We start from the raw sequence: 134,605 nt of genomic DNA on the forward strand, positions 1-134,605 counted from the left end.
AAGCTTAAAAAAGATTTTAAAAAAAAGAAGAAGGGAACCAGGAAAGAGCGCGCATGGGCAGAGCCTGCTGGCTGGAGATGCAGCCTACATGTGTGTGCTCTTTGGGCCATCCTAATGTTTCTGCTCCCTGTCTGTGTCCTTCTAAAAATTCCCTGCAAAACCATTTGGTGTCCCCCGCCTTGCCTCCCATGCCAATTTTCTTTCCATCTATCTCTCAACGAGCCCGGCTTAGAAGCAGCAGCCCTACCAGGTCCTCCACGAAGGAAGGACTCCTGCCCTGCTGCCCCACCAAGCAAGACCTTGGGCTTAACAGCCACAGAGACTATTACCTCTCTGATTTTCCTGTGGTAACATGGAGATAGTACTAATCCCTTTCGCAGGGGGCTGTTGTGAGGTTTCAATGTGATGTAAACTTGGCACCCACTCAATGCTTGTTTCTCTTCTCTGCCTGATAACTGCCTACTTGCAGAGGGTCAGACCTAAGACTCTCAGCTAGGGATATCCCCTGGCACACCAGCTCCTGGGGCCCCTCCCCTATAGGCCCTGTAGGCCCCTTCCCCTCTGCTAGCCTAAGTGACATCCCTGGGTAACCCTGGTCACCTTAGCAGTGCAGTGCTGGCAGGATGACAATAGGGGTCTCAGCTGCAGCCCAGCCCACTCCCCCACTCTGATCCTGTCTCTCCTCCCTGCTGCTGATGACATGCCATTGCTCTGCAGATAGGACAGGTGTCCCTGGGTGCCCGAGGGCTGAGTGAGGAAGCTGGAAACAGCTCTCCCTCACAGACTGTGTGGGCAGTGGACTCGAATAGCTTCTGAAAAACCAAAGTTCAAGCCCGCCCCACTTTCCCTGGGAGGTGCAGCATCCAGACAGGGAGAGTTCAGCCAACAGAGAATCTTCTTTCTGTACATTGCTGCAGGCTCTCCTCCCTCTGGCCTTACCCACACACAGGCAGCACAGTCTTCAAAGGCCTGGAGATCTGACTCTGCCCTGAAGGTGCAAGAGCCATTGGAGTTATCTGGGCCTCAGTTTTCCTCCTCTGAAAAATGGGAATAATGTGAATGCAGCCTCTCAGGAGGGTTCAGTGAGAGAGTGAATGTGAAGGTACTTTGTAAACTCTAAAAAGATCTGCATGTATATGAGATCATTGGTGTTTGGCTAAAGAGACTTTCTTGGGGGTTCTTTTTTAAGATTTTACTTATTATTCATTATTTATTCATTTAGAGGGAGAGACAGGGACATAGGCAAAGGGAGCCGCAGGGACCCTGATGCAGAACTCGATCCCAGGGCCCCGTGTTCATGACCTGAGCCAAAGGCAGATGCTCAACCACTGAGCCACCCAGGTGCCCCCCTTTCTGGGGTTCTTAGGAGACAAGTGAAGACCAGAGAAACGAGAAACTAAGTAAGAACAAAAAGAAGCTCTCCCCAAGAACCTTGGGAGGGGAATGGCAGCCGAGATCCTAGCCCGTGGACCAAACCCCTGTGGCCTAGCTCCTTACAAGTGTACTAGTCAGTAGGGACAGCAGGACTTGGCTGGATGCAGCCAATTCTTACTCCTCTGAATAAATCCAAGCCATTGTTTTCTAGTGATTTATGGAGAGTGGGGATGATTAGGCGACAAATATTATTTACCTGGTTCTAGTGTGATTCCACTAGTTGCCACATTGTCACTGCACTGAGCGTCACATCCTCTCCTTGCTGCTTGTGCTAAATGTACAGGAATGTATGTCCCTGTGCATGTGTGAATACACACACAGACACATACACACACACACCGAGGCTATGTACAAGCACTGCAGACTTCAGATGGAGCAACAGCTGCATCCCCAGAGGGTCCTAGGACAGGGTGGACACATAAACAGAATAAGCCAATCACAGCCCTGTTGACCCTAGCAACCATCAAACCAATTAGAACCCCACCCCTAAGTCCAGCAGTGCCTCCCAAACACACCACAGGCACACACACAACCTCCATTGCCATGGCAACGAAACCATCATACAAAGCAGGGAAAATGGGAAAGTGGCCCTTAGCAACAAGACCGGACCAGCCATTGGGGTGAGCCTGCAGGCCACACTGGCTAGCATTAGGTCACTATGGGGAGATGGTCCCCAGGCAGGGAGGGAAGGAAAAGAGAGTTGGTTCATCTGGGCTTCCTAAGTCCACTTTGTAGTCCTGGGCCTCAGTTTGTTCGCTTGTAGGTGGGGTCGAAGACTCCTGCTTATATTATAGTACATGCTCAGTGTGTGTATACAGAATGCACTTGTATTACAGAATTGTGATTCCTTTTCAACTACTGAAGAAAGATAGGAACTATAGATTATCTTTTCAGAAAACCTTAAGAATTTTGAGACTTCTGGGTAAAAGAAAGTTGCTGATCCCCAGAAAGGCCCTAGAACCCAGCTCATGAGCTCATTGTAAGGGTGGACCCCAATTCAGTGTGAAAACATTTCCTTGGTATCTACTGTGTGCCAGGTGCCAATGCTGGTGTCAGCTGCGGCCAGGTGGACATGTCAGTGGAGATCTCTGAAAACGTCAGGGAGGTCTGTTGGACGGACCTGGGACAGGTGTCTACGGGGGTGACAGTCTGCCTTGAGGAGGCTTTGCTCAGGGCCAGGGAAGAGGGCCAAATGAAGTTCAGACCCTGCAGGCCTCCCTGGCAAAATGGCTTCTGGCTTCCATGCCTCATCATCCTCCCTTGGCCAGCTATCAGAGAGATCTTAATTCAAAACGAAAATTTGACGATGGGCTCCTCCACCCAGCTGCTTCTTCTGACAGCTCCCCAACAGTGGCCTAGCGTCCCTTCCTTCAGAATGTGACAAAAGCTGAGAGATTCCCTGCCTAGAATCAAAAACATAACATGTAAAATAAAATAAAATAAAATAAAATAAAATAAAATAAAATAACATGCCCATTCATTTTAGGGACCTATGAGCCTCTTCAAATTCACCCATGGACTCGCTTGGAGAGGCATGACATACAAAGCCCCATGTGGCTGACCTCTGCCTCCCTTATCAGTTCACTTGGTTCCCCACCCCCACCCCCACTGTTGGGATCTGCACTCCCCTGCACCCACCACTATATCTCACTGCTTCATGCCTTTGAGCATGTTATTCCCACCCACTGGAGAGGCTTCTTCCTTCACCTGTTACCTAACAAACCCCTGTTCGTTCTTCAAAACCCTGTTCAGGAGTCAATACCCCACAACAATCTTTGATGCTGGCCAGACAGGCTTGATCAGTCCATAGTCTGAAAAACTCCTCCCACTGCGTGTCTCCTATTCATGGAGGATCCACATCTGTCTTCTTTACTGGGCTTTGCTGAGGCCAGATGCCACATCTTTAGTCTCTATATCCCTAGTACCTAGCATCTAATAGGTCCGGAGAACCCAAATGGCAGGACTGAATTGGCAGAGGAAACAGCTGACAAAGGAGGAAGAGAATGCGCAGTCCTGGGGTTAGGACAGGAGCCAGCAGAAGAGGGTATCAAGGCGGAACAAGGTGTCTGGAGAAGCCTGGGGGTCAAAATACTTAAGGACTGAGAAGCATCACTGAATTTGGCACTTGGAAGCCATTGGTAGGGTAACCAACTGTCCCAGTTTGCCTGGGGCTCTTGCAGTTCTGGAATTGGAAGCCCCTGGCAAACAGAGCTGGCTGGTCACCCTGGACCACTGACCCTCATGAGGGTAGTTCTGGACCCGGGAGTGGGGCAGAGAAACCTACGTGCACTGGGCTGGGGGGCGAATGGGAGAACGAGTGACTCTTGCCCGAACGGGGGGGGGGGGGGCTGGGCGGGGATGGGTGTGGGAGACCAGGAGGAAGGACCCCACTGATGGCACCAGCCTGCCGGCCTCTCTGTGCAGACCCCACTGCCCCGCAGAGAAAGCAAATAAGGCTGGCGTCCAGAACATCGTGCACACCTTGATGAGCCCCAAGGGCTCCAAGGCTGCCGCCTCTATCACCCGACTGACCGTCCCCATCACCCCAGTGCCCACAGCACCGGTGGCCTTCTGTCCCCCGTGCCCATCGCAGTCTGTCCAGCGAGCACAACGATTCCCACTACAGGTGGACTCTTCTTCAGAGCTGTTATTTAAACTCTTTCAGTTTGTGTTTCTGGTCCAACCAGCTAGATTCTGAGCTTCTTAAAGGCTGGGGTCATGCCCTCCCCCCCTGCATCCCTTGCTTCTGTCTTCCCTTTCTTCAGTAAACACTAATTAAGCACTGTGTATCCGGTGGTCAAGGTGACAGGCAGTTCCTCCCCTTAGGTGTCTGGGCTCAGGCCTCCTCCACCTGGAGGGTTCTGGCCTGGAGCAGCCCCGAGTCCAGCAGGCCCTCTGGGGTCGCTGAGCTCCCTGACGTCATAGGCGGTGGAGCCACGGAGGATCCCGGTTGATGGGAGAGACCAGAACTCCATTCCTCCCAGTTAGGAAGATTAGAGAGAAAAAGAGGAAGAAGGACGTTGCTCTTGATTGCCCGGAAAAGCAATAGCCTGCACAGCAATGACCGCAGAGGCTGCCTCCGTCAGTTTGTGTGTGTGTGAGCACCGAGCGGCTGCTGGGGCCAGGGGGTGGCTGGACGCCGCCGCCCGCCCGGAGCCACCGCCTTGCCAAGCGCCTGCTCCATAATTAAACACAAAATCCCCGTCTCTGCAAGGCACAGGCTGCCCCTCCTGTGGGGGGGGGGGGGAGGGAGGCGTTGGGGAGGGGCTGGGCAAGGGTGAGCCCTTGCTCTGACCCTGCTGGGGGAGGGGAAACAGAGGACTGTGAGCCCCGAGTGGGGACTCCCAGGACCCTCCCCCAGGCCAGAGAGATTTGGGAAGTTTTCAGGGAAAGGATGTGAAAGCGCATGGAATGAGAGGAGGGACCCCCCCTTCTCCCCACCCTGACCCCCAGGACCCAGAAAGGCAAATGCACCACCCTGGCTTCTACAGGGGTTCTGAGCTGGGCCCTAGAAAGTGAGGTTCTAGAAAGAGGTGGTGGAAAGTCTTTGCTCCAGGTTTGTCTGAGAACATCTAAGCACCCACGTACCACACACATACACACACACACACACACACACACACACACACACCCCACATACACATAGACATGCACGGCACATACCCATACGCACATGCCACACATACACATCCATCCTACCACACACCCCCACATATACATGCACACACCATCGCAAACAGACATGCGCACCACATACACACACATACACACACATACACACACATCATACATACACACCCCCATGTACACACACTCCCATCACACACACCCACACACCCCACATACACATACCCCTACCTATACACACACCCCACCACACAATCCATATCACACACACAAACCATATACACTACACACACACACACACACACACACACACACACACACTATTAGTTCTTAAGCAGAAGGAGGCTGGCAGGGGTGGATTCTGGGAGGAGGGGTCTGACAAGACAGCCTCCAGAGACCTTTGTAGCCAAAACCAAAACCAAAGGAGGGAGTGGGCTAGCTGGCAGGCGCACAGACCCCCCCTGGAAATATAACAAGACGTGGGACGCCTGGGTAGCTCAGCAGTTGAGCATCTGCCTTTGGCCCAGGGTGTGATCCCAGAGTCCTGGAATCAAGTCCCACATCAGGCTTCCTGCATGGAGCCTGCTTCTCCCTCTGCCTGTGTCTCTGCCTCTCTCTCTCTCTCTCTCTCTCTCTCTCTCTCTCTCATGAATAAATAAATAAAATATTTTTTTAAAAAAAGAAATATAACAAGACATGTGTAAGAGAAATCATGTGACAAGCCCTCTTAGGATAGAGGTGAGCTCTCCTCATGGTCAACACTGCTCTAGTGACAAGATTGTGGGATTGGTGACCTGTAGCGCTTTTGCTTTGCTCAATGGGGAGCACACACTGGGAAAGACAGGGGTCTTCTGTGCCCACCCCCACCAAGCTCTTGGCCTCTCTGCTAAATCCATTTTGAACAAATACTGAAGAGATATCCTGGGCACCCATATGTCTCCAGCTGTCAAACATGATCTCTATCTGAAGGGCAGAGAAGATGCCGCAGGGCTTCTGCACCTGACCACGTGAGGCTGCCCTGGGGGGATGGGAGGGGCAGTGTGAGGATAGAGCTAAAGGAGAAAGGAGGTGAGAGAGAAGCAGCTGGCTGGGGCTGGGGATGAGGGCCTACACCCCTCCAGTGTTATCTGGTTCCCTGCCAGAGTGGCTCGTGCCTCAGTGACGCGATGCCCTAAGCTCCAAGCTCTGGCTCCAGCAGCTGGATCCTGATGGAGGACAGAGCCACAGAGCAAATCATTCTGCACAAGCCAGAAGGCGAGTTTACTGGGAGCAGAGACCAGGAGACCCAGAGGCCAGAGCTTCTGAAACCAGGGCATGGATAGAAAACATGCATGCTGTTTGGCATACATTTGCAAGGCATTAATTGTTAAAACTGAGCAGCTGGGTTGATGGCCAGTGCCCAGCTGCACCCCAGAGAACTAACCCTGCTCACAGTCAGAAAAGTGCACAGAAACCCCTCGTCCCCCTGCCACCTCCCCTGGTGGTTATTCTGGCTGTGGTTGACCTCAGGTCAACACTGCCACCCCCAATTTGGAGAAGGAAAGAGAGGAGAGGACAGCCTTATAGTGGTGACTCACACGCTGGCTCTGAGGCTAGCAGGGCCCTGAGAAATGCCTATGGCCTGCTGGGATCAGCAGGGAGCCCTTTGCCACCACACCAGCACCATGTGAACTAAGCCTTGGAGTCACAGCTAATTTCCTGGGGGCTCCTCCCAAACCAACTTCCCCTTTTCCTGCAGCCTGGGAGGGGCAGCCAGGTGTGAGTGAGGCCAGGCAGATAGGAGGGGTCAGGAGGGCTCCTGGAAGCAGAAGGAATCTGGACAGGCCCAGGGTTGAGGGTACAAGTGCAGGAGCTAGAAACAAGTAGAGAGTTTTACTCAAAATCCTTTGTCTCTGAGGTGAGCCCGTGAGCAGAGTGGTGTGGATTACCAGGGACTCCCAGGAACACAGCCCGTCTGAGTGATGGAGCAGACACTAGGCCTGCTCTGGTCAGACACACCTGAATGATGGGCTAGGTCCAGGGGCCCTATACCTGAATGAACAGGTATGTCCGATCAAAATGCATCTGACTATGTCAGGTACTACCGGGTAAAAATTTCCTTGAGTGGCCAGGCAGTGGTGATAAGTCTAACTGAGTGAACAGGTATGACCAGGTACATTATCTGGAAACCCCGGGCTGCCCCACATCAGACCAGCTGCTCCAGGTGACAGCCTTGCCTGCAGGTTGGTATCTAGCAGTGTCTGGCAGAGCCAGGGGAAGGAAAGGAATTGTGAGCGGTCTGAACACCCCAGGCCTCCTGTTTGCCCCCATAAGCTTGCCCACTGTCCCTCTGGGGTGTTCATACCGCTCAGCACTTCTTCCCCAGGATCCCAGCCCTTTGTGAACTCACGACTTCTCTTAAACAGCTGGTGACTGAAGCTGATCCAATATTTACTCCTGGAGAAAGGGCAAAGGGGCAGGCGTCACCCCACGCAGCCTGAAGCTGCAGTTGGCTGGGTGTGTGTGTGTGGGGGGGGGTGGGAACAGGAGAGAGGAAGGGAGAAGTTGCTCTGTTTTCCCAGGTACTAGAGCGGTTCTCAGCGTACTCCCCAACCCAACCATCTACCTCCCTTCCTGCCACGGACTGGGAGAGACTTGAAGGAGAATTTGTCCCAAAGTCAAGTTGATGAGGGGCCTAGGCCAGGAGTTACCAGAACCCCAAACCCCTCCCTGAGAACAAGAAGGTACCCAGGTCCTGCCCCAGTACCCAGTTGGAGGCTTCCAGGGCAGGAGGCCTTCCTGCAGGATGGGGACAGCTCACTTTTCCCTGGAAGGGAATAGGGACAAGGAAAGGAGTGTGCTGGGCTGAGATCCCACCGAGGAAGGAAAGCACGCAGGCACAAGTGTCAGGACCAGGAGCTGCCACCCCCAGAAGGAGTCGGACCCACAGGGAATCTAAGAATCTCAAAACTTGGTCATTTGCCCATACTTGTGTTCTGATTGTCCCTGGCACGATGAACAATAAACCAATGCACCCTGCCAGGTTATTTAGGGGGAAAAGCAGTTGAGGGGATCTCCCTGGCCAGCCAGGCCTGGAGGAGGAGAAGCCCTAGGGATACAGGGAAATGCGGCTGCTTCCAGGAAGGACAGGGAACAGGTGACCAGTGGGGCTTTTGGAAGCTCGAGGAAAGCCAGGGGGAGGTTGGGGAGGGACGCAGCCAGTGTGTTTACTTTCCTGGGGGCCTATTGTGTGTTAGGCACTTTGTCTAGATCACAGTTAATCCTCATGATAACACAAACTAGATACTGTTACCCATTTTACAGATGAGGAGGCTGAAAGTGGCTAAATGACTTTCTTAGTCACTTAAGCTGACTACAAATCCAGGTATGTCTGAGTCCAGGGCATGTGTACCGTCAGCAGTGCCCTGATGCGCAAGCGTGGCTCCAGGCCCCCTGCGACACCAGCAGCCAGCATGGGGCAGGCCACACCAGCTCAGGGAGTCTCTGCCCCCACCTCAGAGCTCCCACACTCAAATCCCGTGTTGCTAGCATCCCCCGAACATGCGGATCAGGGATAGCACTGAAGAAAAGACACGGACTCTGGCCTCAGAAGAATCTGGATGTAGTTACCGCTCACTAGCATGTGTGACCTTAGGCAAGTGGCTTAACTTCTTGAAGTTTTCTCACCCATAAGGAGAACCTACTCATGCCTACTTCCCAGAGGGTCATTTGAGGATCAATGTCTATAAAATGTCCAGCACATAGTAGGTGCTTAATACATGATAGTTCTTGGCAAGGTTGGCTTCAAGGAGATGCAATCATGCAGTGCCTGGGGGGTCCCACCCTCCGAAGGCCCCACACGTGGTTTAATGCTTTATTGTTGCCTTCTTGAAATTCTTCATGCTTTTTGAACAAGGGGCCCTGCCGTTTCATTTTGCTTTGAGTCCTGCAAATTATCTAGCCAGGCCTGCTTATCGGTTTGTGTTCAGTTCCCTGAATCCGGAAGAATCCAGAAGTGTTCCAAACCTGAACAAGCCACTGCTCCACCATTTCATGATTTTTCCGTGCCCGCGAAGTCTCTCTGCCTCTCCTCCCTGCGTCTTACTGCTGCTCACAAGAAATCAGAGAGGGCCAGACGGAACCACGTTTCTCCTTCGGCTTTGGCACCTTCGTGGTGGGAGGAGAAGGTCATGTTCTTCCTTGTTTTGATGAAGGGGCTTCTGGGGAAGAACCGTGAACCCTGGCTTCTGGCAAGCAAAGGTGATCTCCCTGATGCCACCAGCCCTGTGAGGTATTAAATGCCCCACCAGGTTGGGAGCCTCCACTTCCTCTAATCACTCTGTCCCTGGGGCTGGGCAGTGTCCTGGTCCCCTGGGCACCCTGTGGGGTGAGGACTGCATGCCGGGGCAGAGACAGAGCTCTGGCAGTAAGGTCAGGAAATGACGGCCAGGGTAGGCACCCCCGACCCTGCTTGTCCCAAGACTGGCATCCGAGGCAGAGCGGGAGCCGGAGCCAAAGCCACCCCTCCCTCCGCTGCCGACTGCTCTGAGACATCTGACCTCGACAGCGTCTGCCCCTTAGCTGTTTTTAGACTTCTGTTCCCAGGGGCCCAGCATTTGCTAAATCGACAGTCTAGGCCCACCCCCTGACCCCTGAGAAGCATTGCTGTGGGGGAGATGGAAACTGATAGGCTGGGAGGTGCTCTGTCTCCTCGTATTCGCTCTCAAAAAGAGACTTATCCCATCTCTGGACCTCAGAGCCTTTTACAAGGACGCTGGGTGGGGGAGGACAAGGGAGCAGACAATGGAAGAGGAGTCTGGGATGGAGCTACAGGACGGGGGCAGAGGAACCGTAAGCCCATCCAAAGGCCATGAGATGCCAGAGCCAGGAGCGACCTTTGAGAAACAGATCAGAAAGGGAAGGTAAGTCACCCAATGTCACAGAGCCAGCATTGGAACCGAGGTCACCTAATGCCCTAAAGTCCAGGGGTCTTTCTACCTCATTATTTGACTTCAGGATCAGAGACAAAGTGGGGGAATAGGGGAAGTGAGGGGTTGGAGACACCGTCTTCTTCCCCTGCCCCAACCTTCTACACACACAAACACACACAAACACACACACATGCACAATGGTTCTATCCTAGCTCTAATTCCTCCTGGAGACTGTGGGGACCCAGGTTAGGTAAAAAGGGGTCAGGGTCAGGAGGTATGTGCTCTCTGACCCTCCTATGGCATGGCCTCTGAAATCTGAGGCTCCTGGCTGGCAAGCCGCGCTGTGCTTCTGCCGGGACCCTTCTCCCAGTGGCTGATCTGATGCGGCTGCTACCTTTCTGTCTCCCTAGGCTGAGATTATGGGGCCTCTTCATGGGAAGTAAGGGACCTTCGGTGTGGGGTCTTAAAGTTAATAACATTAATTGCTAATATCTAAGCACTTTCTCTGTGCCAAACACCGTTCTAAAAGCTTTTCATGTATCAGTTCATCCAATACTTACATAGCCCTACGGATAAAGATGCTATCATTGTTCCTAATTTTATAGTTGAAAATGAAACAGAGAAGTTAGGCAGCTTTCCCAAGGTCACACAGCTAGTAAACACCAGAGCTGGGACTTGAATCTAGGCAGCCTGAGAGTGGGTAGCCTGTGCTCCTTCAGTCCTCTCCAAACAAGAGCTACCCTTTGGGCTCCTAGGTCAGTGCTCTGGGCAATATACAACCTGTTTGATCCTATCCAGTGAGTTTTTAGTTGGAAAAAGCTACATATACCTTCTACATACATATACATATACATATACCTCCTGATTCAGCCCCCCTCCCCTCCTATACTTGGGTGTCAGGGACTTGCCCAACCAGGAGGCAAATCTAAAGTTTAGGGGAATCTGCCTCTCTCCTTAGCTCTCCCCCGGCCCTAATGGCTCTCCTTAATGGCCTCTGCTGCCACCTCCTGGCTACAAAGTCTTAAGACTGGCCCTTTAGGTGTTGAAGATTCTTTGCCTCTACCTTCCCTGCAGTGATGTCATCCTTTCCCAGGGCTATGTGACCATCTGTATGCTGCTGACTCTCAAATATATACATATATATTTGTACAATTATTCCAGGTTTTGTTTTTCAATATTTATTGAAATGTAGTTGACATGTATCATTGTGTAAATTTATGGTGTACACATAATGATGTCATATATGTAAATATTGCAAAATCATGACCACAATAAGGTCAGCTAATACATCCATGGCCTCATATAGTTAAGTTTTGAATGCAGGGAATGAGAACATTTAAGATCTATCCTCAGCCCAAATCTTCTTCTCTTCTGAGATCCAGGTCTGTGTCTTGATGCAAATGGCTCCAACACCCCAGCACCCCGTAACCCCCCAAGTTCAGAGCTGAAACCAGATGCCAGGTGTCCTGGCCCCTAACTCAGTTCTCACGTCACTGTACCACGTCACTTCTCCAAGAACATAGCATGAGACACGGACACAGTGAGTGCCCCGGAATCAGGGTTTAGACCCAAATTAGAGTGGCTGCAACACCAGTGTGCTTTCTGGAGCATACCACATCACTACTGGGGGTTTGGAGAAGGGGAAAGCCTTCTGAAAACACATAGGTAAAGAAAATTATCACGTAAGCTGAAGGGCTGCTGAGCCCTCAGGGCGTTTACATTTTTAAATGGTTGAACAAATTCAAAAGAAGACTATTTCGGGCAGCCCCGGTGGCACAGCGGTTTGGTGCCGCCTACAGCCCAGGGTGCGATCCTGGAGACCTGGGATCGAGTCCCACATCGGGCTCCCTGCATGGAGCCTGCTTCTCCCTCTGCCTGTGTCTCTGCCTCTCTCTCTCTGTGTCTCTATGAATAAATAAAATAAAAAAATCTTTTTTTAAAAAAAAAGAAGACTATTTCATGATATCTCAAATGACATGAAATTCAAATCACCATGTCTAGTTTCACTGAAACACAGCCATGCTCATTCACTTATGCATTCTTTATGACTACTTCCTGCTACAATGGAGGAGTTGAGCTGTAGCACAGATCCTATGGCCACAAAGCTTAACATCATTACTAGTTGGCCCTTTGTAGAAAAGTTTGTGGATCTAGACTTTAGCAAAAAAGAGCCTTGAGCCACAGGATCTGACCTCATGTTGGAAGGGAAGCAGCCTAGCTGCTCATTGTGGGGTGGGGTAGAGTGGGGGTGGGGGCAGGGGTGGGGGATGGAGTCTGGGGTAAAAGATGGGGGCATATCCAGGCTGCAGACTGCAGGGGAGGGAGGGCAGGACCAAGGAGCAGAAGGAGCTGGGCTCTTGGGAGGCCTTTGCCAGAGCCAGCTGCCCTGATTTTTCCATGAGCAAACGACCCGATGATGAACCTGCATCTTCCCAGCTCCTAGTTAGCTCCCTAGGGGAATCCTAAAAGGACCAGGACTCCTCTACATACCTTCTGGTCTGGAAATCCCAGCTCCACCATTATGAACTGCGAGGCTTATACAATTCCATAACCTCTAAACCCTAGGATTTCGTAAGAAGAGGATGATAACACGGACCTTGGAGGACAGTTGAGAATTCTATAAGGTGACAGATCTCATCGCAAGCCCCCGGTGCGCAGTGGCATCCCGCAGCCCTTAGGCCTTGTTGCTGTTACCGCAGGCGGCTGGGCCTGCAAGAGGGCCACCAAGGAGGGTGCGCCTCCCAGCCGCCCGCTAGAGGGCGGGAGGGCCCTGCTGGCTGCCAGGAGGGTGTCAGATGGAGCCGGTCTGCAGCTTCCCTGCGTGGGGAGAGGTGACGTCCCTGCTGTTTGCAAGCTTGGCCTTTGATCAGCTTCTGCTCTCCCCACAACCTGCTGAGGGCCAGACAGGCACAGAGCTTCCTAATGGGGGCAGGCCAGGCTCCCTTCGTGCTCTTTCTCAGGCCGGCTGGGTAGACACTTGCTCTCCCACCTATGTCATCCTCTAGCGGCCCTGGCTACAGGCAGAGCAGGTGGGATGATGTCATGCCAGTGAGAGAACTGAAGCTCAGAGAAGTGGGGTGACTTGCCCAAGATCTCCCAGCTTGTGGGCAGGGCGGCTGGGATTGTAGCTCATAGTGACTGTGTCTTCCGATGCCAAGCGCGGCTCTGTCCTGGTCAGCAGGCTATCCTGAGGGACCACACTCTCCCTGGGGCTCCACCTGCTGCAGCTTCTCTCCTGTCTCAAACACCAAACCAGTCCTCTGTGGGGCTCAGGAGCGTCGCCAGTGCTTCCACACGCGTGAGCTCGTTTTAACCGAGAACAGGCTCTTCCAGGGGATGCGAGGCAGCTACTGTTCTGTCCAGGGGCTGTGGATACCCTTGGGAACATCAGGGCAGACTGGCTCATACATCTGCGGGTGGGAGGCTCAGCAGCAGACTGAGGTGGAGAGGTTGCTGGGCTCCCATGGTTGGGAAGCAGCAGGGAGGAGTGTGAAGAGGCAGAAAGGCTCGTGGTCTTTCAGGGTCTGCAGCGAACCAGATGGGGGTTCTGGAACAGACAGCAGGGTGGAGGGCAAATGGGAGCGCATGAAGTTAGAGGAAGCTGCTTGGCAACAAGCCTTGAATGCCAGGCTGAAAGAGGTGGATTTGGTCGTGTGGGCAACAGGGAGAACAGAGAAGGCTCTGGAGAAGCCGTGGTGTTTCAGGGAGGCTGAGACCAAATGATGAGGAGAGTGGGCACTCTGGGAAGGAAACGGAGCATGATGTTTCTATGGTACAGGCTTAAAGTGACTATGGACACAGTGGAGGAGGCATGGATTCCAGATAGAGTGTCGAGCCCAATAGGCTGTGGGAGGGCGAGGGAGAAGGACTAGCCCAAATTAGGACTAACTGGAGAGTTGAGCAATGTATAGGAGTGAGGGGGCAATGGGAGGGAAAAGGTGATTAATTCTTTGTTTTTATTTATTTATTTTTAAAGATTTTATCCATTTAGGAGAGAGTGGGCAAGCAGGGGGAGTGGGGAGAGGGAGAAGCAGACTCCCTGCTGAGCAGGCCCTGAGATCATGACCTGGTGGAAGGCAGCAGCTTAACTGAGCCATCCAGGCATCCAGATTAATTTTTTTTTCAGATTAATTATTTTTATATGATGATGAATTTGAAAACATCAGGTGGAAATGCGTTGTGAATACTTCAAGATACAGAAGTACCTGTGCCTTCTCCGCAGTGTCACAGTGTCAGTTACCCGAGGTCCCACATGGGTCTGGAAGCAGGAGACCCTCCTCCTGAGTACCTATTGGTCTGAAGGTCAGTAGCAGCCTCATGCTGGGTCATCGCGCCTGTGTCACTCCTCGCACTTTGGCTCATCAGATAGGCATTTTATCAGCTCACACCATCACAAGAAGGGTGAGTAGAGTACAGTAAGAGATTTTGAAAGAGATACCACATTCTCACAACTTTTATTAAAATCTATTGTTATGATTGTTCTATTTCATTATTATCTGTTATTATTAATCTCTTACTAGGCCTCATTTATAAATGAAACTTGACCATAGGTATGTACTTATGGGAGAAAACATGGTATTCCCAGGGTCAGCGCTCTCTGTGGTTTCAGGCATCCAGTGGGGGGCTGGGGATGTATTCCCTGTGGATATTGGAAGAGAGGACTCCAGACATAGGAGGGAATCAGCCACCTGGACGTGATCTCTGGAGCCGTGAAAGGGAGTACGGATGTCAGGTGGGCAGTGTGGAGGGAGAAGGGGTGAGAAGGGGAGGGCCCAAGGGTGGGGTGTGTGTATGGGTCTCCCCAGCAGTCAGTCCCCTCCCTCATTCCAGCATCTTCTGAGTGGGGCACATAGAGCCCCTCTAGCAACCACAACTTGTTCAGGGGGAACATTTGTTCTAAGTCAGGCCCATCAGAGAACTACAGCCTTTTTGATGGACAAGCAGGACAAAGAAGCTGTTTCCATCAGGACAGGGACAGAGAAGCATGGAAGACCAAGAGAATTTGATCCCCATCTGGGACCCCCCCAGGGGAGCCAGCCTTAGGCTGAGGAAGCCAGCTGGAGATGGAAAGAAACTTGGCCCTCATTGACACCCTGGAGTTGTCCCATTGATCCTTGGCTGAACCATCCATCCATTGTGGTTGAAGCCAGTAAAAGACAGAGCTTTCTGTTTCCTACAAATGATCCCTAATTCATACAGAGGAAGGAGGAGAACCCTAAAGAATGTCACTTTTGGTAATCAACGGAGAAGATCTCAAAATGGAGGGAGAACGAATAGTACCAAATGCTGAGGATGTCAGGTCAGAGATGTTTTATCATCCAAAAATTGTATGACAGAAGAGGAGACCGTGGGTCAGAGAGGTTCCTGTAGTCAGGCTCATACCCAGGACTCAGGACACACACTCAAGCTCATTACCTCACCGGGAGAAGGGAGCTGAGTCCTGGAGAGCTGTTTCTGAGGGTATTCCTCACTCACGGTTTGTTTGTTTTTTTTTAAGATTTTATTTATTTATTCATGAGAGACACAGAGAGAGGCAGAGACACAGGCAGAGGGAGAAGCAGGCTCCACGCAGGGAGCCCCATGTGGGACTGATCCCGGGTCTCCAGGATCACGCCCCCAGCTGCAGGCGGCGCCGCTGCCCTCACTCACGATTTTGATATAGCTCTCCCTCCACCCAGCCCCAACTCAACTCCTTTCCAGAAAGTTCTGGAGGCTTAATGGCCATCTCCCTGCCCTCGTGCCAAACCTTTACTCAGCTAACTTGTACCTCAGACAAGAACACATCTCCTATTTTTAAAACTCTTTAGACAAAGAGAGACCGCATTGCTCCTCACTCAAGCACATCGACCCCGGGACAGTTCTTCCTCCTGTCTAACTGATTCCTTTCTGTTGAGAGTTACCTGTCAGCCTTCCCACTGATGGGCCCTTGTTGGTGGGCTTGCAGGGCTTCTGGAGGTACCACACTGGGCAGGGGGAGAAGGGAGAGAGGGAGGCAGACAAGTAGGAGTGGCTGCAGGGCAGGGGGGCTCCCCACCCCAAAGGCGGCCCCTGGGCGCGGGGTGCAGCGGGACCAGGCTCTTCCTCGTGCTCTAAGGGACTGAGGCCGCCCGAATGCTACCAATGCTACGGTAGCAAGAGGCTTAGGAAATGCAGACACCAAGGCTGGCATGTCCCGACACAGACGGGAAATAGGCAGAACGAGCTCCCTGCTCTAAGCCGCTCTATTGTCCCGCTTGTTGCTAAAACACCTTGCGGAGCTGTCTGCCAAGTGCCCTGCCTCCCTGCAGCACAGCCTCGTGTGGCCCTGTGGGCTCCCGGCTCCGATGGTGTGGGGGGCTCCCCAAGGGGAGGTGAGGGCACAGTGCACGCCCGGCTCCCGTCACCGGCCTAAAGGTTAGGGAGAGGAGACCCGTGCAAGCGAATATGCTGCCCTGGCCACGGGCGAGGGGCACAAGGGCTAGGATAGCATCTGGGTCTCCCGGGCCTTGACACGGGCTGGCTCTGCAGCTGGGTGGGGGGGCTCCCTCCCCAAGCACGGCCTGCCCCACTCGGCTCTTCCCATCTCCCACTGCAGACCAGGGGGGCTCGCTACCCCCTGGGAACCCAGCAGCAATTCCCCTGGGCCTTAGCTGGGTTATTGGGGGGTGGGGTCACAAGCCAAAGTCCTGTCGAGGAAAGGGAGATCACAGTTCTGCAGCTGCCAGGGAAAACCAGGGTGGAAAAGCCCCATGCCTCGGTCAGGGGGCAGGCAGGACTCCGGGGAGGGTTAGGGGAGGGTTCGGGGAGGGTCGGCAGCGCTCTGGGGGCACCCCGTCCTTCTCCTGGGTTCTGTTTCCTGGCTGGAGGAGCACGGGCCCCAGCACTCAGCCAGAAATCAGGAGGTCCTCCTCCCCACCTCCTCTTTCAGATTCCCCACTTCCGCCAAGCACCATGCTGTGCCAAGTTTGCCTTCTCGGGGGGGATCTCAAACTAACCCAACGCCCCTCTCCCACCAACCCCCACCAACCCGCTTCCCTCTCCTCCCCTGGGTTGCAGCAACAGCCTCCTCCTACCAGCGCTCTCTGCCTCACCCCAAATCCATCCATCCTCCACCACGTGGCCTCCAGGCTCACCCCCCAAAGGGCCATGCTGGGAAGCTCCCTGGCCCATTTAAATCACCAGGCTCTCCCCATCCCCTGTGGGGTGGTCTTGGGCTCCTTGGCAGGACCACAAAGGCGCCAGGGTTTGACTCTGGCTTGCCAAGGGAATGCAGCATGTGATCAGAGGGGCAGATGTAGGAGGTTGACTTCCCGGGTTCAAATCCTGCTGGCTGCTTCCTAGCTGTGTGACCAAGGGCAAGTTACTGAACATCTCTATGCCACTGTCCCTCATCTACGAAATCAGAATTTTAAGAGTGCCTGCCTCATAGACCTGTGAGAATTAAATGAGGTTTTCTGACAACTGGAATTGTCACCACCTCCTCTTCCAGCTTCTTCTTCTGCCCCTTTCCGCCTCATGCATTTGCTTCAGCTGCTCAGCTTTTCTGGTAATCCACCACCACCACCACCACCACCACCCCCCTCCCCGCCCTACAAATTGTGTGGTTTCTCATCTCTGTGTCTGGGCCTCTGTTGCTTGTTTCAGTGGCTTGTGATTGCCTGTCCATCTCCCCTGCTAGATTGGGAGTCCCTTGAGGTCAGCTCTGGGTCCCTGGTACCTAGAACTGTGCATGGTACACAGTGTGCCTTTGATAAATATGTATTGAATGAATGAATGAATGAATGAATGAATGAATGAATGAAATTATTTCCCGGAGAGTATGGTACATGGGTATTCACTGCAGTGAAGGGGCTTGTGTAGGAAGATTTTGCTGGTGTCACCATGGCCTCAGGGATGCGTGTTATCTGTGTCCCTCTCCCAGGCACACGTCCATCTCACTACAATGGGTGTCAGAAACACAATGATGAGCCAAGCCAGGGGAAGGGACTGGAACCTTCTAGGGTCCATGGATGCACTGAGAGAGGAACCCACTGTTCCCACTGTAGCTCCTCTTTGAGGAGGCAAAGAGGAAGGAAAATGGGACCTAGGGTGGCAAAAAGTCTGTTGTCCCCTGATTCTTGTGAGCCTGGGGACCTCGTGTGACTCAAAGAAGTTCCTCAAGCTGCAGTCAGTCCAACACTCTGGCCTGGTGGTTCTGCTATGTCTCTGCTCTGAACCCCAGAGACGAGAAAGATAAGGATAATAATACATCCTCTAATACCTCCTCTACTTCCTCTGGTGATCGTAATGCTCAAGTTCCTTCACTCACCCATCATCCACCCACCCATCCATTCATTCAATAACTTCACTATCTGTCTTCCATACGAGGCAAGGGAGCAGGGGTCATGATCTGGAATAATAAGGCACATGTAGCCTCTGCTCCCAGGAAACATGGAGAATTGTGAGACAGACAACAGAACAGTGAGGTTCAAGCGTGAACATGTAGAGTATAATGGGAGTGAAGGAAATAAGTGGAAGACAGTCCTTGCTGGGATCCCAAGACTGCCCTCTGCTCATGCAGTAGGACCAGGTGCAAAAGACATGGTGCCTTGTGGTCTCTCATGGTCGCAGATTCTTGGCTCCATGACCCTGCCCCCTCCCTGTCCTCCTATGCCAAGGATCACATTGATGCCCTTCAGCTCATGGAAAGGCTTTGACCATTAAGGACTTAATATTGTGAGGTCAATGGCTCCTGCCAGTCCCTTGTGTTCATTTAAGTAATCTCTGCACCCAACATGAGGCTTGAACTCAGGACCCTGAGATCAAGAGTTGCATGCTCTTCCTCTGACTGAGCCAGCAAGGTGCCCCACCCCTCTGTGTTTAAAGCCAAGTTTAGGGGATCCCTGGATGGCTCAGCCAGTGTTTAGCACCTGCCTTCAGCCCAGGGCTCAGTGATCCTGGAGACCCGGGATCGAGTCCCATGCCTGCATGGAGCCTGCTTCTCCCTCTGCCTCTCTCTCTCTCTCTCTCTCTCTCTCTGTGTGTCTCTCATGAATAAATAAATAAAATCTAAAAACATAAAATAAAAAGCCAAGTTTAAGGTTTTCACAGAGAAGCCGGATGATCCAATATTTCCTCTTTACTCCTCCAGGCAGCTGAGATGGCCTGGCCCCCATGTGTCTCTCTTTTATACTCATCTGGAAGCAATTTAGGATTCCTTAAAGTTCCACTCTAGGGGCGCTTGGGTGACTCAGTCAGTTAAGTGTCCAACTCTTGATTTCGGCTCAGGTCATGATCTCAGGGTCATGGGATTGAGCCCCTGCACCAGGCTCCGTGTGGGGCATGGAACCTGCTTAAGATTCCCTCTTTCCCTCTCCCTTTGCCGCACCCCTCTAAAAGTAAATAAATATATAAATAAAAGTTCCACTCTGGAGGTGGATGGCGTTGGTTTGAATCCCTCCTCACCCCTAGCTGGATGACCTTGGACAAGTTACCTAACCTGTCTGAGCTTCAGCTTCCGTACATGTAATAGCCACGCTCTAACGTTGTTGTGAGATTTCGTGACTTAATATATGTGGGCTTAAAACAGTAATTGCACAAAAACAGTGCTTGCACCCAGTAAGCTCTCTTACAGTGTTTTATGAGCACTATCCTTGCTCTTACCACATGTTATGTGTTACCTGTCTGCCTCCCCTGAGGTCCTTGAGGGTAGGGACCTTCCTTCCACTTCCTCACTTCATCTTGGTATCTTCAGGACCTGGCACAGTGCCTGGCTCAGAGCAGACAAGCCAAAAGTATTTGTTGAGGGCTGACTAAATTGGTCAGTAGGAGCGCTAGGGTGGGCTGGGGCGGAGAGCCAACACTGTCCAGACAGGAGCAGGACTCTGTTTGGGGAGAGGTCCAAAGGAAGATGCCAGGGTCACGGGAGGCAACGTCAGGGCATGCCTGGTCCGGGCACCATGCTTCTTCTTTTCCTGCTCTCAGCTCCCAAGGGCGCTGTGGCCATCTGCTGGGGCGGGAAGGGCAGGTGCCCAGGGAGGTAGAGTCCAGAGCCAGCCTAGAGGATTTAGTCTTCTGCCACTGAGCTCCTGGACCGGGGACAGCTAGAGGGAAGAGTCCACATGGTCCTGCAGAATGCATGGGATGGATGGGGCAGCTGGTCAGGCACCCCTGGAACCAGGGTGTGAAGAAGGGGGGTGTGAAGAAGGAGGGGGTGGTCCTGGTGGCTGCCAAGATGGCAAGAGGAGGAGGGCTGTCCGATGTTGCACAGGACATGGAATGTCAGTGTCAGCAGACTCCCAGCCCTCTGCCCTCACCACACCGTGAGCAAGCCAGGGACTGCCCAACACTTCCTAGGGCTCACACTCTGGTCACCCGGTGTTTCCCACCCACCACACAGACTCGCAGAAGATGTGGCGCAGCAGCTTGGATGGTAGTCCTTGAAGCTTGGCAGAGCTCTGGGCAGGTGGGGCAGGGGACTCTGAAGTCTCACTCCATTGAGTGGGATGATGAATCACAGATAATTGGAAGCACACTCTAATGGGGATTATGCTCTAAGTTGATTAAGAACTGGTCTTGGGGGATCCCTGGGTGGCACAGCGGTTTGGCGCCTACCTTTGGCCCAGGGCGCGATCCTGGAGACCCGGGATCGAATCCCACGTCGAGCTCCCGGTGCATGGAGCCTGCTTCTCCCTCTGCCTGTGTCTCTGCCTCTCTCTCTCTCTCTCTCTGTGACTATCATGGAATAAATAAATAAAATCTTTAAAAAAAAAAAAAAGAACTGGTCTTATTGCTAATGGACAAGAAAAAGTCTGAAATATTGGATATAGGTGTGGAAGGGTCCCTCTGCTCTGTCAGTGTGCTCAGAATTGGGCTCCTTTTCTCCTCTCAGCCCTCTACCCCTGTGTGGGGGACCAGCCCAGCAATGAACCACTAAGAATGTTGGCCAAGCCTTTGCAGGTAGGACCATCCTGCAAAAGTGACAGTGGTCTGCTTCATGGGCTCAGAGGAGACATGAAGGAGCAAGGAGGCACTCACTGGCTCTCAGCTTTTAGGAGGTGGTCCTCTCTGCTCAGAGCCTTCCGTCACCAAGGACCAGTGATTCCACTGTTAGATTCCTTTTTTTTAAAGATTTATTTATTTATTTATTTATTCATGATAGACAGAGAGAGAGAGGCAGAGGGAGAAGCAGGCTCCATGCCGGGAGCCCGACACAGGACTCGATCCCGGGACTCCAGGACCATGCCCTGGGCCAAAGGCAGGCGCCAAACCGCTGAGCCACCCAGGGATCCCCTCACTGTTAGATTCCTGATGGCTCTTCCATCACAACACACACACACACACACACACACACACACTGTGCATACCTACATGCAAACACACACATACATGCTTCCACACTCACACATGAGCACACCCTCACATGCATACATACTTGCACACACTTGCAAATACACACACCTTTCCCACCCTCAGCATCTTGTGGACACACATATACCATTCTGTTCCTTTCTCACGCTGAGATAAGTCCAAACAGATGTGCCTGTAAGATTTGTCATGATTTGTTCCCAGTGACACATGAGGGGATGGCTGAGGATGAGCTGGGCAGGGCGGGGGGTGGGGGGCAGTTGTAGCTCTGAAGTTGTGCGATTGTCATCAAGCCTTCCTTTGCAGCTGTTTCTTATTCATCATTCACGTGTATTTCTATATTTATCAAACACCTGTTGTGTGCAGGCACAATCGTAGGTTCTGATGACCTTATGCCAGGTTCCTTAAGAAGTGGCCCTTGAGGAAAGAGCTTTAAAAACATTAAAAAGCTTTATCGGGATAGCATTCATTTACCATACAATTCACCCATTTGCAGTATGTGATTTGGCAATTTTTAGAATATATATGTTTTTCAAGATTTTATTTATTTATTCATGAGAGTCACAGAGAGAGGCAAAGACATAGGCAGAGGAAAAGGCAAGCTCCCTGCAGACAGCCCAATGTAGAACTTGATCCCAGGACCCCGGGATCATGCCCTGAGCCAAAGGCAGATGCTCTACCACTGAGCCACCCAGGTGCCCCTATTTTTAGTATATTTACAGAGTTGTGCAACCATCACTGCACTCAATTTTAGAACATTTTCATCGCCCCCTAAAGAAGTTCCACATCCCTTAGCAGTTTTCCCCCATTGTCCTCTCTCCTTGCACCCCCCGCCCCTGGCAGCCACAAATGTGCTTTATCTAAAGATACACCTATTCTGAACATTTAATATAAATGGAATCATACACTATATGGCCTTTCATGACTGGCTTCTTCCAGTGAGCACAGTGTTTGCAGATCCACCCACGCTATGGCACATGCCAGTATTTCCTTCGTGTTTCCAGGCAAATACTATTCCACTGTATGGATCTACCACATTTTGCTTATCCATTCACCAATTAATGGACACTTAGGTTGTTTCCTGGTCTGACTATTACGGATTATGCTGCTATGAATATGTGTGTACAAGCTTTTGTGTAGACATGTTTTCAATTCTTTTGGAGTCTATACCTAGGAATGGGATTGCTGTGTAATATGGTAACTCACTCCATGTTTGACATTTTGAGAAACTGCCAAACTGTTTTTTTCTAAAGCAGCTGGGCCATTTTACATCCCCACCAGCAGTGTCTGAGTGATCCAATTCGAGATAAGACTTTAACTGTAGGATTCTATCTGGGAAGTGATCCCAGGAAACACCAGTAGGAGACTAGAGGAGGGAGAAAGAGAAGGGAAGGCAGCCAATAAAGGATTATTATCAAGCAAATTACCACGGAGAGTAATTGAAGCTTAAGGCCACTGCCTAACTCTGGGAGTCCGTAAAGAACTTGTACTTCAGAGTCCTCCCATCAGAGGGGAAGGAGGCAAGGGGATGTATAAACCAATTCCCAGCAGCCTTGTTGGAGGGCTTGTGTGTGTGTCTGCGTCTCTGTGTTAATTTCCTGTTAATTCCCTTTTGCCTGGTGCAGATGCAAGCAAAGCCGGCACAGCGGGAGGAAGCCATCATGCAAAGAAATGCAGATGCTCGCAGCTGGAGTCAAATCTGCTGTGCACTGACTGTGGTGGGGCAAAGGAGATGAGCTAGGGTACCAACAACACCTGCTGCCTTGGGGGAACTGAAATTCCTGCCCTCTTGGAGCTTACAGTTCAATGAGACAAATATAAACAAATATATGTAGTACACAGCCAGGTAGTGGCTGCGTAAGGGGTGGAGGGGGATGAGGGCTGCCGCATTAGCTCCGGTGGTCAGGGCAGGCATCTCTCGGAGGAGATGACATTTCAGCTGAGACCTGAACGAAGTGAGACACAGACCATCTGAGTCTGGTTGAATGGGGAATGGGGAACAGCACTGGAATCAGGGCTGTGGGAACAGCAAGTGCTAAGAGGCCGACTGGGAATAACCTTGGGAAGCTAGAGGACCTGCGGGACGTCTTGGGTAGCTGTGGCACTGCAAACAAGGCAGAGAGTAGGAAAGGACAGAAATACAGCCGGAAGTCGCTCACACCTTGTGTCTGGGCATCAAACCCAGCCCCCAAACATCCGTTCATTCCACTTATCAGTTCTAGCACTGGTCTGGTTCGGGTGCTGGGTGTGCAACAGTGAACCGTGCAATGAAAGCCCTGAGCTCACAGGGCGTTCATTCTGATAGGGGATGAGTAAGCAGCGTAAATACGTACTATAGGTTATAAATATGTAACTTGTTTTAGAAAATGATCGATGCTTTAGACTAGAGAAAAGTGAAGTAGGCACACAGAGTCCAAGAGGGCAAGGAGGCGCTTAGAAATTTCAAGGAGAGGAGTGAGGATGGCTTCTTGAAGGGGCTGACAACACTCAGCACCTCTCAGCCTGGCTGGCTCCCAAAGCCCCCTTCACACCCCCACAGCATGTACCCAGGGATCCTGCAGCCTGGGAAGGAGGGCACGACTGGATCTCCAGAGGACAGAAAAGAGAGCAGGGATCCCGGAGTGGAGGGCTGGGCTTTGTGGGCATCAGCTGGTCCAGACCCATAACCTGGGAAGAGAAGGAGTCAGGGTGGGGGCAGGGGAGGGAGGGGGGCTGGGTCTGCCGAGTCACGGGGGATATTGATGAGTTTTCTGGCAAGAAGTGATGGAGCCGGTAGGGATGGTGTAATGAAGACGGATGATCTCAGGCCAGCTCTGCTCATCTTCCTGCTGGAGGAGGGAGAGTCACAACCGGGTGTGTGGTGGGGGACAGCTTGCCCAGAGCCTGGGCGCCCTCTACTCTGGTACCCCCATGTCTGGCCTTCTCCCCTGCCATCTGTCCCTCCTCCATGCTGCTATCATAGGACCCCAGAGGAAAAGGAATGAAATCCCCCCCCCATTGTATCTTTCTTCCTAATTGTGGTAAAATATACATCACATAAAATTTATCACTAGTGACATTTAGTATACTCACAAGATTGTGCACCGTTGCTACTATTTAGTTCCAGAAATTTCATCTCTGCAGAAGGAAGCTCCATACTCATTAACAGTTACTTCCCCCTCTCCCTCAGACCCTGGCAAGGGTTAATCTGCTTTCTCTGTCTATGGATTTGCCTATCCTGAACATTTCCGCTAAGTGAAAGCATACAATATTTGACTTCTTATGTCTGGCTTCTTTCACTGAACAATGGTTTCAAGGTTCATATGTGTTATCGTATGTATTTGTGCCTCATCCCGTTTTCTGGCTGAATAATATTCCACTGCATGGTTATACCACATTTTGTTCATCCATTCATCCGTTGACGGACACTTGGGTGGTTTAGGCACTGAATTTTTAAGAAGATTTTATTTATTTATTCATGAGAGACAGAGAGAGAGGGGCAGAGACACAGGCAGAGGGAGAAGCAGACTCTACGCAGGGAGCCCGATGCAGGACTCCATCCCCGGACCCCAGGATCATGACCTGAGCCGAAAGCAGACGCTCAACCGCTGAGCCACCCAGGTGTCCCGAGGCACTGAATTCTGAAACAGAAGTTCATTATTGCACCCCATGCCACTTCCACCTCCGTGGCCATTGGCCCCATGTAATGCCTTTGAGCCTTGACAATTCTACCCCTGTACAGTGAAATCATCATCTCTAGTGCCCTTTCAGAGCATAAGAAAAATTGGAAACTGCCTCTCATCTCTCTCTTTCTGTACTCTACTCTCTTCCCATTTGCTATTGAATTTGGGATAGATGCCTGGGTGGCTCAGCAGTTGAGCATACGCCTTTGGCTCAGGGCGTGATCCAGGAATTCCAGGATCCAGTCCGCTTTGGGCTCCCCGCAGGGAGCCTGCTTCTCCCTCTGCCTCTCTCTCTCTCTCTCCTCTGTGTGTGTCTCTCATGAACAAATAAATAAAATCTTAAGAAAAAGTGACAGACACTGAGGAGGGCACTTGATGGGATGAGCACTGGGTGTTATACTATATGTTGGCAAATCGAACTTCAATAAAAAAATGAATTTGGACAAATACCCACCATTTGCTTCAACGTGGATGGAACTGGAGGGTATTATGCTGAGTGAAGTAAGTCAGTCGGAGAAGGACAAACATTATATGGTCTCATTCATTTGGGGAATATAAATAATAGTGAAAGGGAATAGAAGGGAAGGGAGAAGAAATGGGTAGGAAATATCAGAAAGGGAGACAGAACATGAAGACTCCTAACTCTGGGAAACGAACTAGGGGTGGTGGAAGGGGAGGAGGGCGGGGGGTGGGGGTGAATGGGTGACGGGCACTGAGGGGGGCACTTGACGGGATGAGCACTGGGTGTTATTCTGTATGTTGGCAAATTGAACACCAATAAAAAATAAATTTATTATTTAAAAAAATGAATTTGGGATAAACATTCAATAAAAAGATTCGTATGCCAAAGCCAGGTGGACTGACGTGTGGTGTTGTGTTCTCTGTCATTTACACCATCTCGTTGATTTTAATATGCATTATTTTTCAAACTTTAGTATCTTTGAAATCTGAAACCAGTGGTTGCATAGTAATTGGCAAAGCTCTTTATTTTCTTGGTGGTTTGTAAAAATAATTGTGCTTTTATTGTATGGTCCAAGGTTTGTGTAGTATGCTAGGCAAGGTTAGTGACTATTACCACGAACACTAGGACAAGTAAAAATTGATTCCCAGGCACCTGGGTGACTCAGTGGTTGAGCGTCTGCGTTTGGCTCAGGTCATGACCCAGGATCCTGGGATCAAGTCCAGCATTGAGTTCCCGGCAGGAAGCTTGCTTCTCCCTCTGCCTATGTCTCTGCCTCTCTTTGTGTGTCTCTCATGAAGAAATAAATAAAATTTTTATAAAGAAAACTGATTCCGGGGATCCCTGGGTGGTGCAGCGGTTTGGCGCCTGCCTTTGGCCCAGGGCGTGATCCTGGAAACCCGGGATCGAATCCCACGTCGGGCTCTCGGTGCATGGAGCCTGCTTCTCCCTCTGCCTGTGTCTCTGCCTCTGTGTGTGTGTGTGTGTGTGTGACTATCATAAATAAATTTTTAAAAATTAAAAAAAAAGAAAGTTAATGAAACATTTAAAAAAAAAGAAAAAAGAAAACTGATTCCCTATTGAAACATTTGTGATGGTAGGATGAGTTAACCCATATCCTGGTATGTGAACTCCCAGCTAAATGAGTCAGTTGAGATGAAAATACAGATTTACTTGAACCGACATAGTGTAAAATCATCATAAAGCCATGGAGGCACACCTTGCTGGCACAAACAGTTCTAAAATGCAGGGCCCTGGTGATAGGACAGCAGAGTTGCTGAGAATGGAGAGGCTTGTGGAAGTGAGCAGTGAGGTTATTACTCTTCCATTCTCCCAAAGAACCGCCTCCCTGCCCTGCCTTTTCCAACCCTCTCCAACACAGAAGAAGCCACATACAAAAACTGAATATGTTTGCCTTCATTAAAACAGGCCAGAGAGTGTAATTATGTCCCACAGAGCAGAGGGCTCCATCTGGAGGGAGGAGGTGGGGGTGGATGAAAGCCAGTTTAGCTGGGCAGGATTCATGAGTGTGGCGAATTGAGCACCTCCACGATGGAGCGTATCTTTGCTCCTTGGGGAGGAAAACAGTACCTGACTGTCCCAGCCCTGCTTGAACCTTGCCTCTTTCCCAGAGCTTTCTCTGACTGAGCCAGCCCTTTACTGGATTCTCACAGCACCATGACATCTGTCAGGACCTTAGCACTAATTGCTCCTGTGGGTGTCTTCTTTTTTTTTTTTTTTAATATTTTATTTATTTATTCATGAGAGAGAGAGAAAGAGAGGCAGAGACACAGGCAGAGGGAGAAGCAGGCTCCATGCAGGGAGCCTGACCTGGGACTCAATCCTGGAACTCCAGGATCAGGCCCTGAGCCAAAGGCAGCACTAAACTGCTGAGACACCCAGGCTGCCCCTGTGGGTGTCTTCTTTCTCCTGCTGGACTATGAACTCTTTGTGGGTGGGGAATTTTGTAAATTCTTTATTAGGATTTTATTTTGTAATTAGTCTCTACACCCAATGTGGGACTCAAACTCCCAACCCCCAGATCAAGAGCCATAAGTTCCACCGACTGAGTCAACAAGTTGCCCCGAGGGTGGGGCATTTTGTAAGCTTCCTATGTTTAGCCCATAGGTCCAGGTATACAATAGGAATACAGGCAGGAATCCCCAATCAAAGCAGTGTTTCTCAAAACGTCTGCCATACATACACCATATATATCCACGCATACACCACCACTGGCTGGAGCTGGTTATAAACGACAATTCCAGCTATGCATCCAAGAGAATGTATTTCAACTGGACTGGGGTTGGGCCTGGGAATCTGAATTTTAACTAGCTCCCCAAGTAATTCTATGCTCAGTAAAATAAAGTTCTATTTATTTGTTTTAGAAAGAGAGAGATTGCAAGTGGAGGGACAGGCAGAGGGGGGGGAGAAAGAGAGAGAATCCCAAGCAGACTCTTTGCTGAGTGTGGAGCCCAATGTGAGGCTCAGTCTCATGACCCTGAGATCATAACCTGACCCGAAATCAAGAGGCAAACACAGCCCACTGAGCCACCCAGGCGCTCCTATGCTCGATATTTTTAGAAAAACCACTGATGCTAAGGATTAAACATGCAGTCTCCACCCTCCTTTTTGTTGAAATCCAACCCTGTGTCTTGATGTTGCCTGTGTAGGAGACTGATGCTCAGCTTGGGCTCAGGGAAAGAGCCAAAGAGGAGACTAGCATCCGTGTGCCTGCTCCCACAGAGAGAGCAGGGATGGTGGGGGAAGGGGCAAGATAGGGCAATGAACTGGGGAGGAGGAGACAGAAGACAGAGGGGCTGAGTAGGCAAGCACGGGGTGCACCTAGACCTGGCAGTCTCAGGGCCCCTGCTGGTCCCCTGCCGTCTGCTGCCCTACCACTCAACCAGCCTGCCAGCAGAGCGGGGAGCGATGTCATCTAGACACCTTTCTGCTTTAATCATCAAAAAGGGCCTGCCAGGCCACCAAGAATGGGTGTTGAGTTTTCATAAGACTAAGGTCAAAGGACAAGGAACAAGACCCAGAGCCAGCCCCCAAAGCTAATGAGTCTGGACAGACAGATGACACAGAGAGCCCTGTCCTTGGCCTCCACTGTGCTTCTGAAGGCTGCCCTTGTCTAGGGTGAACAAGCTCAGTGTGGAAGAGCAGCGAGTCCGGCTGGCAGGTGTGTGTCAGGCCCTGGGCTGAGCACTGTGCACGCATCACCTTGCGGATGCCATGTATGCCAATTCTACTATCAAACCCCTTTGACAGACGAGAAAACAGAATCTGTCCTATGCGACAGAACCCACCCAGGTTCACTCAGCTCTTCCTTTCAGCTAGTGAGTGTTTCACCTCTTCCCAAATGGTCGTCTTGGTCCCAGACGCTCTCCTCTGAGCCCTGCCCTGCCTGGTGCACATCCAGGGGGCATGGAACAATCCAGAAGGGTGTTCCGGGGAGTTTCCACCTCTTTGGTTTAAGACTCTGCCCTTCTGTTGATGCTGCTCTGTGGTGGCCTCATTTGGATGCCTCACTGGTGACTCAACTTGAGCTTGCTGTCAGGTCAAATTCTTAATTTACTGCTTTTTGGTAAATTAATGCCCTCCCCTCATTCTTTTCTTTTCCTTTTTTTTTTTTTTAAGATTTTATTCATTTATGCATGAGAGACAGAGAGAGAGAGAGGCAGAGACACAGGCAGAGGGAGAAGCAGGTTCTATGCAAGGAGCCCGATGTGGGACTCAATCTGGCGACTCCAGGATCAAGCCCTGGGCCAAAGGCAGGCGCCAAACTGCTGAGCCACCCAGGGACCCCATCATTCTTTTCTTTTTAAAAAGATCTTTTTTTTTTTTTTTTAAAGATCTTATTTATTTATTTAAGAGAGAGAGAGAGAGAGACAGGCAAAATCAGGGAGGGGGGCAAAGGGAGAGGGAAAAGCAGGCTCCCTGCCAATCAGGGAGCACAATGCAGGGCTCAAATCCAGGACCCTGAGAACATGACCTGAGCCTAAGGCAAACACTTAAACAACTGAGCCACCCAGTCACCTGTCTTCCCATTCTTATATAATAAGGATTCTGTGTCCTGCATATAACAGTTTACACTCATTCCGGGACACCTGGGTGGCTCATCGGTTGAGCATCTGCCTTAGGCCCAGGGCGTGATCCTGGAATCCTGGGATTGAGTCCCACATTGGGCTCCCTGCAGGGAGCCTGCTTCTCCCTCTGCCTGTGTCTCTGCCTCTCTTTCTGTATGTCTCATTAATAAATAAATAAAATCTTTAAAAAGAAAAAGAGTTTACACTCACCCCTATTGAATTCACCTATGTGCTCTGTGGTTCTGTCTGCCACATCGTACATCCCCTAGAGACAGACAGACGAACATGCACACACACCTCTCCTCTGGAAGACAGGCCTGCATTTTAGACAGTTCAGTCCTTGGGGATCATCTGTCTTCTATTCCCTTCCTTTAAAGTGGAGAAGCGCTGTGTACATGCTTCTTCCAGGGTTCTGGTCACAGCGCATACACAGGCCAGATGGCTTTGTGTCCAAGAAGGCAAGCTCTGGGCCGAATGGCTGGGCTGGAATCCCAGCTTGAGCTGGGACCTTGGGACATTAATTCAGCCCCTGTGCCTCAGTGTTCTTCCCTGCAGAATGGGGAAAACTATATCTACCTTACTTGTTATTTTAAGGATTAAATGTGATAGCACTCGGTCAGTAAATACTTCCTCTTCCTCCTTTCTTCTGGCTTCTCTGAGTCCCCAAGTTCTGCTTTCTTGCCCTGATATCTCCCATATCTGCGTGATCGCGCTTGACCTTAGTTACAAAGTAGACCACAGAATTTCAGTGATGAAAGGGCTCTGGGTACAGTATAATCCAGCCCCTTTGTTGTACAGATGAAAAAAAAAAGCACAGTCTCTCCTGCCATTCCTCTGTTGTTTCATTTTGTTCCAAAGTGGTTGTATTTCCAGCACTCCAGTTACCACCTTTTCTCTCTCCGGCTCACATAGCAATCAGATCGGCCACTTTTCCCCCAGTGCAATCAGTGAGCTCCCAGCTCCAGCTTGCCGGATTTATGGTTCTCTGCCGTCCCGCAGGGTCCTTCGGGGTCTGGGAGGCTCAGGAGTTATGGGCGCACAGAGACAAGGCTTTCAATGCACTTGGCCCAACTTGTCAGTCACCTCCTCGGGCCCGCTGCATGGAAAAAAAAAATTACCAGGGCCAATATGCTGACCACATGTTTATACTCCTCCTTCAAATCCCAAAATTTCCCTGCGAGATATGCTGGGAACTATTTAGAGTGAAAAGGCAGAGACTATTCTCTAACTGGCTGGGGAAGGACCACATGGGGACGGTGTGCAGAAGGGTGCAGCCTGTCTGAGCACTTTGGTGTTATTTCTCAGAAGATGGGATGCAGTGTGCTTCAGTGACTGGGGGTGGGTGGGTGGGGCTCTAATTTCTCTGATATCTCTGTGAATTCTTCCAAACCAAGGTGAATAGTTAAGCAACCAGGTTCAAGGCAATTCATGCCCCTCCTCCTTCCAACCAAACCAACTTTTGCCCCTCTAATGCAAAGGTCCTGGGGCCAGCTCTCTGCCAAAAGGACCTGAGTGGCGGCCTACGTAGGGTATTTGAGGCAGTTTTATAATAGCGGAGATAGATGTTGTTTAGCTAGCTTTGTTTCCAAGTAAGGAAAAAAATATGTCATTTTTTCAGATAAAGGACATTCTAACACTAAAGGAGAGAGAAAGAGGACGAAATGCCAGACTGAAGGACAATCCTTTAAACTGAATTAATTTGGCCTTATTAAAAAGTCAGTAGTCTGTCTTTATGTTTGCTTTTCCCTGCAATGCAAAGAGCCCTGGGCCTGGAGTCAGAGATCTGGGATTTAATTTGGGGTCTGCCACTTAACAGGGTGTGACTTTGTGTGAATTAACCAATAGACTCAAACATCAATAGACTTGCTTTCAGCTTCTCCATTGTAAACCAGAATGAAACATTTTTCTTGGGGGGTAGGCAGCAGGGGTGGGGGTAGGCTGGGGAGAGAAGGGAATGAAACATTTAATTTTTTAAAGATTTTATTTTATTTATTCGTAAAAGACACAGAGGGAGGCACAGGAAGCAAGCTCCCTGCCACCAGGCCGATGTGGGACTCGATTCCAGGAATCTGGGATCACAATCTGAGCCAAAGGCAGGTGCTCAACTGCTGAGCCACTCAAGTGCCCCGGGAATAAAACATCTCGTGAGTATCTACGAAAAGGCAGGTATGTGACAGAGGATGTTCATTTCTCAGGACAGGGACACCTGGGTGGCTCGGCAGTTGAGCGCCTGCCTTTGGTCCAGAGTGTGATCCTGGGGTCCTGGGATCAAGTCCTGCATTGGGCTCCCTGCATGGAGCCTGCTTCTCTCTCTGCTTCTCTCTCTGCCTATGTCTCTGCCTCTCTCTCTCTCTGTCTCTCATGAGCAAATAAAATCTTTAAAAAATAATCATAATTCTCAGGACAACCTAATGAGGCTGGTGTTATCATGACCATTTTACAGAGGAAGAAACTGAGACTCAGAGGTTAAGTAATTTGATACATCTCCCTGAACACAAAGCCCACGCTCTTTCCAGAAGGGCAGACAGGAGGAAGAGACAAAAAGGAAATAAAAGGTAGGCTCAGGAGTTCCTGGTCTAGACCTTAATTTTCTCTGTGAAATAGAAAACAAGATCATCTCCTGAGATGAGGAGGCAGGGAAATGTCAAGAGTGGTCTACACCACTCGACTTGTCACTAGGTGTCGAATCCCCAGACCCTGGTACTATGCCCGGCACCTAGTACTAAGTTTATTTATTTAATAAACATTATGGTACGTTTATTTTTTTTAAAGATTTTGTTTATTTATTCATGAAAGACACACAGAGAGAGGCAGAGACACAGGCAGAAGGAAAAGCAGGCTCCTCCAGGGGAGCCTGATGCAGGACTCAATCCCAGGACCCCGGAATCACACCCTGAGCCAAAGGCAGAAGCTCAACCACTGAGCCACCCAGGCGCCCCTGTTACGGAGCATTTATGATGTACTGGCTCTGTTGTAGATGCTGGGGATTCAGTAGTGGCAAAAGCAGATTAGAGGCACCTGGCTGGTTCAGTCAGTACAACACATGACTCTCGATCTCAAGGGTCATGAGTTCAAGCCCCATGTTGGGCGTAGAGCTTACATAAAAAAGCTAAATAAATAAAAATGAAATTGAAAAAAAAAGAGACAGATGATGGCATTATGGCATTTGCAGTCTGATATGAGCCTGACAGTAAACACAAGAACTAACACACAGTAATAAAGTTATGAATATAAAAAAATAGAATAATAAGAGAGACAGTGCCTGTCACAGTGGGGGCATCTTCTCAGGAGGTGGCATTTGAGATATGACTGGAATGAGAGAAGAAGTTGTTCCTGCCAAGATGGGGGAAGGGTGTTCTGGACCAAAGGAACAGCAAATGCAAAGCCCTGAGGCAGGAACAAGCTTGGAATGTTCCGGGGAGACAGAAGGAAGACTGTTGCAGTTGGAGAGGAGGCGAGAGTGGGAGAGAGTGGCAGGAAATGAGAGAAGAGGGGTCAGATCCTATAAAACCTCATAAGCCAAGTTAAGAAGCTTGGATTTTATGCTAATTCCAGTAAGAAGTCTTTGGAAGGTTTTAAGCAGTGGGAGGGATGTGATCTGATTTATGTTCTGAAACAATCACTCTGGCTTTTCGATAGAAAGTGGACTGTGGCGAGGGCGGGGGTGCTGGAGGGCAATGAGTGGAACAGGAGGCTAGAGCAGCAGCCCAGGAGAGAGGGGACATTCCTAGACTCATGTGGTAGCAGGGAAGATGGAGAAGGACTTCGATTTGGGCAGTGGGTTTTGCTGGTAAGTGTAGGAAGTGAGGAAAAGAAAGGAAGTAAGCCTGTTCTCTAGGCTTTTGGGGAGAGCTGATGGTGCTGTAAATTGATGGGAGAAAGCAGAGGAGGAATCAGGCTGGGGACAAGAGGTAAAGAAATCAAGAATTCCACTGGGGACATGTTAAGTTAGAAATATCTAGTCACCTATTATGAGTTGACTTATGTCCCCCCAAAAACATACATTGAAATCCCAATCCCCAAAACCATTGAAAATATTGGATATAGGGTCTTTGCAGATGTAATCAAGTTAAGATGAAGTCATTAGGGTGGCCCTAACCCAATATGACTAGTGTCCTTAAAGGAAAAAGAAAGGGGCACCTGGCTGGCTCTGTCAGTAAAGCAAAGCACGCGACTCCTGATCCCGAGGTCTTGAGTTTGAGCCCCCACGATGGGTGTAGAGATTACCTAAAAAAATAAGATCCTAAAAAAAGTAAAAGAAGAGGAAAATTTGGGACTCACACATAAAGAATACTGTGACATGGAGGGAGGATGGCCATGTGAGGATGGAGGTAGAGATTGGAGTAGTGCTGCCACAAGCCAAAGAACATCTGGGGTTCCCAGAAGCTAGAAGAAGCAAAAAAAGGATCTTCCCTTAGAGTCCTCACAAGGAGGGTGGCCCTGCAGGCAAATTGATTGGGAATTTCTGGTCTCTGCAACTGTAAGACGATAAATTCCTGTTGTTTTAAGCCATCCAGCTTGTGGTCCTTCGTTACAGAAGTCCTAGGAGACAAATACAGCATCCAGGTGGAGAGGTCAGGTTTGGATATGCAGGCCTAGAACTCAGGGGAGAGGCTGGTCTTTAGAGCCACAGGACTGGACGAGATTGCCTAGAAAGAAAGTTAGAGAATATTGAGAGGAGAGAGCCCTTCTATTTCAAGGGAAGAGTATTTCAAGGGAAGAGTGTTTCAAGGAGGAAATAATAGTCAATTCTGTCAAACACTGATGATAAGTAAGTCAGACTGACTTTGGCCCTTGGATTTGGTAAGAGAGAAGCTGTTAAAAAAAAGAGGGAGGTTGCTGATGATCTTGGCAGGAGGTGTCAGCAGGTGGTGGAGAGAGAAGTCAAAGTGGAGCGAGTTGAGGAGAGACTGTAGGTCAGGAAGTAAAGAATAATTATAGAGAACTGTTTTGAGGCTCAGTACATAACAGCAAAGAAATGGAAACTTACCTGGAAAAAGATGCAGGGGTCAAGGGAAGGTTTTTTAAAAGGTGGGCAATGTGAAGGCATATTTTTTTATGTTAGTGGGTATATCTAAGGAGAGACCAATGACTCAGGAGAGAGGGGGGTTAATTGCAAGGAGCAAAGTCATGAAAGAAGTAGGAACCGATGGGGTCCAGTGCACAAATGGGGGTACTGGCCCCAGAGAAGAACGGAGCCTCTTCATCTGCAGGGAGGGCAGAGGATATGAATAGAGATCATGCAGATGGGCTGGTGGGAAGATGAAATAACTCTCATTCGTTTGCATTTCTTTGTATTTATTGTATCAGTGAAGCAGGAGGAGGGATGATGCTGGAGGGTTGAAAAGAGAAGGAGGAGAGAGGAAGCATGAAATAGCCCTTTGAGAGGGAAGAAAGGGGAATCCACCACAAAGTGTAGAGGGTTGTTAGGTAGAGCTCAGTGCTCTCATGAGATTTAAAGTTGCAAGTTTAGAACGAGACCAGTGGATGAGCTTGGTTGTAAGATCTGAGTCCTGGGACCAAGCCTCATGTTGGGCTCTGCACTCAGTGGGGAGTCTGCTTGAGATTTTCACTCTCCCTCTCCTTCTGCCCCTCCCCTCTGCTCCACTGCAATCTCTTTCTCTCAAATTAATAAATAAATTGGGATGCCTGGGTGGCTCAGTGGTTGAGCATCTGCCTTCGGTCCAGGGCATGATCCTGGAGTCCTGGGATTGAGTCCCACATTGGGCTCCTTGTGGGGAGCCTGATTCTCCCTCTCCCTATGTCTCTCTCTCTCTGTGTCTCTCATGAATAAATAAACAACATCTAAAAAAAATTAATAAATCTTTGAAAAAACTGCATATAGTTGATGCTCTGGTGATTGTAATAGGGCAGGTAATACCCTAGTGCACTGCATACAACAGGTACTCAGAATCCTGGGGGTGATGAAAATCTCTACGTACCTTTGATTGCTTCATATATAAATAGCTTGCACTTTGTCCCTTCTGATCAAAATCATTCTTGTGTTCAAGACTGAGCAGGGATGGGACTGTGGCTGTGTTCTGCCTTAATTAGGAAGAGATGGACAAGAGGCAAAGGTGGGGACCAGAAAAGTGACCTGTTTAAGTCCTCTGTGCCCTACCTCAGATGCTCAGCCCAGGCCCTTCTCTGGAAACTCACAGCAGAAAAGAGAACAGCCACATCCTTCCCTTGGGCCAAAAGATGGCTATTCTAGCCCTGAGTCTTCCTTTTCTTCCTTACCTGTTGTTCCTCCAGAAGTGATCTCTGTTTCTTTTGACTCTAATTTTTCTAGCTTTTTCTGATTCCGTTTGCTCCCCCTTTGTTTCACTCAGGCTAGGGCTACTTTTTCTTTCCCTCTCCAGAATCTCCCATGACATGCTTCCTTCCTGTCCTAATCCCTCCCCCAATACTACTAGATGTGGGAGTACAAAGCTTTTTTATAGAGGCCTCTAAGGTTCCCACTGATGTTATGCCCCAGTGTCTGAGGTGACCTGGCCTGGTCTCCGTGCAGCTGAGAAAGTATCTCTTTGTGTTGGCTGATGAATGGCTGCCCTGTCCTGCCCCAGGACCTCAATACCTGGAGGGTAACAGGAGAAAGCCCACTCCCCTCCTTAGGCTCTGCACCTGCTGCTCTCAGCTTTCCTTGGGGGCCACAGGTTACCTGGGTAGGTAGCTTGGTTGCTAAGCCCTGGAAGAGCAACTCTAAAGTGGCAGGTCCAGGATCCCTTCCTGGCCTAGCGTCTCTGGACAGCACAGTGCCTGCTGAGGAGCTGCCCACACCCATAGCTTTTCCTTCGGCATCACCTCTGCTCCATCCCGTTCCATCTCCTGTTACTTCCTGGAGTTGGGCCTCAGAATAGAACAATGAGACTTCTAGGATGCTGTTTTCTTCTGTGACTAAAGGTTCAAACTGTAAAATTTCTGGGCTGGAAAATACCTCACCTGGTTAGACATCTTTGCCTTTGCCTGTAGACAGGGCAATGTGCAAATCTTCAGGCCAGAGTCATCCTGGCGTTTCAAACGGCAAAACTGAGTTCAGTTCAACAAATGCGTACAGAGTGTTGTTTTTATTGTTGTTGTTATGTTGCTGTGTATATTACCCATTAAAATATTTTATTACTCACTTTAGTTCCTCAGGTAATACAGGCACATGGTACATCCCAAGTACTAGAGGGTAAATCATGGGAAGTGGGTTTCTCTATATATCCCTGTGCCACATCCACTTGGCTCCTCCTTCCAGAAGTCATTGCGGTGACTGATGTCTTGGGTATTTTTCCAGAGATATTCCACACATACATAATTTCACTTACTCTTCATAGGGGCCTTCTTGGGTGGGTTTTGTAAATCCGTTTGAAAGACAGGGGAACTGTGGCCCAGAAAAGCTAAATAAAGTGCATGCACCGTGTGTTAGTATGTTAGCAACCGTGGCGATTCCAACGGAGGTATGTGTAAGTCCAAAACGGATACGGTTTCTTTCTTTCTTTTTTTTTTTTCTGATACAGTTTCTGCTATAATTTGTTTCCAGTCGGCTGTGTCAGCATCCCCCCCCCGCCCCCCCCCCCCCCCCCATCCCACAGGCACTCCCTTAGCACTCCAGGGCCTAGGAGTGCGGGCCCTGTCCTAGGTGCTGAAGGGCCTTGTGGAGGCAGGGGATCACTGAGCCCCGACCCTTGTGGGGCTCACCAAAGAGCTGGGAGACTGGCAAATCCTGAAGTCTGGTAGAGAGGAGGCAGGGAGCCACAAACTGCTTGGCCACAGCATTTGTAAGTGGCACCAGGCAGGACACTCTCTTTTTTTGACTCTCAGTTTCCTCATCTGTCTGATGGAGATAAACTTAACTCACGGGGCCATCGTGAAAATCTAGGAATTATTAATGCAGAACTGCTTGGGAAGCATCCAACCCCAGCATATGGAAAGGAGTCTAGACCAGTCCTGTGGACAGCCTCCCCGTGTGAGGAAGCCAGGGTCACTGAATCACTGAATGACAGAGGAAACAGTGGTCCAAGCTTCTGGGAAGTGATACATTGAGGCAGGATTACCCTCCTCTATGATCTCTGTTTTCGGGTTGTCTTTTGAAGGCACAGAATTGGTCTGGTTGCAAAAGACAGGGATTAGAAGTAAAATGGGGGTGGAGTATGGGGTTGGCCTAGAATAAGACCCAACACACAAGTGATTCTCTTCCAGAACACTAGGCTATAGGACATGGAGAAGTCTGCCCTGTAAATACTACTTTGGGCAGCTCCCCTAGTTCTTTTTTTTTTTTTTTTTTAATTTATTTATGATTGTCACACAGAGAGAGAGAGAGAGAGGCAGAGACACAGGCAGAGGGAGAAGCAGGCTCCATGCAGGGAACCCGATGTGGGATTCGATCCCAGGTCTCCAGGATCGCGCCCTAGGCCAAAGGCAGGCGCTAAACCGCTGCGCCACCCAGGGATCCCTGCTCCCCTAGTTCTTCCCAGGCCACCTCCCTCTCCGCAAAGTGGCCAATAACCTGCCATCTAATGAACCAGCTACCAGCAGCTCAAGGGCCTTTCTAAAAAGGCCCTTTCCTTCTGCCCAGAACTCTTCCCTTGCCCCTCCCCATTCCAGCTTCACTTAGCTATCTCTTTTCTTTTTTTTCTAATTTTTTATTTATGATAGTCAGAGAGAGAGAGAGAGAGGCAGAGACACAGGCAGAGGGAGAAGCAGGCTCCATGCACCCGGAGCCCGACGTGGGATTTGATCCCAGGTCTCCAGGATTGCGCCCTGGGCTAAAGGCAGGCGCTAAACTGCTGCGCCACCCAGGGATCCCTAGCTATCTCTTTTCCATCTTTGAGGGCTTGACTTAGATCTCCTTTCCTCAGAGAAGCCTTTCTGGGCTCCCCAAAGTAGATTAAGAGCCTCTACTATTTGCTCCACGCCCATAGCTCTGATTAGCTCCTCTGACCACCAGTCAGTGCCCATCTTGTCCAGCAGACTGTCTGCTCCAGGGGGGTGGGCACCAAGCCCAGCAGCTCAGCACAGAGCCTGGCACTTAAGGCATGCTAAGCTATGCGTTGAATGAATGGCTGAAGTTAGTCGCTCCAGCCTCTGGGTTCAAAGTTGCCTGCGTATTGATATAGCACCTCTTGGACCGTTGCTATTTTACTTTTACTGGGCTGTGTCACCTGAATCCTTTCCCTTTGTAATCCTGGTGCCTGGCCCTTGCACAACACAGGGGTGGTTCTGCATATTGCTGGATGGATGGATGGATGGATGGATGGATGAATTCTTGGCAGGAAGCTCCTTTGAACTAGAGAGCACTTCCTTTGCCGGCAGGGCAGTCCGTGGACTATCTTCCGGGGTGGGCCACGGAAAGGCTGGGGAGCAAGACTGTGCTGGAGCTAGAGGGGCTGGAGGGAGGAGAAAGCAAAAGAGCCTGAGTGCCATCTCTTTGTCGTTGCTGCCACGCAGAGGGCAGGAGATGACCCCAGAGGAGGGGACTTGGTCCCGGGAGGGTGGGGGGGGATCCTCTCCGAGGTTCTCAAAGTCACAGAGGCGTGAGTGAGGTAGGCTTGGCTCAGGTAGACCGACCCCGGCTGCTTCCCGCTCCGCCCCCCGCCCCCCGCCCCGTCATTCTCCTTGGAAAAGGGGTGAAACGAGCCGGGGGTGTGCGGGAGAGAGGGAGGGACTCTGAGATTGCCATCCTCGGGCTTCTCTCGGTCCCCAGGGCAGCGGGCCGGGCGGGAGGGGGCAGGGGCAGGGGCGCGGGCAGGGGCAGGGGCAGGCGGGGCCGGGCGGCGGGGGAGGGGCGGGCGGCGAGTGTCCTCCGGCGTCTGCAGGCGCGGCCCGGAGCTCGCGGCCCCCGCGGCCCCCGCGAAGCGAGGCGAGGCGAGCCGGCGCTGTGCGGTGCATGCAAAGAGCCGGGCGAGCTCCCAGCCCCGCGCCGCCGACGGCGTCCTCAGCCGCAGCCCAATGAGAAGAGAGCAGATAATTTATTCTCTAATCCCGGTCCGGGGGCCCGGCGCTGGCGAGCGGCGGGGCCCGGGAGGGGGTGGGTCTCGCGCCCCCTCCCCCCTCCCCTCCCCTCCCCCCGCCCCGCCCCGCCCCGCCCCCGCGGGCTCCCGGCGCGCACACACACAGTTCCTGACAATTAGCGAGCACACCTTGGCCGCGCGGCCTCCGGCGGCGCCGCAGCTTTTGTCTCCCGCCCGCCGGGGCTGCGAGGCGCGGGCGCCCGGGCGCGAAGTTGCGGCCCCGACGCGCTGCCCCGGAGCGCCGGCCGCCGCCGCCGTCGGGCGGCCGCGGAGGGCGGGGGGGGCCGGGCACGCCGGCCCGGGGCTGGGGGGCTGCCAAAGAGAGCAGAAGAGAGAGAAAAGTAAGGCAGCGCTGGCCCCTCTTCCTTTGTTGCAGCCCTGAGTGTGAGCGCGCGCGGGAGTGCCTGTGTGTGCACCTGCGAGAGCGTGCCTGCGTGTGCGCGCGCGTGTGCAAACGGTGCCTGTGTGTGCGGCGCGGGCGGCGGGGGCGGCGGGGCCGGGGCGCGAGGAGAGCGGCGTCCCGGGCCCGGGCGTGCGGGCAGGTGGCCGTCCCGCTGGAGTTTGTGCGCCGACGGCGCGTGCTGGGGGGCGCGGGGCGGCGCGGCGGCCTGCGGGGCGGGGAGGGCCGGGCGCCCGCCCCAGGTCTGCCCCGGCCGCACGGGGCGCACGAGGGGGGGCTCCCGGCCGCGGCTACGCGGCCCGCTTCCACCCGGGTAGGAGCCCGCTAGGGCCCCTGCGAGCCCGGAGGGCGCAAGGCGGTGGAGGTGGCTCGCGCGGCCCTGGAGGGAGCGGGGGGCGGGCGGGGGGGCGGCGAGACGAAGTCTGTCTAAATGCCAATTCCCTGAAGTTCAGCGCATCGGTTGTCATTTCATACCTTAATGCATATTTATGCTGCGCCGAAATAGGCTTCATAATTAACTCCCGGAGTCATCCGCAGAGGTTAAAGGGACCCCGAAGATTTGTGCATTGATTGGGTACCACGGCCGTGTGTGTGTGTGCGCGCGCGTGTGTGCGTGCGCCCCGTGCGAACCCATTGAGAAGAATAATTATTTTTCTCCACTGGAAGCTACAGCAGAGAATCAGACAAGGAGGGAAGAGAGAGAGAGAGAGAGAGAGAGAGAGAGGTTGGAGAGGGAGAGAGAAAGAGACAAAGGAAGTGAGTGCGAGAGGAGACGGCTCAGCATCCGAACTGTGAGTACTGAGCGAGACCACATAGGCAGAAAGTGCTGCGAGTCGGGGACCCCTCGGCCGGGTTGACGGCCAGGAGCTGCTGAGGAGGACTCGCCTCGTCGCCAGGGGGGTTGGCGGGGCGATGAAGGGTCCTGGAGGCAGGGGCAGACTCCGGGATGCGGGTTCAGGCGCTCACCTGAAAGCCAGCGGTGACCGGCCGCGGGCTGCGTCAACCGCAGCTCCAGGTCCGCCACAGGGAAGCCCCCCTCCCCGCCCCCATTGCCTTTGTTCCTTTTAGAGGGTTTTGCAGCTGGTAGGATTCAGGGGGGAGTAGGAGAGGGAGCTGGAGAGAAACCCGCATTAGGTGCCTCTCCCCCTCTCCCTTATCTCCCCCCCCCCATGATGTGGGGTGGGTGGGGGAAGGGGCTATAAATGAGACAGGGATCAGGACTTTGTGACACCTGTGCATTTGTTTAGCACTAAGAAGGGAAAAGCGGAGGTGTCCGTGCTCCTGGGACAGTGGTCTTCAGGAGCCCCCAGCTTAGAAGGCCGAGAGAAGCCATTTCTATGAGCAAAAGCACCAACTCTTGGCCCTGGGTCCTCCGCCCACTTCTCTCCTCAACCCTTGGGCCCTTGCACACCTGACACTGGCTCGGGCTGGAGGCCTGCCAGGGAGCTGGAGCCTTGGATGGGTGGGGGTGGGGGTGGGGGTGGGGGAGGCAACTCTGGAAAGGATAGCTGCTCCCTTTTCTGAGAAAGGGTCGGTGACAGGGTGCCCACCAGCCCCTGGCTCTACCAAACCTGTCAGGAGAGGGCGCCTGGGTGCCCGAGGGAGAGCCCGCCCTTCCTGACCGACATTCCTGCAGCCTCCCTTTGAAAGCATAGTCTCCTGCCCTCCTCCCCTCAACCCTCATTAACAAATTCCTCTTCAGGTCTGATTTTACTCTTTCCTGGGTGGTTTTTAAAATTTTTTATTTATTTATTCATGAGAGACACAAAGAGAGAGGCAGAGACACAGGCAGACGGAGAAGCAGGCTCCGTGCAGGGAGCTTGATGCAGGACTCGATCCCAGGACCCCGGGATCATGCCCTGAGCCAAAGGCAGACACTCACCACTGAGCTACCCAGGTGCTCCTCTCCTGGTGATTTTTCAATGTACCTTCATCTGCCAGTGAACAACTTGGCCCACCTTAAGCGTTAAGAAGGGCTAATCTCGGAGGGAAATTCAGTTCTTCTGAGGCTGGGTTGGGAGCCCTAGGATCACAGAGCTCCGAATTGGTTGTCCTCTAAGAAGCCCCCATGGGGGATGGTTTTGGTGGCCCTAAAGCCCTGCTGGCATCCTCCAGGAGAACAAAGCTGAGGCTTGGGACTGGGAACAGCTCCTGTGTGTTACTCAATTCCAGCTATCCATCACCCCCCCCCCCGGGGGGGCCTATCACAATTAGGAGAAAGAGGAAGATTGCTCTTGCACACACGCATACACACATACAGAAGAGTATATCCAGCTAGGGCCAATCCTAAAGGCATTAAGAGGAAGGAGGAATCCTCAAATGGGAGAACCAAGTTTAGTGTAACCCCCAGGAGATGGTGCAACGGCTCTAGGTGGTGGGGGAGACAGGGATTAGGGTGGTAGGACTTAGCCTCTGAATGCAATCATATGCATAGGGGCTTGTCTTCCCACTGGACGGCCTGCTGTGGCCGCACCTCACTGAGTGCTGTCTGCCAGTGCCTAGCACAGTGCCTGTCCCATTGTATGAGCTCGGTGCACGGTTGCTAGATGAGCGGCTGCCCCTGCGGACCTTCTCCCCATCCCTGATTTCTGCCTGCCTCTTCCTCTGAGAGGTACTCCTTTAGGGCTTGGGAGAGCCCAGCTGTGTAATTCTTTAGACTGAGCTGCCATTGCCTACCCTGTGTGGGCTTAGGGGGGCAGGGGAGGCAAGGAGTGGGGGAGGAATCAGGCCTGGACAGAACATCAGAATATTGTGGTATTCATGAATTGCTCAGGTTGAAATGCATCGAGTTTGTGAATGACCTGTTATTGTATTTTTCTTTAACAGCATAACTGCTCAGAGGCAAAACTGTGGCCCCTGTTTGGGGAGGCTGGATTCTGGTGACACAAGCACTTCCCTGGGTTCTCCTTCCCACAGCCCAGTCCTGGAGTTTATTAGAAATGCAGGGGCAGGAAGTGTCAAGGCTGGAGGGACCCCCCCCCATCCCCACCCCATCTCCCCAGCTCCTGTCTTTGCATTTTCCTTCCCCTTAGACTTCCTCTGCCTTAATCACCTGAGGCATTGTTAGGCCTCTCTTCTCTCCCCTCCCCTAAGAGTCCAGGGACCCTGCCAGGCTGGAGCTCCTTGGTGGTCTGGGAGGGCTCAGAGCTGAGCCCTCTTGAGACAATGAGAGAAAGCCCTGGGAAAAAGAAAATTCATGCCTGACCTCTCTGTGCTTTCTTGCTTAGTGGAGCCAGTGACTGAGGGAGCCTGAGCTGGTCAAGCTCTGGAGTAGAGATGGAGCCAGGAGCAGTGGGAGTTCCAGCCATGGGGAAGGCTACCAAGGGGTCCAGAAATAGGGCGTTCATGCTGTTTCAGCAACACGCACACTGCTAGCTTGGTTCAGGTCTGGAAGACCACGTGTGGGAGACTGGCAGATCCATCTGGAACTAGTCCTCTCCTGGGTCAGTTCTGGGCCAGGAACTGCACCCATTGATCCATCCTAATTACAACTCCAAATCTAGACATCTGTTTGGGACAGAAGCAGCAGAGCCAAATCCCCGAGGCTCAGACGTGCCTCCCTTCTCACGGTGAGTGGAGTCGGGTGCCAGGGTGTATTCTGCACCCTCATTCGTAACCTGCTGCAGCACAGGGACCAGAAAGTGTAGGCATGAGAGAGCTCCAGACGCACCTAGCCTGGAATATGGGAGAACCTAGATCTCTTGTCCTTGTTTCCAGGTTCATCAGCCATTCATTCATTCATTCAGCAAATGCATACCTATATCATTCAGCTAACATCCTTAGAATAATGTACTTCCAATTTAATCTCCTCCAGGTTAGTGTGGGCTGGTGAGAGCCTCCTATTCAGAATCTTCCTAATAGCCTGGTTTCCTGCCCCTGTGGGCAAAGATGCAGGGTTGCTGGACTCCAAGCTTCCCCTAAAGGGACATAAGTATGAAAAGCTCTGAGAGGAGAAGTCAGCTCCAAAGCACTCATAAAATCTTGAAGTTGATGGGACTTTGGATTTGATCTCTCTAACTTCCTTCCGGGTGCAATGATCCCTTCTACACTAGTAGACCATTTGGGGGCACCTACTGTGTGCCTGGCAGTGGGTCTGAGACGTGGTCGTGTATCCTGTGTTTCACTTCTGGGGGCAGGAAGCGTACTGGCTCCTTTCAGAGCAGTGCTAGGGCTTCAGTTCTTTCTGGAGCTGAGCCCAGTCTGTGCCCCTGGCCCCCTCCATCTGTGGGTCTCTCTCCTCCTCCATCTGTGGCTTGCTCTCCTCTGAAGGGCAAGGCCAATGGCTCGCTACCCCTCCCCACTCCTCTTCTTGCAGAGGAGTGCTCCCCCTCCTGGCTTAGCCTCAGCTCCAACCATCTCCAGCCCCAGTGGTGACTTAGGCCGACTAAGGCTGAGGTTCAGGGTGACTGTGTGCCCTCAGAGGGAATGGGGGGCACCGGAGGCTCCTAGAAAGGGAGTTGCTGCAGCCTGTTCCCCAGTGGAAGAGGCTTCAGTGTCCAGGCTGGCCCCCCATTCTCCGGAAGGTGTGGGCACGGAGGAGAGGGACGGCACCCAGTAGTGTCTGCTGATCTCTGGTCGGCCTGCAGGCAGACCCCCAGGAGGGTGGCAGGAGTCAGGGATACCTCTCTAAGAGCAATGCTGCCCACCGGCCTCTGTAAGCCTCTGTTTTCTCATCTACTAAATGGGAATAAGAATGAGAGGGTTTGCGTTCCTGAATGGTCAGAATTAACGGGGCCTCATGCGTGCATGACACACAGTTTTCGCTCAAATATTCATCCCTGTCCCTTTCTCCTCTGTAATTTCCTCTTACTGTGTCCATCTGCTGTCATCTCCTTGCCCCGTTCGGGTTTCTTTCGGCGTCTGGGCCGGTCCCTGCCAGTTCCTGCCCTGCCAACGTTTGGTCCCGGCTTCCTTTCCCCGCCTCCTGGTGGCCCCGCCCCTCCCGCTGCTGGCGGAGCCCGGGCTGCCCCGACCACGGGACAGGGCGGGAAGGTGGCTGTCTCAGCTTCTCATTAGAGGCCCAGGAATGTGTGGAGTCATGAGGGACAATGAGAGCCAGCGACAGGAAGAATGGGGCCTCTGTCGGGGCAAGAGAACTTTCCCCCATCCTCAGCCCAGGTGAATGGGAGCACCTGAGGGCGGGAGGGGTGGGGAGGAGGCCACAGGTGGTAGGCATGGGGGAGCAGCAGAGCTCCCTGGAGCCGGCCACCATGGGAATGCTTAGCATCTGTCGGCTTTTCTCGGGAGAGCTCAGACCTCAAAGGTGACCGCCTCTCTCCCTGGGGACAGGGTCAGGGAAGCTATAGAGAGAACGTGCCAGTGGGCCGCCCTGGGCCCCAGCAGAGCTGCAGAAGATTCAGGGGTGAGCACAGAGGAGACAGGAATAGTGGGGCCCCAGCTTGAGGGTGAGTCCTGAGGGTCCCCACCAAGTGGTGAATTTTCACTAGAAAGCGGATGCTTAATATTGGAGGAAGCAGAGAAGGAGGCCAGGGGAGCTGACCTGCTTCTCCTTCTCCACATTCCAACGAGGTCTGGATGGGCCACCGCCTGAGACCTGACAGATGTTCTTTCCCCTCACCGCCCCTCACCCCACGTCTCTGGCCCCAGAAATACCTTGGAGACACATTGCCCTTTCTGGAGCTTACTTGGGGCTTGTCGGGTGGGCTGGGCTGGCCAGAGCTGAGGCTTTCATGTGCCCAGGGCCAGGAATCTGAGGGGATGGCCAGGTGAGGGTGGACTGGGCCAGATCTAGCTGCTGTGTGGATCTTCCAACTACATGGACAGGCAAGTGCAGGAGCGGAGGAGGTGGAGGGACACAGGGTGGGGGCCGCAGAGATGGGGAGGGGCAGCCAAGCAGGAGAGGGGGCCTCTAGGGAGCCGCCTCAGGTCTCCTGCCAAAAATTGAACCATAAAAAAGCTGGAGGGGAGCAGCAGGGGAAGGAAGGAGAGAAAGGAGATGGGGAGGCAGGGAGGGAGGAACAGCCCCTCCACACCAATAGCCCGGCAGGGGGACGTGAGTAATACATGGCTGGTTCAGAGGGAGTGAGATCAAAAGCGAGTAGATACAAGAGGTTTGTGCTTCACCGACCAGACAGCCAGAGGCTCAATGAGACCTTTGTTACCCAGGCCCAAGTCAGGGTTGAAGGAATACCTGACCTCCCCCGCCCGCCCGGCCCACCCCCACCCCTACCCCACTGGCCACCGGGCTGGGGGAGGGGCGGGCCAGGCCTTCTCAGTGAGTCCAGTTGAGTTGGGCACAGCTCAGGCCGGGCTGGTGGGCGGGAAGAGGGAGGAGGCCTGCCCTAGCTGGGCGTGGAGCTTCTGGGGTAAGTGGGGGAGTGAGTGGCTGCCTGGAAGGCAGGAAGTGGCTCTGCAGGAATTCTGAGGGAGACTTCCAGGGCGAGGGGGCCTGCCAGGTGAGCCATCCCTTGGACCCCAGCCCCTGGCCCCGGTGTCACTTGGGAGGGGACTGAGGGTATTCTGCTTGGAGTCCATGGGTTCTTTTACAGGTCCTGAGTCTGGGAGGTGGGGACCCATGGGAAGGAAGGCAAGAAGAACCAGAGGTTTCTGGGGTTGGGGCAAATGCCCAGAAGTTCATGTGGGAAGTTAAAGGATGTCCAGCAGTTTGGCTCCCAGGTTGGTTAAGATGTGTGTGTCTCTGTGTGTGTGTGTGTGCGCGCGCGTGTGCGCGCGTGCATGCCCTGTGGCTGCTGGAGTGTGGGAAGCCCAGTTAAAGGGGGTCAGTCCAGCCAGGGTCCTGAAGAGAACCAGTGAGCTTGTCCCCTGAGGTGACCGTGGCAGCTACTCCTTGGCAGATGGTCAGGGTCTTGCCTGGTCCTAAGGCCTCTTACTTTCCTGTTGGAGTCTGAATTCCCTGAGGTTTCCCTAAACATGGAGTTCCCTATCCTCGGAGGCTGATGCTTGCCCACAAGTGACCCATCACGGGAGAGGAGATGAGGAGATAGTCCTGTGTTTAGAACACATCTTTTCCAAGGTTTGAGACCTTGGTTCCTCCCTGTCTCCCCCAGCTCTTCTTGAGTCCTGGAGTTGCATGTGCCAACCACTGTGTCTTACGAGAGAGAGAGAGAGAGAGAGAGAGAGAGAGAGAGAGAGAGAGAACCAAGCACAGCATCACCCAGGGATGGGTCTGAAGCTAGCTGCCCTCAGCTGCTGGGGATTTCAAGCTCAGGCTCTCTTTTTTGCCTCCACCTGGGTCTGGAAACAAGCCCCACTTTCCTCTAAACCACATAAGAAGGAGTATAGCTGGTAGGCAGCCCAACTTGTCTGGGAATTGTGGGCCAGCCCCCAACCTTGGGGGTGCTCAAGCCACACGACACTTGTTCACTCCTCTAAAGAATAGAACCTCTGGTTCTTCCTTGCCTTCCATCCCACACTCAGGTCCTTCTCTCAGCCTTCCTTTACCCAGACCCTCCCTGGCCCTCTCTGTGTCGTGTGGCTGGACTCCGAAGGGTTAAGTGTAGTAAGGAGAGCATCTAATATGGGGCCAGCCCTGGGCGCTGGCAGCAGTGCCATTGAAAAGATCCGGCCTTGCTCTGTCCGGGAGGGGGTGGTTAAGGACGCAGAGCAGGGGGCTGGAGACTAATTATAGGAATTTGAGGAGGTCCTTTATGGCCAGGAAGCCACCCCTCCTCATACCCCGGAGTGCGGCCCATTGTGTGGGGGACTTTGTGGGGCCAGAACTGGAAACTCATTACTGGGAAGGCTTTCATGCTGGAGCCAGGGCAGGTGGTGGGGGATGGTGAGAGAATGTAACCTGGAGGCCCAGTACCTGGAGGGTGGAAGGGTGGGTGGGGAGGGTGGGTGGGAAAGGGGAGTGAGGACTCCCAGGCACCCCCAGCTCCCCACATCCTTTTGAGATTCCCACCGCTGGACCCCCTCAGCTCTGCTGTGGCCTATGGCTTTTCATTCCTATGTGATTGCTGTTTCTAATTCATGTAGGGCTAAAAGCCATGGGCTACAGTGAGGGGCGTGCTCCTTCTCCTGAGATCTGCACCTCCCTCCCCACAGGACCATGCTGGAAGCCAGGCACAAAGGGGGCACCAGGAGGGGTTTCCATTTGGGGATGGGGCGTGTGGGGGACCTGGTAACGGAGGGCCTGGGGCCAGGCTCTGTGACCTTGGCCAAGTCACTTCCCCTCTCTGGGCTTGGTCCCTCACTCTGAAATGAAGAGGCTGGACTGATGATTTCCAAGGGAGATTCCCTCTGAGAATGAAGACACATTCAGAGGGTGTTGAGGTCTGTAAGTCGGTGCCTCGCTGCACCCCCTTTTGCCAAGTTACTGAGGACTGGCAGGACTGAGCAGAGATTTGGGGGCTGGAGTCAGGGTCATGGGGTTACACAGCACTCAGGCCTTCACACAGTGTTCTCAGGACATCCCATGCTTCCCGGCCTCACTCACTCACTCTGTGGTCGGCTAGGAATCCACAGCCTTCTCTGCCTAGAGAGACCTCAGGGTCTCTGTCAGTGGCAGAAATGGGCATGCTCAGGCTGGCCACTTAGGGAGAGAGGGTTCAGCAGGGGGTAATGAGGACGGCATCTCTCCCTAGGGGCTGCAAGGTGGGCTAGGGAGGGGGCTTCCTAGCCCCCTGTCTGCTACCCTGTCCTCCCAGTCTGTGACTAGTATCCATTCTCCCTGCTTCCTGCTGCCTGCAACTGATCTTGCCTGACTCCCCATGCCCCTTCCTACTCTCACATTCCTGCCCTAGCCCTCAACCCCCATGCAAATCTGCCTAACTCCATCCTAGGCATCCTGGAATGTTCCAGCAGTTGGAAATAAGGCAGGGCAGTCTGGCTGGAGCAGTAGAGGAAGCAGCCTCCCCTTCCCTCCCTTTCCAGCCCCCAATCTGTCTAAGACAGACCACCACTAAAGAATCAGAGAGTACTGTATTTGGTATTGAGAATCAGAAGGCAAGTTACGTATAATGTCTGGGAGCTCTTAATCTCCCTGACCAACATCTATCTTGCTAGGTACCAGACAAGATTCTATCCATCTTACCTGTACTCATTTCATCCTGGAAACAAACCTAAGAAAAAAGTACTATTATTATCCCATTTTACTTTGGGAAGTCTGAGGCACAAGGGAGCTAAGGAACTGGCCCAAGTTTATACGGCTAGTAAGGGACAGAGCTGGGATTTGAACCTGGGCTCTCCCTACCCCACCATGCTGGATACGGAAGAAAGTTAACAAGCCAGCACATGGGAAAGCACTCTGGAAGATGGAAATTGCGGGATGCATATCCACAAACTGGCCCCATGGCCCAGCTCTAACCACCTTGCCCCTCACTGGTTTTCCTTTTCCAGCAAGAGCACAGGGGGAAAACATCAAAACAATAGAAGAAGCAAAGAAAGTGCAAGCCGTTGGGTTTTTGCTGGGACTGCTCCAGACACTTCCCCACTTGCTCTGGCTTGGGTGGTGCAAGGCACAGGGATGAGATCTGCTAGGCTTTGTCACTTTCCGTCTGGGTCCTCTTTTCCAGAGATCAGAGGTGGCTAGAACCTTCGCCCACCTTCCTCCTTGTCCAGCTGCCCCCAGCTCAGAACAAGCCTATCCTGTATTCCTTCCTCGGCTCAGTGGACATTCAGGCACCTAATTTACTCCCTTGGGCTCCCCGATCTGTTCTAATCGCCAAGTCAGGTTGGAGCGGCGCCCCCTTCCTGCTGCTGCAGCTGGGTCCCTAACAGGAATCCCAGTGCACAGTTTGCCTAGAAGTCCCCCATCCCCCCACCCCACACACACCCTGGAGCCTGGGAGGGGCCTGGACGAGGGGTGCAGATGACCAAGCCAGTTTCTGCCTCTATAAAGCTCCAGCAAGCCAAGGCTCTGAGGAGGGCTTGCTGGGTAGGTAGTCGGTTGAATGAATTGTGAACTGGGAGGAAAGAGCAGCGGGGGTAAAAGCAGCGAGTTGCCATAAACAGGAACCCAGAGCAAGCCCACCCTCGCTGGGCCCCGGGCCTAGGGCGCTTCTGGGGCTACCAGGTTGCAGCTTCTCTCGGGGCTTTGTCTCTTGGCCACTGCCAGTGTTGCAGGCCTGGAGGAGATATGTAATTATTTATTTCACATAATTGTTCAACTGAATTGAATAGGCAAGCTGGCCTCATGCCCTTGGTCTCTGGAGGATTCACGGATCAGAGGGCTGCGTCTATCCTGGTCCCTGCCTGCAGACGACTGAAACCTCAAAACTGTTCTGAACCTCCGTCTTTGTCACGGTCTGCAGAGATACCCAGCATCTGACCTCCCTTGAGAGAGCGGCCCCGTGTTTAACAACACAGAGTTTCAAGTGGATCTCTGGTTGTGTGTGTCCCATTTTTTAGTGGAAGTGGAGTTTCACTGCTAAAACTCTGCTCCTTTCAAATGCAAAGACTATTTAAAACAAAACAAAAAGCCCTTCCCATTGTTAGAAGGGGTTGGCACTAACGTTTGACCTCTGGAAGCCCTTCTGGCACCACCAGTCTGGACCACTGTGTTTGTTCCCAGCTCCTGCTGCATGTCAAGCTGACAACCCTAGTCACACTTAGGAGGACTCTTAGGATGGGCCAGCCTCAGCCAAGCGGTAGACCTCCTGGGAGGCCCCGGAGGTCAGGGTCTAATGACATCTCAAGACTGCTAGTGGTCTGACCTTGCAGTTCCTGTGGCCCCCAAGTCTCTCAGAACCTCTGGCCAATGCTTGTTTGTCCTCAGTAGTCTTGAAAGGTGGGAGGAGCTTCCTCTCTCTCTCTCTCTCTCTCTCTAGGTGGGCAAGCAAGAAATAAGCGGGGCTGGAAGCCATCAAAGGCAGAGAGGACCTTGGCTCCAGATCCCAAGGAGCTCAGTAAGCCAGAGGCTGGAAGTCAGTCTCAAGCAGGCCAAGAAGGAGTTAATCTCCAAGGAGAATGAGGGCTTCTCCCAGACTGGAGGCCGATGCCCAGCTTTGCTGCTGCCAACTCTGGGAAGAAGTCCTGGGATCTGTAGTTTGTGTCACCACCCACCTCTGGCCTGCCTGTTTATCAACACAGTCTTGGAGACTACAGTTCCCAGAAACCTGCAGAGGCCAGGCTTTGGGGGAAGGGGTGGGGTGTGAGGCTTGGTGGCAGCAGGAGGGAGAGGGAGGAGGTGGGGAGAGAAAACCCAATTCACCCCCTTCCTTTTTAATTCTTTCTCCTGGTGTGTCTGCTCCACCGCCCGAGCTAATCCCCCAAATCCGGTCTTCTAAGCCGCAGCTGCTTCCCTTCGCAGTGATGAATGGCTCGGGGAGGGAAGGTGAATTCATATTTTAATTACTGAGGCGCGGTGCTAAGGGGAGCTGGGGAGGGGGCGGAGGGCTCAGCATTGTTCTGGAGGCGTGAGGCTCCCCTCCTCACTGGGTCACTTCTCTTTTGCCCTTTACCTGGGGTGGGGGGGTGCAGAGTGAGGCTGGCGGTGGGGGGGTGGGGGGGACGCCTCCTTGGAAGCTACTCTGCTGCTTTGCGAGGTGAGGGGATGGGGGTGGGTGTGAGGGGAAATCTCCTTTTTTTTTTTGTTTGCTTGTCAAAGGATTCCGGGCATGTCCCAACACTTATGAATATCTCCCTACCCTTCCAAGCCCCCTACCGCCATCCACTTTGGTGGAGGACACTGCCAAAATTTGAGGCACCTAGGAGTTCGTGGTCCGCCAGCAGTGAAGCCCTGGCTGTCTCCTCTTAGTTTCTAGCCCTCTCTGAGACCCTCTTCCTCTTGATCCCACCATGTGTCCAAGCGGTCTCTAGCCCACTGCTCCCTTTTGGCTGGAGGTACTAGGGCTGGGGAACCCTTAGAGGGTACCTGGTATAGAGAGAAGATGCGGGGTGGAGGGCCAGGGGAAGGAGTCAACAGGGAGCCCAGGAACCCCCTGATGGTTGGGGATGATGAGCTGTGGGTTGGCAGCTCCTCTGCTTGGGCTCCCACAACGCTGGCCAAGCTGAGGATCCTTCTCGCCCCCATACCCTAGATCATCTCAGACCTGAGCTGGGCAAAGGCCAGAGAGGAGGATGGGGAAGAAATCTGGGCCACCAGCTTGCAGTCCCATGCAGCCAACTGTGAGCTAACAGAGGTTGGTCCAGTGGCCGCCTTCTTTCCCTTCCTATTCTGAGTTGATGGGGCTGATCTTTCCATCCCTTGGCCCCTTGGGGTAGAGGCACGAAAGCTGAGGGCAGAGGGTAAGTTTCCATCACCAACGCAGATTAAGTGGGGGGCCCCTCCAGGCGCTGGTCCACTTGCTGCATGGAAACCCTGACTCCGTCATTTCCAACATTCAAACACCTTCCTCCTCAAGTAGACCTAGCAAGAGGAGGACCTGACTCCCAGGGAGCCCCCGAGTTGGTGCTGGAACACTCTGCAAAGTATAAAGGGATAAAGGCAGGGTGAGCACAGCGTGGAGGAGCAGAGGCGTGGCTCTAGCCGAGGGGCATCCCAAGGCGGTGCAGAGGCATGCTGACGATGAGTGGGACCCAGCGAGGGCAGGAGGGACACGGAGATTGGGGGAGGGGGGGCTCTCTTCCAGGGCTCCTCACTTCAAGGGCTGGCCCAGGGACCTGCATCGCACACAGGGCCCAGACTGCTTCCAGGCCTGGGAGTCGTGCACCTAACAGTGAAGAAACCCGTGTCAGGCCCCACTAGGGAAGGGGGAGGACAACCAGAGCCCTTTATATGAAGACCTGAGCAGGATAACCAGACTCTCATGCCACCTCTGCCTGAGGAGAAAGGCTCCAGGAATCTCCCTGAGATGTCCGCTTCCAGGACAGCTCTCACGGGCCAGGTTGTAGGCTCTCTAGCCTAGCGTCAGTTCACTTCAACCCTCCTAAGTTGGATGTGCAGGTCCTGGTTCCTCCACTCTCTGCCCCCAAACACTCTACAGTGGGCAAAAAAGCCAGGATTTTCTCCTCTTTGCCAAAGGAGCTTGGGGAGGAACAGTCCCTTCACAGGTACACTTTGCTATTTTTTTTTTAGAACAAGCAGACATCAGAGGGGAGGTAGGGTGGCAAGGGAAGAGGATCTGTGCACCATGGGATCAGAGGACCCAGAGCTGCTCCTAGACCCAGGCTTGGGGTGGGAGGGGCATGGTCAGAGCCACTTGGCTGGCTTGTTTTAATTATGAATTCCTTCCGCAGATGAGCCTTGTCGTGCCTACCGATTTCTCCCCACAGTTCATTTTTCCTGTGATCATGGAAATGCTTTGTTGATAGTTCCCATGGTGTACATCCCCCGGCAGAGAAAGTGTATGTGTCACCATGACTGATTACAAGGAAACCCACCTGTTCTCCCGCCCTTCTTCCTCATCAGACAGGATCCCTGGTGCCCTTCCAGCCCCTTGGGTTTGGAGGCTACGTGTTAAACTTCGATTCACCTCTTGGTACGCTGAAATGAGGAAATGAAAGCCCAGAGAGGTACAGCCACTCCGCCAGGGTGACACAGCATGCCAGCGTCAAAGCCCAGAATAGAACCCAGGCCATCTAAGCCCCAGTTTAGATCCCCGTCTCTCTAGGTTTGTCACGGGAGGAATCCAGAGATAGCTGCTGTAGATAGATCTAGAAATATAGTAGTTGTGTCTCGGCTCTGTCTATATATATCCTGGAGATTGCTCTCCGCTCTCTATATATACGCCAGGAGAGTGGGTGTGTGGAGATGCCGCAAAGTGGGTGATTAAATAACCAGTCTACCTACCCATGCTGACTCAAGCTGGGCCTCCTGCCCACCCAGCTGGCCATTGGAAATGCATTGCACCTATTAATTACAGTCATCAGCTGTGTTTACCAGGACACTTGGAGGGTACAGGAGGGGAGGATCCTGACAGGACCCGGCTCCACTGTGGCTACTGTGCTGGGTGAGGGCCTGCCAGCCGGGCCCCCAGTCTGCCTGGAGAACCATGAAGCTTGTCCAAAAGAGCAAGGTTGGCCAGACCTGCAGAACTGTCCAGAGAGCCAGCACCTGGGCTTGGCCGGGTTCCTCAAATACAGTGGAACCGCTCGCAGGTGTGTTTGGCCTGGGGACCCAGGCCATCTGATGCAATCTCTCACCCAGGAGGCTAGGCCGGGGACATGCCTCACGCTTCCTTATTCCAGACTTCAGCGTTACCCCACACCTCCTTCCTCTGCATTTGGGCTGCCCTCGACCTTCTTTCTAGAGGGAGAAGTGATTCAAATTGGCCTAAGATGTGGGCCTGACCTCCAGGCAAGGTGCCCTCCTTGAGTCCAGCTGCTCTGCCCAAGCCGACCTGCATGTACGACCTGCATGTACGTGTGCTCCCTCCAGGGCAGGCCAGGGCAGAGGCAGGGCAGAGAAGTGAGCCAGAGGAATCCGCCAACTGCCCATTTCCCAAAGCCCCTCCCACCCTCAGCCGGCCTGCCCCAGCTATACCACAGGGGCCCCTGCCTCCAGGCACCCAGGGCCGCCATCAGCAAGAAGGGTGCTGGATGACACACCCAGCTGGGGCAAATCCAGCTTTAGCTTCTGTCTCAGACTTAGTTTTTTTCTCTGGCACAAAAATTATCTTTGCCCTCTACCTCCCAACCCCTTTGCCCAAGCATAGGTGCTCAATAAAATAGCCTGTTGGCTGAAAGAACTCTCTGTCTGTTCTCTGCATGAGGAGCACTGGGATTCACGTGGCTCTGAGCAGTCAAAGTCCACTCTGTTCTCTATAGATTCCCATAAGGGTCTCAGGCAAACTGGGCCTGCTAGGGAAGTGGGGGGGGGGGCCACGACCCAGTTCTAGAGGTCAAGGTCAAGGCTGTGTCGGATGCAGGCCCACAAAGCCCTGCATTGGGGTCATTGGACTGTGTGACCTAAAGGGGTGGATAGAAACCCCCACCTCTAGCCCGCGTAGGGTGGCAGAGCTTACTGTGAGACAGCTTGCTTCCTGGTCCCCAGCCACAGGTGCACAGTGGTGAGCTGAGGTGGAGGGGGCAGGAGGGGAACAAAGGCAAGAAGCTGTGGCTTTGTCGTGCCTATCCTGGACTCACCCAGGCTCCAGTTTGAGGGATGACATCAGCTCTACAGAGATCAGGAAACAGTGAGCTCTCACAGAGGCTGTTGTGTGAGGACCCCCCCCCCCCCCCCCAGCCTGTGTGAGAGGTTTGGCAGGGCCTGGGCAACCTCAGGGAGTGACGGTGACTGGGCAGCCCCCGAGGGCTCTGGGAATGTTAACCCCAGCTTCTCTCTCCTGCCTTCCCCCTGCCCCTCTGCCTCCCCCGCCTCTCCCTGCAGATCTTCTCTGGTGAGCGTCCCCCCAGCCTGGCCTAGGGCATGCCCCAGTTCACTTTCGCCTGCTTCTGTGGCCTCCACGGCTTCTGCAAGATGAAGAGGAAGAAGGACGAAGTTCACAGAGAGCGGGAAACGGCAGTGTGAGCAGGACCAGGGCCCTTTCTCGGCCGCCAGCAGGTTCCAGGCCTGAGGGCACCCACTTCTGGCAGGACCTGCCCGGCCCTCCAGAGACCAAGAAGCCCTGCAGCGGCCTCAGGAGACAAACTTCTTTCCTGCCCTGAGGGCTCCGGGCACCCTGCTCAGGGGAACTCCCCGCCTCCAAGGGATGTGCCGCCTTGAGCAGGGAGCATTGCTCTGGGACAGGAAACTGGCTACGCAGCCAGAGGACCCGCCAGCCACCCTGGTCCCCGGGGACATCTCGGGCAGCCTGGACAGGGTGGAAGTGTAAGACGAGCCTCCTCCAAACCCAGGATGGAGTCTTTCCTGGGACCCCAGGGCCTGAGGCAGGAGCCTCTACAGAGCAGCATCCCCAAGAGGGGAGTCCTTTCCTGTCCCCTCCCCGCATTCTCCTGGTCCAGGTGCAGCCAGGCCCCAGGTGGGCAGCCTGGTCATGAGTCAGACGGCAGAGTGGGGACAGTGAGGGACAGGCGATGTCCTTGTGGCAGGAGGCCAGCCATGAGTCCCCTCGGCACCTCCGCTCTTCCCTGCACACCAGTAGGCAGCTTTCCCTCCAGCCCTGGCCCCGTGGACCCTCTCCCACCATACCTCCTTGTGGCAGCCAGATATGGGGGCCTGTTTCCCAGGCCCTGACTCCCCTTCTCAGGAACTGCCTTCCCGGGCCAGACTGTGCGACCCCCCTCCTGGACTAGACCGACTAGACTGTGTCCTCCCTCTATTCTCCTGTCTTCCTGCTTCACCCACCTGCCTTTTCTTTCTCTTCTCAGAACCCATAGAGAGGGAAAGGCTTGCATGTTGTGCCTTTAGGAGACACTGGGCAGAAGGGGCCCTCTAGGACTTGCCTTGACTGTTCCCCTAATCTTCTTGCCCCCCCGCCCCCCCCCCCCCCCCCCCGGTCTTCCAGGGTCAGTCTCAGCCCCTCTCTCAGCCTATTTCCAGCTGGTAGGAAGCAAACAAAAACACATTTCCTTCCTTCTTCCCTCCTCCCATTTGCTATAACATACCTTCTGCCACTGTGCCTGAACCTCTCAGGAGCTAGAGGGTCCCACGGACAGCAAGGCCAGTGGCAGAGACACTTCAGGCGGATTCTGTAGCTTTAGCAAGTCTGCCGTCTACATCACTACAGAGCAAGTCAGCCCAGGAACGAAGTCAGATCCCCTGCAACACCCAGGGCCAGAATAACCTTTCTGATAGTTAACAGGTGGCCTGGGTAGAGGAGATGAGGGTCCCTGGACAGAAGGAGGGGCTGTGTGCCCCCTTTCCTTGGAATGTGCCTCTCTGGGCAGTCGGGAGGGCAGAAGATGGCCTCTGCTGGTTCATCCAGAGCCAGGGAGAGGCAAAGGCACATTCCATCCTGGCAACCTTTGCCTGCCCAGTTCATGCCCCGTGCTCAGGGACATTTCCTGAGCTTTCGGCAGGTTTGGTGGGATCCAGGTCCTATTTGTGAAGCCAGAGTGCAGCTTATAATTTCTTTCCTCCCGTCCTGCAACCCCCCTCCTTTGCCCCTACCACCCAGCCCCAGCCTTGTACACAATCTGTTATCTCCTTTTATATCCAAAGAATTATAAACAGAAGTCTTTCCCTCGAGGAAACAGCAATAAAGGCCGGTGGGGTCACAAGGGATGACCGCTTAGACAGTAGCAGCCTTGGATGAGGCTCAGAGATGCGCAGAAACACTTTCAAGGGTACCTTGATCCCGCGCAGGAGAGCCGGCCTGGAGGGCATGTGTGTCCCTAGCGGTTCCCTGCGAGGCTGCAGCCCCAGAAAAGTTACTCTTGCAGTGGAGGATGAAATTGCATCCCCCGGAGCCTCAGAGGTGTTGGGTGTTAGGTCCTGACCACAGAGGCTTACCCAGAGGAAAGGTCAGGAGGGGTGGTAAAGGAGAGTTTTGCCCCTGCGCACCTCTCAGGCCTTGGCAGGAATTTCAGCTGCAAGGGTTTGGCACTGAGCCTGTTCAGAGAGCTTCTTGCCCGGAGGAGAGAACTCCTTTGGCTCCAAAGGGATACTGGATCTCTGGAGCCCCTGCTGTGGGGACACGGGAGAGGTCCCAAGGTCAAGGCATCTCGGAGCGGAGGCCCAGCTACGCCTGTAGACAGCGGCCGTGGCCCCCAAGCCAGTGGCCCCACCTTCATCAGGGTGAAGGGGGGGGCCGTGCTGATGGGTGGGCGTAGGCCAGACACGGCCCACGTTCTCTGTCCCTCCGCTTCCTCCTCAGGGAAATGCTGACTTTGCTCCTCTCAGAAGCTCGAGAACCAGTCTGGAGACCTGTGCCCCCCTTCGGCCCCTAGGAGAGCCCAGAGGAGAGGTTTCATTCAAAAAGGCAGAAGCAGCCCCAGTGTCCAGCCCACGCCCCCCCGGCCGCTGACTTGTAGTCCAGGCTTCTCTTCCTTCTGTTCTTTTTTTGAGGGAGAGAGGTCTGGCCACTTCATTTCCTACCCGGCCCTGAGGCGCCCTCGCAGAGGACAGCTTGGACCATTTTGCCCTGCCTGTTTCTAGTTCCCTCCACTCTGGGATTTTCTCCCAAACTCCCCCTTGAGGAAGGGGCTGGGAGCCCCCAGGGGAGGCACAAGTAGATGACTCTGGGAGGGGGCGGGCCGCTGGGTGGCACTGAGTCCTTGTGCCAGAGGCCAGAAGAGGCCAGTCCTTGGGCCAGAGGCCTCGAAGCTGTGGGAGGCCCCGCGCATGCTGCAGGTCACTGAGTGAGGGGATCAAGAAATGTGAGGGGGGCTTGAGGTTCTTGTGCCTCAAATACTGTCTGAGGGCCTGGCCCTCAGGACACCGCCGGCTTCTTGTCTCAGGGCCAAGTCTTTTTTTTTTTTTTTTTAATGTCCTTTCCTTCTCCATTCCCAGGGAAGGGCTTTCTGGATGTTGCGTGTGAGTTGATAGAAATATATAGGAAGATCGTTATTTTTGAAAAAAATAAAAAGAGCAATAATTTAACTGAAATATCGTGAGGCAGCACAGCAAGATGCAAAGCGCACTGAGCTGGGAGCCAGATCTCCTGGGTCCTAGCCCTGATCAGACACTGATGACGGTGTGACCTCAAGTTAATATCATCACATCTTACTTCTGGGACTCAGTCTCTTCCCTGATAATGTCCTCTAAGAACCCCCCTCCAGACGCCAGCGCTCTGCGCCCCTGGGAAGTTGAGCCTCAGTGGGGCTCAAGGCCGAAGAAGCAGAGGGGAGGGCAGATGGCAGCAATAATGGTAGATCTAAGAAGGGGTGGGGGCAATGAGATGGAAAGCCAAGGCTCCCAGACCTTCTGCTGGAATCCTGCCTCAGTGCTCTGTGCAGTTCTGCTTCTCCTGCTTCCTATAGCCAGGGACCAGAGAGGCCGCCACAGGTGCCACTGTGCGCTCTCTCTCTCTCTCTCTCTCTCTCTCTCTCTCTCTCATACACACACACACACACACCACCCCCTGGTGTGCAGATGGGATCTCAGAGCACCAGGTCCCAGCCCCGGTTCTGTAACCCAGGAGCGTTCCTTGGGCCAGCAGTTGCCAAGCCCACCTCATTCCCGGTGGTCACAGGGACATGCCTCGAGCTGCCAGCTGCCCTTGTCTCCTGCGTGAACATGCGTTGCACCCAGTGGTTTGGGATGTGCCATCTCTGGATGGAGAACTGCAGCCCGCAGGGCCCCAGGCTCTGGCACGGCTGCCTCCCGACCTCAGCAACTTGCTTCCTCTCTCCCAGACTCTATAGAAGGTGGTGACAAGACCCATTTCCTCCCTACCTCACAGGAACATGTTATAAGGGGACTTCATATCAGACGTGCTGAGACGTGGCTTGTACTTTTCGAGACAAATACTTGGTTTACAACTGTGAAGAGGGGCTTTCACCATAGAAGGAACTCTCACTGCTGCATTTGGTGGGCTCCTCTAGGCTGGTGCAGAAAGCCTGGTGTTCACCCCGAAGGTGGCCGCCCTGCCCAACAGGTGATGGGGCTGACAACACCAGCAGAGCCAAGAACCGGAATCTGTTCCCACAGAATGAACACTTCATCCCTCTGGCACAAAAGCAAGAGCATGAGGTAGCTCTCACCATCGTCCCCCCTGTTCCTAACGCAAACAGGCAAACAGCATCGTAAGCCTCTGTGGCTAAACAATGTAGGTGCAGGGAGACTGGCGGTCCCCGTGAATCCTCTTTCCCCCACGCCACACCCCCAAGTCAGTGCCAACTGCACTGGGCTGTTGTGGCCAGTCCAGCCTGGACTCCTGTAACTTCCCATGGGATCAGAGCCACACATGACAAAGAGGAAACAGCAACCGTGGCTATCCACAGGGGACCCAGGAAGTCAGGACCATCCAGCAGGAGGGTGAGTTTGGGGAGCTCCCCAGGGCATCCCTGGAGAAACTTGTTATACCGAGGAAGGAAATCCAAAAGCCCAAAACCCCCCAAAACTGGGCACCCCGGCTCCGACCAGAACTAGAGGCTCTGAAGTGCAAAGGTTTCCTTGTGGGCTACTGGTCTGTCTCCCTGTCCTTCCGTCCTCACTCAGCTCGTTGTGTGTTCCAGGGGAGAGGAGAGGCAGCAGAAAGGCTGCAGGGGGAGATGGCAGGACCCAGCCAGATCCTCAGGACTCTCCCAGCCTTCGTTGCTATGGCAACACTGCTATTTTTATCTCGTTGTTCATGATGCTCAAAGCTCTGACTTTCTCAGTTCCAGAGAGGCCAGGCGGGCTTCTGCCCTCATCCTTCAATGCAGCACCTTCTCCCAGAGGCCTGAGAAGGAAAAAGAGTTATGGAGGGAAGGGGGAACCCACCGGGTCTTGCCTCAACTAGAGGAACTGCCTGGCGGTGGTTCGCCTCTGCACTTTCGAGGCTTTGGTTTTTCAAGCTGGCTTAGGTGCTCCGTTTCATATTTCCAAGGAGATCAAAACTCCCCATGGTCTCCCAGAGAGGCCACTCCAGAGAAGAAAAAGGAAGAGCTGCCACTCTAGATGAGTTTTTCCCCACACAGCTATGACACTGGTGGTGGTTGGGGGGATGGGGAAGCTGCAGCTCCTCTTGGGAAAATCAGACCTCATTCTGAAGAAAGTCCTATTGGTACAAGTCAACCCCTGGCCCCTTGAAAGAGGGTGGAGGGCTAGGTTTGATTAGTGAGCAATCAGATACACCTAACATCCCTGGAAAACGTAAACCAATGCCTCCCTTTCCTCTATTCTCCACCAAAGAACCAGAGTGATTGGGCTGCATGTCTTCATCCAGTCTTGATGCCCAAAGCAAGTTAGCATACACCCTCCAGGCTGGAAAGTAGACCCCTGAGTTCCTCTTCTTCCCACCCAGCCGTCCACCCCCCCACACCCCCACCCCCGACCTCCCGCCACCTCCATACAGACGCATTGCTCTCCAGGGGCTTGAGGTCTTAACTTTTGACAATGCCCTTGAAGTCAAGGTTTAAGGAAAGGATTTCTTAGAGCCAATTATACTCTGTCCCTTTTCCCTAGCCCAGCCTCTGGTCCTCTTCCGATATCCCCACTTGCACCGCAGTGGTACCCTGAGAGTCAATGGTGCTAACGTTTCCCACCTACATGCTCTGATGATGAGATTTGCACCTAGGAGCTGGGGTGGTTGGGTTGGGGGGAGCATTTCATGCACATCCTCAAGACTATGACCCTGGAGAGACGGGTCCATGTCTTAACCCAGCCAAGCAGCAATCATACCGTGTTAGATTCCTGCAGTGAGGTTCTACCTCAGCTGAACTGACTCGTGGATGGCTAAGTTTTCTAGGGTGGCTGGGATGCATTTACTAAGCCTCTAATTGGTTTCATTTTGGCTCAAGTTGCACAGTTTCCCGAATCTATGCACCTGGAGTAAGCACTTTTCTGGTTGCCTCTGAAAAGCATGCCGGCAAACTCTGCTCTGTTAATTGCTGTAATAAACAGACTTTATTATATCCCTTTGCAGTAAATGAATTATGCTGTCAGGGTAGATGGGGCATCCGTGTTTATTTCGCACTGTGATATGCTCCAGCAGCAGAAGCTAAACATTTATTTCTACCAACTCTGCTGGGGAGACGAGGGGGAATGGAAACCGGGAGGAAGTCGGGAGTGAGGTGAGGTGATAGGGCTTAGAAGGAGGCTCTGGGAGGCACACTGAGCTCCTAGAGTATGAGCTTCTCTTGTGCTACCTATACATTGAGGGAAGGCAGGCCTCTTGCCTTCTGCAATCCCAGAGAAATAGTAGGATCAAGCTGGCTGGAGGAGGTGGGCTGGGGAACTGGGAAGGTGCTTTAGGATTATAATATGACCCCATAGACTGAAAAGTGCTTTTTATTTTTTACAGAAAGAATAAAGACCTTTAAGTCGGGCTTCTCAGGACTATTGACAGAACAAATGGGAATTTTCAGGCTTACAAGGAGAGCAAGATGCTACAAGACAGCATAATATTAAGAATAAGAAATATTACATAGTATGTGAATTACATATCAATAAAAGTATTTTTTGAAAGAATTCTTTGGGGTGCCTGCTGGCTTCGTCGGTAGACCATGAGACTCTTTTTTTTTTTTTTTTTTTTTTTACAAATTTTTAACATACTTTATTGATTTAGGGGCCAAACAAGGCAGCATTTGGTCGGTTAAGAAAGGCACCTCATTGAAAATAATACATCACAGTGCTGACAAGTGATCCCACTCACAGGATTTGAGGATGGAAAGGACAATCTTTGGATGATGTTGCTTAGGACACTTGCTCTTACTAACAAGGGTCCCTTCCCACATCGTGGATGGAAGATGGCAAGAGCGCAGGGATGCTGAGTGGCTGCTGAGAACTGACCCATGAGAACAGGTGGACCAGTACATAATGGTGCATCATTAAGGAGGGAAACCAGCCCCACTTTCCCCACAACTCGAGGAAATTTAATTAGCTGAGCCACTGCCTCCATGAATACGCCCCTCCCCCTCCAATTTCTTTCCAATGTGGAGACAATCTTTTGATCTCATGGTGCAGGGAACTAGGGCCAGGAGTTGAACTCTCCCTGTTCCAAGCTTTAAGAAGGTCAGGACAACAGTTTGATTTCCTGCATTTTTAGGCTGGCAATCCATGAGGCTCTGAGATAAAAACTGAGGTCTTAGGGCATTTGGCTTTAAAAAATATTGTCACCAATCCACAGTAAATGAAACGTGGATCCTTTAGAAACAATACTACACCTCCTTATTTCTATTTACAGCCTCTAATCAGTTTTTTTTTTAATTAATTTCCCCCTTCCTCTGTACTTTTTCAGACTCCTCTATTATGTATAAAAGAGATGGCCTCACTACCACATTGCTGTTCTTTGTTACTCCTTTTGGATCCTCACCACTCCTCCCTCTCCATCCTCACCGTGACCACCCCTCCTCTCTGCCCAGCACCTAAGAGCAGGGATCACGCCGCGGGGTGATGAGCAGTGGTGAGGTCTCGCCTGGCCTTCTGTTACTAGGATGTGGCTTTGGAGAAGGCTGCTAGGATGCTGGCAAACACGACGTCGGGGGTCTGGGTGGCGTCAATGACAGAGTGGATCCCTCGTTTCCTGTAGTAGTCCACCAGTGGGGTGGTCTGAGTGTGGTAGGCCTCCAGGCGGATTTTTTAAGGCCTTCTCATTATCATCTGACCGTCGGACCAAGGGCTCCCCAGTGATATCATCTTTCATGGGTTCCTTTGGAGGATTGAACTCCTCATGGTAGGAACGGCCACTCAGAGGGTGAATCAGCCTTCCTGTGATTCTTTGGATCAGCAGAGAGTCTGGGATGCTGAATTCAATCACAGAGTCAAGCTTCTCTTTCCTCTTCTCCATGAGGTCATCAAGCATTTCTGCCTGCCTCACAGTCCGAGGGAAGCCATCTAGAAGAAAACCATTCTTGCATTGAGGGGTCTCCAAATTCTTCTCAATGAGCTCCACTACCATTTCATCACTCACCAATTTCCCAGCATCCATAGTGGCCTTCAGCTTTTTCCCCAGTTCTGAGCCAGAAGCCACCATGGCCCTCAGCATGTCCCCCGTAGCCAAATGGCAGACACAGAAGTTTTCAGCCAATTTGGGTGCCTGGGTACCCTTGCCCGCCCCGGGAGGCCCCAGCAGCACAGCCCGGATGCCTTTAGGACTCTCTGGGGCCGGTTCGGCTGCGGGGACGTTGGGAGCCATGGCCACCAAGCCTCTCGCCGCTCAACCCGCCAGCGCACACACACACCTCGCAGGTCCAGCGCTTAGACCATGAGACTCTTAATCTCAGGGTTGTGAGTTGGAGCCTCACGTTGGGTGTAGGGATTCCTTGAACATAAAATCTTAAAAAAAAAAAAAAAAAAAAAGAATTCTTGTACCATGACTCTACTTTGATCGGAGGGACAGAGATTGGCTCAGGGAGCTAGAGCCATAATGTCTAAACCCAAAGCCAGCATCCCGTAGGCATGGAGAACGGTTTTGGGCAGGATGAAGCTAATCTATAGTTGAGAGCAGTAGATTTACTGCTCTTGAAAGGGGTGGCTGCCCCTTCTCCTGGTTCGCCACCATGCTGCCTAGCACAGAAGCACTCAATAAGTGTTTTTAAATGGTCTGAGGCAGGGCTCCTGGGTGACTCAGTCAGTTAAGGTCTGCCTTTGGCTCAGGTCATGATCCCGGGGTCCAGGGGTCCTGGGGTCCAAGGATCCTGTGATCAAGCCCCACATCAGGCTACCCACTCCACAAGGAGTCTGCTTCTCCCTCCCCTCTCTGCCCCTCCCCCAGCTCATGCTCTCTCTTTCTCTCAAATAAATAAATAAAAATCTAAAAAAAAAAAAAAGAAAAGAAAGAAAGAAATGGTCTGGGGCAGGTAAGTGCCCCATACCCTCTAGTCTTCAGGAATCAGCAGGACACCTGCCCCTAACCCTCCTGCTATCGGCATCGTCCTTACTTTCTTGTGTGGGGAAAGTGCACTGTACTGCTGTCAACTCAAGCCTTCCAATCAAGATCGAGTCCTGACTCTGTGCAAAGTCCTCTGGGAGGAGCTGCAGGAGAAACAAGGAAACAAGACATTGCTCTGCCCCTTGAGGAATTCACAATTTAATAAAAGGCAACATGCCAAGGCTTGAAGGACGCAGGATGCGTTAGGTCGAATATATAGCAAAGTGCCTTAAGGCCGCAGGGGTCTGAGACCGCAGAACTGTTTGGAAGGTGGAGAGGGATCAGGGAAGACTTCACAGAGGAGGTGAATTTCCAGCTGAGCCTTGAAGGATGAAGAGGAAAGAACCTTCAAAGCATGGATCCTGAGGGCCCCTCTCTCCTTGCCAACACCTACAGACATCTGCCTGTGGTCATATGTACAGACACAGCCAGCCTTGACCTTGCAAGCAGATGCCGTACATGGCTTCTTCTGTTGCAGTTAGGCCCTATTGCTCCCAAATTGCTCTCCTCTCCAAGAGTCTGATACCTGAAATTTCATTAGTGCTTCCTCTCTTTTGCGTTAAGCTTTGATCTCCTTGGATTTGTAATCCAGGAAGGAGGCACACTCTGACCAGTTGTCAGGCATTTGCTCTACAGCATCAGTGACTACAGCAGATGCCCTCCTGAGACAGGTTTCTTGTTTGTTTTTGTAATGAAGATTTTATTTATTTATTCATGAGAGACACACAGAGAGAGGCAGAGACGCAGGCAGAGGGAGATGCTAGCTCCCCAAGGAGAGCCCCATGCAGGACTCAATCCTGGGACTCATGCCCTGAGCCAAAGGCAGATGCTCAACCGCCTGAGCCATCCAGGTGTCTCTGAGGCAGGTTTCATTAGGATTGGGGGAAAATGCATAATAGCACCAATGGGCAACTGGCTGGGGATGACCTGGTGGGAAAAAGGGGACAAAGAAAAGTGTAGCTGGGCAGTCTGACAAGGAACTACCTCTATCTCACAGCTCTGCCCAGCCAGGCTAAGCATGCCTGTGCCTGCTTCTACTCCTTTATTCTCCAGACTTCCTCCCTCCTCTTCCCTTCCCCTTCTTTCTCTCTCCAACTACTTTTTCCTCTATCCTCCTTCCAAGGCTACAGTCAGAAAACCTCACAGACATCATATGATGTCCCATCAAGTCCCAGCGCACTGCTGGGTCCAGAAGGTTGAGGACAGGGGCATGGGCTGGCAGTCCCGAAGCTCCTGTTTTTGTCCTGGCTCTGCTCCAGCTCAGATGCTTGTTGGTGGTCAGACAAACCCATGTCTTTGTCTGTCTGGACCTCGGTTTCCCTACTTCTATGGGTGGATGGAGACCTTCCCTCCTCTGAACTGTCTATAGGGGAAACAGCACCAGACCTGTGTTCTGTTTGTTTTAAAGATTTTATTTATTTATTCATGAGACAGAGAGAGAAAGGCAGAGACATAGACAGAGGGAGAAGGAGGCTCCCCACGGGGAGCCCGATGTGGGACCCAGATCCCAGGACCCCAGGATCACAGACCTGAGCCAAAAGCAGACGCTCAACCACTGAGCCACCCCAGGCATCCCCCCAGTCTCGTGTTCTGATCTCAGTCCTCTCCACTAGCTGTGGCAGTCTGGAGAACTCCCTTAATCTCCCCAAACCTCTGTTTTGCATATGTAAAATGCAGATGATTTTTGTTTTTGTGAGGATCAGATAAGAGGGCATGTGCTGAAGGGCTCACTTAGCTCAGGGGTTAAGGACGAGTTAACCAAAAGGGTCAGCTGAAAGAAGATTTACAGATGGCAAAAGATTTTGCAAATCGCACATCTCCCATCGCCTCCAGCACAGCGTTGGCTGCGGAACAGAGTCAGTAAACACAGGTCAGACTGAATTGGAGACGCACTCGGAGGGGTCAGGAGCTACAAGGTGAGCTCACCTGTATCCTAGGTGGCTTCTCCTTTCTCCAGCGATAGACAAGAAACGGTACATGGATGCGCTTGCCCCTAAATGCAGTGTAGGGGCGGGGCGCGGTGGGAGCGAGCTGGGGATCTTCCACCTGCCGAGGCTCTCCTCCCCCACCCCCCACCCCCCACCCCCCACCCCCCCAAGCCGAGCGTTCTCGGACCAGTCTCTTCCCGCCGCTGCGGGCTGGGGCGCGTGCTGCAGGCGGCGCTCTCCCACCACCTGGGCCTCGGCGGAGTAGGGGCTGGGGTAGGGAGCGAGGGAGAGGGGAAGTGTGGAGGAGCAGCAGCCCCACGCGTCGCTCACATATTTACATCTGAACTGTCAAAATAGTTATTTTTAAGTCGAGTTCCGTCTGCTGCGGCTCGGGGAGCGGGGCGGGCGCGGGGGCTGCGGGCCGCGGGGGCCTGTGCGCGGTGGAGCCGCGGCCACTTGGTGCTGGGGTCCCCCGCCCTCAGCCCTCAGCCCCCCTGGGCCTCCTCCGTAGCTCTTAGCTGCCTCGTGGCCCATCCCAGATCCAGGTGGCGTTTTGCGGCCCAGCCCGCACCTGCACAGCATCCCCACCATCAGCCCTTCCCGCGGGGACAGGAGTTGAAGGGCTCGAACTTCGGGAGTCGGTGCGCATGGGTGGGGGGGGGACGGTGCCTGAAGATCAGGACCCTTGGGGGTTCCCGAAGTGGAGACGATGACTTCGCCCTGAATGTCCGGAGTGGCAGGCATTAATTGTTCTCTGCAAAGTGAGGGACCTGTGGCTTTGACACTCCTGACGCTTCTTTCTGGCTCTCTCGCTCTCTCGGGGGCAGTGGGGTTTGAGACAGACGCTGGCTGGCCCTGCTGCCATCAATATGTGTCCCAGCCCTGTCCAATGTCTGCTCCGTAATGAGTAGTGTTTCGGAATGTCACCTCTGTTAATGGGGAAGCGCCACCTGTGCACAGCCGGAACCACCTCTCCGTCTTCATTAGGCAGTCCGCGGCCTGGCTGCCGGCGGCCCTCGCTGGGTGACAGATGATGGGGACGAGGAGTGAACGCAGTAGCCTCCTGCTGTCCAGGATTCATTCCCAGACAATGACTCTGAATGCCCGTCCCAGCCCTCTCCCCTCCCCCCCAAAAAAGAGCTGAAAAAAATGCCCTTCTAGGGCAAAATGGATAATCGGGTGAAGGAGAGTTGCTGTCATTTCCAGAAACAGACACCTGCCTGGTCACTGTGGTATCCTGTCTAGATTGCATTTGGGGCATCTTCTTCCTCCCCACCCCAGCTATCTTCACAGACCACCTTTTATATCCTTTCTAATTGGTGCACCGTGCAGAAGTCACAGGATTGAAATTCTAATGCCAGGCTTCCCTCTAGCCAGACCTACATACGGCCTCCCAGCAAAATCCTGCTCCTTTTGAATCTCAGCTATCATAACCACCCGAGACAGGGGACATTGAGATAAGCCCCAAAATGGCATGAGGCACAGACATGGTTTCAGAGGACTCCTGCTATGATGATAAAAACATCACCATGGAGACCATATTCCTCTGATTCAGATTAATGTTCCCACCCTCCCCCAGAGGCTGTGGCATCTCCTTCATCTCCTCCACTGCCCAACCAAATTAAGCTGGACCCAGAAGCATCCATCCATATGCTCTATGTGATTGGAAGTGGAGGTGGGTTAGTGTCCCTTTGGAGGGTTAGGGGTGAGGGTGGTGATGGTTTGGATTTTCTCAAGGCAACTGTCTGGTCCACAAGCTACATAGATAGTTGGTTTCTTGACTGGAGCTGGTGGTAGAAGTAGCTTCGCTTCGAACAGCTGTGAGGGGCCCCCTGGGAGCCTGAGTTCTACACATGTCTCTTCTCTGTCTCAGTAAAGGTCACCCTTGTCCACCCAGATACTTGAGCCAGAAATCATCCTTCATTTCAAGCCGGAGAGTCATTCTTGACACCCACACTCTCCACCCTACGTTTGACCCATCACCAAATCCTGTTGGCTCTCCCTCCTAAATCTCCCCCAAACATGCTTACCTGCACCTCCGCCGCCAACACCTTCATCGGAGCCATCACCTCTTCTCACCTTGCCTCTCTGGTCTCATCTCTCCCACCCTCTTGCTGATGCTGTTGCAGCCACCTGGCTTTCTTGTTCTGGGCATACAAGCATGACCCTCCCTGACCACCCAATCTGAATTAGCCCCCTGCGCCCCCCCCCAAGTCCTTATCTCATTATCACACTCTGAAATGTTCTTGTTCACTTCATGAATTGAAGGGAATTCCTAGGACATGAGCTCTAGGAGGGCAGGAACCCCATTACTTTATTTACTCTTTTTTTTTTTAAAGATTTATTTATTTAACACAAAGAAAGTGAGAGAGAGGCAGAGACACAGGCAGAGGGAGAAGCAGGCTCCATGCAGGGAGCCCGTGGGACTCGATCCCAGATCTCCAGGATCACGCCCTGGACTGCAGGCGGCGCCAAACCGCTGCGCCACCGGGGCTGCCCACTTGATTTACTCTTAAATCCAGAACAGTGTCAGGCACGTTCCTGAGGTAGACCTCAGGAATTATTTGTTCAATGAATGAATGATTTGCTGCAACCTAATGATACCCCTGTGTGCAATCCTGCGCCACTCCTACCATCCTCTCTACAGCATCTAAAGGCATCTCTTCTAGACACAAACGTCATCATGTCACTCCCCTGCTCAAAGCCCTGTGCTGACAGGCAAAATGTTCACAACCGTTGAAGCAGAGTGAAGGGTGTGTGTGTGTTTCATTAAACTTTCACTTTACTTGCTTATAATTTCCTTCTGCCTGAAACTGTTTAAAATTAACTGAGTTTAAAAGTTATGGCTGGCTCAGTCAGTGGAGCATGAGACCCCTGATCTTGGGGTTGTGAGTTTGAGCCCCATGTTAGGTATAGAGATTCCTTAAAAAAAATTTTTTTTTTAATCCTAAAAACGTTGTGGAAATTTAAAAAAAAATGGCTCCCACTGTCCTCAGGACAGAGCCGAGAGCTCCTTGTGCTCCCTAATTCCTCCCTCACCCCCACTGCCGCCAGTCGTCAGCCTTGCACCTTAGCTGTCACCTCATTGCTCTACACACTCAGGAGATCCCCAGGAAACATCAACATTCCTTAGTACCAGGAACAGGTAGAATTCTCTGGAACAGTTTTGTTTTTATTTTGTGAGTATGGAATGGGCTAGATTTTTGTGTGGCTGTGGAAAGCTAGGTCAAATTGGAAATCCTCCTGCATGCACAGTAACCATATATATGGGCTATTAGGGTTTCCTTCTCTTTTAGCCTTGTTCTTGGTTCCGTTTGCTGCTTCTACTTGTTCTTTTTTATTTTGCTTCCACCTTGATTCTCTTTCCGTGATTGTCCTAAACTCTTGCATAGTTTCTTTTAAATCGCGAGAATTGACCTCTCCTGGGTTTTAAGGGCAGGTCTGGATCTCCCACCATGCCCTCTCCATCTGGGTTGTCTAGCCTTTTTTTTTTTTTTTTAAGACTTGATTTTTATTTATGAGAAAGGGGGGGAGGAGTAGAAGGAGGGGGATAAACAGACTCTTAGCTGAACTGGGAGTCTGACTTGGTGCTCCATCCCACAACCTGAGATCATGACCCGAGCCAAAACCAAGAGTCAGATATTTAACCAACTGAGCCACCCAGGCACCGCATGTCTAGTCTTTTATTAAATGTGGCTGCTCCTTAGTGAGTGTTCTGAGTGTTCCTCTCACTGAATGAATACCCTCCCTTTACTGCACTGGAAGTCCGTTCCCTCTCTCTGGAATGTTCCTTGGAGGAAAAGCAGATCCCTGACTGTTCTTTACAGAAGGACAGTTTCCCTGGCCTCAGGACAAAAGGTGGGCTATGATACTGGATGAGGTTGGAAGATGTCCCTGTCATCTCCATGTCCGTCCTCTCCCCATTGAGAGCCCTGGGATATGTCCCTAATGCCATGGCATAGTAATGAGGCTTTACTCACAACTCACACTTTTGAGCACTTACTTGTGGGCACTTATTGAAAATAGTGTTTCGGGATCCCTGGGTGGTGCAGCGGTTTGGCGCCTGCCTTCAGCCCAGGGCGCGATCCTGGAGACCCGGGATCGAATCCCACGTCGGGCTCCCGGTGCATGGAGCCTGCTTCTCCCTCTGCCTGTGTCTCTGCCTCTCTCTCTCTGTAACTATCATAAATAAATAAAAATTAAAAAAAAAAAAAAGAAAATAGTGTTTCAAACACCTGAGATGCAGTAATTCAGTCCTCAGTAATTCCATGAAACATGTACCGTTATTATATTTCCATTCTGAAGTTGTGAAAGCCAGGGCCCAGGGTAAGAGAGCTTCCAGTATGTCGCAGGTCCAGGATACAAGCAGAGGCAGACAGTCAGGAGATAGTCCTAACCCCTCTGCATTTGCCTCTCAAGGTCCTCTGGTGGCTTTCGAGCTCCTGGCTGGGACTCTGGCAGTCCAAAGCCTCTTTGTGTTCCTCCACTACCATTCATGACCATTTCATGGGGACACTAGGGCCAGGAGCCCATGACATCTCCCTGCTGGTGTCTCTTCCCCTGAAATGCATCTTGCCCTGCACTGTCAGGACAGTCTTCCTGTTGGCCTTGCTGTCAGACTGAGCACCCCATCAGCCGCATGAAGGGGGGACCTAACATTCTCATCAGAGGGCCCCAGAATGGGAGGATCCTGGAGGCAGAGCGGTGCTGGGGGCCTAGACCTAGCCAGGAAATCCTAGGGCTCTTTGGTTCCACCGTATCCATCCACTTCTCTAAGCAAGTGCTTTGCTGAAGCCAGCCTACTCCATTCCTTTGTTCCTGACGTGTCCTCGCCTAGAATGCCCATCCTCCTGCTTCCTGCCTTCCCGGACCTTGCCTGTGCTTTAGCTCCCACTCTGAATTCCTCCTCCTCCAGGAAGCTTTCCCTGAACACTTGCCACTCCCAACCAGCGGGGATGCTTTTCTCTACTTCTGAACCTCTGTGGCACTCACGGGTACTGCTGTGTTGGCGATTATGAACTTTGATTTACCTTTTCCCTTGTGTGTGGTTTGGTTTCTCCATTTAGAACATCGTCCCTTTGAGGACAAAACGCACGTTTCTCGTTATCTGTCACCCATGGATTATACAGAATTTCTTGCAGGCTTATGCACAATGAATCTCCGTATGCAGGACTTCTAGGACACCAGGAAGGAAGACCTCAGGATCAGAACTTGTCAGTATCTAAGGTTTGATTTGTGCTCATAACAGGACTAGAGGTCATTTTGGTTTTAGGAAGCAGTATAGGGAACAGTCTAGATGAGTAGCTTCCTAACTTTGTGTGGCACTCAAATTTTTCCTTTAAGGGCACCTGGGTGGCTCAGTCAGTTAAGCATCTGCCTTTGGCTCAGGTCATGATCTCAGGGTCCTGGGATCGAGGCTCTGCTCAGCTGGGAGTCTGCTTCTCCCTCTGCCCCCTGCTCTCTCTCTCTCTCTCTCTCTCAAATAAAATCTTTAAAACTTTTTTTCCTTTAAAGCAGTCTTCTGGGGCACCTGGGTGGCTCTTTCAGTTAAACATCCTACTCTTGATTTGCGCTTAGTCATAATCCCAGTATCAGGAGTTTGAGCCCCACATCGGGCTTCACTTTGGTATGGAGTCTGCTTAAAGATTCTCTCTCCCCCTTCCTTCTGCCCCCTGCCCTCGACCCCCTAGTACTCTGAAAGAAAGAAAGAAAGAAAGAAAGAAAGAAAGAAAGAAAGAAAGAAAGAAAGAAAGACAGTCTTCATAGGAGCTCCATATGTAAAGCAGTCAGGGTTGGGCTTGCTCTGGGCCCTCAGCCCTCCATGGCAGCTAAGAGGAAATCTTGGGGCCGAAGTATTATAGCTTAAAAATCACTAGGGAGGATCATGTCTTACTTCACAGAAGAGGAATTTACAAATTTGAGCCACTGAAAGAAGAAACTATATGCACTCATTTTAGTAAAAGCATATTTGCTGGTGTGTTTATAAAACAGCAATTAAGCGACTTTCTCCCTTTATTTAATACAAATTTGTTTTTGTTTTTTTCTCCATTAACCTTGTTCATACCTTATTCTCTTGAGAAGATGCTTCTGCCAGAGGCCTGCCTGCATTTGATTAAACGATCTGTTTACTCCTCCGTTGTCCCCAAGAAACAGGCAGCTCCTTGACAGCAGAGACACTGCTGTGTTCTTACCTTCAGGCTGAGCCAGGTGCTCAGCGCATAGTGGGTGCTCAGAGACGAAACTCCCAAGGGATCTGAGTCCCTCTCCATGAGCTAGACCCAGCTCATGCCCACTCCCCACCCCACCTCACCCCCAGCAGATGATTCACCCCGAATTTTAATGTGAAGTGTCTTTCTCCTGCTGCTCAGCCTAAGTCTGAGCAGCTACCCTGCCCTCCCCTTCACTGCTCTCCCCCTCCCCTGCCCAGCTGTTACAGGCTCAGAGAATATTAGTTAATTTTAATATTAGCCTAAGAAAGATTAATTAGGAAGGCAAATTTGCTCTAAAAGGTGTAATTAATTCCAAAGCCAAATAGAAGAGCATTATGGATTATCTGCATCACTGCTGCCTTCAAGTAGTGTTGGATAATCAAGGACTGACTAGACAATACAGAATCATTGCAGTGTCGGTGCAGTGTAGACCAAACCCCATATGGTTCCTTCTGGAAGTGGGCTCATGACAGAAACAAAAGATTTAGATGGAGCTCATGCCTGTGACAGTGAAGTCAAGAGGAAACATCCAATCAGACATCCTGTCCTGACTATTCCAGCTCCTAAATCCTTCAAGAATCAGTCCTCCCTCCACACTGGCCTGGTCCAAGTCTGAATCAACTCTTCTCTGGACTGTTGGAACAGCTCCCCTGAGTATAGCCTCCAGACTCTGCACAACCAGCTTAGTCTCCACACAGAACCAAACTTAAGTTGTATCAAATGCACAAACACAGGAAGCCCCCAGCCAGTGTCAAACAGAAATTTAATCTTGCCAAGTCCCATCTCCAAACTTGCAAATGTGCCCAGAGGTGAAGAGTGAATTCTTTTAACGCGGCCCACAGGCACCTTCCCAAATTAGCCCCAGACTATCCCCCAGCTCATTTCTCTCATTGGTCTTCTATCACCGCACTCCTAGAATGACGGTCCCCAGCCCCCCTTGTTATAGGGCACACTGCTCATTCTGGAAGTCTCAGCCTAAACACATCAACACTTGGGGTTGGGGGTTTCCAAATCTGGGTTCCTGTAGCACTGTGTTAACAGCTTACCTTATTTTCCTGCCATTATTCTCTTTTTCTTGAAGGAGAAAATGAGCGCCTTACAAGGAGAACTGTATCTTTGTATTCTCCTCTCTACCACTTTATAATTTAGGCCAAGCATGAGTCTGTCTCGTAGGAGATGATCAATAAATATTTGTTGAAAGGGGGATGCCTGAGTGGCTCAGCGATTGAGCATCTACCTTTGGCTCAGGGCGTGATCCCGGGGTCCTGGGATCAAGTCCTGCATCGGGCTCCCTGTGTGGAGCCTGCTTCTCCCTCTCCCTGTGCCCTTACCCCCACTTGTGTGCGTGCTCTCTCTCTCTTTCAATGAATAAATAAATAAAATCTTTAAAAAAAAAAAAAAAGAAAAGAAGGGCAGCCCGGGTGTCCCAGCAGTTTAGCACTGCCTTCGGCCCAGGGTGTGATCCTGGAGACCGGGGATCGAGTCCCACGTCGGGCTCCCTGCATGGAGCCTGCTTCTCCCTCTGCCTGTGTCTCTGCCTCTGTCTTCGTGTCTCTCATGAATAAATAAATAAAACCTTTAAAAAATATTTGTTGAAAGGGATGGGTCAGTTAATGACTCCAACGATGATAGCAACAGACTTTGCCCAGGTGAAACCCAAACTTCCTCTTTTCTCCCCTAGTCAATAGTAAATTCAGTTTGAAATATCTGGGGAAAATGCCTCGGTTCTCTGCTTCCTTTTGCCCGCGTCGCTGAGGCTCAGAGACAGGTGCCTTCAGGAGGGAAGTCGAGGATAATGGCAAGTGATGCAGACTTCAGCCTGACAGCTGCTGATCTTTGCTTTAGTTGATTCCCCCCTTTGCAAACGGTTATTGGCAATTGAAACTGCAAATCTACTATCTGCTCCCCTATGTAAATTGCATTTACATTTAAATTGTGCATTCTTCCAGAGGACCGGGTTAGTAAATAACAGCAGATTAAACTTGAGGAGAGGAAATTGTGCCCACGTCAAACCTGAGACCGAAGTGGCATCTGGCTTTTACTATTTCCGTTATTTCGGTTTAATAACAGCATGTGGCATTAAGGGAAAAGAAATTGGATCTACATTTTAATGAAAAGAGGAAGCTCTCAGGGTTTAGATACCTTATCATGTTGAATACCTCCTCGATTGGCAATTAAAACTTACTTCCCTCAAGAAATGGAATAAAATATCTTTGCAGCCATGGAGGGAATAATAAACAAAAAGACTAGTGAATGCCCAGGACTTCACAGATAAAACCGAGGGAAAGGGATGCTGCAAACATCAAAACCAAGTATTTCCAGATCCTGCAGAGTATAGGAATACTTAAACAGAATAACGCTGAGAACAGAATCATGGATATGCTGGTGGGATCTTCAAGAGAATAATTTCAGATAGAATAGTTCGCACATAATAGGAGGCTCAACCCAATCAGATCATCTGATTGAATCCTTTGTCAACCTAGCTTCCTTTAAACTGCAGAGGTCTAAGAAAATATTCTAGAAATGCCTGTTTCATCCTAATAGTCTAACTGTTTAAATGCAAGCAGTTCCACCTGCTGGCTGCTTTTTGTTGAAAGCAATTCTGGGAAATGTAAACAAAATGCTTATGCATCCTAATAACCCAAGCCTATCATTTATTTGCTTTGATTGAAACAAATGTGTCAATTTTCCAAGTCTTTGTTTGGTGAATCCAATGTTTGGGTGTTGGCAAATGTTTGCATTACATGTTTGTTTGGAAACTGATGCTCTATTCAGAAACTCTAGAGCTATAGCCCTCGGAACCACAGCCTGGAATCATTCAATGAGCCTCCCTGAGGATGCGCACAAAGATGCTTAATCTTTTCCCAGAATCTGGGTGGTGATGAAATGGTAGAGTCTTATGGGCAGGTATAAGTGGGATGGGGCCTGTTAGGGAAGAGACTAGATACACCGACTTTGAGGACATGGCTCATGCATAATGGGAATAATGGGAAATATTTATATAGTGCTTACTAGGTGCCAAGTGTTTTATGTATATCATAAACTCATTGCCTCTGAGGAACAGCCCTATGAGGTAGGTCCCATAGTCATCCCAGGTACAGATGAGGAAAAGGAGACCCAGTGAGGTTACTAACTTACCTTACCCGATGTCCCCCAGCTGGTAAGAGATAGAGCTGGGATGTGACTCCAGGCAGGCTGGCTCCCTATCCCCCGAAGCCCTCCGGGTGACTCCCTCCTATCCCTTAATTAAGACAGCGTGTTCTTCCATATTTACATCTCATCTTGTGTAATTTTTTCTCAGGTCTTGGCCTCCTTTTAAAAAGACTCAAGCTAATAGACTGAAGGATCTTCTTATTCTTAGATGAGCAATTCTCTGAGGGAGGTTAATATAGCCTCCCACTCTGCCTAGAATTCATGGCCAAATTACCCATCTCCTACTGTAGATCTTTTGAGAATGGCCAAGACGCTTGGGTTTGATTTTTTTCCTTTACCTTCCCCTTTTCCTGGCTCTGCTAGGTTTGGTAGTATCTCTTTCCCCTCACTTCTTGTGCATAATGATAACGTCTCTGCATCTCTTGACATTTTATCATGGCAGGCTGCCTCTAAAGTCAACCAGTGCCTCCTCCTGTCTGAACTTAGGTTAAATTAATCATCTGGCTTTCACCTCAGTCTGTTGCTATGGGGTTTACTGATGTCACACTGTCCGTATTGTGATTACCATAATATGTAACAGGCAAAAAGGGACTAGTTGCTACTAAAACCCTTAGGTGAAACTCCCCCAGCTTTAGTAACCAATTCAACTGCGTAGACTTTAGACAACCATGTAAAGGGGTAAGTGGATTAATCATCCAGTTGGATTCCATTTGAATATTTTTCTTCCATATGTGTGTTCCCTCTAGGCAATTGTCTAGTGTCACTTGAAATTGATGAGGGTTCTTTTGGAGGTTATTCTGGGGAAGGTGGTGAAACAACAGACAGCTGTTCTCGAGAACAAATGTCACAGGATCTGTCTTAGCCAGCCTCTAATGATAATAGTACTAAAAAAAAATCTGAGGCGCATTGTCTTCTTCCTTTCTATATTAGGTTGTTTACTAGGGGCCAAGAATGGTAATTCAGCTTCCCCCACATAGAAAAGAAGGAAACTTCCATTTACTAAACCCCAACCGTGTGCCAGAATGTGATTCTGGTCCAAGTGTAGCTTTATGGAGGAAAACTGTAAAGCGACGCATTCTCCAACAACCCTGTTATACATGACAACTCACAGCTTCTTCTAGCTTGTATACAATGTTCTTTCTAATTGGACATTGATTGATCACCAATAAAGGCAAAGTCATTACTTAAAAATGGTCCAGATCCTCTTATGCTGAGCGATCGTCTTGTGGTAGTTTTCACCGCAATATTAAAAAGCCTGGAAACATGAGAGAAGTGAGGTACAATAAATAAACTCCTAAATTACAAATCTCCGTTGAAAGATTTGACAAACGCGTCTTTTTTCAAGATTTTTGTTAAGTAGGTAGTGGAGTCCTTTTGAGAGGATAAAGGGATCAAGTGAATAAACCTGATTGAACTTGAGGCTGGTATAGGGCTAGAAAGCCAATCAAGACTTGTGTAAGCCTATATAAATCAATTTATGTGCCAGAGAATGAATAGCTTTTTTTCAAATGCCAATTCAGCAATTACGAAGTCTGCTGGCGGTTAATTAAAAACTACCATCTCGTTATGTTCTGAGTTAAATTACAAGTGTGAAAACTACTAGTGTTTGCAATAACTGAATGCTCTGGACTCTCTGTACTCTCATCAAAAGGAGGGCAGGGATAAATAACTTTTATTTAACTCACTAGAAAATCTCTCTCAGCTCTTTCATATTTAATTAACTTCTTATCTTCTCAGAGTCTGAGTCTTAGAGTTCCTAAGCAGTGATAGAAATATTTGTTCATGTGTTCATTTGGTGCGGAAGACTTTTCTCACATTAGCTGTGTAGAAAAGTTAGAAATAATTCAACCCTAGAGACACTGGGGAATGTGACACCCACCCAAAGCTTTGCATCAAGACAACCTAAACCCAAGAAAGATTTATGGCAGGGAATGGTGATTTGGGGATTAGTCCTCCAAAAATGGAGAGGTGGGGTTGTAAGCACATTTGTAGACTTTTGGGAAAGTTCTTATTTGCAAGGCTACCTTAATGAATTTAATGTTTTTCTCTTTCAAAGATTCCACTGTCTGAAAGAGACCAAACCCCTATCACACCATGGTGGATGTGAAGAGTCTGAGTGATTATGAATTACAGAATGAACTTAATAAGCTTGGATTTTCACCTGGCCCAATATTACGTATGTATGCAGCAAATATTAGAGACGGGTCATTTCTCACTTACAAACTACCTGCAAAGATTTAAAATTATTTACAGTGGAAGGAACATATGCAATAAAAAAAGAAAAACCATCAAAATGGAAATAGAAAAAAAATTCTTTAAACACAGAAAACCATAAAGAGAAAAGAAGTGATAAATATACCTAGATGCTACACACAAATTACTAAGTATGGTGCCACAGAGAAAGGATTTTTTTTTTTCCCAACAAGGAAAACCCAGTTACTTTTGATTATATCACCCTGTTGCTTTTTTTTCGTTCCTAGTATATGCACTGTTAACTATTTATGTCCTTACTGTTTATACTCTCAATAGATAGGATGTGCAACTTTGTCAGTCTTACTGTCAGATGTATCCAATGCCCGCCTCCTTGGCTAACCCAAGGAGGCCTCACCTTAAGTGTTTGTGGAAGGAAAGGAATACGTTGAGTAGCTGTGGGGTGGACCTGATTGTCAAAGCCGTAATTAACCAACAATGTAAGGTGCAAGAATAAGGATCTGGGTGGTGAAATACGGCGGAGGCGGAGAGATGGCATTCACAGATGGAATACCTTACTCTGTTCTCCACATTCTTCTTCAGCTTCCACCAGAAAAGTGTATGAAAAAAAGTTAGTGCAATTGTTGGTCTCGCCTCCCTGTGCATCAACTGTGATGAATGGACCCTGCGAGCTGGACAGAGCTCAGGATGATGACGACAGTGAAGGTACCGTCAGATAGTCACTGCGCGCTTATTCATATCTTGTCTGGGATGATCTATGCAGCTTGAAATGCTATGCGGGGTGACCTGTGTAATGTCTGAATGGCCTGTTTGTCCACAAACAGCCTGGAGAATAGGCTCCTGGCCTGCAAAAGGAATCTGTGACTCCATGTCCATATTCATGTCAGTGACTCCCCTGGGCTGTGGGGAGTGGGGGGTCAATTTGCATGTCCTCTTATTAACCAGGTCCAAATCTGTGTTTGATTTCTAAAACCAGAAGTTCCTGCAGGGAATTTCCACATCTCCTTTGAGGCACCAACCTCTGCTTTACCTCTATCAATAAATTTGACAATTATTTTCTTCAGATTAAATGTTTTCAAATCCGTTCAGAAAGATGAGCCAAACTGTACCTCTCTGAACTCCTCTATGCCTCCTGCCCTCCTGGCTCCATGGGAGCTGACCACAACTGGTCTCCTCTGGGCCCCAGGGTAGTTGCAGAGCTGGGGTCTCTGGGATCCGGGAGCTTCTGGTCCAATGGCCTCTGCCCCCTTTATATACACCATTCTCCTGTACAAAGTGGGCTTGAAGATTCCTGCAATCCATCCCAAGGCTGTTTCATTAAATAAATTTTTATTAGGAGTCCTCTATGAGTCACAGTAAAATAACAGGAATTACCATGCATTGATAGTCACCAATGCATTTCCTGCCTAATGTGCAATATCTCATTTAACCCTCACAACACTTTTAGCTGAAGTTCAGAGAGGTCAAGTGACTGGTCCAACATCCAATAGCTAGGAAGCGGGCCCAGAATGTGTCCAGAATGTGCTATGAAGAGCAAGGTCCATTGTCTCTGTCACCACTACATGGCCAACTCCTTGCACAGTACCAGGCATGGAGCGGGAATTCAGGATATGTTTATTGAAAGAAGGTGCCAAAACTGAGATTTGAACCCAGGTCTAGTTCTCATAATTGTGCTCTTCCCATCACATGTCTTAAACTTTTCTCACAATTTCTGTGAGGATGAACACATTAACTTTCTGCCTCTGTTTGACCTGCAAAAAAAAAAAAAAAAAGACAAAAATGGCAATTTCATACAGTTCAAGTGAATAGTTCAACAAATAAGATAAGTGCCTAGGGCCCTCTGAAAAATCCCCCGTGGTGCCTGGTATTGGAGGGTAGTACAAGTTCTGAGAGCTTTCCCTAAGTCACGCATGGCCGACCTCATTTGAAAGAGCAGCAGGGCTGGGGATGGACCCTACCATCCCCTAAGACCAGACCCTTTCTGGTTGGGGGCTATCTATCTTCAGAGTCCTGTCCCAGACCTGGACTGCATGTGATCCCATGTGATCAGGGACTAGACCAGTCCTCTGATGAAATGAAGTGCCAGGTTGGAAGATTCGAGAGACGAAGGTTTATGTACGTACTGCTCACAGCTGCCCAGGACTGCGAGTCAAAGCTGTACAGCCAAGCTGTTGTGGTCACAGGTCGAGTCCTCCCACTTCCCAGCACGTAGCCCTCCAGAGGGGAAGTTATACCCAGGCTGGGAGAAAATGGGCCCTTCAGTTTGTAAGCTTTGCCATTGCTTTACAGACTGTGTCCCCCTGATGTTAGCTCATTCAGGTCAGAGGTGGAAGCTCTGGTTCAGTCGCTGCCTTGTAGTGCAATTCTGCGGTGTCAGTGGATGGTGGTTAGGTCAAGTAGGAAAGGACAGCTTTCTCTGGGTCAGGTCTGAATCATCAGACATTTGAATCTGCTCAGTGGAGGAGCCTCCTAGACCCTGGTGCCATTAGAATGAAGGGATTGCCATAGAACTGATAAGGTCCTGGGGAGATCCAGTGCTGAGCATTTCACAGAAACACCTGGTCCTGGAGTGGGGTCGTGATGGGGACCGTGTGGCCAGGGCCAGTTCAGACCCAAGGCTAAGCTTTAGGTTATTCAGACAATGGGTAGGTTTGATTTTTCTCATTTTCACTCATTGTTTTGGCACCAACTGGACATAGCTTTAATGATTGAACCTCTTTTCAAGCTTCCCAAGTATTTTTGAATCAGAGAGCTCATTTAAAATCCCCTCCTAACATCTCTGCTGAATGTGCAACAGCGCATGATTGCTCCAAGTTTATCAAAATGCTTCTCCACAGGCTGAAGCCAAGGGCTGATGAGCAACCACCTCTCTTGTCCTTGGCATTTGCCTGATTTTAAAGCCTTTTAGCGCAACTCTGGCCTTCCCTCCTCTGGGGGCTTCTTCAGACACAGAAGGAGAAAATCCTCCTGCCCTATCTTGACATTCAGAGGTGCTTGAGGCTTGCGGCTGGTGCAAAGGGGCAAGGACCAGGCTGAAAACAGCCTCCCAGAGGAGCAGCCAGCTTGGGCTCAGCGATGTATTTCTTTCAGAGCCATACCAATACAACAGTCCTCCTGTCGGGGAGCCCTCACAGGTCCCCAGAGGTAGGCCTCAGTACATTGCACAAAGGCCACTGCAGAGATGCCCTCACAAAATTCTTCTGCCCCGCAATGGGGAGAAGTGCCCCCCAAGATTGGTGATGACTTCCTTTTCTAGCTCTTACGTTCTCATGGCCTATTTTCCTTTTGTTTTCCATGATCCAGAGCTTAATGTCACTATCATTTTGAAAGGAAATATCATTCTCTCATCAGAAAAAAACAAGGCACTCAAAAAAGTATGTACAATTCTAATGCATGAATACTTTTACCCATAATATATTAAATATAGGAAATAGTGCTCCTCCTGTGTATTTTTTTTCCTCCTGTGTATTAAGAAAGGAACTAGCAAGTCACTACATTCTGTTCTAGGGGTAAAATCCTAGTTTAAAGCAGCTAATTTTAATGCAGGTTTCTGTTTTGTGGAGCTATTTCCACATTCTGGTCATGACCCAGAGTAACAGGGTCCTCCCAGCCAGCCCTGAAATTGCAGCTACCCCCCAGATGCCATTCCCTTCCCATTTCCCCGAACCAGGGTTTGCATCATAGGGAGCACTGAGCAGTGGAGAATGAACAGCAGCTCCTGTTTCCTTTGTTTTCCCCGACCCTGAGTCCTGGCTTCCACCCTCACTGCCATGTTGAAGCAAGTGGCCAAGTGTGTGAGGGTCACAGGTTTTGCCGTGAGGCCTCGCTGGCTGAGAGACACTGTCCTTCCCCGTGCTTAGTGCTGGGGCTTTGGGGGAAGTCACTTAACAGACGTAAACTCCTACTGCAACTTAGTAGCAGTACCTACCTTACAGGGTGGCTGCCAGGTGAAAGGCCACCAAGGGAAAGCTCTAGAATGAGGCACATTAGTTCACGTCAACCCCAGGGATTTTTTCTCAGCCTTCTGACCACTGTCCCTCTGTATTTAGAGATGCCTGGGTCTCCTTCCATGGCAACAATACTGTCCTCGCTCAGTTCCTGGTTCTGCACCTCTCACGGTTTTCACTCTGACTCTGTCTTTTGGCTCCTGTGTGAGAGCTGTCTCCAGCCCCAACTCCTGCTCTGCATCATTTCCATTGCCTGCCCCATTCCCTTTACCTCATGTCATCTTCCCACACTGAATCCTCCACATGGGCCCCCTCCCCTGAGGCAGAGGCCTATACATCCAGCCACCTTCTGGAAAGCTCTTTCCTTTTCCTTGTCTTCCCTTCCTCCCCTCCTTCCTGCCATAGCACACAGGGTTACTTATAATGGTGAACATTTCTTAGATTGCCTAAGGGTGTTTATCCTTCTCCCCATGGCAGTCTCTACCTCCCAGCTCCTCACACAGAGGACCTCTAGGACCACGCTCATTTTTGCTTACCCCAAACCTGCCATTTGTGGCTTCTGTTTCCCTTGATGGTTTCACCATTTTCCCACTGCCCCGGCTCATGGCCTCACAAATAAAGAGTTGCCAATGGATTTGAATTATGATTTTTAAAAATCCATTGCTTCTTTCTGCTATCCTAGCTTGCACCCATATCACTTTTTTTTTTTTTTTTTTTAAAGTAGGCTCCACACTGGATAACATGGAGCTTGAACTCAGGACCCTGAGATCAAAGACCTGAGCTGAGGTCATGTCTCACCCTTAACCGACTGAGCCACCCAGGAGCCCCCATATAAGTCTTTATTTTTTTTACTGGAATGATTGTAATATCCTCCTGACCAACCTCCACCTCTAACCTTTCCCAATTCCAGTTCAGATGTACAAGCAGAGTTTGAGTCGCATCATTCCTCTGCCTGGAAACAAGGTGCAAACTTAGCACACACCACGAAGAGACTCCCTCATCATCCTAGAAATTTCTTTCCTGGTTTCCCTCTTCTCTCATTTCCTTCCCTGTGTCTTTGCCTCAGTGGTTCCTTATGCCTGGAGTTCTTTTCCTCCCGCCCTCCCTCCCGCAGCCCATTTCTCTTCTGGTTAAAATCCTCTGATTATTTAAGGACTGACTCCAGGGCCATGCCTGTGCATCCCCTTCAGTAGCTGTCATAGGCTCTTGCACAGAGCAGGAGCCCAGAGCTCACCTCATCAAACCACCAAACAGCTCTAGCAACAAACAGGTTAGTTTGCCAATATGGTCTAGTATTTCAACTACTCACTGAGTTTCAAGAAATGAAAAGGAAACCCCAAGTACGCGGTCCTGTAGTAGACTGTAGCTTTAGCTTCCCATTTGAACACAATTCAAATCTGATGAAGTAATTCTGATATCTTATAAAATTTTCTAAAGGAATTTAAAAAATCTTCCAAAGGGCTAATCAAAGGAATCCTCTCCCATTCAGAAAGCCTCATTTTGGCAGAACACCTCTTTGTCTAGTTCCTGCAGACACAGAAGGGGAGAAGAAGCAACCTGAGTATTTAAAATGTATGGGGTGGGACCGATGCCCTTCAGTCTTTGCTTTACATAAACCTGAAATAAAACCACATCAATATTTTGAATTGGCAATAGAATTAAATAGAAAGTTTGTGATGGCCTGAAATGGTTTGATCTGAAGGATTTATATAAGCCATTCTGATTCTCAGAAGGGCCTCAAGACATCTGTTCAACTTTAAATTCTGAAGTAAATGTAAATAAGCATTTAAATTTCCATGTAAAAGGTGCTAAAAGGGGTGTTTAGGAGACACTTGTCTAACACCATAGACTTTAATTACCTAAGAGCAGTGGTGTGTACCTAACTGTCCTCTGAGTACCTGGAGAGGCAGTATTTACATTTCTTTGAAACACCAAGGAACACCCATTTCCCTCTTATCCTAGTAGGGTTTCCAGTGAAATACAGACCACTTTGAGATTTGGATTACATCTATTTCTGGACGCTTTCTCATCCTGCTATGTGTGTCTTTTATCAGATCACATATGCAGCCCACTGCTTTGGAGATTAAGGCCACTTAGAAAGTCAAGCCAATATTTTTTTTTTAATTGGGGATTTATTTTTCATCAGATGGACTCCAGGCACAGCATGTGCTTCCAGTGATGAAGTAGGCAGGAAAGCCAATGTGTGTATCTCAGGCTCAAAGTCCCTTCTACCAAAGAGGGGGAAATGGGACTTGGGGAAGCAAAATGATCTGCAATGTCAGGTTGCATAGAGTGACCTCTGAGTAAGGCAAGGCGATCATGTCATTTACACCCCTAACAGGATGTTTTTGAGAATGAAAGGGGACACTCCTGGAAGGGATGCTGGAATCAAACAGGACTGTCTGGCAAACCAGGGCATCTGGGCACCCTGGGCTGTAGAGTGGTTCTGGGGTGGAGGTGTTTGCACGTGCACTCCTGTCTGCACAGGGCTTCCGGCCGTGGGAGCTGTGTGCTCCTGAGTGCTCCTGAGTGCTCCCGGCCCTTTTGGTGTCTCCTTGTTCCCTCCCAGAACATACATGCTCCTCTCTGCCAGAAGCCCGGGCAACTCGCTCATCTCGCCACCTAGTCTACACATTCCGCTAGGAGCTCCTAAAAGTGTGTTCTGTGGGTCTGAGCCTAGCAATCTGCTCCTTCAATCTGCCCCAACTCCCACCCTCTGCCTAAGAGCTTTTGCTGATTCAGGTTGTAAACCTTTGAGGGTGGGCAGCCGGGTGGCTCAGCGGTTTAGGGCCACCTTCAGCCCAGGACCTGATCCTGGAGACCTGGGATCGAGTCCCACATCGGGCTCCCTGCATGGAGCCTGTCTCTCTCTCTTGCTCTCTTTCTCTTTCTCTCTCTCTCTGTGTCTCTTATGAATAAATAAATAAAATCTCTCTAAAAAAAGAAATAAACCTTAGAGGGTGAAAACCTGCAGCTTTGAATCCTCTGCACTGAATTCAGTGCCAGGTGTATGGAGGGAGTTACAGTCATTCAGTCTTTGTTGGTGGAACTGAAGGGAGCCGTTGTCATATATCATGCAGATGACCGCCCCCCCCCCCCCCCCCCCGACTTCTTATTCTGTACCATCTCTTTTGTCTCTTAGACATACCTTACCCTATTCTCCCAAGAGACAATGCTTAGGGCACAGCGAATTGATGACCACCCAGGGAATGGTTGCAACAGAGCTTCTACCTCGGGTCTCAGCCTGTGAGCTCACAACTGTTTTATCTCTACTGGGCATTGTTCTAGACCTTTTTTTTTTAAGAAAATAGATGCGAAAGGAGTCCTAGTTCCTGCCCTGAAGAAATTTAAAAAGGAAGTCTGGAAACAAAGAGAATAGATGTATCAAAAATATGGACTCTAGAGCCAGGCTGCCTAGGTTCAAATCCCAGCTCTGCCACGACTTGGACAAGACACTTGACCTCTCCATGTTTTAGTTTCCTATCTACAAATCAGGATAATAATGGGCCTGACATCACAGATCATTTGGAGGATTAAGTTAAAAAACATGCAAGACGGAGTAGTGATGGCATGTCATAAGGGCCGTACGAGTACAATACGAACTACTATCATCAATACTATCACGTAAAAAAGCATGATACTTAGTTATCTACAAAACAAAGCAAAAATACTTAGTGAAAAATAATACGATGGCAACTGAATCTTCAGTATTGAACTCCTAAGTACTGCAGAGGATTTATCAGCGTGCCCACAAGTATATGTCTATAATTAAATAAACAGATATAATTAAAGACTCTTCTCTGTAAGTGCTATGTGTTGAAGGAGGCAGACCAGCCTTTAAAAAGAAAAAACATCATATATGACTGCCTACTATATAGGACTCCTTCTTAATCTTATGCTAAATCCTTCCCCTGCCTTTTGAAACATTGAAAAAATAATTTATTTTGAAATAACCTCAAACTTAGGGACAGTGGTAAGATTAGCATAAAGAACTCCCAGGGATCCCTGTGTGGCTCAGCGGTTAAGCACCTGCCTTCAGCCCAGGGCGTGATCCTGGAGACCCAGAACCGAATCCCACATCGGGCTCCTTGCATGGAGCCTGCTTCTCCCTCTGGTTCTCTCTCTCCCTGTGTCTCTCATGAATAAATAAATAAAATCTTTAAAAAAAAATAAAGAACTCCCATATTACTTTTCACCCAGATTATCCAGCGGTTAGCTTTTACCACATTTGCTCTGCGTGTGTGTGTGTGTGTGTGTGTGTGTGTGTGTGCCCCCACACGCACCCTATCATTGTATCTTTGAACCAATTGAGGGCCAACTATAGACAGGAAGTCCCCCAGCTCCCCTGCATGTCTTCTGTCTACCCCCACAGGACACTTTCCTCCATAACTACCATGTGATGATCCAAATAAGGACATTCACATTGATTCAGTGCTACTGCCTAATATTCAGACCCCATTCAAATTTCACCAATTGTCCCCAAAATGTCTTTCTGCTCTCTGGTCCACAACCAATCCAGGAATGCACTTGGCCTCTCCCGCAGCCTTCTTTGGTCTGAAGCAGTGGTGCCTCCATCTTTCCCTGTCATTCATGTCCTTGACTATTTAAAAAAGTACAGGCTTTCATTTTGTAGGGTGATTTTTCCTTTTGACTATTCATAGAGGCCTTGAATTCTGGGCAGAAATTTCTCAGACACAGTGCTATGCTCTTCTCAGAGCATCACACCAGGGAACAATGTCATCCTGTTCCACTGGTGGTGATGGTAACCTAAATCACCTGGAAAAGTTGGTGTCTGTCAGATTTCTCCATAAAACCATCACTTTTCCTTTTGTAACTGAATGATATTTCGTAGGGAATTATTCTGAAATGATACCAACATAGTGTTCCTCATCAAGCCTCATCCATTAGCCCAAGCACCCACGGATGACTGATGGATTCCACTTCCATTATGACAGTGGCCCATTAAGATTTTTTTATATCTAAGGGTACCTGGCTCAGTTGGTAGGGCATGTGACTCTAGATCTCGGGGTTGTGAGTTCAAGCCCCACACTGGGCAGAGAGATTACTTAAAAAATAAATAAAAAGATTTTCTATTTTATTCTTCTTTATTAGTTGACATTCTACTGTAAGGAAGATCTCCCTTTCCCATTTATTCATTCGTTCATATGTGTTAGCGTGGACTTACTGATTCTTTATGATTCAGGAGATTGTATTCATTGATATTATTTTAATGCACAAATTGTTCCAGATTTGGCCAGTAGGAGCTCCTTCAGAATGGATAGTGTGTCCTTTTAACATGTCCTCATTACTCCTTAGGGATTTTCTTAACTTCTGACCCAAGATGTTTCAGCCCCTTCTTGTGCTTTACCTGCCGCAGGAGCATTGGTTTCTTTTATTGGAGATTTGGAAACCAAAGTCAAGGCCTTTAGGGAGCTCATTGCTGCTGGGCAGTCATTGCTTCCAAGGCCCTTTCAATGAATAGAGCTAAAAAATAAACGTCGGTATATGTACACATACGCATAGATGTCTGTAACTATTTTTATCTCTTTCTCTCTATATATGAAGTTAAAAGCCATGAGTCCATGTTCATCTCCATCTCCAGCCCAATATTTCAGTGTTCCTCCTAACCTTTCCCCTTCCTGTGACACTGAGAAACCTGGCTTCCATTATCTTCAGTATATGTACATTTTTGCTCAATTTTTAAATTTTTCTCACTGTAACCAATCTCCCATCGTAATAGCCACCACCTCTTCTGCATAAGCCCCATCACCTCCTCCTTGGCCACTGGACATGCCAACCCCTCCATGTGGCCGTCCCCTCATTGTCTCTCATCCTTGGACACAGGGCATGCTAATGCCTTCATGCTGGCTCCTCTCCTACCGCTCCCATTCTTCAACCACCAGGCACCCCAGTACCCCCTCCATACACGCAGCCTTCTGCACTCCATCTCTTTGGCCTCTGGGCATGCTGACACTCTGCCCCATTTCCAGTACAGGAGACACTGACAACCCAGGGGAGGGAAGGAAGGGAAGGAAAGCTTCATGTCTCTTTTTCCCTTCCAATTCTGAGATCGGTTTCCATATCTGCCAAAACTTTTTTAATTTTTATTTATTTATTTATTTATTTATTTATTTATTTATTTATTTATTTATTTTTATGATAGTCACACACACAGAGAGAGAGAGAGAGAGAGGCAGAGACACAGGCAGAGGGAGAAGCAGGCTCCATGCACCGGGAGCCTGACGTGGGATTCGATCCCAGGTCTCCAGGATCACGCCCTGGGCCAAAGGCAGGCGCCAAACCGCTGTGCCACCCAGGGATCCCCATATCTGCCAAAACTTAATAGGGTTTCACTCTCCTATTATTGCTGATAAGATACCCTGTACACCTAATATTAGCATCTGCATTGCCTACCCCAAGTGCTGCCATCGGAAGGCCCAAGGTGCCAAGGGAATATATATTAAAGGACTACTTAAGTGTGCAGTTTGAGTTGAGTTGTGCTTAGGAGACCTGATGTTAAACATCGCTATAATAGTTTCTTAATCAATTGAAAAACATCCTTATTCCCAGTAGGAGTTGTATATTCCACTTGGGTCAAAGTGAAGAGTAAATTACATATTCTATAACTACTTAATAAGCCCTCTGTTCTTACCTGTAACATGTGCTAATGGGAGCTAAATGCTGTCTTTACAAGGAATATAATTTAACATTCTCCCTATAAAAATACTGACTTCCTGGTAGATGTGCTTAAATATGCTTAATAATCAATGTATCTTTATCTTATTGACTACTTGCTGATTCTTTCTGTGTAATAGAACCCAGTTTTTGAAATACAAGAGCAGCAGGAAGAGATAATGAAATCAAACTCTGATTATAGTGATAACATGATAATAAAGGTAAACTTATTTTCATAGAACTGAATTATGAGCAGTGGTGTTCTCTTTCTATAGGAAAATATGAATTTATTTAGAAAATTCAGCTTCTCTTTTTCACCTCCAAATATAACCATACTGGACTTCAGCTAATTTATCATTTGCATTATGGGTATATAGCTATATGTACCCATTTTAGGGAGAGGAGGTTCCCATTGTACCTCCCATGTGAGAGCCCCAGATTATGTTAGTATGTTGGGATTTGCTCAGGTTTCATAAGCACCAGGCAATATTCGTCTTCATGAGCCCAGGCTTGATTTATTGTAATTACTGACCACGGAATTCCCTATTTCAAAGGCATCTTGAAGGAGGCTGTATGGCTTATTTTACAGATGAGGAAACCGACCGAGAGGGATTATGACTCGCCCAAGACCACACAGATAGGTTGCAGAAAAATAGGGAGTGGACTTCCCAGTCTTCTAATTTCCATTCTACTGCCCTTTCCATTAGATCAGGCTGCCAAAAGGGGAGGAAAAGCAACCAGGCACCTGAGCAGTGAAACAGCTCCTCCCAGTGTCTCTCCCTGGTATCGCAGAAGGACTCCTGGACATCTGTTCTCCCATGGAAGCCAAGGCTTCTTTTTGATGATTGCTTTGTAGTTGGAGCCCACATGAGTCACTCTTTGGTGACCCTTCCACTCACACGTAAAAGCCCTGGTACAGAGCCCAGCGCGGTTCAAATGGGCTGATATAAATGCAGGAGGGTACCTGGAATTTGCCCAAGGGGATGGAAAAAAATTCAAACCTGAAAATATTTTTTGACGACTTATGATAATATATCTTATGCATCTAAAAAGGTATAAAGAATTCCACAATAAGCAGTTAGATTCCCACCCCAGAGATTAAAAAAAATAAATCAATTCCATTGGAGACCAATGTAGACTTCCCTGATCATATTCCCATTCCTTCCTTTCCCCCAAGGTAAACACTATCCTGAATTTTCTTTTCATTCTTTTCCTTTCCTTTATAGTATCCACAAGCTTTAGTTTCTCCTGATTTTAGATTTTATTTAAATGACATCACCATGGGGTGCCTGGGTGGTTCAGGTGATTACACATCCCACTCTTGATTTTTAGCTAGGGTCGTGATCTCTGGGTCGTGAGATTGAGCCCTGCATCAGGTTCTATACAGGGCATGGAGTCTGCTTGGGATTCTCTCTCTCCCTCTCTCCCTCTGCCCCTCCTCCAGCTAAATAAATAAATAATAAATAAATAAATAATAAATAAAATCATGTAAGTAATCTTCTATAACTTCCCTTTATCATTCAGCATTATGCCATGCGTTTCTCCCAATATTTTTGTGCTGGTTCATTCATTTGCATGGCTATATAATTATTGCAAAAATATATTGATCCATTCCTTATTTATTGGACATTTGTATTCTTTCCAAGTTTTTCTAATATGAACAATGCTGCTACAAACATCGTGGTATGTGACCCATTGCATACATGTGCAATAATTTTTTTCTGTTTGAGTGAATACACCTAGGAGTGGAATTGCTAGAAAATCAAGGATACAGACCTCTTCCACGTTAGATATCATGTTAAACTGCCCTACAAAGTGACTGAACCATCTGACAGTCCTACCAGCAGTATAAAGAGCTCCATCACAATCTTCTTCAAAATTTAGTATTGCCATACTTAATGTTTGTCCAAGTAGTAAGTATAAGGTTGTATTTCATTATAATAATTTGCTTATAAGGGTGAGCATCTTCTTATATGTTTGTTGGTCATTTGTGTTTTCTCATCTGTGAAGTGCTGGTTCATGTCTTTTGCCCATTTTTTCTATTAGGTTATCTTTTTCTTGTTAACTTACAGGATCTCTTTATATATTTTGGATACTAATCCTTTGTTGGTCATAAGTTCAGTACATATCTTCTAGTAGTCTGGGCTTTTTTTTAATAGCAGTTTTGGGTTCACAGCAAAATTGAGAGGAAGGTGCAGAGATTTCTTATCTATTCCCTGCCCCCACACATGCATAATCTCCCCCATTACCATCCCGCAGTGGGCCTATCTTTTCACTCTTTCCTTGATGCCTTTAAAAAATAGTAATGAGGGTGCCTGGGTGTTCATTCGGTTAGGTATCTGCCTTTGGCTGGGGTCATGATCCCAGGGTCTCGATATCAAGCCCCGCAGTGGGCTCCCTGCTCCATGAGGAGTCTGCTTATCACTTGGCCTCTGCCTCTCCCAGCTCATTCTCTCTCTCTCTCTCTCTCTCTAATAAATCAATAAAATCTTTTTAAAAAAATTCTGCTAAGATTAAATTCACATACAATTTACTCTTTTAAAATGCATGATTCACTGGCATTTAGGACATTCAGAGTGCCAGAAAACCACCACGTCTATCTAGTTTCAAAACATTTTCAGTACCTCAAAATAAAACTCAGTATTCATTAAGCAGTTAGTCCTCAAACCCTTCTTGACAACAACTAATCTCCTTTCTGTTTCAGTGGATCTACCTCTTCTGGATATTTCATATAAATGGAACATTCAGGATGTGATACTTTGTGACTGGCTCCTTTCACCCAGCTGACTGTTTGCAAGCTTCACCCACATCACAGCATGTATTTGTACTAGTGCTTGAGTGAATAACATTCCATTGTATGCATAGACCACAGTTTGCTTATTCATTCATTTGCTGCTGAACATTTAGATTGTTTCCACCTCTTGCATATTGGGAAAAGTAATACTGTAAAAAATTCAAGGACAAGTATTCCAATACCTGTTTTCAGTTCTTTCAGATATATACTTGGGAGTGGAATGGCTGGATGATACGGTATTTCGGTGTTTGACATTTTTAGTAATGGCTAACCCATTTTCCACAATAACTGCAGCATTGTACATTCACACTAGTGTCCAAGGGATCCGGTATTACCATACCTTGACAACACTTGTCGTTCTACACCAACTTGGTCTTAGTAACCATCTTGGAAGATGTGAAATGGTATCTCAGCGTGGTTTTAATTTGCATTTTCCTAATGACTAATGATACTGAGCATCTTTTCATGATTTACTGGCCATTTGTATATCTTCTTTGAGGAAATGTCTAACCCAGCCCTTTGTCCATTTTTTAACTGGGTTGCTTGTCTTTCTATTGTTGAGTTGTAAGAGTCTTATATATTCTGAAAGCTACACTGTTATCATATAAGATTTGCAATTTTTTTTTTCATTCTGTGGATTGCCTTTTCACTTCCTTGGTGATGTCTCTTGATGCACAAAGGTCTTGAGAAGTTTGATTATGATGTATATTTGGCATGGATTTCCTTGCATTTGTCCTGTTTGGAATTCACTCAGTTTCTTCAATCTGTTCATTTATGTCTTTTGCCAAATTTGGGGAATTTTCAGCCATTGTTTCTTCAAATATCTTTTTCAGCCTGACCTCATTCTCGTCTCCTTTAGGGACTCTGATGACACAAATGTTAGATCTTCTATTGTAATTCCCCAAGACTCTGTTTATCTGTATTTTATGCTTCTCCTCCACCTCCATTTTCTCTCTGTGCTTTGTTGTGGGTGATTTATACAGTTCTATCTTCAAGTAGATTGATTCTTTCCTCTGTGTTTCCTATTCTTCTGTCAAGCCCATCTAGTGAGTTTTTACTTTGATGGTTGGATATGTTTTTTTCACTTCTCAACTTACACAGGGCCCTTCTGTATATATTCTACTTCTCTGCAAAGTTAATAATTTTTTCATTTGTTACATACCTTTTTGTATTGTTCCTTGAAGCATTTGATGATGGCTGCTTTAAAATCCTCGTCAGATAATTCCAACATTTGTGTTATCTCAGTTTATTGACATTTATGAGACTCTGGATCTTATCTATCTATTTATTTATTTATTTATTTATTTATTTATTTATTTATTTATATTTGAGAGACAGAGAAAGAGCATGAGTAGTGGAAAGGGAGAAGCCGACTCCTCACTGAGCTAGGAGCCTGATGCGGGGGGGCTTGATCCCAGGACCCAGAGATCATGACCTGAGCTGAAGGCAGACACTTAACCAACTGAGCCACCCAAGGGCTCCTCTGGATCTTATTTAATTTTGCTTTTGCTTAAGCAGGCCTCCTCAGACTCCACACTAGTGCTTTCTCTTTGCTGTCAAGTGGGGCTAGAAGTCCAGGTCCCCCACTGGTCCGCTATCACCACCCTGGTCTGTGCACCCTGTGGGCTCCCAAGTAGCCTCCACTGGTGACCACACCTGGGGGTGGTAGTCCAGGCTTCCCCTGCACCCGGGCCGGTGGGCATAGGGTAGGCTGTCTGGCCAGAGTAGAGTAGCTACTGTCAAAAAGTCTTCTTCTTTTTTTTTCTTTTTAAAGATTTTATTTATTTATTCATGAGAGACACATAGAGAGAGAGGCAGAGGAAGAGGCAGAGGGAGAGCAGGCTCCATGCAGGGAGCCCGACATGGGACTCGATCCTGGGTCTCCAGGATCAGGCCCTGGGTCTAAGGCAGCACTAAACCGCTGAGCCCCCCGGGCTGCCCCAAAAAAGCCTTCTGTCTCACTTGGCTGCCACCTTCTCCTTTCCCATCTTTTGACTTTTCTGGGGGCTTTTTTCATTTGCACCCGTTCCCATTTTCAGGTTGCTAGCTTGTCCAGGACTCCCATCTGGGATGTGCGAGGTCAAAAGAAGACCCAAGGCACTCACCATGTGTCATTCCTCGGGTGCCCAGGTCCCTCATCCCTCTGCTGCTTACCACCTTGCAGCGTCGTCTTCTGTCTGCTTGATATATATACTGTCCAGGTTTTGGAGCAATACTCAGCAGGATTGCGAGAAGCATATCTATCCCGTCTTGTTCCCAGTCCCATTTTTGAAGTCTGTCCTTTGGATCTGCAGCGTTAGCCCTTGCCATATGTCAGATTTCCATAATACACGAATGTTTTGAAATGTCCCCAGGATTTGTTTTATTCAGGTATAGTAAGTTGACAGACGTGGAGACTACTATTGAAAGAATTCATGGCATCCAGCACCATGTGGGGGAACTACAGAGTCAGGCAGGGGGCGAGAGTGAGGAGAAAGTATGGGCATCCCACTTTATTGTGGGTTTTGCAGGAAGAAATTGGTCAGGCAAGGTAAGCATTTTAGGATTGGCTCATTTGAACAATTCCAATGAGCTCCAGGCTACAGGGGTGGTTGCTAGTTGGCCAATCTGGCCCTAGGCTGAATTACAGCAGGGGAAATATTGACTCGGTATGGTAGAGACAAAGGAGGTAGTTGGGGATATGGATTTGGGGTTAGTTGACTTGCCTCTGAAAGGCTTGCTCATGTGCATTCTCTCTAGGACTAGCAAGGCTCCAAGATGTCAAAGCATCATAAACCAGAAAACAAGAGCCATGATTGATATGACGGGGTCTCTACTCTGATCAGTTTGTCCAGCCTATGCCCAGAGCAGAATGTTGTAATTACCAGAGCAAGTCCCCATCCTCCTTGTTGTTTTAAAGTAATGTCTCAATTTTACTTGTCCTTTTGTCCTTCCACATAAATTTTTGAATAAGCTTATCGAGTTCCATGAAAAATTCAGATAGGAATTTTGATTGAAATTTTATTGACTTTAAGAATTAATTTGGAAAGAGCTAAATCTTTATTCTGTTGAGTCTTCCTGTTCATGTTCTTTACATTAATTTAAATTTTCTTGTCCTTCAGTAAGATTTTATAATATTTTCAGTGTAGGTCATGTTCATTTTTTGTTAGCTTTAGTAGGTGGCTGTGTTAGGTTTTTAATTTTTGTTCTTATCGGGAACAGTATCTTTTAAAAAATCTGTTTAAAAGGTTTGTTGCTAGTATAGAGAAACACAATTGACTTTTTCATATTGACCTTATAACAGTGACTCTTGCGACGCCTGGGTGGCTCAGCAGTTGAGCTTCCACCTTCTTTTTTTTTTTTAAGATTTTATTTATTTATTCATGAGAGACACACAGAGGCAGAGACACAGGCAGAGGGAGAAGCAGGCTCCCTGTGGGGAGGCCGATGCAGGACTCTATCCCAGGACCCCGGGATCATGACCTGAGCCGAAAGCAGACACTCTAGACACCTGGGTGGCTCAGTGGTTGAGCGCCTGCCTTCGGCTCAGGACATGATCCCAGGGTCCTGGGATCAAGTCGTGCATCAGGGTCCCCGCAGGGAGCCTGCTTCTCCCTCTGCCTGTGTCTCTGCCTCTCTGTTTCTTGTAATGGATGAATAAAATCTTTTTTTTGGATGAATAAAATCTTTAAAAAAAAATAATAATAATAATAATTTTTCTGTAAATTTTTTAGTCCAGTTTGTATACTTTTCATTTTTTCTGTTTTGTTTTGTTTTGTTTTGTTTTGTTTTGTTTCACTGGACTAAGACCCCTATATTACAGTATTAAGTAAGAGTGATAATAAGACTTCTTCCCTTGGTTCTGATTTTAAAAGGAATTCATTTAGCATTTTACCTTTAAGTATGATTTTTGGTATAGGTGTTGGAAGACACTTTTTGTCAAGTTAAAGACGTTCCCATTCTATTCCTGGTTTGCTAGAGGATTCTCTTTATTTTATATATTTTTTAAGATTTTTATTTATTTATTCATGAGACACACAGAGAGGCAGAGACACAGCCAGAGGGAGAAGCAGGCTCCATGCAAGGAGCCGGATATGGGACTCGATCCCAGGACCCCGGGATCATGACATGTGCCAAAGGCAGATGCTCAACCACTGAGCTACCCAGGCGCCCCAAAGATTCCCTTTAACACACACACACACACACACACACACACACACAGAAATGGTGATGATCTTCAACCTTTCCTTTGTTAATGTGGTAGAGATTATTTTAGAAGGCTTTTAATTAATTCAAAATCATAACTTAGGTTAACAGAGCACAATGTTGAAAATGAGAGCTTTATTAAATCAAGGATGAGGTAAAAACAATGAAGTAAGAGTCTGAAATTACTGTAGAATCTTTTATTAACTGAATCCTTTTTAGTCAATAAAGGGATTTGAAGTTAATTCAATTTTAAAGAGATCTAAATCAAAAGGTTTTTCCTGCCTGGGAGCAGGTTCACAACTACCAGTTTGTCCAGCCATTGGTAAAAGAATATCTGGTTCTGTAATATAAGCTGCTATTTGAAAAACTGCATCCACCAAATAGAGTGATTAGGAAAGTGTAACACATTGCAGTTAGGAGAGGATTTTGTCCTCTCCCCCAGGAACAGCATTGCCTCCTGCCTCCCCAGAGGCCAACAGTAAGAAATCCTAGGAGAGTAAGAGAAAGGAGTGGGGCAGAAGTCAGACAGCAGGGCACACAGGCCACCGCACAGCCTGGCACCGCTGCTCTGATTGCCTGCAACTGCAGGTGTCAGGCTGTGACATCTCTGGCTAGGTTTGGGTTGACCTTGTAAAACATACACCTTGTGGAAATGCAAACAAACGTATTTCCTCGTGCACAAAAATGAATGGCTTTAGTCAAGGTGGATCATTTTCAAAAACCAAATACATTTTTTTGATGAGTAATGATTGAATGAGAAAACAAAATGATTCTTACTCGTCTGGTTCTGGATATAGCCCAAGGTTTTGTAGTTCACTGTAATACAATAGGACATAGTATCTCACACACGCTCCATTTTTGGATTCAATGGATATAATAAGTAGGCCAGAATTAGCACAAAATTAGTCTACCTAGAGAAATCTTGGGAAAAAAAAAAACAACTCATCTCAAATATTTAAGAAGAGATCAGATGGCTACAAGTGTTACTCCCACAGGAAATTAATTAATGATTTGATCATTTATTAATGACTGAAAACCGTTTTTAAGATTTTTCTTAAAGATTTTGTTTATTTGAGAAAGAGGGAGAGAGAGAGAATGAGAGAGAGAGAGCATGCGTACAAGCAGGGGGAGGGGCAGAGGAAGAGGGAGAAGCAAACTCCCCACTGAGCAGGGAGCCTGATGTGGGGCTTGATCCCAGGACCCCGGGATCATGACCTGAGCCAAAGCCAGATGCTTAACTTACTGAGCCACCCAGGTGCCCTAGAAATATGTTTTCACTATATTTTTCATGATGAGTTTCCCCAATAGAAATATTACAAGACAAAAATACAGGTCACTGGAGCCAGAAAATGGGGGTTTTAAGTCGTAATTGTGCCTTTTCTGATAGCATAACCTGCACAGATAGTTTTACTCCCATTAAACCTCTATTTTTGGGACTCCCTGGTGGCTCAGCGGTTTAGTGTCTGCCTTTGGCCCAGGGCCTGATCCTGGAGTCCCAGGATCAAGTCCCACATCAGGCTCCCTGCATGGAGCCTGCTTCTCCCTCTGCCTGTGTCTCTGCCTCTGTGTGTGTGTGTGTGTGTGTGTGTGTGTGTCTCATGAATAAATAAATAGAAATCTTTTAAAAAATAATAAAATAAAAGTTAAAAAAAATAAAATAAACCTCTATTTTCTCATCTAGAAAATGGTTACTACAGAGCTGTTAGAAAGATTACATGGATCCGGGGCATGTTGAATGCCCAAGACAACAGACACTCAGAACTCGGTATTTCTAATTCTCTTCTAGTTAAAGCTGCATTATCCACCCTCTGCAGGACAGCAGGGTGATCAAGAGCAGGGACTCTGAGACTACACTACCTGGTTTGGATTCTGGCTCCACCATCTCACCTGCTGTGTGACCAAGGGCACGTGACTTAAACTCTCCAAGCCTCAGTTTTTGTCATCTGTGAATTAGGCGTAAAAAAAGCACCTTGCTCATAGGGTGGTATCAAGAATTAAATGAGTTGATGTAAAATGCCTAGAGTGGTGCCTGGAAATACTATATAAGTGTCAGCTAGGATAGTATTAACACACTCATTGTTTACTGCATTAGCATATCTCAGAATTATTATGACTACAGCTGTGATCAAAATATGTGGATGGGTGTCATTATCTGACTTGAATGCCAGCGGTGTAGTGAGGAGGGTGGGGAAGCAGAGGCGGCCACATATCCCTCCCACCCCCAGCCGTGAATGCTTTGAAACAGCCAGCTTTGCAGATTCTAGCTCTAGCTAGGAATAGGGAGAAAGGAGCATTATGCTCCCCCATGGGTGCAATTCTTTTTTTTTTTTTTAAGATTTTTTATTTATTTATTCATAGAGACAGAGAGAGAGAGAGAAGCAGAGACACAGGCAGAGGGAGAAGCAGGCATCATACAGAGAGCCTGATGTGGGACTCGATCCAGGGTCTCCAGGATCACACCCTGGGCTGCAGGCGGCCCTAAACCGCTGCGCCACCAGGGCTGCCCCCATGGGTGCAATTCACCCCCACTAAGCCATTGCTTTAATGAACACCAATATTTTTTAGTTCCATTGTAAATGGTGTTTATAATGAAAACCATATTTAACAACTTTAAGGGAATTTTTTTAATGAAAAATGAATCAACTACAAACATGCCACCTGACAACAAAAACTGATTTCATTGTTTATATTTCTCCCTAGATCCTGTTTGTGTGTGTGTGGTATGAGTTTAGCCAGTTGCCACCACTGTGTACATGCAATTTCATGCTGTTTACTGTGATCGATAACCCTTTCCCCAACCTTATAATTATTATTGATGGCTGCACAGTCAAGTTGATAGGCCATGATTACTCTTTTTTTGAAAATCTAAATGTCCACATTTTACATGCTGTAGGAGAACTTTACATGTGGATGATAGTAAAGGAAAGAAATTCTGAAAGAAAAGGCAATCAGAGACCTAAACCTTATGGCAAGAGAGAAGAGAAGGGAGGGAGCATTTGATTGCCTAAGAGCTGTGAAATCCTATAATTTGATTTTGCAAAAGAATTCTACCCCAAATGTTTTATTTAACAGACCTATTTTTACATTTAAGAGAATTAAAAAGAATTTGCATGTGACGGGTACGTGGAGGCTCATTATACTGTTGTCTACTTTTGTATATGCTTGAAACTTTCTGTAATTAAAAAGGTTGAAAAAAAGAATGTGCTTATAAAAGATTTTAACTACGCCCTTGAAAATAGTTTGAAGGGGATCCCTGGGTGGCTCAGCGGTTTGGAGCCTGCCTTCAGCCCAGGGCACGATCCTGGAGTCCTGGGATCAAGTCCTGTGTCGGGCTTCCGGCATGGAGCCTGCTTCTCCCTCTGCCTGTGTCTCTGCCTCTCTCTCTCTCTTTCTCTATGTCTATCATGAATACATAAATAAATAAATCTTAAAAAAAAAAGAAAATAGTTTGAAGCATCTCTCAGTAAGCAAACCACCAGTAGCCCACATGGCATCTTGGTGGGAATTTTCCAGAGTCCCCCTCTTCCAGGAAATCGTAGAGGTATGTAATCTGTGACCTCTGCTCTGGGCACAGTGCTTCCTTGGATGGCACCTTGTGCTGTGCACAGCTTCCCACCATCAGCAGAGGCCCTGCTCGGGTATCACTAAAACACTGTTAAGAACATCTTCTTTAAGAAGGCAAGGCCGTAGCTGCTTTGACGCCCATGGCCTATATTGGGAAGCGGGTGACCAGCCTTAAATGACGGTACACCAGGCCATGCCCTCCTCACCCACCGTGGGCTGACATCATCAGACCTGCCGACACAATACACCCAGCCTGGACACTGCAGACATTTGAGGATGCTGAGGCCTGAATCATAAACACAAATGGACAATCAAGGAAAACCAGATGCGGGAGGAAAAACAGCAACACACAATTCATAATAATGACTATGGTCATAATCTTTATTGCTAGCATTCACTGAATGCTGACTATGTGCCAGGAGATCTTTTAATCGTTTTTCATGTGTTAAGTCACTTAATCTTTACAACTCTATTTCATGGGGAGAAACCAAGGCATAGAGAGCTATCCTTTTTTTTACTATATTGGAAATATAACCACACAAAAGAAAGTTTTGGGAAAAGAAAATAAAACGTGATTGGTCCAGATTTCTATCCCTCTTATGAGATGACATTTTCATTTTCAGAAATTACTTTCTTGTTTTTGTCCATAGCCAACTTGCTTTTTATTTTAATTTTATTTTTTAAAAGATTTATTTATTGGGCAGCCCCGGTGGCGCAGCGGTTTGGCGCCGCCTGCAGCCTGGGGTGTGATCCTGGAGACCCAGGATCGAGACCCACATCGGGCTTCCTGCACGGAGCCTGCTTCTCCCTCCACCTGTGTCTGCCTCTCTCTTCGCTCTCTCTGAATGAATAAATAAATCTTTAAAAAAAAAAAAAAGATTTATTTATTTATTTATTTATTTATTTATTTATTTGAGAGAGAGCGAGCTTGCAGGGGTGGGAGGAGAGGGAGAGGGATAGAGAGAATCTTTTTTTTTTTTTTTTGGATAGAGAGAATCTTAAGCAGATTCCTTGCTCAGCACAGAGCCCCCTATGGGGCTCAATCTTACAACCCTGAGGTCATGGCCTGAGCTGAAACCAAGAGTCAGTCGTTCAACTGACGGAGCCACCAGGTGCAACTTTTTTTTTTTTAAGATTTTATTGATTTATTCCTGAGAGACACAGAGAAAGAGAGAGAGGCAGAGACACAGGCAGAGGGAGAAGCAGGCTCCATGCAGGAAGCCGGATGTGGGACTCGATCCCGGGTCTCCAGGATCAGGCCCTGGGCCGAAGGCAGATGCTCAACCTCTAAGCCACCTAGACGTCCCGCCAACTTGTTTTTTAAAATATCTTTATTCTTTGTAAATGATGCCTGGTCATAAAAAAAAATTAAAAAAAAACCCTCAAATAAGAGCAAAACAGAGAGTTGATATTTAAGACCAGAATGCTACTCACATCATGTGACCCTAGCTACCAATGTGCCTATTGTTAATGTATGAGTCACTGAAGTAAAATATTACTCCATGGCACTTGAACATTTTTGCTAATTATGAGTAAAGGAAGCTTAAAGTTTGTGTTATGAGGTGGCTAAATACCTAATGTACCAAAAACTTCCATATCAACCCTCAGATTATATGATTTTTTCTAGAATAAAAAAAATAATAAAGTCTTTTGTACAAGACATTGGAAAAATAAATTCTTCTTGATATTTTCTTTCTGTTCATTAGAGACTCGAGGCTTCCAACACTAACCCAGAAGCCCTAGATATCTACTACCTGGCTTATAAGCATCCTGAGGGAATAAGGTAATGCTTTTCCTAGCATATGAGAGGATGTTGTTGTCTTATATAATTCCTGGGGAAATTTTTGTTATTCAGATTTCTGTGAAGGGCTTACGGCTGAAAAGAATCTGTTGAGAAAGAAGTTTGTTTTTTTTTTTTTAAAGATTGTATTTATTTATTCATGAGAGACAGAGAGAGAGAGAAGCAGAAATATAGGCAGAAGGAGAAGCAGGCTCCATGCAGGGAGCCCAATGTGGGACTATCGCAGGACTCCAGGATCAGGCCTGAGCCAAGACAGACACCCAACCCCTGAGCCGCCCAGGTGTCCCATGGAGACATTTATTCCTATGTGTGTCCTGGGAAATAGGGAAAGAGGGGGGAAAAAAGGGAAAAGGTAGTTGATAAAAGAGCTCAAGACAGACCATTTTATTTGTTGTTCAGAAAGTAAAGTCTCCTGGAAAGTTCGGTAACTTCTGAATAAAGTTAGGCAGATTTCCAGGATTAGACAAGTGGGTACATAAAAGTCTCCCTAAGAGAGTTCAGAAAGTACCACCTTTTAAACCAACATTAGCAGATTTTAAAAGCACTTCTCATCTCACCCCTGAAGGGCACTCCTTAGTCACATTGGTGAAGAGAGGAAGGAGAGGCTGTGTGTACTGGTATCCCCTATCCACCTGCACCCATTCCCAATGGGGATCAAAGTTTCTGCAGCTCCCTGAATCAGACCTTGGGCCAGCATTGAAAGATGCTATGCAAGTGGGTGGTAATACTAAATAAATGCTTTTTTTGGGTTTTAGGGATCTCATATCCCTGTGATACCTCATTAATCTCACTTGTCGAAATCAGCATAAATTTTAAACAAGTAGAGGGCTGTTCCCTAAAAGCCCCACCATGGTTGCTCCCCGGGGGTGAAGGGTCACATTCTTTAAGGAGGTGCTTGAGTCATCGCTGTACACAACCCTAAGAGCCACTAATGTTTTCACAGGTTTCCTAACAGAGCATCAAACACCAGATTCGAAGGATGGAGTTGCATCAGAGAAACAGACTACTGCCCGGTGAACAGGAGTGTTGAGTTCGGGAACCTAGAAATTCTTCCAGTGGGCCTGAAGCTTGCTGTGTTTGGCATCTTCATCATTGTGATATTTGTCTACATAACAGTGGAAAAGGAGCCGTTCTTTGGCTAAGTGCTTTAGGAACAGAGCAATGAGTGAGCACCTGAGCATGCCTCTAAGCCGTCCTGCTGCAGGGAAGGACAGAAAGGCTGCTTGAAAAAGGGATGCCCAGCCCCATAGCCAGGTAGCTTTCCTCTCTGCTGCTCTCACAAAACCCTACCCAGGCTCATGATTTCAAAGCCAATGGGGCCTTACATACTGTCTAGTTCACCACTTATGTTTCGAGATAAGGGAACAGGCCAGGGAGGTTGAAGGAAATGCCAAAAGTCACAATGAACTGAATCCAGAATCCAAGGTGCAAAGAAACAAGGTAAAGAAGCAGACACTCTCATCAAAGAGCTTGAGGATAAGGAATTCCCCACATGACGGCATGCTGGCCATCATTAAAAGCGCTGCCACATCTGAAGCATACTTCGAAAAGAAAACCATGCCTGGTGTTTTTCTTTTGAACTATGGTGGTGAGCCATAGGTCCTGCCTCGCCTCACGCTTCCAATGATAGAGTGAACTATGGGAAAGGCCCCCAATAGGTGTTGACAAAAAAAGGAATGCATATGGTTTGGCAAACACAAAGCCTTATCCGGCATCACAGGTCATGAAAGGAAAACAATTTAGAACAAGACAGCATTTTCGCCATTGAAATGTAGCAAAGTTTGAAAAAATTAATGCCCAGTGAGGGAATGTTATAGGAACTTGGCCTCTGGGATCATGCAGAGCTGGGGAGGCATCCAGCTCCTCTGTTTCTTAGCTCTGTGACCCTGGGTGAGTTAGTTGTCATTCTCTGTGCTTCAGTTTCAACTTCTGAAAATAGGGGTGGAATAGATCTCTTAGGGGGTGAAGAATTTGAAGAAATAATCCATACAAAGTACTTACTGTGGTCCACACCTGATTGGTAGTAAGCCTTCAAAAAGTACTCAAGCAATGTTATGCTTCAGCACAATATTTCTACTTCTTGAAGGAGCTAATGCTAGATACAGAGAAGTCTCTCCCCACCCCTGCTTTTTAAAGTTTTTATTTAAGTTCCAGGTGGTTAACATACAGTGTAATATTAGTGTCAGATGTACAATAATACAGTGATTCAGCACTTCATACAACACCTGGTGCTCATCACTAGTGCACTCCTTAATCTCCATCACCTTTTTAACCCATCACCCCACTCCCCTCTAGTAACCATCAGTTCATTCTCTCTTTTTTTTTTTTTTTTAATTTATTTATTCATGAGAGACACAGAGAGAGAGGCAGAGACACAGGCAGAGGGAGAAGCAGGCTCCACGCAGGGAGCCCGACGTGGGTCCTGATTCCGGGCCTCCAGGATCACACCCCAGGCTGCAGGACGCGCTAAACCACTGCGCCACAGGGGCCGCCCCAGTTCATTCTCTATAGTAAAGAGTGAGAAGTTTTTTTGTTTTTTGTTTTGTTTTGTTTTTTTTAAGTAAACTCTACATGCAACGTGGGGCTTGATGAACTTACGGCCCCAAGATCAAGTTTCATGCTCCTCTGACTGAGCCAGCCATGTGCCCCAAGAGAACTCTTAACTACCAAGAAGTTGACTGTAGCGATTTTTATGGTAACCAAAATGTAAAACCAACCCAAATATCCAACAATAAGGTAGGGAATAGTTTAATAAATTGAAATATAGCCTCTTAATAGATTATACAATTAAAATACTAACTGAATTTATCATAACAGAAAATGCCTATTTATAAACATGTAATAACAGCTTTATTGAGATATAATTTACAAGTCATACAATTCACCTAAAGTGTACATACAATTCAATGATTTTTAGCATATTCATAGAGTTGTACAACCATCACCACAATCAATTTTAGAACATTTCGTCACACCCAATATACTTTTTTTTAAAAGAAAACTCTACATACATATGGGGCTTGAACTCATGACCCCAAGATCCAGAGTTGCACACTCTACTGACTGAGCCAGCCAAGTGCCCCACCCCTAATTTACTTTAAAAAAGTTTTTTTAACGTTTTTTCTAATGGTACACAAAAGACACGGGTTTATCCCAGCTATACAAAACACACCAGAAGAAAATACACAAAAATGTTAACAGTACTTCAGTGATAAGATTCTCCCATTTTATTTTCCCCATTCCTACTTTTCCACATTTTTTAAAAATTTATTTATTCATGAGAGACAAAGAGGCAGAGACACAGGCAGAGGGAGAAGCAGGCTCCATGCAGGGAGCCCGACGTGGGACTCGATCCCTGGTCTCCAGGATCACGCCCTGGGCCAAAGGCAGGCGTTAAACCACTAAGCCACCCAGGGATACCCCTCCATATTTTTCTATAAGCAGGGGGTGTTAATTTGCTAATGAGAGAGAATAAATTTTAATATTTACAAATGGTAATACTGCAAGGAACATAAAACTCTGGTAAGGGGGCTTGAACAAATAAGAATTTATTTTTATCTCATAAAAAGAAATTTGGAGCTTAAGACCTATAACATTGTTAAAAATAACCAAACATAACATGATTCTGATTCAAATAAACCAGCTGTAGAAAAAATTATGATAAAAAAATCTGAAACTGGGGCACCTGGCTCAGTTGGTTAAGCATCTGCCTTCGGCTCAGGAATGGTCCCAGGGTCTTGGGATTCAGTCCCTCATCGGGCTCCCTGCTCAGTGGGGAGTCTGCTTCTCCCTCTCCCTCTGCACCTCCCCCTGCTTGTGCTCTCTCTCTCTCTCACACACACACACACACACACTCTCTCTCTCTTTCTCAAATAAATAGAATCTTTAAAAGGAAAGAGATATTTGCTCTTATTGAGCAGCAGCATCTATTTGGTGACCATAAGGTAAAAAGCATATGAGAAAGGCTGAGAATCACAAAGACGTTAGCCTGCTATCTTTGAACTGCTGAAATCAGTTTTGCAGCTTATGCCAGTGCATTAGCATTTTAGGCAGAACACAAGAACCACATCCCATCCGTGTTCTGTGTTTCATCTAGAACAGTAAGGGAGGCTAGAAGAGTGAGCATTTGAGCTTTGGCAGCTTCTGTATGAGACAGACAAGGGAGAAGGGGATTATATATAAGAATAAAAGGAACCAACCTACACTGATAGTCACATGTTCTTTAAAAAGGACACTTCTGTTCTTAATATAATTAAGCATTAAAAAAAAATAAAAATAAAAGCCAAATTTCTTCTAGAAAGACCACTTCAGTACTTTCCTTTTTTGCCAATTGATTTTTATAAGTCAGAATCCTGGAATTTAAGAGATTGCACAAGGCACCTGGTTAGTGCCTTTCCACTCAAGGGGTGGGTCCCTGACCAGCAGCATTAGCACCTCTGGACCTACCCTCACCTACTATGCTGGAACCTGCATTTTCATGGGATCCCAGGATTCGCACACGTATTAAGGTTTCAAGAGCACTGCTATGTCAGAAGAGTCCTGGCTTAAGCCTCAGCGAAGCTGACCCTAAGAGTCAGGTGAGAGGACCAGTGGGGTAGGCCTATCCGGGATCTATGCACTCTGGGGACTGGTTTTCCCTTTGGGAAAAACTTGCCTAAAAGGAAAATATTCAGGCATACAGGTTTGATTTCAGGAAATATTTCCTCATTCATTCATTCATTCATTCATTCAAGAATTTTTTTTAATTTTTTTTAAATTTATTTATGATAGTCACACAGAGAGAGAGAGAGGCAGAGACATAGGCAGAGGGAGAAGCAGGCTCCATGCACTGGGAGCCCCACGTAGATCCCGGGTCCCCAGGATCACGCCCTGGGCCAAAGGCAGGCGCTAAACCACTGTGCCACCCAGGGATCCCTATTCAAGAATTTATTTAACACCTCCTGCATACTCTCAATAAAAAGACAAATAAAAGGGCTCCTGGGTGACTCAGTAGGTTAAGCATCTGCCTCAGGTCATGATCCCAGGACCCTGGGTCCTGGGATTGTGAAGCCCCTCTGAGCACGGAGCCTGCTTCTCCTTCTCCCTCTGCCTGTTGCTCCACCTATTTATGTGCTCTCTCTCCATCTATCAAATAAAATATTTTTAGGGATGCCTGGGTGACTCAGTGGTTGAGTGTCTGCCTTCGGCTCAGGGTGTGATCCTGGGTCCAGGGATTGAGTCCGCATCGGGCTCCCTTTGAGGAACCTGCTTCTCCTTCTATGTCTCTGCCTCTCTCTCTCTCTCTCTCTCTGTCTCTCATGAATAAATAAAATAAAAACCTTTAAGCATAAATAAATTCTTTTTTAAAAAATGACAAATAAATCAATATGAAGTATAGTCTTTATTCTCAAGTAATATGCACTTGATATGCAATCTGATAGGAAGACAGGGATGCCAGTAGATATCACAGTGTTAAGCGGTATCTTTGAGATGGTAGGACAAGGTGCCCTGGGAGCTACTAGGAGGGCAACTTTCACAGATGTGGGGAGCACACATGGGTATCTCCTTGGGGAAATATCATTGCTGAATCCTGCATGATGAGCGGAAGATAGTCAAAAGAAGGGGTAGTAAAGGGAGTGAGGCCGAAGAAAACATCTTCAGGCCAAAAGCACAGTATTTACGGAGATGAGGGTTTGGGGAACCACAAGGAAAAGGAAAGGGGGATTGGTGAGAAATGGGGCCAGAAGGAAGGCAGGATTCAGATCACGGTCTTCAGGACCAGATTAAGGAGTCTGAACTTGACTCACAGGCTAACGTGTGAGGACGGCCTCTAAGAATTCCTGCCTCCCTAATTGTCATCTATGTTGGTTCCCATGGCTTCTCTGGTGCTTCTTAAAGAGGCGTCAAACCAAAGAAGCCATTTGTCAAAACCCCCAGGGATGTGGGGAGGGCAGTTCTCAGTGTGTGTTGGGCCCTGGCAGCAACAGGAATGGCGAGTGGGGAGCCCAGCCTTGGTGAGAGGCAGCACCCTGTGACATGCATTCCACCTGTGTGTGCCTGCGGCAAGGGCAGCAAATGTAGCAGTGCTGCTGGAGCAAGAGCGGCAGAGAAGACATCGGGAGAACAGACATGGGGCACCCTCATGGATGCCCAGGGAGAAAAGGGGTGGCCATGGTTGCACATAGGGTGGGGGATGAAAGGGAACAGTTCAAACCCCTAAAAATGCACCTGCCCTATTGTGTGAATATTTGTGATGTGACCCAAGCATTTCATGACCCCTTCGAGGCTCACTTTCCCCTGTAATGTGGGGGAAGTGTGTTGGGGACTGGGGCTGACTGTCCTCCCAGGACCGGTGTCCTCTGCAGGAAATGCTGTCACCACGCTTACCTCAGCAGGGGGCAGGAGCAGAGAAGGCCACTTTTTAAAAAAATATTTTATTTATTTATTTATTCATGAGAGACACACACACAGAGAGAGAGAGAGAGAGAGAGAGAGAGGCAGAGACACAGGCACAGGGAGAAGCAGGCTCCATGCAGGGAGCCCGACGTGGGACTCGATCCCGGGCCTCCAGGATCAGGCCCTGGGCTGACCGAGGCGCTAAACCGCTGAGCCATCGGGGCTGCCTGGAAGGCCACTTTCCCTGCTACTGCCCTGCGCCCAAATTGCTCGCAGTACTATAACATGAGCTGTGTAGCGGGCTTGTCTGAAATTTCAGACATAACAAGGAAGCTAAAATGTGGGCAGGAAACAACCGAGCCCATTCGGGTGCTTTCCCAACAGTCACCTACCCACCACCCGCCCTGCCTCAGGCTCCACACAGATCCAGCAGAAGCCACTGACACTGAGGTTTTCTTACCTTGGGCCAAATCAAATTCCGGGGCCGGGCTCCCTCTCCCACCAGTCTCAGGAACAGAAAAGGAATCAGTATAGAGATTTATTCTCCTCTCATCAAGAGCAAACTCCCAGCCATCAGGATGTTGTGTTTTTCCAGTGCTAACTACACGTCTGCCTTCCCTGCAAATCCTGGGGCTCCTTGGGTTGGGAGCTGTATCTTCATCAGCTCTGGATCTCTTCTCAAAGTGCCAGCTTCCCTCTATCCAGAACGAGCCCACTTCCTTTTTAAGCCGTTTCCAACCCAAATAGACAAGTGAAACCACAAAACCAATATCCCAGATTTTGCCTCCTTTTTATCCCTGTGAGAAGTTCCTAAAATGAGCAAGCCCCTGCCGTAAGGCATTCCTCATCAACCTCATTATGCAGTGTTTACCCTTATAACAGGCTGTCAGTCCCAGAGCAGCACAGAGCTCATTCCTGCAAATGTCACTGCCTACCTCCGGGGAAGACCTGCAGCCCAGAAAGGGGGCTCTCTCCCCCGATTGCCAAACAGTTCAGCTGGGCGCTGGCTGGCGAAGCAGAATTCAGCTAATTGCGTGTCACGGAGGGCCGCTGGGTTTCATGGGCTTGTGTTCTACATATGGGGTGAGGAGGCCCATTCTAACACATGTGTGCTGTTAAAATCCCTACCCAGCCAACATCCAGGCTGGCAGATGGAAGAAATTCGTAAAGGCTCTATTTCTGGTTTTCAACATTCAAAGAAACACTATGTTACCACCTCTTAAAAATAATTGGTTAAGTACCAAGTTATTTTCATTGCCACAGTCATAAATAAAAGAAGTGCTAGACCACATTATTCATATCTATAGTAGCTGATGATAATTCTTCATGCAAGGAGAAGGATTATTGATGTTTGGGAGGTTGCCTTTTTTTTCTCTCTCTCTCCCCAAACCTCACCTCCACCCCCAGCCAAGAAGTCTTGTCGATTAGAGTAATGTGAAGCGGCTGATGGTTGGGAGTAAAATTAAACTCTACTCTTTCCTGAAGCAAGAAATGATGTCAAGATGAAAATGAGAAAGTGCCTAAGCACCGTAGCATTTACTTGGGAGGAAGGCTCCCCGCAGAAACCTGCATGGCAGAAAACGAGAGGGAAGCCAATTAGCTTGGGTGAAGCCCCACTGACTTTTAACAAGCTTGCTCAAGAAGGAATGAGCCTGTTAAGAGAGTAGAGAAGGGCAGCGCTGCCGTCACCCCGGCCGCCCCGGGTGGCACCATCCTCCCACTTCCCGCCCTCGGCAGGTGTGTTCTGGCAAAGCAGGTTTGCGCGGGGCAGGTGGTGCGGTGGGAGAGCCCAGGCGTGCTAACCTGCATTGTTACCACGAGCTTCCTCTCCTTCCTCTCCCAGTTAGAGGACCACAGTCTGCAAAATAATGGTTTCTGAGAATGTTCTCCTGTGCGTGGGGGTGGGGGTGGGGGTGGGGGGATGTAACCTCGTAAATCAATCTCCAGAGAGCCAGAAGAGGGTTATTCTAGAAACCCTCAGAATGAATGAGGGTGGCTCTTCTCATTTCCCGGCAATGAGAATGGTGTGACAGCTACAATTTCCTAGAGAGCCATTGTTAAAATCCTCTTTGGAGTTCAAGGATTCACTTGAAAAAAGCATGTGGAGGGGACAGGAGGAGTTTGTCTTTTTTTTTTTTTTTGGTTACAACCGTGTTTTGGCCCTTAGGAGGGGAATAGGTTATTAATGTCTATCACCGTCCCGGTTAGAGGGCACTTCTCTCTCCCTTCACAAGACTGATGTTGGAGAAGGGCAGGTTCACCACCCGTATGAACAAGGATGGCTCTGCTGCTGTGAAGAATACATCTTTCCTACTTATTCTACTGAGAAGTTGACATCAGGTCTCATCAGAAGAGCAAAATGGGGCACCTGGGCCACTCAGTTGGCTAAGCATCTGCCTCTGGCTCAGGTCATGATCCCAGGGTCCTGGAATCTAGTCCTGAGTCAGGTTCGTGCTCAGCAGGGAATCTGCCTCTCCCTCTCCCTCTCCCCCTCCCTCCTTTGTGTACCTGCGCTCACTCTCTCTCAAATAAATAAAATATTTTTTAAAAAGAAGGAGAAGGTGAAGGAGAAAAAGAAGAAGGAGGAGGAGGAGAGCAATGTGGAGGAAAGTGCCTTGAGCAGGGTCTGAGAGGATCCAGGTTCCAACCCCAGGTGGGCCCCCAGCTGCTTGTAGGAACAGAGGACTTTCCTGGCTTCAGTTTGATCTGTAAACTGAGCACCAGAATTCTGAGTCAGAAACTAAGCCATGAGGAGTCTTGTAGACGTTGTGCTAAGTGAAGGGAGCCCGCCAGAGAAGGACACACACTACGGGACTTCTTTCTACAAGGCCCCCAGAAGAATCAAATTTATAGAAACGGAAAGTAGAGTGGTGGTTGCCAGGGCGGGCGATGGAGGGGGGTTGTGGTGTGGACAGTTGCTGAACAGGCATAGAGGTTCCATTTTGGAGGATGAAAAATATTTTGGATGTTTTTGGATGGTGGTGATGGTGGCACAGTAGTGTGGGTGTGCTTCGTCACAGAACCATACACTGAAAAACGGTTAAAATGGTAGATTTGGTGTATAGTTTACTACAGTGAAAAAGAAAAAGAAAAAGAAAAAAGAAACAAAGCAATTATCTACAGCATTTGCTCACAGTATCCGGGGTCTCAAACTCACACACCCACAAGGGCCACACAAGGTGTATAAAGGGAAGTGTGAGCCCAGTGACTTGCAGAGCGCACATTGTGCGGGGGAGCAGAGGGGGCAGTGGGTCCCCAACCCAGCCAAGATTTGCCTCGTAGCCAGCTGGGTAGATTTCTCAAGAAAAGAGAAAATTCTGGATATTTAGGTGAAATCTCTGAATTCTTCATTTGGCAACTCATTCAAAATTTGTAAGATAGGGGCACCTGAGGGCTCAGTGGTTGAGCGTCTGCCTTCGGCTCAGGTCGTGATCCCAGGGTCCTGGGATCGAGTCCAGCATCAGTCCCTCCCCTGCAGGGAGCCTGCTTCTCTGTCTCTGTCTCTGCCTCTCTCTGTCTCTCGTGAATAAATAACTAAAATCTTTTTTAAAAATTTGTAAAACAACAACAAAACTGTGAGTCAAACAAAATACATCTGCAGTTTACATTCTACTTACAGACCCTCTAGTTTTCTCCCTTTGAGTAAATGTCAGTCTGTATCACCTGGTGTCCTTTTCTTCTTTCTTTGCCAGCATCTTACCCTAGACAAGCTGTATTTGGGTGAGTCCCTCAACTTCCCACATTGTGACCATGAGTATACACAAGCAAGATATGCTCAGGTCCTGTAACAGGTTGGGTACCCGGGCATTAACCTTGTGGTGGTTCTAGAAGAGCCCATTTGAGATCTGAGGTACTTGTGTGCATTTTCTAGCCCCCAAATCACTTTCACCACCTGCCAATTCCACTAATTCTTACCATTATTTTGTTTTGTTTTAATGGAGACCTCATGAAATAGCCCATAATAGTCCCATCTCACTTGATGCCTTCCACCTCTTGATTTTTGTTTTGAAACCAATCAACTCCCCCACTGTATGTGGTGCCCATTCTTCTTCTCTTCTTCTTCTTCTTCTTCTTCTTCTTCTTCTTCTTCTTCTTCTTCTTCTTCTTCTTCTCCTTCTTCTTCTTTTCTTCTTCTTCTTCCTTTTTTTGGAGCCACTTTTATAACAATACACAGAGGCCAGCCACTATCATGCATCTTTCTTGATTTTTAACAAGTGTGGAAAAGTGAAAGTACATTCCAGTATGTGAGATCCCAGGGTCAAGGGATTTTTCTTTATCAGAGTAGTAGCAGCCATGCAGATTCTAGAGGTCTCCTGTATTTCACTTATAGCTCCAATACTGCAGCTTGGCAAAAGAACGCAGGCAGCTTTCTGTATTTGCTAGCAGCTTTATTTAAAGGTGGGATGTTGCCTGCAAAAGTAGGCCATTTGGAGAGGTGTAGAGAACACATCACTAATCATCTGCCAGTCTACTTCTTGCTTATACCAAATCTGGTAGCAAAAAAGGAGAAAATTGGGCATTTCCTTAGGCTAGGCTTTCTACAATTAATTCTCAGTGACAGCACATATGTCTCCTGCTTGTGAGAAGCCATCAAAAGGTTCTTTTTGATGTGATATGCTCTCCCGAAGTGGAGAAACAGGATTGCTTAGATGAATAGATCTGCATTCTCAGCAAACCCCGCTGGTGATGGAAGTTTGTGGCCTCATATTCAGTAAGTCTTTCTGCCTATCCTCTCCTGAGCTCCAGTGTGGCCCTAAGCCCAGTGATACCTCACTTAACTGGCAATTTTTTCCAGATGACTATAGTTTGCCTCTTTGAAAGCAGTGGCAATTTTCCTCCCGTGAATCATTCTGCTGATATTTACAGAGAGCCTATTATGTGCCAAGCCCTGTGCTAGGAACTGAGATATAATGACATGGAAGCTCACGCTCCAGTGGAGAAAGTAAAGACACAGACAGAGGATTACAACTTGTCCAGAGTATACCATGGATGCTGTTCTGGTGCTCTGCCCAGATTTCCTTCCCTGGCCCAGTGTAACCAGCCCTGTCGTGTGGGTTGGCTGCTAAAAGCTCATGGATGACCCCTCAGCTGCTCAGGGCCTTCTCCTACTCAGATTATACCCACCCTGGGCAGCCCATAGTCAAAGATGAACTGATACAGGAAAATGAAAGGGTAGCCCCCTTGGCATCAAGGTGGGAAGAAGACAACTCTGTGATTTTGTTTATGATCCAGAGGACCCTGCCCACCCACCCACCTAGTGTAAACCTGGCCAGGGTTGCATTTTGCCTCTGACCAAAGCTCCATGTGGTTCTTTCCCTTTGTCCTGTTTCAGAGCCTTATAGATTTTTCTGAAGAACACTTTTTTTTTTTTTTAAGAAGAGAGGGCAGGGGTAGGGGGTGGGCAGAGGGGAGGTAGAGAGAGAATCTATTTTTTTTAAGATTTTATTTATTTATTTGAGAGAGAGAAAGTGAGTGGTGGGGGCCGGGGGAACAGAGGGGAGAGTGACAAGCAGACTTGGCACTGAGCCCAGAGCCCAACGCAGGGCTCAATCCCACAACCCTGAGATCACAACCTGAGCTGAAATCAAGAGTCAGCCAGTCAACCAGCTGAGCCACCCAGGCACCCCAGAGGAACACTTCTTAACAAGTTACAGATCCTAAATGCCTATCTCAGGTTCTGTGCCTGGGGAACCCATCCCATGACGGTGTTATGGGGACAATATTTGGCAGAAGTCTTCCTGACATGTTATACCCTTCTTTGCTTTCTTAAGCAAGGAATCTTAATAAATAAAATGTTGTATATTTGGAATGACTTTTCCTTTTGTTTCCTCCTCTGTCAAATGAGGGCCTCCCTGCCAACTCTTACATGCCTTCGACTTCATAACCGTAAACATCACTTTGGGGACGGGTGGAAAGAAAGATGGACCTGGGTTCAAATTCTGACTTACCCCTGACAGCCGAGGGGCCTTCAGGCTGCAGGGCTGGGCTTCTGTCCTCTGTCTGCCAAGCAGGGAACTGATCATCACACCAGGTTGCTCTGATGGCTAACTAATGCCCTCTAGACCTGAGCAGGTGCTACGGCATCTAGCAATAAGTCATAGCTATTATTTTCACTCATATTTTACTGCCGTATTAAAATAGGGGTGCCCACAGAGGCCTATAAGACAGCTTGCCCTGCAGTAAATGGTCCCAGACTGCGTGCTTTCTGAGTTGTTGGGTTTTTTTTTTTTTCTGAGTTGTTGATTTTGTTTGTTTGTTTGTTTGTTTCTCTTCTTTCAGGCTATCAACTACCTGTCACAGTTCTTCCCTATATTTGAATTTTCTGACCATAATCTTCTGGAGGTTGGAATGTCGTGGAAGGTCATCAGGAAGATGTGACTCCCAGCTGACGGGTGAACTAGACCCAGGCACTCAGAGGCACCTCACCCTCTCCCTTGTCCCCTTGCCTTTTCTGCTCCCAGAGCCTGCTCCAGGGACGTAGCCATGAGGTGGTGATGTGGTGTTGAGAACACTGGACAGGATACTTGCCTGAACCCAGTTAAGGCCTCTCTACAGATTTCAGATGTGGGGGGTGGCTACGGGGATCTATTCAACTTGCCACTACCCAAGACAAGTCTCCTGTATAGTAAGTTCCCTTCACTTGTTAAAACTGCCACCTGCCAACAGTGGCCTGCCTCTGTCTTGGTCTCTCCCTAAAATCTGAGAGTACAGGATGTGCTTAGTGGGGAGGCTTTGGATTTTACCAGGGAAGCTCCAGAGGAGGTTACAAACATGGAGAAACCCTCTAACCAAACTTATTAGAATTGATTAGGGTATTAATTTTTTAAAGATTTTATTTATTTATTCATGAGACACAGAGAGAGGCAGAGACATAGGCAGAGGGAGAAGCAGGTTCCCCACAGGGAGCCTGATGTGGGACTCGATCCCAGGACTCTGGGATCACACCCTGAGCCAAAGGCAGACGCTCAACCACTGAACCACCCAGGTGCCTTATTATTATTATTATTATTATTATTATTATTATTATTATTATTAATCTTAGTCTCGTCTGACTCAATACCTGGTAAGGGCAGATGTGTAACTTTCAAATAGATTGTGAACTCAGAGCCCACGGGCCATGTCTGGATCCTTGATGAATCTCTGATAGAGAGTAACAAGGACATCATGAATAAATAAATAAAATCTTTAAAAAGTCACCAGTATGTGGCTTACAAACAAAAGAGAAATCCCCAGGAAAAGCCACATGGGCTTTTGACTCCCATAGCTTCTGATTATCCTCCTGACCTCCCTGGATGTCTGCCTCCTGTGTTTCCCAAAATGACACAGATTCTCCCAACCTGTGTGGGGGCCAAGTCATCCCTTGCTCTTGGAGGGTTGGAGAGAAGCCAGATGAGAGAGGTAGGATGCTTAATCTGCTTTCCTGTCCAGGCTACCAGGCAGGTGGGGGAGGAGAGCCTGTTTTCCTTGCATCAAATTCCACAAACTGCTGCAGTGGTACATTTTGTTCACACAACTATCAAACTGGTTAAGCAACTGCCTGACCCCGGGATTGCTGGCTCAGAGCCCAGGGTTTAGTCTTCTTATCTAACAGGAGCCTACAGAGCAAGAGTCTTGGCCAGGGTGCCTTTAAGCCTAGTAAGGGAGTATTTTTCTTCTTTATCTTAAAGGCCCAGCAGCTTCTGGGCAAATCTGATCTGGCCACGCGAGTGGAGATGGGGCATCTCCTCAGAGTCCTTCACGATGCAGGTTTGGACGGAAGGCTCAGAATCATGACCACACAGATTCCCCTGATCCAGTGGTCCTCAGCCTGGCTGCCCATTAGAATCACTTGGGAACTTTTTTTTTTTTTTTAAGATTTTATTTATGGTGGGACGCCTGAGTGGCTCAGCAGCTGAACATTTGCCCTCTACTCAGGGCATGATCCTGGAGTCCCAGGATCAAGTCCTGCATTGGGCTCCATGTGGGGAAACTGTTTCTCCCTCTGCCTGTGTCTCTGCCTCTCTGTCTCTCTCATAAATAAATAAATCTTTTTTAAAAAGATTTTATTTATGTATTTATTTGAGAGAGAGAGAGAGAAAGCAAGTGGTGGCAGGGGAGGAGCAGAGGGATTAGGACAAGCAGACTCTAAACTGAGTGCAGAGCCTGATATGGGGCTCGATCCCAGGACACCCTCCCCAAATCATGACCAGAGCCAAAACCAAGAGTTGGATGCTCAACCAACTGAACCACACAGGTGCCACACCTGGGGACCTTTTAAGTGCTCTCTGACCCCTGGTTGTACCCTAGACCGATTCCATCAGATTCTCTGGGGGAGGGACACAGGCATGGATGCAGCCAAGTTTGGAAATGAGTTGCCTTAGAAGAAGGCCACTGTGGGGAAGGTTAAAAGGTTTCAAATGATCCAAGCTCAGAGAAGAGGAGGGGGTGTGGCTTTAAGACTCTTCTTTACTGGAGAGCCAGGCCAAGAATATGAGAGGCCCACTGATCGGTGGTAGAAAGCAGAGGAGCTTCTGTATAGTATCAGACTCATGGGGCTCAAGTTTGGTGCAACCACCTCCTACCTCTGTGATCTTGGGAAATTCACTCTCGGCTTCTGTTTTCTCATCTATGAAATGGGAGTTAAAATAATCCCCCCTCCAGGGTTTTGTGCAGTAGATAATAAATGAAAAATCTTTGTACATAGCAGGTATTCAGAAAGCAGTATTTCTGGGGCGACTGGGTGGCTTAGTCGGTTAAGCGTCTGCCTTCAGCTCAGGTCATGATCCCAGGGTCCTGGGATTGAGTCCCACCTCAGACTCCTTGGGTTCCGTGCTCAAGGGGGAGTCTGCTTCTCTCCCTCCCTCTGTTCCTCCTCCTGCTTGTTCTCTTTCATGTGCTTTTGATAGAGCTTTTACTCTATCAAATAAATAAATAAAATCTTAAAATTTAAAAAAGACAGTATTTCTTATTAATGCGGGCAGTGTTTCTTTGCCCCAGGTGAGAGCCTTTTGGTTGCCTGTCTTCTCTACACTTGTAAGCCTTTCCCCATGTAAGTGGGACAAGAGGATGAGAAGAAATTTAAACTGTTTAAGTTGCTACTCCAAATGATTTCTTTTTCGCTCTATGCCTTTTTAAGAAAGATTTATTTTATGTATTCATGAGAGACACAGAGAGAGGGGCAGAGACACAGGCAGAGAGAGAAGCAGGCTCCCTCTGGGGAGCCCGATGCGGACTCGGGACTCGATCCTAGGACTCCAGGATCACACCCCCGGCTGAAGGCAGCGCTAAACCACTGGGCCACCGGGCTGCCCTCACCGTTCACATTTAAATGACGGAAACATAAATGCACGTGGAGGCTAAAGAAACTGTGGTAGAACTTTTCCTTCTGTTCTGGACCTATTACTCTTTTAGCCAATCACATATCTACCAACGAGGTCTTCACTGAATTCCACTCAAAGGTGTGACGTTAACATAAATACCCCTTGCTGAGTTTGCTGTGAAACTCTTTTTTTTTTTTTTTAAGATTTTATTGATTTATTTGAGAAAGAGAGGAAATGAGTGGTGGGGAGGGGCAAAGGGAGAGGGAGAAGCAGACTCCCCGCTGAGCACAGAACTCAGGGAGTCTGAGGTGGGACTCGATCCCAGGACTCTGAGATCATGACCTGAGCTGAAGGCAGATGCTTAATCCACTGAGCCAACCTACGTGCCCCTGCTGTGAAACCTTTAACCAAAGTTAAACCATGGGTGTTTTCTGTTTTTGTTTTGTCTTTAAATTTTGAAGATTGTATCTCAGTAATTGAGAAGTATACTTCCTCATTTTGAAATACTACATTGAATGACACAGTCGTGACTTCCTTAAACGTATACACAGGCCCATGAAATTTCCAGAGCATACTTCTATATTAGTTAAGGTCCTAGAATTAAGTGCGGTCTGTAGTCACGCAGAGGTGGTACTCACCCAAACTTAGCAGCATAGGTAACGTTAATTCAAAGCTTATTGTATGCCTGGAATGTGTAAATGATTTACATGCATTATTTCATTTACTTCTCTCAGCAATGCTGTGAAATAGGTACTATAATAATTCTGATTTTACAGATGAAGAAAAATTAAGACCCAGAAAGTTTATTTATTTAAGATAAAGTGGAAAACTGGGATACAAACCCATATCTACATGATGCCAACAGCTTTGTTCTTAAAAAACAATAACTGGGGCATCTGGGCAGCTCGGTAGGTTAAGCCTCTGCCTTTCAGTCAGGTCACGATCTCAGGGTCCTAGGATTGAGCCCCACGATGGGCTCCCTGCTCAGTGGGGAGTCTGCTTCTCCCTCTCCCTCTGCTACTCCCCCTACTAGTGCTCTCTCTCTCTCTCTCTCTCTGTCAAATAAATAAATAAAATCTTAACAACAACAAAAGGGCACCTGGGTAGCTCAGTGGGTTAACTGTCTGCCTCTTGATTTTGGCTCAGGTCATGGTCTCAGGGTCATGGGATTTAGCCCTGCAATGGGCTTTATGCTCAGCAAGGAGTCTGCTTAAAATTCCCTCTCTAAAAAAAAAAAAAAAAAAAATTCCCTCTCTATCTCCCATGCACTGCCCCCACTCCTATTCGTGCCCACACATCACATGTGCATTCTCCGAAATAAATCTTAAAAATAGATAAACAACAAAACCTCACAAACTTTAGAGATATAATTAACATCCCATACAATTCATCTATTTAAAGTGTACGATTCATGGCTTTTACCAAAGTTGTGCAACCATCACCACAATCAATTTTAGAACATTTTTACCACCGCCCTCCAAAGAAATCCTATCAACTGATGAATAGATAAAAAGATGTGTCATGTCCATACAATGGAATACTACACCAAAAAAAAAAAAAAAAAAGGAAAAGAAAGAAAGAAAAAGAAAAAAGAAATAAAGTATTGATACCAAAGATTTTTTTCTTTTGTTGCTTTTTTTTATAAAGATTTTATTTATTTATTCATAGAGACACACAGAGAGAGAGGCAGAGACACAGGCAGAGGGAGAAGCAGGCTCCATGCAGGGAGCCTGACACGGGACTCCATCCCAGGTCTCCAGGATCACACCTCGGGCTGCAGGCGGCGCTAAACCACCGGGGCTAAGCCACCGGGGCTGCCCAGTTGCTTCTGTTTCTGATGTTATAGCTAAGAAACCATTGCCTGACTAGTTAACAGTACTGTATTATATACTTGAAAGTTGTTAAGAGAATATATCTTAAGGGATCACTGGGTGACTCAGCGGTTTAGCACCTGCCAAACCATCCGTTTCAGCCCAGGGTGTGATCCTGGAGTCCTAAGATCGAGTCCCACATCGGGCTTCCTGCATGGAGCCTGCTTCTCCCTCTGCCTGTGTCTCTGCCTCTCTCTCTGTGTCTGTCATGAGTGAATAAATAAAATCTTTAAAAAAAGAAAGAATATATCTTAAATGTTATCACCACCAAAAAAAAAAAAAATGGTAATTACGTGAGGTGATGGAGGTGTTAACTAACCCTACTGTGGTGATACTTTTGCAATATATACATGTATCAATTATATCATCACTTATACCTCTGACACTTACATATGTTATATGTCAATTATATCTCAGTAAAACTGAAAAAAATTGCCTGCTCCAAGGTCATGAAGATTTATGCCTCTATTTTCTTTTAAGAGTTTATGGTTGCAGCTCTTATATTTAGATCTTTGGAGGTTTCAGATAATTATGATTCCCTCTTTGTCTCCACTCCCAAAGAGCAGACTGATCATATGCCATTCAACACATGTCTCCTTCCACTCTGCAGATATGTGTCCTGTGTTTTATGCCCTCTGAAGCCACAGGCCATACCTGATATGCCACCTCGTGCTTTGTGCTCAGAAGGTACCCTGTTTGTTAAGTGAAAAAAGTGAGACTTGCTTGTCCTAAATCAAAGCTATTTTCTATTTTCATTTACAGAGTGGATCTCCCCTCACACACACACACAGTTAAATCCTGGAATCAGTGGCACACGGGCATCCCTGACAAACGTGGCTTTTAAGAGACTTAAGCTGAAATCTTCCAATTTGGGAGGAAGGGGAGAAATGTTCATCTCTTCCTTCTCTGGACAAACCAACACGAGTTTAGGAAAAGGAAAAAAAAAAAAAAAAAAGACCGGACATTGGCAAACACCTTACAAAATAAAATAATTATTATAACATTAAATGAAAACATCTCACTGAGAATGAAGTTCTCTTTTCTTGCATGTGCAGACAGACAGATGTATTTCTGCATCTGTTTGGGTAGGTTTGGACTGAAAATGAACAAATGAAATCTCCCAGGTACTATTTGCCAGAAGATTTGCTCCCTTCCTTTGTCTGTTGTGTGAACCCTGGAGTGGCTGAAAACCACCTATTTTGTCTCTGGGTTCACGGAGAAGGGAGAAATCTTTTCCAAAATAGCCCATAAGATGGCTGGGCTCCCTGAGACAGGATTTGGGGGAAGACAAAGGCATCATGTGGGCATTTTAGGAAGGGTGTCTGGATCGGGGGGCTCTGTCGCTTGGAAGGCATCTATCTGCTCTTGCCATTTGCACATCTTAGGGTAATCCTCTCCGGCTGCCTGCCTTGTCTGGTGCTCCCTCTGCCCACTCCGACTGGCCCTCCCCGCCATGCCCTCTGATGTCAGGCCCCGTCTCTTGCTGCTCTAATTCGATGCCTTCTAATTGGATGCTCTGCCTGGCTAATGGCTCCTACCCAACTGCAAGGCTGACATTTACTTACTTGATTTCTACCCCTCCCTGTGCTCTCTGGCCTTCTTTGTGAGCAGAGCTTAAATTAGGCAGGATTTCAGATCCAGCACTTTTTTATATTTCAGCTTGGGCTTCTTTTTGGGAGGGGGCAGGGCTGAGGAGAGAAGAGCCTTGGAAATAGACCCTGGACTGATCATTCCTGACACCTATAGATAAAGCCAGCTTTGTGACTTATCTGTATCCCAGAATCCCATCTGACTCCAGGCTGCTTTCCTTTGTTTGCTTTTTAACCTGGACGCCAGCCTGCTAATTTCAACTGGAGCACGTTTTCTTTACTTCATCACTTAATATCAGATCACAGCCAAGAGTCGTTTTCATCATTGGAAAGGTTCTGGGCTGCACATCAGACCCTCCGGTCCCCAGGATTTCACGTTCAGAACTGTCATTTAGGGCGGCCGTCATCCTAATGCCTACCGTTGCTGTCACGGTCTCGCTTCCTTCCCTTCTCTTCCCTGCCCCTGAATGTGAGCGTCACTGGAGACATGAGGGAAATTATCCTGAAAGGATTTCACATTTGAAACATCTTCATCTATCACCGTCTTTACGTTTGTCTCTCATTCAGTCTTGTAATCCCGAACAAAACGGAGAAGAAATAGGAGCCAGAGCCTCCAAATATTTGCTTAGAATGGACCATCACCAATTGAGTTTCAAATTATTCTCAGATTATGGATCATGGAATTTATTTTATATAGGTATTGCCCCCCTGGACAAACAGGAATCGACAAGCTTCCCTTTGGTCTGGGGCCGTTTGGCAGCATGGCTCCAACCTCCAGCATCATCCAGGCAGTTCTCATTTAGGCAAGCTGTTTGCCTGTGGTCTGTCATCTGTCTCCAGGGATCAGTTTCACTTGATTCTTAATTATATTCTACTTTCCACCCCCTCCAGTGGCTTTATACGCGCGCGCACACACACACACACACACACACACACACACACCTTCTCTTTAATTGGGCTTCAGCAATCTCTCAGCCATTTCTAATGTGGCGCATAGTTCATTCTTGGGCTGTTCTGATGGACAGCTGTCTCCCCGGGCCAACGCTTCATTAGGTGTGACAGCCTGCAGCCAATGGTCACCATGCCACCCTGTGCAGAGGCCAAAGTGCAGCTCCGAGGGGAGTGTGGGAGACAAAGGGATAGTTCTGCCAGCGAGGCAGTGGGGAGGAAATGGCTCCCAGAACAGATGTTGAAAGCAAACTGTAGGGCCACTCGCTCCCTTAGACCAGGTCATGAAATGAGGAGCTGCATTACTGAAGGCAACTCAGGTACCCAGGTGTTCCCCCTGCAGCTGAGAGATTGATGTTCAAGCCTCAGGAAACACCCAGGATATCTTGAGTCTCCATAGGTGGCCCATTATGGACAACATTAATATGGCCGATGTACAAGCACCTCCTCCCTCAACAACCCCCACTCTTTGACTTTTAGTGCTCACTCTCGGTCCTCTCTTCATGGGGAGAAGGCCAGGGCGGAAGGCGGGAGTGAGCACCCCCTTGAAATGCTCATGCTGATGCACCTGGTCACATAGACTCACATAAACACCAGGGTGTCGTTTACATACAATAAAATGCACAGTTGGATGGTTGCAAACAAATGTATAGACCCTTTTAATCACACCATCAAATGTGATCTCATAATTAATCCTCACATTTAACTCCCATGAGACAGATCGGTGTTACAGGCTCAGTCTTGGAGCTGAGGAAACAAGACCCAAAGCCTGATGACAGTAGCAATGACAATGGCAACCACGTGGGACTAGGCACTGTTCTAAGGTCACTACACATATTTCCACATTGAATCCTCTCCACAATCCCACTGGTCCCATTTTATAGGCAAAGAAATTTGCCCAAGGTCTCACAGCTAAATAGTTGGAGTGGATGTCTAGTGTTCAGTTTATATCCTTTTAAAGATTTTTAAATTTTTATGTGTTTGAGAGAAAGAGAGAGAGCATTAGCAGGGGGAGAAGCAGAGGGAGAAGGAGAAGCAGACTCCCCACTGAATGCAGAGCCTGATGCGGGACTCGATTCCAGGATCCTGAGCTAACGGCAGGCGCTTCACTGACTGAGCCACCCAGGTGTCCCTTCAGCTTACGTTCTTACCCCAACATTACCATCTCAGAGAATACAAAACTGTTCCCCTCCTTAACATTTTCTTTTATTCCAGAGAAACAGGGCCCCCAGACAGAACCCAAAGTCCTAGAAGAGAAGCACACGGACCCCATCTCTGTGAGCCCGCACCCGCTTTCTCTCCACCCCAGAAACGGCTCTCACTTCATGGACAGAGGCAGCCAGGCGTAAGAGGCAGCCGTGTTCTGTGATCTTTTGCAACACTGGGCTTTTCCTCTAAGAAATTTCTGTGAGCCACCTCTCCAAGCAAAGTGACCCAAACTGTCCTGAAAGGTTCAACCTGACCTTGTAGGAGGCATCTAGCTTGGCCGGCAGCGCTGAGCATTTCTCAGGGAGGTGCTCACCCTCTCTGAACGCTGGTGCCCCCACCTGAGAATGGAAAGGCAAAGGTATGGGGCGCCGTGGGACTTTAGCACAAAAAGGTCACCCTGCCCCAATGCCTTTTGCCCACAACACCCCACCCTAGAGGGAGAAAACCTGCAATCAGTGGATGGAGGCCGAGGTGGGCTTTTGCCCCAGGCATGAACCCCTCCCCTTTCCCCCTCCCTTCCATTCTCTTCCATCTGGCAGAGGAGTCCAGCTCCCTAAATCTTTTTGTTGGTTAGTTTCCATGGCAGTTATTGTCTGTGTGAGCGCGGCCGCCCCTCACCCTCTCCCCTCGCAGCTGAGGCTCGCAGGCAGCCGGGGAGGCGGGCCAAGACGCCAGGGCTCTGCCAGTGGGCTTGGGTCTTCCTGGGGCTGGGGCTGGGGGTGAGGGTCAGGCCTCCTGGAGCTCGGGGACCCCCAGGCTTCCGTGCATCCGGGTAGGGCCCTCTGCGGTCGGGCCCGGCTGTATCCCGGTTCATGGGTCCGAGGCAGCAGCCGTGGACTTGTGTCAACTGTGGAAGAAGCTCTCAGGACCCCGGGGACCCAGCCACCTCCTAGGAGGAGCCTCTGAGCCGACCCCTGCCCGACCCTCTGCCGCCCCCTCCCCTGCTTTACTTTGGCAGATGATCACCTGATATCCTTTTATCCCCCGGTCAGGTAAGTTTTATTTCAATCTGTCTCTGCCGAGTGTGGTCTGGGCATGGCCAGTGCCTGCTGCCGGGGACGCGGCTGGCGGCCGGGAGAAGGGCTGCTCTGCTCAGACAGGCTGGCAGGAGACGGGGACAGATGAGGGTCTCAACGTGCCTTTCTTCCTCAGCTGGGCCTCTCTGGCTTTGAAGTTAAGGGTTCCTTCCCAGCCGGTTTTAACCCAGATAATTAAATTCAAAGATCGGCATGTAGGGTACAGCCACCATCCAGCACTTCTGGCTTCTGTCTGAATTCAGTTCAATGCATTCGGTATCAACTACATACAAGTTGTCGTGCTCGGCTCCCAAGGAGCTGCATGAATGACCTGCAACACGGTCCCTGCTTGTCGATGCTTACCATCTGGTGAAAAAGATAGAATAGCTCCAACGATGGGTATGCGGGCTCCGGGATCAGACAAGCTGCACTCCATACTCAGTTCTGGCCATGTGACCGTGGCCAAGTCACTTATGCCCCCAAGTCTCAGTGTCCTCCTCTGTAAAGTGTGGATAATGAGAGTGCCTGCCTTGAATGCTAAATTACACACACACACAATCAGTCCATGACATGTAATGATCACTATATGCTTATTACTATTATTTAAGTTATAGAAAATGTGTGAAGCCCCCTGAACACCGGTGATGGTTATTATCATGCAAGGCAGTCATTAGGCATGAACAGAGTGGCACTTACAGAAATTTCTGTGGAAACATGAGAAAGCTTCCTGTCACCTCCAGGGACAGTGTGAGCCTCCTGGAGAAGGTGGCATTGAGACTGGGCACAGGAAAATGAATAGGGTATCAGCATGCCCGGAGGAGTATATCCAGCAGAGAGCACCAAGCCAAGGTGAGGAGGCTGGAGAAGAGAGGCCCCTTGGCTGCCAATTCAGAGAGCAGCTTGGCTGGGGCCCAGGCTGAGGCTGGGCTGCACCTTGGGCTCCCCAGCAACGTGAGGACAAAGGGCCACGCCTGGAGTGTGACACTGTGAATACTTGAGTAACCTAGCTAGCATTGGGAGGAGGGGGAGTGTGATACCTGAAAGACACCCAGGCTGGGAGCCCGGGTTCAAGTCCTGAACCTTCCCAACTGAACTGGGTGCTCTGAAGCCAACCTTTTCACCTGCTTGGGGTTTGTTACTCAACCTAGGAAACAGGAATACTGAAACTCGATTTACCTCTCACAGCTTAACTATCAGTATTAACTACGGCATTGGAATACGACATTGTAAACCAGTGTGTAAAATGCAAAGTGCTCTTCTTCGAGATGAAGGAGAATTAGTGTATCATCTGTACGGCTCTGGGGGAAATGCTGAGGACTAAATCATTTAACAAGGAGGCTTATGAAAATCATCTAGTACAATGCCTGACTCATAAAAGTAGTTGAATCTCTCTCTCTCATAATTGATTGATTAGTCAACTCATTCATTCATTCATTTATTCATTCCATGTTTTTGGAGGCTTGGTGATGGGAAAGAAGGGTAAATCGGACAGGCATAGGTCATGCCCTGAAATGCTTACAAGCAACCCATTGAACCAGCACTGAGAGGTTGTCCCTGTGCCCCACTAGCAGCCTCCATCCCGCTGGCACTCTCCTGCTTCTTATTGCTGTTAGACATTTATTTTTGGTGGATTTTAGTTTCCCACCCCCATGGGTCTTCAGAACACCTCCTCTCTGCCCTCTGCTGGCGGGGAGTTGTAAGGGCTTTGCAGTAAACAGCTCAATATTCATTACTCCCAAATACGGAGCATTCCCTCTGCCTTCCATCACCCCTGAGATGAACTGAAGGGCCTTAATATTTAAAAAGGAATGAATTTGTAATTGGCACCTTAACGTTATATCAGAGGTTTTCTATTTTTTTTTTTTAAGATTTTATTTATTTATTCATGAGAATGCACAGAGAGGAGAGAGAGGCAGAGACGCAGGCAGAGGGAGAAGCAGGCTCCAACCACCGGGAGCCAGACGTGGGACTCGATCCCGGGTCTCCAGGATCGCGCCCTGGGCCAAAGGCAGGCGCCAAACCGCTGCGCCACCCAGGGATCCCGAGGTTTTCTATTTAAACGCAAATTGAACCTTCCCAAAGGAAAGCTAATAAGTGATGAAAATAGCAAGAGAAGGGGAAGCAGGCAGGAGGAGGGAGGTGTAGCAGATGTGGAGTTGTCACTGTTGTCGGGTTGTTGCTGCCTGTGGTCCACACTCCCCTCACCCGAAGACCAGGCTCCAAGAGCCTGAACAGGGGCCTAGGTACCTAAAACCTGAGTCTCAATTTCCCCTATCTGTTCGAGGTGTGTTGTGGGGGAGTGGGGAGTGGGGAGTGCGATCTCCAAACCAGTGGCCATTTAAGTGGGCCCTAACTGGGGTCATCACAGGGTCTTGGTGGCCTGGAGAGGATAGTGGCTTGGGTGTCAGCCAGACCAAGGGTTTGAATCCAGGATCCTCTTCTGAGCAGCTATAAGAGCTTGGGTGATTTCCTAATCCCTTGGAGCCTCGGTGCCTCCATAATGTAATCAACTATTAGTGCCTGTGCTTCTCACAATTGCTGTAAAGATTATGGGATAAACAAGGAAAAAAAATACCTGGTATATAGTAGGTGCCTAACTAATGTTAGTTTCCTTCCATTGTCTCAAGATATTGCTGTACTAATTTAACCTGTCAAGGTAAGTAAGAAGCAGGTGAGAAGGAAAAAGGTGGTATCCCTCTCTTTCCCCTAAAATAACCTAGGTGAGGGGTGGAGGAACACAAACATTTTCTGTAAAGGGCCAGATAGTAAATATTTTACACTTTGCAGGCCATATGCTCTCTGTTGCAGTGACTCCACTCCTCTGTTGTAGCGGGAAAGCAGCCACAGGCAACACGTAAGTGAAGGAGCGTGGCTGGGTTCCAATATAACTTTATTTAAAGACACTGAAATGTGAATTTCATACAATTTTCACCCATCGCAAAATATTTTTCTTTGGATTTTTTTCCCCAAACATTTAAAAATGTAGAAACCATTCTTAGATCACTAGCTGTACAAAAACAGGCAGTGGGCTGGGTTTGGCCTGCAGGAAATCGCTTGCTAATGCTTCCCCTAAGATATGACAAAAGACCTTCACCTGTGATCTGAGTGGAATCTGTCCCAAGGAACCTCTCAGAACATAACTCCTGCGGCTAGGACCACAGGGGAGGGATGTCATCCAGGGAAGCAAATAGCCCTTTCTGGGTGGGGACCACAAAGGACCAAAGGACATGCAGGATCCCTGGTGGTGGTCTCTGCTAGGGAGCCAGTCGTTAGGGCAGGGCAGGACTACAGGTATCATTGTACTTCCTAGTGAGGTCCAGGGAAGGACTAATGGCCCTTGGGTGCTATGCAGGCAGACACATTGTCCTGGTGACAAGCCCTAGCCCAGCACCGAGAGGAGGTAGACTGTGACACCTGGAAGAGACCCAGGCTATGGGCCTGAGACCAGGGTTCTAGCAGGATGCTCAAGGGCTCAGACCCTGCTGCGCGTTCCTCAATCAGGAGCACAGTGCTCGTTCCCTGGGCTCCTCAGCCCCCCTGGGGGTGCCTGCTGATGAGGACAGGCAGGCCCCCTGATTCAGCCAAGGCTTGGCCTGCTTCTTCCCTCTCCTGTACTCTCTGACATCTGTTCTTAAACAGGCGCACAGAGCCCACGTGCAGCCAGTCCGTCAGGCCTCCCCAGGCCGTCTCTGTCTCTAGCACAGAGAGAACAGGTCACCACACCAGATGGCAACCTCACTGCGGTGGCAGATTGCCAGTCTCCCAGGGGAGGAGGGGTTAAAGTGGGGCGCTGGATGATGTCCCCACCCCTCCTAACAGGCCTCTGCAGGGTCCCTTCCTCAGAACCTCTGGGGAGGAGGGCTTGTGTGCATGCACATGCGTGTACGTGTCTGTGCATGTGCATGTGTGTGATGGGAAGCACCGGAGCAGAAAGGGAAGGGGTGAAAAGAGACGGTGCCAGGGAGAAAGCTACTCTGTACCTCTGCAGGCCCCTCTTTCCAGCTCGGCCTCCGGCTGGCCCCTCTTTCCAGCTGGAGGCCGAGCTGGGCCTGCCTCTCTGGCACTGGGCAGGGTGGGCTCTTGGAGGTGAGGCTGTGTGGAAAAGGAGGCTGCCCTGTTTTAGAAGCTGCCCCAGGGCCTGGCCAGAAGGGAGAGGCTGAAGTGGGGCCAGGACCTCTGAGGGTGACTGTGCTCACGTCCTGGCTCTCTCACGACAGTGCACCCGTGGGCCCCCACCAACCTCTTCCTAGCCCCATGAAGTGCTCAGAGCCTTGAGCCTTGAGCTTTGAGTCCCATGGACATCAGGCTCAGATGAAATGTGGTACACGCCAGCAGGAAGGCCAGGAAGGAGAGAGGGACCACGAGAAAGCTTCCTCCCAATTTACGTGGCAATGACCAAATAGGAGCCCAAGAATATTACTGATCAGGTGAGCAGTATCCAGCTAGAAATAAGGGGAGCCTCTAAGGAATGACCCCTTTCTCTCCTGGGGGGTGGGACAACGGCCTCACAGCCCTGAGCGTTTGTCCTCCAGGTAAGGAGCCCCAGCAGGAGGTAAGCAGGAGAGCCTTTTGTTTAGCCTTCTGTTGGTGGAAGCCTTTACCTCTGGGGCCTGCAGAGATCTATGGGGCTGCGGTGAGGCCCAGCCTGCTCACTCCGAGCCTGTCAGCAGGAAAGCTAGCTCCCCCCACTCACCCCCCCCCCCCCAGCAGGGGCACACATGCTCCATCCATGACAGGCAGGCTGGCCCATCTGCCAATCAATTTTCCTTGCCGATTTCCTAGCTGGAGCAGCGGGGCTGGTGTGTAAATCATTCAGAGCCCTCTCTCAGCTCTGCCAGGACATGGAACTCTTTTTAATTAAGAAGAATGGAGGACACTGCTGGCTCTGGAAATGGCGATATTAGCTTACTAATGGGCATTTAAAGAGCCGCGTTCGAGGGGTAGTCTGGTGCTGCCTTCCCCAGCCTGCAGCCTCTGCTCCTCTGCAGAGCTGCCCAGGCCCCCACGAAGCCTCTGCTATCGTCTACATGAGAAGAGTTGGAGTATAAGCCCTCCTCACCAGCCCCACTCTCCACCCCCACCCCCGCCCTCCTCCCCCTCAACTGGCCTGAGCACCCAGCAGGGCCAGTGACCTAAGACAAACAGGCAGTTTTGCATTTGGAAAAAGGGCCAGAATCAGGACTACTTGAGCCCTTGAGTCCTCTGCCTCCTGCCCTGGCAACCTGTAGGAGGGCAACAGGCCCCCCAGCAATGTCAGGACCCAACAGGAAGCATGGTTAGGCTTCCAGGTGGGTGTCCAAGGCCCACAGGGAGCCAGCCGTCAGGACTAGCTGTTAGAAATGAGGGTGGTGGCAGCTGCAGGGCCAGGCAAGGGCCCTCAATGCGTCCCTTCCGATGACTGGGCCTTGGGCAGCTGGTGATGCTTTTGAGAGCCAATGGAGCCAGACCCCTGCATTTGTGCCACCTGGGTGAATGTGAGGATGTCCATTCTGGAACCCGCCACTTTGTCACATCGGTTAAATGACTCTTTCTCTAGGGCTTCCCACCCCGTAGACTTCTAGGAGTAAAAAACACTCCAGCTGGGAGAGACCTCAAGCCGCTGTGTTCTTCCTCTTTCTCCCTTCTAATTTTACAGACACCAGAATGGACACGACTGGTCCAGGGGTGCACAGCCCAGTTATGACAAAACATGGCTGGAATAGATGGAGCAGAGGTCCCCTGACTTGCAGGTCCCTGTCTTTCCTATTTCCAGTATCTCCCGGGGCAGGTGACACCATGGCCTCTCCGCTCACCTCAGGCTGCTGTTTTCATTTTCTGATGCTCTTGGCCAGGAAGTTCTTCCTTATTTATAACCTAGATCCTCAGGCAATTTTATTCTAAGTCCCAATTTCCTTTTACAACCTCCTCAGTAAGCACAGGGAAGGGGCCAAGGTCTCTCAGAGAAGGTCACTCTCATCTCTATGCACTAAATAATGCACTAAATGGTACAGCTCCTGAGTCTGAAAACCAAAATGCCCCCCAGCCTGCACTCCACCATCCCATACCCGAGACTCACTTTCCAACAGGTGTACCCCTTAACTGATACCCACTAAGTCTCTCTAAGCCTCAGGCCAGAGCTCTGCTGTGGAAGAGAGGGGGCAGGGCAGGTGGCTGAAGGCATGTGACTAAGTCAACTGTCTAGTCAGGACTGTGGGGCCCCGGGGGCAGGAGGCCATTCCACAGGACCCCGGATTGCCAAGCCAAGGGTGGCAGGGCCAGGGGAACAGATACCATTACGTTTCAGACTGCTGGCACCTGTGTCACACCATCTCCCATCAAGTCCTCTGGAGCCCTAAATCCTTCTTCTGGGCCGATGTTGGGGACTGAGTGGGAAGAGGTCCCAGGGAGGCTTTTCCATGTGGGGGAGGAATCTACCCCTCCCTCAGTCTGCTGGAAGCTTCAGTCCCGATGGGGTGAGCCATCCTCACTTCCACCCCCTGAATGTAGCCACACTTCTGCTGAGAAAGGAGAGGGTGATTCTCTGCAGGAAGGGCACCAGCTGTTCGTTCTCCAGATCAGAATGCCATTTAGGCAGTGGAGGAGATTTCAGCATGCAAGGAGGGAAGAAATCCTGTCCGTGACATAGGCCCAGACGTGGCTGGGCACAGTGGGCTGTGAGCCCTGGTGACATGCCTACTTTGTGAGCCAGGCACCTGCTGTTTGCCCAGAAGGTCAGGGTGCGGGAACTTGCCGTCACACAGGGAGGGAGAAACTACCTCCTGCATGCCCAGGATCTATGCCTGGCATCTCGTTTCTCCCATAACTCTACAAAGTAGATTTCCATATTCCTCATTTTCCAGGTAAGGAACCAAGACTCAGGGACAGAAGTGACCTGTTCGTGGTCACACAGCTAGGGGTGGCCAAGCCAGGATTCAGGCCCAGTCCGTCTGATTCCAGAGTCCAGCCACCTTCCCCCTATGCCACGCTCTGTGGGGCACTGCAGAAAAAGAACCACGGAGAGAAGGTGATCCCAGCCTTGGGGAGCTCCAGGTGTGTCCCACTAGCCCACGTGGCACCCTGAAGAAGGTGTCCACTGACAGGAAGGTCAACTCCATTTCCAAAGAGGGAGAAGCAGCTGCTCCAGCTTCTACTAACTAAAAAACTCTTGCCCACCGCCCCAACACGCCCTGCACCTGCAGCTCTGTCAGTCCCTTGGGCCCTGCACGGCTCCTCCATCCGCAGCCTACCACGCTGGGACCCTGCTAGCTACGGGGAAGCAGCTAGTCTCCCACCCCGCCCCTCCTTTGCCCATGACCTACCCCAAGGTAGTGGCTAGGCAGGCCCCTGCTGTACCTAATGAACTCAAATGCTACAATGCATTTTATTATATTTAAAATAGACCTTAAGGGGCACCTGGGTGGCTTAGTCAGTTAAGAGATCTGCTCAGGTCACGCTCTCAGGGTCTGGGATCAAGCCCCACATGGGCTCTGCACTCGGGGGAGCCTGTTTCTCCCTCTCCCTCTGCCGCTCCCCCTGCTTGTGAGCTCTCTCTCACTCTCTCCATCAAATAAATAAAATCTTTTTGAAAAGTAAAAATAAAATAGACCTTAAGAAACCCAAGGTGTGACTTCAGACAAAAAAATACTGAGTGGCTTTCTCTGGAGCTGAGCACCCCTTCAAGTCTGATGCAGCAATGTCACAGTAAGAAAGACTCCAGGGTACCAGAGGCTTTATTGTTAGGGGCGTCCATCCCCACCCTCCCCATGCCATGTAACCAAGGCAGAAAGTCAAACACTTTTTAAGAGACAAGAGCAGCCAGGGCTGATGCAATGCAAGGTCTCAGAGTAAAAAGTGTTTAGGTTTAACATGAGGAAGAAGGTACCGCCGACAGGGAAAGCGGCCACCATTCTAGAGCACGGTGGTGAGGCAGCAAAGGGGTCACTGGACTCCCTGCCTCTGCTCCGCATTCCTTAAGGCCCCAGCTTGGTGCACTCTGCCCAGGCCTGGAAACCGCCCGTGACTCAGGGAATCTTAAGTGGCGGTTGCTAGGTTACAAGTTTCCTCAATGTGCACTCAATGTAAGGATGAAAGGATGTCACCTGGCTGAGAGGAAGAGCCATGGGGGAAGGAGTGGGGGAGATGGAGAAAAGCCAGTACTTCTAGAACAAGCAATTAGGCCATGGTCTGAAAGGCATCCTGTTCCTAGTACTTTTCCAAGGGTCTGAGTCTCTAGATCCCGTGGTCCTCACAAGAGGGTGGTGCCTCCAAAACATGAGCCTTAGGCTAGAGTGAGGCCCATGCGGGGGCCGCGTTCCAGACCTTTCCCAGCGATGCTGCCCAGCACACAGTCTGGCAATGGGTGAGAGCTGGAACCCTTTGGGGGGTTTGGGCTCTTTCCTTCACTGTAATTGGACAAAAGGCCGGAAGCCACGTGTGAATGGAAAAGTTTGGTGTCCTTAATGATACACAATTCTTTCATTTGTGATTTAACTGCTAAAGTGGAAGAGTGTTGGATTTGGAATTCCTAAACCAGACCCTCCCTGGTCCAGAACCTCAGGTGGCCATAAGTCCATTAGTTTATCTCACTAAGTCTCAGATTCCCCATCTGTAATAGTGAGGCACCTTTCCTGGACCACCTTTCCCAGGATTGTTTTAAAGATTATGAGAAAATGGGGATCCGTGGATGGCTCAGAAGTTTAGTGCCTGCTTTCGGCCCAGGGCATGGTCCTGGAGTCCCGGGATCAAGTCCCACATTGGGCTCCTGCATGGAGCCTGCTTCTCCCTCTGCCTGTGTCTCTGTCTCTGTGTGTGTGTATGTGTGTGTGTCTCAGGAATAAATAAATAAATAAAATACTTTTAAAAATAAAATAAAATAAATAAAAAAGCCACCTTAAAAAAAAAAAAAAAAGGTTATGAGAAAATGGATGTGTGAGGGCTTAGGTTAGCTCAACCAGTTCTGCAAATACAAGGTAGTATGGGACACTGCATAAAGGCTTAGTAAAGCTGCCCCAACCAGGGCGGGTGGCGCACAGGGAGCCCTGCCTCAACACTTTGGTAAAAGGCTCAGTAGGCAAGGGGTGCCTGGGTGGTCCAGGTGGTTAAGCATCAGACTCTTGAGTTCATTTCAGATCGTGATTTCAGGGCTGTGAGATCAAGCCCCAGGTCGGGCTCCACGCTCAGTTTGGAGACTGCTGGAGATTCTCTTTCCCTCTTTGTGCAGGCTCTCTGTCTCTAAAATAAATAAATAAATAAATAATTTTTTAAAAAGGGCTCAGTGGGCAAAAGAGGCTGAAGACCCACCCCAACAAGCCCCTCTGAGGAAGGCCTCTGGTTCTCAGTCTTCTTCATCACCCTGTGCTGCTTTTGTGAAGACAGTTCAGGTTTAGAGTTGAAGGTCTGTTCCCGAGTCCCCAGGGGAGATTGTGATTCCCCGGACAGAAGAGAAATGTTTGGTGTTTCCGGTAAAACTTCATTAATTCAGACCACATTCTTTTGGAATTTATGAGTTCTTACTGAATAGAGAAAACAGAACACAACCTTCCTCTGAAGGTTCTAGAGGTGCTTACTTTGTAAGTACAGAGAATTCAAACTAAAAAGAAACCGTGGAATTTCTAAGCCAAAAACCCAAGATATTAAGGTGGGCCTATTGTGAGTCCTGTTTCTCACCAGAATTCATTTCTCAGCAAGGGACAAAATGTTTGTGCTTACTTTCAATTTCTCTTTTTCTGCATTTTATTGACAATAGTTGGTCATAGAGGTATTCATGGCAATTTACCAGGTCCTCACTATGTGTCAGAAACTGAAGTGAGTATTTTACAAACAGTATCTCACTTAATCTTCACAAAAATTTATAAGGATCCATCCACAGAATGGAATATGATTGAGACATAAAAAGGAGTGAACTCTTGGCACACATACAACAACCTGGATGAATCTCCAATGAATTATGCCAGGACGGCTATGGGTAGTCCATCCCCAAAGGTTACATACTGTACCATTCTATTTATATAACATTCTTGAAATGACTGAATTATAGAAATGGAGAACAGATTAGTAGCTGCCAGGGGTTGGAGAGAAAGGGGGGGGGGGGAGTAGGTGTGGGTATAAAAACTCAACATGAAGAATCCTTGCATGGAAATGTTCTGTACCTTCCCTGATCAAGTTCCATAGCCTGGTTGTGATACTACTGTGCTATAAATTTCGCAAGATGTTACCATCTAGGGAAACTGGATAAAGGGCATTATTTCCTACTATTGCATGTAAATCTACAATTTATCTCCAAGTAAAAGATAAAATAATATGAGGGGCACCTGGATGGCTCAGCCGACTGAGCATCTGCCTTCTGCTTGGGTCACAATCTCCAGGTCCTGGAGTTGAGCCCCAAATGGGGCTCCCTCTGCCTCTCCCCCTACTCATGCTTGCTGTCTCTCAAATAAATAAATAAATAAATAAATAAATAAATAAATATTTCTTAAAATAATAATATAAGGAGGGATCCTTGGGTGGTGCAGCGGTTTGGCGCCTGCCTTTGGCCCAGGGCGTGATCCTGGAGACCCGGGATCGAATCCCACGTCAGGCTCCCGGTGCATGGAGCCTGCTTCTCCCTCTGCCTGTGTCTCTGCCTCATTCTCTCTCTCTCTCTCTGTGACTATCATAAATAAATAAAAAAATTAAAAAAATAATAATAATATAAGGAAATTGGGTCTCAGCGTAGTTAAATAAGTTCAGAGCCTGAATTCAAGCCCAGGTCTGTCAGACTCCCAAGCCTGAGTGTTTCAAGACCTGACTATATTGAAGGCAGCCGAGAAGGGGGACCCCGCAGGTTTTGCAGCCCACCAGGTCAGGTGGCCCACTGGTGTCACAGGCAACTTTGTTACAGGGGCCTACGGATGAGAAAACTATAAGGCAAGCCCCGGGTGCTGCTGCTGAGTGTCCACATGGACTATCCAGTTTCCCCTTCTCAAGGTGTGTGAAGAAGGGATGGAATTGGGGGGGGGGGGGGAGCTTCTGGCTTATGTGTTCGTCTAACTGTTGGTGTCTCTGGTTACGCATCCACATATCTGTGCATCTGTCAGCTACTCCGTCTGCTTCCCGGTGGGAGAGGGTCGGGTGATGCGTTAGTAAGTCACGCAGAGGCGTGCAGGACAGTGTCCACCTTATGTTTGGGTGCACCTGTGTCAGGTCTCCGCGTGTCACGCCCATGGAACTTGTTTCCATTCGGTGAAACCATTTGATCATACCTCCCCCTCCCCACCCCCAGCGAAGCTGGCTGTCGAGCCAGCCTGTCACGAACCGGGTCTGTGTACTGTGGATAAACCGGGTAATTGGACTCTCCGCCTCCTCACTCCTCATCCCAAACAAACACTCACAAACCGCCCACCCGCACGCCGCGGGGAGTCTAGGCCGGTCCGCTGGGTTCCGGCTCCGGCGTCCCGCCTGCCCTGACCCCGCAGACAAGGTGAGCGGCTCCCGGGGCCGGCGCTGCCCGCGCGTCCGCACAGGGTCACGGCCCGGCCCCCGCTCCGGCCCGGGCGCACGCGGCCTCCCGCACAGGTGTGGCGGCTGCGGGCGGGCGGGGCGGGCCTCCTCCCGGGGCGGCTCCGCTTCTCCGCGTCGCTCGTGCCTTCTCTGCCTCTCGTCGCCTGCGAGTGTGACGGCGGCTGCGGGCTGGGGAAGGCCAGCGCGCCCCGGCCCCGCGCCCCGCCGCCC

General features: G+C 49.2%; 2 protein-coding genes, 2 long non-coding RNA genes and 1 pseudogene across 12 annotated transcripts; 2 read left to right on the forward strand and 3 right to left on the reverse strand.

Annotated features, from left to right (window-relative positions):
- Positions 1–44,798: 44,798 nt before the first annotated feature.
- BLACAT1 (BLACAT1 overlapping LEMD1 locus) lies at positions 44,799–61,742 on the forward strand. Of its 5 annotated transcripts, none has more exons than XM_077886888.1 (5): positions 44,799–45,019; positions 50,006–51,158; positions 51,865–53,299; positions 55,116–59,606; positions 61,576–61,742. In XM_077886888.1, exon 4 carries the CDS (start codon positions 55,155–55,157, stop codon positions 55,254–55,256), a length of 102 nt encoding a protein of 33 aa, XP_077743014.1. In that variant the 5' UTR covers positions 44,799–45,019; positions 50,006–51,158; positions 51,865–53,299; positions 55,116–55,154; the 3' UTR covers positions 55,257–59,606; positions 61,576–61,742. The 5 variants fall into 5 exon arrangements, 4 of the variants coding, with proteins under 4 accessions (XP_077743014.1, XP_077743013.1, XP_077743015.1 ...); XM_077886887.1 differs by having other exon boundaries at positions 44,804–45,019; positions 51,865–53,884; XM_077886889.1 differs by lacking the exons at positions 50,006–51,158; positions 51,865–53,299 and having other exon boundaries at positions 44,807–45,019.
- Positions 51,044–55,062, reverse strand: LOC144307270 (uncharacterized). Of its 2 annotated transcripts, none has more exons than XR_013374181.1 (3): positions 54,751–55,062; positions 53,168–53,270; positions 51,044–52,248 (listed from the first exon to the last, which is right to left on the reverse strand). It is a non-coding gene; the product is annotated as an uncharacterized LOC144307270 (long non-coding RNA). The 2 variants fall into 2 exon arrangements; XR_013374180.1 differs by having other exon boundaries at positions 51,044–52,497.
- Positions 56,211–75,938, reverse strand: LOC144307269 (uncharacterized). 3 transcript variants are annotated; one of them, XR_013374178.1, is made up of 8 exons: positions 75,419–75,938; positions 71,102–71,246; positions 70,075–70,250; positions 68,102–68,218; positions 59,712–60,012; positions 57,416–57,573; positions 57,192–57,314; positions 56,211–56,447 (listed from the first exon to the last, which is right to left on the reverse strand). It is a non-coding gene; the product is annotated as an uncharacterized LOC144307269 (long non-coding RNA). The 3 variants fall into 3 exon arrangements; XR_013374177.1 differs by having other exon boundaries at positions 57,416–60,012; XR_013374179.1 differs by lacking the exons at positions 56,211–56,447; positions 57,192–57,314; positions 57,416–57,573; positions 59,712–60,012 and adding an exon at positions 66,269–67,090.
- LOC144307266 (adenylate kinase 2, mitochondrial pseudogene) lies at positions 62,437–63,487 on the reverse strand (annotated as a pseudogene).
- Positions 75,939–75,971: 33 nt separating the features above from the next.
- Positions 75,972–102,165, forward strand: LEMD1 (LEM domain containing 1). Of its 2 annotated transcripts, XM_077886884.1 has the most exons (7): positions 75,972–76,111; positions 77,490–77,609; positions 78,227–78,349; positions 80,948–81,018; positions 88,407–88,487; positions 100,516–100,592; positions 101,554–102,165. In XM_077886884.1, exons 2-7 carry the CDS (start codon positions 77,528–77,530, stop codon positions 101,750–101,752), a joined length of 633 nt encoding a protein of 210 aa, XP_077743010.1. In that variant the 5' UTR covers positions 75,972–76,111; positions 77,490–77,527; the 3' UTR covers positions 101,753–102,165. The 2 variants fall into 2 exon arrangements, with proteins under 2 accessions (XP_077743010.1, XP_077743011.1); XM_077886885.1 differs by lacking the exon at positions 88,407–88,487.
- Positions 102,166–134,605: the final 32,440 nt, after the last annotated feature.

The sequence above is a fragment of the Canis aureus genome, chromosome 38 (assembly GCF_053574225.1).
Source record: "Canis aureus isolate CA01 chromosome 38, VMU_Caureus_v.1.0, whole genome shotgun sequence".
Taxonomy (NCBI): Eukaryota; Metazoa; Chordata; class Mammalia; order Carnivora; family Canidae; genus Canis; species Canis aureus.

Excerpts from the sequence above, each read along its gene's own strand:
- LEMD1 (XM_077886884.1), top strand. The coding sequence starts at position 77,528 with ATGGTGGATGTGAAGAGTCTGAGTGATTATGAATTACAGAATGAACTT. Across the intron at positions 77,610-78,226 it reads TTCACCTGGCCCAATATTAC|CTTCCACCAGAAAAGTGTAT; the intron begins GTATGTATGCAG and ends ATTCTTCTTCAG. Across the intron at positions 100,593-101,553 it reads AAGCATCCTGAGGGAATAAG|GTTTCCTAACAGAGCATCAA; the intron begins GTAATGCTTTTC and ends ATGTTTTCACAG.
- BLACAT1 (XM_077886888.1), top strand. The coding sequence starts at position 55,155 with ATGCCCCAGTTCACTTTCGCCTGCTTCTGTGGCCTCCACGGCTTCTGC.